Source organism: Aulonocara sp. 'chitande type north' Nkhata Bay, linkage group LG11 (genome assembly GCF_057382095.1).
Source record: "Aulonocara sp. 'chitande type north' Nkhata Bay isolate Kocher_YH1m ecotype deep benthic linkage group LG11, A_spYH_male_GT1.1, whole genome shotgun sequence".
NCBI lineage: Eukaryota > Metazoa > Chordata > Actinopteri > Cichliformes > Cichlidae > Aulonocara > Aulonocara sp. 'chitande type north' Nkhata Bay.
In genome coordinates this window covers 16,989,959-17,134,137 of record NC_141354.1, presented here as the reverse complement: position 1 = coordinate 17,134,137, position 144,179 = coordinate 16,989,959, and the positions used below count along the sequence as shown (strand labels likewise).

Below are 144,179 nucleotides of genomic sequence, written 5' to 3'. Positions count from 1 at the left end.
GAGCTTCGACAGCATTCCGAGGGAGACTGGGGACATTGAGTCCAAATGGACCATGTTCAGAGTCTCCATTGCCGAAGCTGCTGCATTGAGCTGCGGCCGCAAGGTGGTGGGTGCCTGCCGTGGTGGTAATCCCCGAACCAAATGGTGGACACCAGAGGTGAAGGGAGCCACCAGGCTGAAGAAGGAGTCCTATCGGGCTTGGTTAGCCTGTGGGACTCCGGAGGCAGCCGACAGGTATCGACAGGCCAAGCGGAATGCGGCTCGGGCAGTGGCTGAAGCAAAAACTCGGGTGTGGGAGGAGTTCGGAGAGGCCATGGAAAAAGACTTTCGGACTGCCTCGAAGAGATTCTGGCAAACCGTCAGACGTCTCAGGAGGGGAAAGCGGTGCTCTACCTGCACTGTGTATAGTGCTGGCGGAGCGCTGCTGACGTCGACTGAGAAAATTGTCAGGCGGTGGAAGGAATACTTCGAGGACCTCCTTAATCCCACTGACACGTCTTCCGAGGAGGAAGCAGAGTCTGGGGATGAGGGGAATGACCCGCCAATTTCCGGGGGCGAGGTCACTGAGGCAGTTAAACAACTCCTTGGTGGCAGAGCCCCTGGTGTTGATGAGGTCCGCCCCGAGTTCCTGAAGGCTCTGGACATTGTAGGGCTGTCCTGGTTGACACGCCTCTGCAATGTTGCGTGGAGATCAGGGGCAGTACCTGTGGACTGGCAGACCGGGGTGGTGGTCCCCATCTTTAAGAAAGGGGACCGGAGGGTGTGTTCCAACTACAGGGGGATCACACTCCTCAGCCTCCCTGGGAAAGTCTATGCCAGGGTGCTGGAAAGGAGAGTTCGTTAGTCGAACCTCGGATACAGGAGGAACAATGCGGTTTTCGTCCTGGTCGCGGAACACTGGACCAGCTCTTTATCCTCTCCAGGATACTTGAGGGTGCATGGGAGTTTGCCCAACCAGTCTACATGTGTTTTGTGGACTTGGAGAAGGCATTCGACCGTGTCCCTCGGGGTGTCCTGTGGGAGGTGTTGCGGGAATATGGGGTGTCTGGCCCATTGCTACGGGCCATTCGATCCCTATACAACCGTTGCAAGAGCTTGGTTCGCATTGCCGGCAATAAGTCGGACTCGTTCCCGGTGGGTGATGGGCTTCGCCAGGGCTGCCCTTTGTCTCCGGTTCTGTTCATAATTTTTATGGACAGGATTTCTAGGCGCAGCCAAGTGGCGGAGGGCTTTCGCTTTGGTGGCCTCAGAATCTCATCTCTGATTTTTGCAGATGATGTGGTTCTGTTGGCTTCATCGGGTGAAGGCCTCCAGCTCGCACTGGAACGGTTCGCAGCCGAGTGTGAAGCAGCGGGAATGAGGATCAGCACCTCCAAATCTGAGGCCATGGTTCTCAGCCGGAAAAGGGTGGAGTGCCCACTCCGGGTCGGGGATGAGTTCCTGCCACAAGTGGAGGAGTTCAAGTATCTCGGGGTCTTGTTCGCGAGTGATGGGAGAAGGGAGCCGGAGATCGACAGACGGATTGGGGCTGCAGCTGCAGTAATGCGGACGCTGCACCGGTCCGTCGTGGTGAAGAGGGAGCTGAGTGTAAAAGCGAAGCTCTCAATTTACCGGTCGATCTACGTCCCTACCCTCACCTATGGCCACGAGCTGTGGGTAGTGACCGAAAGAACGAGATCGCGGATACAAGCGGCAGAAATGAGCTTCCTCCGAAGGGTGGCTGGCCTCTCCCTTAGAGATAGGGTGAGAAGTTCGGCCATCCAGGAGGGGCTCAGAGTAGAGCAGCTGCTGCTCCACATCGAAAGGAGCCAGCTGAGGTGGTTCGGGCATCTGACAAGGATGCCCCCTGGGCGCCTCCTGGGTGAGGTGTTCCAGGCATGTCCCACCGGGAGGAGGCCCCGGGGCAGACCCAGGACACGCTGGAGAGATTATATCTCTCGGCTGGCCTGGGAACGCCTTGGTATTCCCCCGGATAAGCTGGAGGAGGTGGCTGGGGAGAGGGAGGTCTGGGCCTCTTTGCTTAGGCTGCTGCCCCCGCGACCCGGCCCTGGACAAAGCGGATGAAGATGGATGGATGGATGGATGGAGATTTGAATAGTGGGGATAGGTTAATTGGATAATCCAAATTTCCACTAGGTCTGAATGTGCGAGTGAACGTGAGTGCGAATGGTTGTCTGTCCCTGTGTGTTGGCCCTGCGACAGACTGGCGACCTGTCCAGGGTGTACCCTGCCTCTCGCCCTATGACAGCTGGGATAGGCTCCAGCGCCCCCCGCGACCCTGAAAAGGATAAGCGGAAGCGAATGGATGGATGGAGGGAGATTTGAATAGATTAGTCAGAGATTTAGTCTGAGATTTCAGATTACACAATAGATATAAAATCAGTTTGTGTCTAGAGTAACACATTTTTCGATCTTCATAACTGAGATAACAAGTGACAGAACAACACCATACCCCCAAGTTTTATACCTAGTTGCTCATTTTCTGAAGCACTAATTCCTGAAGTCAATTCAACATTTTGGTTAAACCCTTGAAAGTCAGCAGTTTGATCACATCTCAATTGTTTGAACACCACTTTACTGTGGTGATGTTCATAGGCAAAATTAGAAAAACTTTGTTGTTCTTCAAATAACTATGTTACTGTCTATATATTTGTGTATATTTGTTTAGGGTAACCAGCAATCTTTCCATGAATAAGGTTGTGAAAGGAGCCTTTAGAAAAATGCAAGTAAGTTTTTTGGGTCTGCTAGTTTTCTTCTCCAGAAAATCTAGAGAAGGTGGTCAAGAATTCAGAAACGGGTCAAATCAGCTTTAAATCTCTTTGCAACACAGGGTAACACCTGGTGGGGAGTCTTTGATCCAATTGTGTAAAAGGCACTTCTGAGCAATTAAAATAAACTTCTGAAGATGTTTGTAGTCTCATGCAGGGATATACAATTCCCTTGAGAGAATGCCCAAGAGGAAATCAGCAAGTTCTTTTTCTTACATTTCGTCCTAAATATTCCCCCAATTTCCTTTGAATTAACTACTTTAAAAATAGATTGCACCCCAAAAAGTAGTGGAAATATTTTCCACTATCAGTGTGGCATTTAGGAGCGAGGAAATGTTACCATTTGTGCATAGTAAGATGGGATAATATATTTGAACATTTTATATAGATAATCGCACGCATCACAATCGCAAATACATATGCACAAGAATTAACCTATCAACAGTCAGTGTCAGAGGGCTGCAATATAGATGACCATATCTGATCAAACTAGGAAAGGTTATGCAAATAGGATCACTGTAATTAAACCAAATTCATGCATAAAACATTGAGCTACCTTACTCTCTCTCTGTCTCTCTCTGTGTGTGTGTGTGTGTGTGTGTGTGTGTTTGCAGAAAGTCTGCCTCCCTGCTGCTTCATATCCTTGGGACAAAAAAATGGGTGGGGCCATTATTCCTGACACTGCATATAATATTGAGATGTTAGATAAAGCATTGTATGCTTTATCTAACATCTAAAAAAAACACCCTCAAAACACACAGGATGTGTACACATACTTGTTTAAATACTATCTAAAGTGAAAAGAGTTTCTATTTTTTTTCTCTTCTAAACCAACATTGACGATAAAAGCAGAGCTCAAGCACTTTCATGTAGATAAGTGACTCAGCAGCATGATTATTCTTCTGAAACATAAAAAAGGCTTGGAAGCAAAAGTAAATGCAAATATATTTAGACAGATAGATAGATAATTAAATAGATAATCTTAGACTACAGATCATCAAATTTCATACAAAAAATAAAACAGATTATTATTGTATGGCTGGGGCACTTGCTTACAGACTTCACTATTCTCTGGCTGTCTATGTGACTCACTGTAATTATGCTTATCCTCTGTTGGGGTGACGCCCACCCACAAAACTCCATTTGGCCCTGAAATCTTTCTGGATCCTGATTCAGTTGTCATGGAAACAAGGAGAACGCCAGGCACGTGGTTGTGCCTTTAAATCCAATTAATATGCAGTCTGACTTATCTGTTTTTCTTAGAATGGGGTGTATGTCTTGGGTGACAGGGTGAATGGGGTCTGGTAGTTGGTGTAAAAAGAAAAGTTGGACAGGGGAGATTAATTATTCTTTATTCTGATTTTGGGGTGTGAAAGTGAGAATGTGTGCTTAAATGGTGTAAGGACAACTGGAGGATCAATTCATGTTATTGTGAGTGATGGGTAAAGATATGAGAATGAAGGGACACAAGATAATTCACAGAGCTCTCACAATTTTCTATGATATATGTCTATCAACTAGCACTACACATTATCCTTTCTTATTAGACACAATGTAAGGGTCCTTCAGGTGCAAGAGAGGCCTTGATCTTACAAGGGGGGCCCTGACACCACGAGCGCGCAAAGATGAGGAAAGAGAAAGAAAAGTAGAAGAATAAAAAAATGAACATAAGGAGGAGTGAGAATATGTGAAAAGGAGAAGTGATGCAAAAGAAATAGGAGTGGAGCCAGGTGACAGCCTTGTAGAAGCAGCCAGCTGGAGAGAGCCAAACACTGAAACCAATTAATTCCCTCCACATGTTTTGAGACAAAAGTCTGCACTTGACCCTGCTCAGAGCTGAGGAAAAAGCAGGAAGGGTGTAGACACCAAGGGGGGTGCAGGTTGTGGCGACAAACAGTGCACTATAGAAGTACGAGGATTAAGGAGCTAGAAGAGAGCAATTGACAAGGGAGCTAGAAAAGAGTGACACAGACAGTGTATGTAAGGGGAGTGAGACAAGATGAGTGTAGGAAAATATACAGCATGTAGAAAGATTCATACAAAAAGGAATAGGGATTATGAGACAGCTTATTTCATATATATATATATATATATATATATATATATATATATATATATATATATATATATATATATATATATATATATATATATATATATATATATATATATATATAGATAGATATAGATAGATATATATATAGATATATATATATATTTTTTGTTCATTTGGTTTTTGTTTTGGAATATACTGATCCTTGGTTTGCATTTAGTGCACTTTTATGTTCATTTGTAAGTCTGTACAGCAATATGGTTTAAAGTAATTGTTTGTGCACGTCAACCTCGGAACTTAGACATATTATCTCTTGGCTGCTAGACTGCAATTTACAATGGTGCTTTCATAAAGACACACCTTAACATCTTTATGAAAGCACAGACAGAGTCTTCACATTTTTTTAGAAGAGAGTAAATATAATAAGCTCAGCGATCATTTAGGAATGTACTGGACCATGACAAAAAGTCAACTGTAGTTTGCACAACACTATTTAGAAAAAGGGTGTACAAAGCCTTGGGTATGATCATGTTTTTTAATGATTACAAGATAAAACTTAAGACAAAACTGTTTTTAAACAGTGTGCATTTTACAGGATCTTGGTAGCTAATAAGCAAAAGTTGATATGACTTACTATAAATGTGTTGAATTTAAAAAAGTTAACAAATTTGTTTCATTTTCATTTTTGCATCTTTTTTTTAACCTTTAGGGTGAAACTGCTGCTCCAGTGTATAAAGTGACATTAGAAAAGGAAGGTATTTTTTCTGTTAATTATTGGTAAATAATGCACACCAGAAATCTACTCGAATTACACAGAAATATGCGATGCTTATTGGATTAACAAAGAATCTACTTAGCTGGACTTTTAATGTTTTAAGCAGTTAATTACATATTACACAGACTTTGCAAAACAATTAATGAAAGAGTTATATCTATATTACAAATAATGCCTGAACAGGCTCAGGCGGAAGCGATGTCTATTTATATGCCTGGCCTATATTCTTATTATTAAAGCTACCCTACCTTCCAAGTAGAAAAAAGAAATAACATCAACAAACAGTTAAAAAAGAATATTCTCACATGTAACATTCAAAAATATATTTGTTGAGCATTCTATTGAAGACCACAAATAAATATTTAACGCAAAGTAAACACTATATTTACTTAAAATAGGGATACTGAGAAAACTTGTGCACATATTTTTGTACTATGCAATACTGATTCATTATATATTGCCTTATTTTATGACAATATATAATGTGGTTTTATACTGTAATAAGATATTGCGTTGTGTTAGCATCTTAAATAGCTTTAAAAAAATGAAAATATATTTTTCAATGCTATTTATGTCATTTTTTGCATGACAACAAATGTCCCGGTGGATAAGAAGAAATAATTAGAGCATATGGATATGTCCACAAACAATTGCAAACCAAGCCAAAATGTTGGTGAAACCATAAAAAGTGTTATGTATATGACTCTGTCCCTTAAAGTAAACATTGTGGCTGCAGTGGTAAAGCCTATGGCGACTACTTGGATGCACAGTAAGAGTGTAGGGCACACCCACTGATGTCTGCTCTTCAACACAAATGACAAAGAGATTTGTGCATTCTACTGAAACTATGCCGTCCCTTTGTTACTTATCACATGTCAGTCATTGGTGACACAGTCTTTTAATCCCACTTAACCTTATCTAAATGTGGGTGGTACTTCTACAGAAAGCAAACAACGGTCACTGCCTCTAGGATTCCTGTCTTTTTAGGCTCATTATAGACTGTTTGTCAAATCATCATTTTTCATATTTTAAACTTGAAGTGTAAACACTAATGACGTGTCAAAATTTAAACTCTAATTCTGTCCTAAAGAACTGCTATTAAAAAGGACCAGACAATTCTAAAACAAAATAATGTTTGCAATAATTTTTTTCCTCCTCTTCTTCTTAAATTTGATTTCAGTTTTGAAATCCTGTGTGAAATGAAATAATATATATCTTATATTTGGAAAGGAGAAAGACCATAAAAACAGATCATTTGAAAATATAAGTGATCTTTTTGGACCCAAAGTCAAAGGGCATAAGGGCAGTTTCAGCTAGCAATGCTTTGTCTTCTCTTTGGCGCATTCAAAGCCAGGGAGAGAAAAAAGACAAAATGATTGGAAGAGAAAATCCTATCATTTGATTGTCTGACTACATCACTCCACCTCCACATGTTCAACACCCCATGATAGGAACATCTCTCTGGGACAATAGAGTGAAACAAGTACTTGAGCGGGGGAGGCAATCTGGAGCTAGAGATGTCATTAGGGAGGACCTGAGAGCAAGCAATTGAGCAGAGTGCTTCCCTGGAGAGTTGGTTCTTTCATTGATATTCCCTCTGAACATTCCTCGTCATCTTTCTTCCTTTCTTGCTTGCTTCTATCGAATATATGGTATCTTCTCAGGTTTAACAAATATATGAAGCTATTTTTATGCAAATTGTTTCTTTTTGAAAACTGAGTCTGCTTTGCTGGAATTCTCATCTGCACACTCGTGATACAGTTCTGTTAATTGTCCTTGTGGAGTCATCTAATCAAATTAATTATTTTGCATTTTGTACTTTCATACCTACTACAACAATAACAGTAAAAAAAAACAAACAAAACAAAAACTTCTTAAACAAATAATAATTTCAGATATTTCTTGTGGGACGCTCAGTCAACATGACACTTAGTTATACAACTCTCCAAATAGGGAGACTTATGCTTTAATTTCAGATATTTAGTTTTCTTCTTGGTACTTTTTTTTCTTCTTTTTTTTGAGAATATGCCTCTTCACTACATTAACATTGTACATTGAAAAATTTGGTGTCTTGATCAATCGACTATACTGTGTGTAACATATCTGTAATGAAATTGGTCTGAAGTGTCATGGCATAAACTCCAAAGGAAGCACCATGTTCCTGTCATTCAATTGAAGATTCGTCTAACCTTTTTCACAATCTATCAAATAGAGTCAGAATCAAATTTTTTGTTTGTTTGTTTTTATTATGATGAAAAATAAATCATGTGTAATAATATTTACAACCAAACCAAACAATTGTCAGCAATTTTACATACCATCTTCAACTGTGAAAGCAAATCCATCTTTCAAAAACACTGGGAGACGCTGTAAAATGTAAATAAATAAAATAATCTCATAAAACCCTTTCTATTTACTATAGAACATAGAAACATATCAAATGTTTAAACTGAAACTTTACTATTTCATGAAAAATATTACCTTATTTTGAATATTGCAGCAGTGAAAAGTCTAAAAAAACAATTCTACAAATTTCAGAATAATGCTCCTCAAAATTGAGAAGTCTTTGAATATCTCATTATCTGGAGTACATAATATTATTAAAAGATTCAGAGAATCTGGAGAAATCTCTGTGCACAAGGACATCAATACTGGATGCCCATGAGTTTCAGGCGCTAAGGTGAAAATGTATTTAAGGTATGATTCTGTCATGCCTTTTTAAATACATGGCATGCAGTGGGCTAAGAAACAATTCCTGAAATCACTGTCTATGAACACAGTTGGCTGTGCCATCTATAAATGTGGTAAAGCATGTTATGCAAAGAAGTCATATGTGAACATGGTCGAGAAACCTCCTCTTCTCTGGGTCATAGCTTATTTAAAATGGACTGAGGCAAATTGTAAAACTGTTCTGTGGTCAAACAAATTGAATTTTGTTTTTGGAAACATGGATTTGGTATCCAGACTAAAGAGGAGAGGGTCCATTCAGAGAGGAGATGCACCATCCAGCTTGTTATCAGCATTCGTTACGAAGTCAGCATCTCTGATGGTATGGTGGAACATTAGTGCCTTAAACTGACAGCTTACACATCTGGAAAGGCACTATCTATGATGTAAGGTGTATAAAGTTTTTAGAGCAACAAATGTACCTATCCAAAGTATATCTTTTTCAGTAAAGCATATCTCTTATGGTATTTTTCAGCAAGACAATGGTAAACTGCATATGGCATTACAACAGCAACGGCCTGCCTGCAGACTGCCTGGGCACATCGTGAAATAAAAGATATGGCAAAGAAGACACAGGACTATTGAGCAGCTAGAATTCTTTATCAGATAGGAATGGGACAATATTCTTATCCCTAAAGTCCAGTTACTAGTCTGCTCAGTTCATGGATTATTATTGTAGAATTCTTGCTGCTGTTTTTGATGATGATGATGATGACGTTGATGAACGGTTTATATAAAAATGTAAATATGAAACAGATACATCTCTTTAACATATCCTTCAATTGGATATATTGACATTTGACAAGACTGTGTATAACAGTAAGCAAACTTACAAAAAAATCCCAAACAATTATTATTTCAGCAGGATAGTCATCAAACGTTTCTCAACAAACCTCAGCATAGGAAAATAAATGGTAAATGGTCTGTATTTGTATAGCTCTTTGCTTGGTCCTAAGGACCCCAAAGCGCTTTACACTATACAGGGAGTGCAGAATTATTAGGCAAATGAGTATTTTGTCCACATCAACCTCTTCATGCATGTTGTCTTACTCCAAGCTGTATAGGCTCGAAAGCCTACTACCAATTAAGCATATTAGGTGATGTGCATCTCTGTAATGAGAAGGGGTGTGGTCTAATGACATCAACACCCTATATCAGGTATCAGGTGTGCATAATTATTAGGCAACGTCCTTTCCTTTGGCAAAATGGGTCAAAAGAAGGACTTGACAGGCTCAGAAAAGTCAAAAATAGTGAGATATCTTGCAGAGGGATGCAGCAGTCTCAAAATTGCAAAGCTTCTGAAGCGTGATCATCGAACAATCAAGCGTTTCATTCAAAATAGTCAACAGGGTCGCAAGAAGCATGTGGAAAAACCAAGGCGCCAAATAACTGCCCATGAACTGAGAAAAGTCAAGCGTGCAGCTGCCAAGATGCCACTTGCCACCATTTTAGCCATATTTCAGAGCTGCAACATCACTGGAGTGCCCAAAAGCACAAGGTGTGCAATACTCAGAGACATGGCCAAGGTAAGAAAGGCTGAAAGACGACCACCACTGAACAAGACACACAAGCTGAAACGTCAAGACTGGGCCAAGAAATATCTCAAGACTGATTTTTCTAAGGTTTTATGGACTGATGAAATGAGCGTGAGTCTTGATGGGCCAGATGGATGGGCCTGTGGCTGGATTGGTAAAGGGCAGAGAGCTCCAGTCCGACTCAGACGCCAGCAAGGTGGAGGTGGAGTACTGGTTTGGGCTGGTATCATCAAAGATGAGCTTGTGGGGCCTTTTCGGGTTGAGGATGGAGTCAAGCTCAACTCCCAGTCCTACTGCCAGTTTCTGGAAGACACCTTCTTCAAGCAGTGGTACAGGAAGAAGTCTGCATCCTTCAAGAAAAACATGATTTTCATGCAGGACAATGCTCCATCACACGCGTCCAAGTACTCCACAGCGTGGCTGGCAAGAAAGGGTATAAAAGAAGTAAAACTAATGACATGGCCACCTTGTTCACCTGATCTGAACCCCATTGAGAACCTGTGGTCCATCATCAAATGTGAGATTTACAAGGAGGGAAAACAGTACACCTCTCTGAACAGTGTCTGGGAGGCTGTGGTTGCTGCTGCACGCAATGTTGATGGTGAACAGATCAAAACACTGACAGAATCCATGGATGGCAGGCTTTTGAGTGTCCTTGCAAAGAAAGGTGGCTATATTGGTCGCTGATTTGTTTTTGTTTTGTTTTTGAATGTCAGAAATGTATATTTGTGAATGTGGAGATGTTATATTGGTTTCACTGGTAAAAATAAATAATTGAAATGGGTATATATTTGTCTTTTGTTAAGTTGCCTAATAATTATGCACAGTAATAGTCACCTGCACACACAGATATCCCCCTAAAATAGCTAAAACTAAAAACAAACTAACAACTACTTCCAAAAACATTCAGCTTTGATATTAATGAGTTTTTTGGGTTCATTGAGAACATGGTTGTTGTTCAATAATAAAATTATTCCTCAAAAATACAACTTGCCTAATAATTCTGCACTCCCTGTACACAATCATCCACCCATTCACACACTCGTGATGGCAAGCTACAGTGTAGCCACAGCCACCCTGGGGTGCACTGACAGAGGCGAGGCTGCCGGACACTGGCACCACTAGGCCCTCTGACCACCACCAGTAGGCAACGGGTGAAGTGTCTTGCCCAAAGACACAACGACCGAGACTGTCGGAGCCGGGGCTCGAACCGGCAATCTTCCGATTACAAGACGAACGCCCAACTCTTGAGCCACGATCGCCACCACCAAAATAATAGATTTTCTTATACAGACTGGATCTATTTTCACTCCTGGACTTCTAGATGTGTTTTCATATTGCAGAATGATCCCTAATTATTCTGCATTTTTTTATTCTATGTATCTGCGAGTGCCCTGCCCAGGGTGTACACTCTCACCCTCTATAATTGCTGGGATAGGCTCCAGTCCCCCTGCATCCCTTCTGAAAGCTGATGGAAGGATGGAAAAAAAGTTGGGTTTACTACAGACGATTCAATTTTCAATTCAATTCAATTCAATTTTATTTATATAGCGCCAAATCACAACAAAAGTCACCTCAAGGCGCTTCATAAATACAGAGACAAACCCAACAATCATATGACCCCCTATGAGCAAGCACTTTGGTGACAGTGGGAAGGAAAAACTCCCTTTTAACAGGAAGAAACCTCCGGCAGAACCAGGCTCAGGGAGGGGCGGCCATCTGCTGCGACCGGTTGGGGTGATCATAGTTTAAAGATATAAGGCCTCCCAAACGTTTATGTGTAATGGGATGGAAGGATGGTACGTAAACATTGTGATTCCAGGAAGAAAAAAACATCTCACACTTTGTGAGGTAGAAGTTGATGATACTGTAAACAATCCATGACAGACCCAACCACATCTCAACGCTTTTCAGCACACTTTATTATGGTTGCTTGTTTACACGCTGCTGCAGCTTTTCAGCCGCCAACCGAACACACACCAACAAGAATATAGCTCAGGACCCAGTACAGACTTTTAAGCTGTTGAGGCGTGATTGTGGATGCTGCTCAGGTGTGTCCGTCCACCTACCCTGCAGACCAAGCCAGAAACGAGGTTTCTGTAAGGCAGAGTAAATTGATGTAATCGAGTAATGTTTAATAATAACAGTTCTTCCTGGTGCAGATCTGGATACTGTATTGTTCTTTCTTTGTGATTTTTCATGTTTTTTGCCAATTTTTAGTTTGTTGCTTGTCTGTTTAGGAGCAGACACGGTCTCTAAGGGCATGGGGGCTCTGGGGGTGATAACAGGAGGGGAGAAACTGCAGAGAGGCTTGTAAGACTGCAACTTTGCTTCCTGGCCTCAACTCTGGATAGTCACGTTTTAAGGGGTTTAATAAATTTGGCCAGATTTCTAGAAATGAGAGCTGCTCCATCCAAAGAGTTATGGATGCCATCTCTCCTAACAAGACTGCGTTTCCGCCAGAAAGTTTCCCAATTATCTATAAAGCCCACATTGTTTTCTGGACACCAATCAAATAGCCAGTAATCTCAAGAGACCATGTGGCTAAACATGGCACTCCTGGTCCGATTGGGAAGGGGATCAGAGAAAACTACAGAGTCTATCATTGTTTTGGCAAAGTTACACACCAATTCAATTTCAGTTTTAGTGATCTTCGATTGACGTAGCCAGGTGTCACTACTGCCAAACTGAATTATAATTTTACTGAATTTACCTTTATCCTTAGCCAGCAGTTTTCAATTTCCCTCAATGTCACCTGCTTTGACCCTTGGAGACAATTGACCATGGTTAGGGTTAGGGTGTCTCTGGCTTTACATGTCTGAAAACAGAATCACCGATTACCAGAGTTTGATCCCCAGCAGGTGTGTCACCACGTGGGGAAAATGTCTCAGACAGATAAGACTATGCTTCCTCCTTACCATCACCTAGCCATATTGCTTTCCTGGCCGTTGGGGACAATTTGCCAGGGGAGAGCTAACGCTACTTTCGGGTTAGCTTAGTGGGGGCCTGGTTAGCTTCAGGTTTTTCAAGGGTCCGAAGCCGAGTCTCCAATTCAGTTCCAGAGCTGCCTTTGAGGCCAAGAGCCTTGTCACAGCTGGTTGCATTAGATAGTACCTGCAGCCCATTCTGTTTACTTACTCTAGGTAGTCCATCTCTTTCAATTGTGCCATCAGCTCCCAACACAATGTTTATATTGTCAAGGAAACCAGAAAAGTAGCTGTTACATGAGGGAAGCTAGACTATAGAAAAGGATCAACCGAGCAGCAGGAGTAGATAACTACTCCTTTGTATAAGAAGGAACAGGAGGAGCACTTCCCAAACCTTATAACATGACCTCCATCAGGCTACTTCTGCACATATTTCTGAACAACAGGTGAGAGACAGACTCTGTGAGGGTGGCATGAAGGCCTGCCATCAGTTAATGGGACCTGTTCACAGCCTAACACTGTGCTACTCAAACACAGAATTGGCAGAGACACTGTACTGTATGTATACTTTATGTTGTTTAAAATGTCATCTAGCATGACTTGTTTGGGAAACACAACAAATAATGGCACACATGGATGTGCCATGCTGCAGGAGCTGGAGTATCTCTGGAACCTCAGAGGGTGGAAGAAAAATCAGTCAGGAGGTAGAAGGAGCAATGATCTGTAGCCACCACCTGGTAAACCGTTCCATTTTGGGAGTTGCCTTGTTATTGCCTGTCCAATGCACATGTTGTCACTTTTTAATTCAATTCAATTTAGTTCAATTCAATTTAGATAGTGCCAAATTACAACAGCAATTACCTTAAGGCACTTTAAAGCACTATCGCAAGGTATAGATCCTTCAATATTACAGAGAAAAAAACCCAAATCAAAGGAACCTTCTTTTGAGTAAGTACTTGGTGGGAAGGAAAAATTCCCTTCTGACAAGAAGAAGTCTCCAGCAGTATCAGGTTGAGGTAATAGGGGAAAAAAATCACACTGTATAACTTATATCAATGTCAATCTGCCCAATTTGACAGAGCCAAAGAGTGAAAGCCATGGTCTGTCTGGTTAGGCACCAGATGCTTGCCATCCAGATTAAACACCTGGTTAGACAATATATTTCTAGTGAATTTATTTGGATTTAGAAGCATGAAATTAAAAGACTTTCCTACAGTGTGTGTTATCTGGCTTCATGTATCGATAAAGAAAAGAGGACCTCCCATTTATATGAACAAATTGGAGTCTATAAGGGATGGAGCTGTATAGTTCCTTTGATTTGTTAGTCTGTTTGCCTAATGATTCTGTTTATCGGTTCCATTTGCACTTGCACTATAACCAGCTGATTTCAGTTCATGTCATCGAGGACGAAAATAGAGGTGTTGTCTACAGCAGGAATATGTACAGTATTTGAATTTTTATTGCACAAAAGGACAAGTGCATTATGGTAAAATGGAAACTGCATCGAGGACAGACACAACAGCATTATACAGTGGGGCAAAAAAGTATTTAGTCAGCCACCGATTGTGCAAGTTCCCCCACTTAAAATGATGACAGAGGTCAGTAATTTGCACCAAAGGTACACTTCAACTGTGAGAGACAGAATGTGAAAAAAAAATCCATGAATCCACATGGTAGGATTTGTAAAGAATTTATTCGTAAATCAGGGTGGAAAATAAGTATTTGGTCACCTCAAACAAGGAAAATCTCTGGCTCTCACAGACCTGTAACGTCTTCTGTAAGAAGCTTTTCTGTCCCCCACTCGTTACCTGTATGAATGGCACCTGTTTGAACTCATCATCTGTATAAAAGACACCTGTCCACAGCCTCAAACAGTCAGACTCCAAACTCCGCCATGGCCAAGACCAAAGAGCTTTCGAAGGACACCAGGAAAAGTATTGTAGACCTGCACCAGACTGGGAAGAGGGAATCTACAATAGGCAAGCAGCTTGGTGTGAAAAAATCAACTGTGGGAGCAATCATCAGAAAATGGAAGACATACAAGACCACTGATAATCTCCCTCGATCTGGGGCTCCACACAAGATCTCATCCCGTGGGGTCAAAATGATCATGAGAACGGTGAGCAAAGATCCCAGAACCACACGGGGGGACCTGGTGAATGACCTGCAGAGAGCTGGGACCAAAGTAACAAAGGTCACCATCAGTAACACACTACAACGGCAGGGAATCAAATCCCGCAGTGCCAGACGTGTTCCGCTGCTGAAGCCAGCGCATGTCCAGGCCCGTCTGAAGTTTGCCAGAGAGCACATGGATGATACAGCAGAGGATTGGGAGAATGTCATGTGGTCAGATGAAACCAAAGTAGAACTTTTTGGTATAAACTCAACTCGTCGTGTTTGGAGGAAGAAGAATACTGAGTTGCATCCCAAGAACACCATACCTACTGTGAAGCATGGGGGTGGAAACATCATGCTATGGGGCTGTTTTTCTGCCAAGGGGACAGGACGACTGATCCGTGTTAAGGACAGAATGAATGGGGCCATGTATCGTGAGATTTTGAGCCAAAACCTCCTTCCATCAGTGAGAACTTTGAAGATGAAAGGAGGCTGGGTCTTCCAACATGACAATGATCCAAAACACACCGCCCGGGCAACAAAGGAGTGGCTCCGTAAGAAGCATTTGAAAGTACTGGAGTGGCCTAGCCAGTCTCCAGACCTCAACCCCATAGAAAATCTGTGGCGGGAGTTGAAAGTCCGTGTTGCTCGGCGACAGCCCCAAAACATCACTGCTCTCGAGAAGATCTGCATGGAGGAATACCAAAATACCAGCTACTGTGTGTGCAAACCTGGTAAAGACCTATAGTAAACGTTTGACCTCTGTTATTGCCAACAAAGGTTATGTTACAAAGTATTGAGTTGTATTTTTGTTATTGACCAAATACTTATTTTCCACCCTGATTTACGAATAAATTCTTTACAAATCCTACCATGTGGATTCATGGATTTTTTTTTCACATTCTGTCTCTCACAGTTGAAGTGTACCTCTGGTGCAAATTACTGACCTCTGTCATCATTTTAGGTGGGGGAACTTGCACAATCGGTGGCTGACTAAATACTTTTTTGCCCCACTGTACTTCTAGGAGAACTCCAGCTCTTTGCAAACATCTGCACAGACACCATGCTAATACAAGGCATGTCATCAGATATGGCAGCCTGACAGAATGGTACAATAGTACAATCAGGCTGCCAGCTAATAGCATCATGATAAATAGCATATTTGCAATGGCAGACCTGAACTATGTCTGTTTCATTTGCAGTTAGGATGTAGTTTGTAGCTAAAAGCCAAAGGAGCTGCACAAGAAATTAATGCATAAAGGCAGACAGAAAATATGTCATGTAATGGGAAAATAAGATTGTGGACAAAGAAATAATGCAAATCTGTAGTTACGTTAATGAACAACATGTATGTGGAGTGACAGTCACCTTCAAGGGAGGCAGACACCTGGTATTTGACATGGATTTGTATGAAACTAAGCAAAGTTACAAGAACATTTATTATTTGAACATGATTTTTCATTCTTTAAACAACTCATAGTCATGATCACAGTAAGCATATATAACAATGGGTGAGTATATGAAAATGCAGATCGAACCTACTTTGAGACACATACCTATGCTTTAAGGTAAGTCCTTGGTAGAATATGTTTCCAGTTTTTCATGTATTTTATATTATATATATATTTAATGTAGTACTGGTAAAGAACAAGAAAATTAAAAACTGAGACAAAAATCAGTTTTGCACAAATTTTATTCTTGTTGGGAATTTTTTCCCTTAAATCTTCTCCAAAAATTGTGTAAGTGTTCAAAACATTTAATCAATATCTTTTAAACTAGTTTATAGGCAAATAGTTATGGCAACTAGGAAATTCTGAATTATTACATGACATCCCATGATGTTTTCAGAATAGAGAAATACAGTAAGTGAGGTTGTCTGGTTGGGTCCGTGACAAAAAGTTCTGTTGTATGCACAGCACTGTTATGAAAAAGGGAGTCACCTGGTATTTGACAAGGGTGTATATGAAATTAAGCAAAGTTACAGGAATAACATTTATTATTTGAACATAAATTTTCATTCTTTAAACAACTGTCAGTCACATGATCACTGTGTAAACATATATAATAATGGCTCAGTTTGTGAAAATGCAGATTGAACCTACTATGAGACTCCTACCTACAACTAAAGGTAATTCCTTGGTAGAATAGGATGATATGAGTTTTTCCATGTATTTTGTAAAATATATCTATATAGATATATATAGATATATATTACCAGAAACAAAAAAAAAGAAAAAAAAGAAAAAAGAAAAAAAACCAAAGGGAAAAAAAACAAAAAAAGTACTTAACTTAAACGTGACAGTAATATCATTAATAACCTTCAATTGTCAAAATAATATATTTTTGGAAATATTCTACCTTATCAAGGCTTAATTACTGTTATAATTTAAAAATTGACAATTGTATTTAAAAAATTACTCTAAAAGAAATTTCAAATTGCAAACCATTAAAAAAATATTGTACATCTGTCAAATCCTCTACTCCAGATTAAATATGATAAACTTTATCTGAAATAATGTTTTCTTTTGTCTATAGGATGTTGACTACGGCTGGAATATTTGTCTTGTTGTCTATTCTAGGAAAGCTGAGTGGAAATTTGGGTGAGATTAAAAAATGTATCTAAGAAATATAATAAGTAAACGTGAATTCATTACAATTCTAGGACTTGGTTAATTTAACAAACGAAAAGATAGTAAAAGTAAATAACTGATTTGAAAAATTCATATTTAATTATATATTTTAATTAGATCAGTGAAAAAGTGTTTTCAAAAAGATTATAAGAAAAATTCAATTAAAGAAGCTGACTGTAGATATTTTGGTGAAATGACTTACACCACTGTTAATTACATTTGGTAATTCTGTGCATCTTTCTATCTTTTAAATATCAAGGTGAAAATGTTGCCAGACTTGGACAAGTGAGTCAATCTTCAAAGTATGGGAATGCCAAACCCGAAAATGCCATTGATGGGAATCGTGCCAGCAACTTCAACCAGGGATCCTGTGCCTGTACAAACAACAACTTGAATCCATGGTGGAGACTTGACCTTTTGAAAACATATAAAATCAACACTGTGACTATCACCAACAGACAAGACTGTTGCCCTGAGAGGATCAATGGAGCTGAGATCCGCATTGGAAATTCACTTAATGACAATGGCAATGCGAATCCCAGGTAAATGAGCTATTCATCTTATACTTGATTCAACTTTTGTCATAACCGTCATATATGTGGCAATCATTAATTATAATTGTAATAGATTTCTACTTCTATCTCTGTTTTTTTTAGAGTTAAGTTCATCAGGCAATAAAGAGCAGCACCTTGATTATATGAAATTGACATTTATACAAACTTTTACTTTAGATTAATCTTATGTTACTTGTTAATCTGTTTCCTTGTCATTTGTTTTCAGATGTGCTGTAATCTCATTTATCGCTGCTGGGGCATCACAAACCTTTGCATGCAATGGAATGGAAGGTCGCTACATAAACATCATTATTCCTGGGAGAACAGAATACCTGACACTTTGTGAGGTGGAAGTTGATGGTACACTTTCAGGTAAATCTTGTCCAATTCTTCTTGTGTGTTCTGGGTTAAATGAACACATAATGGGTTTTGGAGTTCTTCTTATCATATTAATGCTAATATTTGCAACTTTTCAGAGACTAATGTTGCCAGACTTGGACAAGTGAGTCAATCTTCAAAGTATGGGAATGCCAAACCCGAAAATGCCATTGATGGGAATCGTGCCAGCAACTTCAACCAGGGATCCTGTGCCTGTACAAACAACGACTTGAATCCATGGTGGAGACTTGACCTTTTGAAAACATATAAAATCAACACTGTGACTATCACCAACAGACAAGACTGTTGCCCTGAGAGGATCAATGGAGCTGAGATCCGCATTGGAAATTCACTTAATGACAATGGCAATGCGAATCCCAGGTAAATGAGCTATTCATCTTATACTTGATTCAAATTTTGTCATAACAGTCATATATGTGGCAATCATTAATTAAAATTGTAATAGATTTCTACTTCTACTTCTGTTTTTCTAGAGTTAAGTTAATTAGGCAATAAAGAGCAGCACCTTGATTATCTGAAATTGACATTTATACAAACTTTTACTTTAGATTAATCTTATGTTACTTGTTAATCTGTTTCCTTGTCATTTGTTTTCAGGTGTGCTGTAATCTCATCCATCGCTCCTGGGGCATCACAAACCTTTGCATGCAATGGAATGGAAGGTCGCTACATAAACATCGTTATTCCTGGGAGAACAGAATACCTGACACTTTGTGAGGTGGAAGTTGATGGTACACTTTCAGGTAAATCTTGTCCAATTCTTCTCGTGTGTTCTGGGTTAAATGAACACATAATGGTTTTTGGAGTACTTCTTATCATATTAATGCTAATATTTGCAACTTTTCAGAGACTAATGTTGCCAGACTTGGACAAGTGGCTCAGTCTTCAACGTATGGGAATGCCAAACCCGAAAATGCCATTGATGGGAATCGTGCCAGCAACTACAACCAGGGATCCTGTGCCTGTACAAACAACAACTTGAATCCATGGTGGAGACTTGACCTTTTGAAAACATATAAAATCAACACTGTGACTATCACCAACAGACAAGACTGTTGCCCTGAAAGGATCAATGGAGCTGAGATCCGCATTGGAAATTCATTTAATGACAATGGCAATGCGAATCCCAGGTAAATGAGCTATTCATCTTATACTTGATTCAAATTTTGTCATAACCATCATATATGTGGCAATCATTAATTATAATTGTAATAGATTTCTACTTCTATCTCTGTTTTTTTTAGAGTTAAGTTCATCAGGCAATAAAGAGCAGCACCTTGATTATATGAAATTGACATTTATACAAACTTTTACTTTAGATTAATCTTATGTTACTTGTTAATCTTTTTTCTTGTCATTTGTTTTCAGATGTGCTGTAATCTCATCCATCGCTGCTGGGGCATCACAAACCTTTGCATGCAATGGAATGGAAGGTCGCTACATAAACATCGTTATTCCTGGGAGAACAGAATACCTGACACTTTGTGAGGTGGAAGTTGATGGTACACAACTCGATTCTTACAATGAATCTGAGTGTAGCTGGGTCTAAACAAAAGAATTTAGTCTTGTAGTATTCCTTAAGTTTTAAAGTAGGTGTGTGACAATAAGGGTCATTTAGTTAGATCAATCACTTTTTACTGAATGCTTCCATTCATATATGACTTCATAAATAAATTTTGCCTTTATCTGTTGTATCACATGTAATATTTTACAAAACATATTACACTTTCTGTTTCTTTTCCATGCACATGTTTAAACTCCAAATAAATATTGGTGCAGCACACGTTTGAAGAGTCATTCGTTTCCGTTCCAGAGACATAGTTGAAAGGTTAGAATCCTTTGCTCTACCCATCAGTCAATCAATCAATCCTTAGAGAACCACCATTCTGTCGTTCCCTAAAAGTGAACATTAACTTTGTTAAAAGTCCAAATACCCACAGGTACAAACATCTGACTGGCACTACCCCTCTAGGTATCCCACGCAGGATTCTCATTGCATCATTATATGCAACATGCAGCTTCTGGATGTTGCATTGCTTGTAAGATGACCACAAGGAAGCAGTATATAGTGCTGTGCAATACGTTTTAAGCCAGTGGTTCTCAACCAAGAGAGGCCAGCAGTGATCACTGACTGTTTTTTAGGTGCTTGTTCAGATTAAATAGAACAAAATACAAAGCATTAATGTACAAAGCGTGGATGTTTTAATCCAGTACATTTGTTATTATTATCATCATTTGTCACATCCTGTTTATGACAGTTGAAATATATAACATTCATATAAGAAATAAAATTGTCTCCTGTAAACTGTATGTGGAGTTAAATAGACCTATACTACTGTACTTTAATGTCAGTTATGAGGGTGGTACTTCAAGAGCCATATATTTTATGAGGTGGTACTCATTGAGAAAAGTTTGAGAACCACTGCTTTAAGCAAAGCCACTGAACAGAAGCTGAACTTACATGCAGTGGTATTTTCCTGGATATAGCGCTTACAACATTGTCTATATAAATATATATATATCTAATCGTCATCATTCATTTGATCAGTAATAAAGTGACCCACGTATTTCACCTTTTTACAAACCTCAAGAGTAGGGCTGGGTATCGTCACTGATCTCTAGAATGGATTCGATTCCGATTCACATGGATCGATTCGATCCATGATTCGATTCGTTTTGGTTTGATTTGAATCGAGGAAATTTTGCCTCAGACAGCCAGAAATATTATTTTATAATTCTGATTTTTATATCTATAAAAAGAGAGCTGACACTTGTGAGACTTTATCAAAGGTGTAAGCATCACAGCAGATGTCAAAGTAATTGAGGATAAAACAGAAAAACATGAAGGAGATTTTACTGGCCTGGCTTTTTAATTCAGATAACCTTAAAAATATTCTGCACTCAAACAAAACTGAAGAAAACCATAAATCAACATATAAACATTACCTGGTGCTGCTGAAGTGAAGCAGAGCAAAGTTACAGAGGTTTTATTAGAGACACAGCCAAGCATTTTGCAGTTTAGCATAATTTTAAAAAGTTTACATTTATTCAGTATTGAGACTTACTTGTCAGAAGTCAGTTAAATAAAAAAGAAAAGAAAAAAAACCAGCGGCTGACAGCGCTGTAAACAATGGTAGACTGGTGGTTAACAAGCAAGCGAATAATGCAGAAAACAGATTTTTAGATGGAGTACACAGAGAGAGACAGAGAAAGAGCTGTACATGAAGTGTCATTTTATCGTGGTGGAAGCAACAGCAAAAGTAAGAGGGAATTCATGACAATTTATGTGAACCGAAATGGATCTTCATTTGCTGCTGGTTCAGTCAATATTGTTTGGAGAGTGATGAAACCTGGAGCTTCCGAATCTAGTGCAAAAAAGACGTAAACACAAAGCGCAGACCCGGCAAAACATCAGAATCTGTGAGCTGTCGGCTTTTAGCCCCAACAGCGTGTCCGTGTGAGAAAGCCAACATCTCACTGATTGTGATGCGTCACCGGGTCCGCACTTTGTGTTTATGTCTTTGTGCAGAATCCGTGTTCCTGCTCTCATTTACTGTTTTAGCTGTTTGGTGGTTGTTGGAATTTTGTGAGGTTTGACCTGGATTCTGTAGATTCTGGAGTTTTGGGGAAAATAATTTTATATTTACAAATTGATTCAGGATTTTAATGAATCGATATCGAGTTATTCATGCTCAAATCGATTTTGGTTGGTGAATTGGTAAATTGTCCAGATATCTGGCAGACTAGTTCAGAACTCAAATTCAGACTCGTCCTCTACAAACAAGAAGTCCTGACATAAAGCCAGATGGTCTGTCCTTCAAGCTCAGGTCCTTTACCAGAGGCCCAGGCGCTTGAGGGTCCTGCGAAGTTTCTTAGCTGTTCGTAGGACTGCGCTCCTGATGTTCGTGGGATCTGCTGGAGCCACTCAGCTAGTTGGGGAGTCACTGCACCTAGTGCTCCAATTACCACTTGGACCACTGTTACCTTCACACTCCAGATCTTCTTGAGCTCTTCTCTGAGCAGTGGCGTGTCTAGAAAATTTTTGTTGGGGGGGCCAGGTAGGGGCACAGATTTGGAGAAGGGTGGCAGATGTAATTGGCAGATAATGTTTAAAAAACATTCTACCAACCGTTAACCATAATTTAATAACCCTATAAACCTAATAACCGAATGCGCTTTTAACTCTTATTAGAATGAGATTTTAACCACTACGGTGCAAAGTTTTTAGATACTATGTTGATAGAGTACAAGAGATACAATCAGTGTTTTGTCACTGTTTACTCAGCATTCAAGGACAGCAATATTTGCATAGTATTTTTACTGACATATAGTGCACATATGTTTTGGGCAAAAACATTTTTGAATATTAAAATACAAACATCTCTAACAAACAAATTGACAAATTAGCCAATGCCAATGTAAAACTTTATCTGCCTATTAAAAAAAGAAGATAATCTTCTCACAAACTGGTGTTTGATTTTGAAACAGGAAAAAATGGGGAAACAACTGAAAAGACTAACATTTGAATAAAACCTGAAAGCAAGTAAATACTTTCTATGCTGCCTTATGGTAAGCTTTGGTAATATTGATAAAGAACAACACTGGCTGATGATGAAATACAGTCAGCTGGCATGGTAACACTGCCAGTATTAACTGGGACAGAAAATCGGGCATTTTGACTAGAGACCGGCCCACCAGGTATTAAAGCCATAAAGCCTTTGAATGAAAACAAACGCTGTTGTGACAGTGATGTACACTGTCTTGTTGGTATATGTATGATTTCTATACATTTTAAGTCAGATAAAAACTTTGGTTGTAAGATTTAGATAATTATTTAATAAAAGCTAGATATTTTAAATGAGAATAAGAAAGTAAATGGTAAATGGCCTGCATTTGTATAGCGCTTTTCTAGTCCCCAAGGACCCCAAAGCGCTTCATACTACATTCAGTCATTCACACACACATTCACACACTGGTGATGGCAAACTACATTGTAGCCACAGCTGCCCTGGGGTGCACTGACAGAGGCGAGGCTGCCAGACACTGGCGCCACCGGGCCCTCTGACCACCACCAGTAGGCAAACATGGGGTTAGTATCTTGCCCAAGGATATTTGGCATGCAGGCAGGAGGCAGCCTGGGATCGAACCACCGACCTTCTGATTAGTGGCTGACCTGAACTACAGCCAGGTGGTAGAGCAGGTATTTCTTTGTGCCCCCCCCCTTTCCCTGTTAATGCCCTACCTGGCCCCCTGGGCGGATCTAGGAACGTTTTGCCCCCTGGCAAAACTTTCCTAGACCCGCCCCTACACAGTTACCAGCTGTCAGCTGCTTAGAAAAGGATGCTGGTGTTATTCGTCTCTCAGAAACAGTTCATAACTTCCATTCAACTCATTCATGTGACCTAAAAGGTAAACCTGTTTCTCCATCACCTGTTCAGCTCTGATGATTCAGTAAGGACATCTCCTGGTTTCATGTTTCCCTCTCACCACATATCCAAACCGATATCATGACCAGCAGTTTTACAGCTGTGGCTCCAGCAAACATCAGCTGATACTAGAAATTAATATTAAATAAATTCTAACTGTCACGGAGCGCTGTGCGGCAGGCAGGAGTAGGACCCAAAATGCAGGACTCACAGGCACGAGGGAATGAACTCAAAACTCAGCTTTATTCGCTGGCAGAACAGACATATAAACTAAACCAAACTGGGAAACCATAAACTAAGAACTCACAGAGAGACACACAGGGAGATCCACACAGCAAGAGGGACGACGTCACGCTGAACAGAGGGAGACGCAGACAGAAATACACAGAGGGTTAACGAGGGGAGTGGGAACACACGGGGAACACAGGTGACACTGATAATCATAACGAGACAGGGCGGGGTGAACTGAACACTGACGGGAGAGGTGAAACAGGAAGTACAGAGGAGAGAGAGCACGAGTAGAACACCAACGTAACGGGCAGGGGAGACACGGAATAAACACGAAAGGGGACGAGGGCTCATAAATACACAGAGGGGCACACAGGGAGACATGAAGGGCAAGGGATCAAAACTAGAAGCCATAGAATAAATCACACAAGTACAATAATACGAAAATCACAAAGAACTAAAAACGCTGGGTCAGGAGACCCAGGACCGTGACAGTACCCCCCCCTCAAGGGCTGGCTCCAGACAGCCCAAACACAGAAAAACAAAACCAAACAGAAAACAACCCAGGGCGGGCGGCGGGGGCCCAGGACGGAGGGCTCGGAACAGAAAACAAAGAGCACAGCAAACACCGGAGCCCAAGAAAATAACTCAAACACAGAGCAGTTCAGGGGGCCGACCGTGCGGAAGGCAACGGCGGAGACGCGGAAACAGTTCAGGAGGCCGACCGTGCGCAAGGCAACGGCGGCGACGCGGAAACAGTTCAGGAGGCCGGCCGTGCGCAAGGCAACGGCGGCGACGCGGAAACAGTTCAGGAGGCCGGCCGTGCGCAAGGCAACGGCGGCGGCGAAGGAGACGACGGAGCAGTTCAGGAGGCCGACCGCGCGGAAGGCAGCGGCGGCGGCGAAGGAGACGACGGAGCAGTTCAGGAGGCCGACCGCGCGGAAGGCAGCGGCGGCGGCGAAGGAGACGACGGAGCAGTTCAGGAGGCCGACCGCGCGGAAGGCAGCGGCGGCCCTCCAGTCCCAGGCGTGCCGGCCATGGCCCGGTGGGCGCAGGGCCAGACGAGGCAGCTGATGAGGATGCTGGACCAGACGAGGCAGCTGATGAGGATGCTGGACCAGACGAGGCAGCTGATGAGGATGCTGGACCAGACGAGGCAGCTGATGAGGATGCTGGACCAGACGAGGCAGCTGATGAGGATGCTGGACCAGACGAGGCAGCTGATGAGGATGCTGGACCAGACGAAGCAGCTGATGAGGATGCTGGACCAGACGAAGCAGCTGATGAGGATGCTGGACCAGACGAAGCAGCTGATGAGGATGCTGGACCAGACGAAGCATCTGAAGAGGAGGCTGCGGCAGACGAAGGCTCTGAAGAGGAGGCTGCGGCAGACGAAGGCTCTGAAGAGGAGGCTGCGGCAGACGAAGGCTCTGAAGAGGAGGCTGCGGCAGACGAAGGCTCTGAAGAGGAGGCTGCGGCAGACGAAGACTCTGAAGAGGAGGCTGCGGCAGACGAAGACTCGGAGGCCGGGCCAGGCGAGGTTGCAGAGGCTGAGGCCGGGCCAGGCGAGGTTGCAGAGGCTGAGGCCGGGCCAGGCGAGGTTGCAGAGGCTGAGGCCGGGCCAGGCGAGGTTGCAGAGGCTGAGGCCGGGCCAGGCGTAGCAGAAGCACAGGCGGATGTAGCCGGGCCAGGTGATGACGAGGCGGTCGCAGATGGCGGCTGGACAGGCTCCTCGGGCCCTCCAGCTGATGCGGCGTGAGGCTGAACGGGCCCCTCGGACCCTCCAGCGGAGACAGGAGGCTGAACGGGCCCCTCGGACCCTCCAGCGAAGACAGGAGGCTGAACGGGCCCCTCGGACCCTCCAGCGGAGACAGGAGGCTGAACGGGCCCCTCGGACCCTCCAGCGGAGACAGGAGGCTGAACGGGCCCCTCGGACCCTCCAGCGGAGACAGGAGGCTGAACGGGCCCCTCGGACCCTCCAGCGGAGACAGGAGGCTGAACGGGCCTCTCGGACCCTCCAGCGGAGACAGGAGGCTGAACGGGCCTCTCGGACCCTCCAGCGGAGACAGGAGGCTGAACGGGCCTCTCGGACCCTCCAGCGGAGACAGGGAGGTGCTGGCCGGGCTCACTGGAACCCCCAGCGGACGAGGTAGATGGCGGCGTGGGAGCCGCGGAGTCCTGGATGAGCTCATCCGAGCTTCCAGCAGGAGCTGAAGTAGAGCCAGAGAGGATTGGGACCCCGGGCTCAATGTTAAGCTGGCTAGAAAACCGCACTGCTACGGGGAACTGGGCCAAAGGTTCAGGTGCGAGCTGAGCTGCTGGACACACGGGGACCTGAGCTGCTGGACACACGGGGACCTGAGCTGCTGGACACACGGGGACCTGAGCTGCTGGACACACGGGGACCTGAGCTGCTAACGGTGGAGAAGTAAATGACTGCACAGGGGACTGAACTGATGTCTGTAGTAACGGTGGTGGTGAGAGTGGAGTAGGTGGTGGAGTTAATGACTTCACAGGGGAATGAACTAGAGGTAGTGACGGTTGTGGTGCTGGTGGTTGAGTGGGTGACAGTGCTAAAGGAGGCTGCACTGGGGACACCGGAGACTGCACTGGGGACACCGGAGACTGCACTGGGGACACCGGAGACTGCACTGGGGACACTGGAGACTGCACTGGGGACACTGGAGACTGCACTGGGGACACTGGAGACTGCACTGGGGACACTGGAGACTGCACTGATGGTTGTAGTGGAGGTGTAACGGGTGAAGGAGTGGCTGAAGTGGCTGTGGGTCGGACGGCTAGTGGCTCAGCTACAGGGTATGGCAACGGCAGGGCTATGGGTTGAATGACTGACTGAGTAGCAGCCTGAGTGGCTGGGTGTAGTGACGGTTGTGGTGGAAGAGAAACAGGTGGTAGTGTGGATGATGGAGCTAAGGGCGACTGAGTGGCAGACCGAACTGATGACTGAAGCGATGGTAGAGGTGAAAATGGAGCTTGTGGTGGAGTTAATGGCTGAGCTAGCGGGGACACAGGAGACTGAGCTGCGGGTGGCGGCGAGGGAGCTAACTGAGCTGCGGGTGGCGGCGAGGGAGCTAACTGAGCTGCGGGTGGCGGCGAGGGAGCTAACTGAGCTGCGGGTGGCGGCGAGGGAGCTAACTGAGCTGCGGGTGGCGGCGAGGGAGCTAACGGAGCTGCGGGTGGCGGCGAGGGAGCTAACTGAGCTGCGGGTGGCGGCGAGGGAGCTAACTGAGCTTCTGGCAGCACAGAAGGTGAATTAGAAGGCCGAATGTCCGGCTGTGGGGTGGCGCGTCGGCGGCGTGAATGCCGTTTTCTTCGGGAAGCCGGAGGTGCGGTGATGGAGGAAACCGGCAACGACGGAGAGATCACGGCCGGCTCCTCATCCTCCGACCACATTGCTGCGAGAAAAGCAGCGGGTGAGTGACAGTCAGAGTGGAGGGTGGATGGAGAGGAGTCCAGTGGCAGCAGCGTGGAAACGTTTCCTGATTGTGGCGGTCGCTGTTGCGGTATGACGAGCTCGCGAACTTGTACTGTCTCCTTGGCTTTCTGCAGATTGGACAGTAGGCCCGAAAATCCTGAGAGCTCGTGAAGATGGGGATTCCCCTTGAGAATTGCCTCGATGGCGTTTATCCCAATGGACATTGCTTTAATGTCCGAGGCGTGGGAAACTCGCTCCCACAGGCTGAAGATGCGGGCCAAATCGCTTTCCCGGGAGGAGCCTGTTGGGTCCATGTCTGGTGACGTCGTACTGTCACGGAGCGCTGTGCGGCAGGCAGGAGTAGGACCCAAAATGCAGGACTCACAGGCACGAGGGAATGAACTCAAAACTCAGCTTTATTCGCTGGCAGAACAGACATATAAACTAAACCAAACTGGGAAACCATAAACTAAGAACTCACAGAGAGACACACAGGGAGATCCACACAGCAAGAGGGACGACGTCACGCTGAACAGAGGGAGACGCAGACAGAAATACACAGAGGGTTAACGAGGGGAGTGGGAACACACGGGGAACACAGGTGACACTGATAATCATAACGAGACAGGGCGGGGTGAACTGAACACTGACGGGAGAGGTGAAACAGGAAGTACAGAGGAGAGAGAGCACGAGTAGAACACCAACGTAACGGGCAGGGGAGACACGGAATAAACACGAAAGGGGACGAGGGCTCATAAATACACAGAGGGGCACACAGGGAGACATGAAGGGCAAGGGATCAAAACTAGAAGCCATAGAATAAATCACACAAGTACAATAATACGAAAATCACAAAGAACTAAAAACGCTGGGTCAGGAGACCCAGGACCGTGACACTAACAACAGCTGATCAAGCTTAAACGTGCTGCTATTGTTTAGCGCGACATCTGCTGGTTTCCTCTTTCTGGCGCAAAGTGGGCGATAAACAAACAAGAGAGAAAAGCCGATCAGCTGATCATTGATCAGTTTCATGATTGAAGTAGCAACAGGAGAGGCAGGGGGAGAGAATGAGAGAAGAAGATGCAGCTGTGCAGCGTAACGACAGAATAACTCCAGCTTTGTGCCTTTTTTTCATTATAGCGAAAGTACGGGACAAACTGTGTCTCTTCTCAGCTCAATACGAAACGCATAATATTTTCTCTGAATGAGGGACCATTCCACTTTTTTAAGGAGCCGTTGGCAACTCTACTAACTAAACTTATGAATAAAATAAAGTTCACTATCAGTAACATCATAGCACCCACCCAGCTGTATAGAAACTCCGTCATGCTAGCTAGTAGCAGTACGAGTTATTGTAACTGACTGTAAAAAGTCAGCACAACGAAAATAAACTCCACCTGAACTTGGTTTATATCTGACCCAGATAGACTGCAGGCCATAACTTCTTACCTGAAGTTCAGTTCACCTGACACTCGGACTGGCGGCTGCCTCGGGGCTCTCCTCCTGCCTCCCCTTCCCTCATCCACCTGCTGGCCTCTGTGGAAGCCCCGCCATAGCCACCACCAAACAACTGAGTTATTTTTACACATCGACCTGCATCTGGCCAATCCACCACCTCTCATTGTTCATGCCGTTACAAAAAAAAATAAAAAATAAGTCACTGGGCATATGCCCGGTATGCCCGATGGCCAGTCCAGCTATGTTAACCTGGGGTGGCCAGTCTGGTTGGGGGGGTGGCCTGTGCCCCCCCAGGCCACCCCGCTGGAAACGCCACTGTCTCTGAGCCCTTGGTATGTCTCCAGCTTCTCGTGTTCCTTCATCCTGATGTTGCTGTCATTCAGTATTGCTACATCTATCACTGTTGCCATCTTCCTCTGCTTGTCTTTCACTACTATATCTGGTTGGTTAGCCATCACCATTTTATCCGTCTGTATCTGGAAGTCAATTTTAACCACCCTAGGGGGCGTCTCCCATTTTGACCTTGGGATTTCCAGGCCATACTCAGCACAGATATTTCTGTATACTATGGCGTTCCATGTATGCCCTGCCTGCTAATATCTTGCACTCTGCTGTTATGTGTTGGATTGTCTCAGGGGCATCTTTACACAGCCTCTATGGATCTTGTGTTCAAAGCTTGTTTCTGTGCTGACATGATTAATGGCAGGACTACAGGTTGAATGACTGACTGAGCAGCAGCCTGAATGGCTGAGTGTAGTGATGGTTGTGGTGGAAGAGAAGCAGGTGGTAGTGTGGATGATGGAGCTAAGGGCGACTGAGTGGTAGTAATGGCGGTTGGGGAGAAGGCTGGACTGTGCTCTGGGGAGAAGGCTGAATGACTGACTGAGGAGCATCCTGAGCAGCTGAGTGTAGTGATGGTTGTGGGAGCAGATGTAGGACAGCTGGTGGTGTAGGTTCCCCTGAGCCTGCAATGCGGATGAAGGGTGCAGGCACCTGCTGGACACCAGTCGCTCCCACCTGAAGAGTAGGTACAGGTGCAGAGATCGGCTGGGTCCTGGCGGGCCTCACCTCAGGGGTTGGCACAGGTTTCGGCAGGGACTGGGCGGCTGCTGTCCCCACCCGAGGAGCTGATACGGGTGCAGGGACCAGCAGAGCCTCAGCCAATCCGAAAACCGGAACAGGGAACAGCTGGGCGCCAGCCCCCCTCACCTGGGGAACTGAGGCAGGTGCAGGGGAGTGCTGAGCCACAGCTATCCCTAGAGCACAAGGGGCCTGGGAGGCGGGCCTAGAAAGAACAGACTGCAAGAGATTAATTCCCTGCCCTGAGTGAGCGGATGAGAAACAGCACTCTGACTTCGCAGATTTAAGTGTGCTAAAGCTGTAGCTTACAGGCACTAAAGCACCACCTTCAGGGTTTACAACCTCTAGAGAAGTGTGATCTGCTGATGCACCAACAGTCTTTGAGCTTCTTTCTTCGGAACTAACCATGCTTATACTGTCAGAGGAGGGGTTAATAGCCAATGTAAACATAGTCCCGTGCACCGGAAAGGCAGATGAAACAAAGTCTTTTACCTCCGGATCGCTGGAAATAGTCTCGTTGTAGCAGCTGCTGTTGCGCTACTGAGAGCCCCGTCTGCTGCTGCTGTGGCGTGGAATCTCAGTTTGACGAGGCGACCTCCACGGTTACCCCGTCTCCTGCGTCGCTTCCGCACATCCAGTGGCAGTGGTAAGGAACGCCAGTGTGGTGGTGTTACTTCCAAATCGGGAGGCAGAAAGCCTTGGTTGTCATTTCCAAACCGAACTAAAGCTTGGGTAGATAAGCCTATTTCCAATAATGTCTGGCGATCATAAAACAATGTAGGGCTGACATGTTGCACAAAATTGACTAAAAGCAATAAAAAAATAAAAAAATAAATAAAAGAGAGCAATAGATGGCGTGCCAAACACACAGGTGCCATGTTGGCCACCTGACCTAAGCCTAATCGAGATGGAGAGCAGAGTGAAGGCATGCAATGCAAATAAATAAACATGTTCAGTATAATATATCTATTTTTTTGTAATGTTGTTTAATTTATATAGCAAATGTAACACAGTAAGGGGAATTGTTGAAAAGAATATATCAATGGGCCAATAGGCTCGACTATACGAGCACACGGGTGAGTTTAAATGAGACACAGAGACAAGAATGTAACTCAAAAGAACCAGCCAACTTTAGTGAAATAAACCATAAGGTTGAGAAGCACAGGTTAAAGACACTTTACAATGGTAGAAAGGAAGCTTACAAAAATTAAAAGAAAAGTAAAACACATAAACTACTAAAGCAATGACTTGGCCAAGTGTTACTTTTGGTTTTCAATGTCCGGGTTTCAATGCTCGGGTTTCAATGTTTGGGTGCACCCTAGTAACATGACTCCTTAACTCTTATAGAAACAGTTACACAAATCCAATGTACATTCAAATGAAAATCTCACACTCTTTTCACATGTGGAGAATGTTCTACACAACAGCTCATTATTTAAAGTCCCAAATAAAAAATGTCCAAGGGGTAGTGTCCAAAAAATTCCCAGGGTGTGAAAGAAAATAGGGGTGAGAGAATGTCAGTCAGTGGTCTTATGTATAACCAGCTGTGCGTGAAAGTGTGAGTGTGTATAGGAATTTCTTTTACTTATGTATTAACACTTATTTTATTATTATTATTATTATTTTATTGTATAATGCCTTGGTGCCACTGGATTTTAACATGTCTGACACACATACCGCAAGACAAATGGTGGGGGTCTAGTAAGGAAGTTGGGGGGAAGCAGACACTCCACACGAAGAGTCTTTTGTCTCTTCAAGGACTTCAAGGAGGTAGCCAGTAGAGCAGGGCGATATGGCCAAAAATATTTATCACGATATATATTTGAAAATTTGCGATAACGATATAACCGACGATATAATTGATGCGAGACAAAATACAACTCCACAACATTACTAGCGCAAAAAGACAACCTTCCATTTATTTTCACTTAAACAAGAAGCTGGTTTTTATGTACATTAAAGCTTTATAAAAATGTAACAGTGCAAATGCAAATTCCTTGCTGAAAGTTTAACCAAAAGGCATTTCCAGTAGAAATGGGCTGACATATCCTGAGCATAACCATGTATAATATCCACTGAAGTTAAAAAGAGGTGCTTTGCAACATTAAACTGCAGTGTGCAGTACGCATTTTTCGGACCATAAGGTGCACGGGATTATAAGGCACATTAAGTGAAACAAAGCAGTCAGATAAATCAAACTTTATTAAACTCATTCTTCTTGCTTCCTCCACTTCTGTACCATTGATTCATTAATGTTGAATTCTCTGGCAGCTGCTCTATTCCCATGTTGTTGCAGTATATTAATGACTAACCTCGTATTGTGGATGGATTATCTCAGTTGTTCTCCTGACTGAAGTTTGGTCCGTTTACAGTATCCTGCCATGCGATTGCATTTGTCTCTAACCATGAAGAACCTTCACGTTAACTTTTATAAGTGGAAAAGTGTTAGTGTTCGTCCTCCAGCTTCACTGTTTATGTTATGCTAACATAGCTGTGTCGCTAGCGATCACGTAGCACATCATTATATACCAGCTAGCCCAATTTCAGTAACCCTACAAACGTCACTGCTGTTTAGTTTCCTGTCTTCATTTATGTTGGAAGTGATAGCAGAGCTGTACGTTTGATTTTTTTCAGAAATCTCTCAGTCAGAACATGCTATATCATGCTTAGGTAACTAGCGAAACTAGCGAGCTAACTTCCGCTAGCTTCCTGCTAACTTCTAACTCCGTTAAATGTAATACATTTTGTTTTCATGGATGCCTGGAAGTTAAACTTTATAGTTACACCTGGTAAAGCAGCAATGCTGATCGTTTTATTAAAGATGAAAGAATTTAGACAGTTTTTAACTCTAAGTGATGCTGCAGTGTTGTTTGACCTGAAACATACGGAGTTTAGGACCCAGATTACTCCCAGATTTAAGAGCATCTTAGTCCGACAAATACGACAATAACGACGGCCGCTTGCATGTTCTGCAAAAAAATGTGCTTTGTTGTGTATCTGACGGACAAACACCAAACCAGTTCCACATCACTGAAGTTGCACCATTTTTACAAACCAATTCTGGTTCATCTGTTTCACTCAACAATCGGCCATGTGCGTATGAAAACAAAGGCACTGCGCATGCGCGTTTTACTCCCATTCTATCGCGATATTTCATTTTCCTATCGTTGCCTAACATTATACCGGTATTACCGTGAACGGTATAATATGGCCCAGCCCTAGTAGCCAGGGAGTGTGAACTAGGGCTGGGCGATATATCGAGTTTTTTAAAAATATCGATATATTTTCATACGAGATATAAGATGTGACAATATCATTTATATCAATATAGTCTATGTTACGTTATAATTATACTTGTGGAGCCGCAGGTTTGCCTCTCTTTCGTCCACTTTTGTCTCTACGCAACGTTACTCGGCCTCGCCTCTCCTTCACTGAACACAACTCCCCCTCCCCCATAGCGTCACCTGCAGGCAATGACAAGATGAAAGCGGAAAATCTCCGTTAGCGAGTTACCGTGCGTGGGGCTGGATGGCGTCAACGTGTTAGCGAGCAAACCGCGCTAGCGAGCTAACCGCGCTAACGACATGCAGCCCGGAGGGGCACGGCCTAAAATCCTTTCATTTTTTCAAAAATCGACAGTGCGCCTTATGTATGAATTCTGGTTGTGCTTACTGACCGCGAACCGATTTTATGTGGTACACAGCGCTCAGCAATCTGTCAAAAAATGTTTTAATATGACTTTGCTAAGCTACGGAGCTGCACCGCTTGATGGATTGTCGGAGGATTACGGCTACCGAGGAGGAGCCTCGCGGAGTGATACGTACTGTGTGTGTATAAGGACCACAAATGGCACCTGTTCAGAGACGTGGTGCAGCTGTGAAATCTGTCTCTTTGTTATTATGCTCAGCATCTATTAGTTTACATTTTGACTGCACAATTGTGAGCTTTTTGTTATGCACAAAAACAACATTGTTTTCTTTTATTTATGGACCATGATTATTTAATAAATGCTGATAATTTATTTTTGAGTAATTTCTTCATGTACATCTACGCTGTATGTAAATAAAAGTGCCCGTGTGACATCTGGGACACAGTGTGACTAAGAACTCTCTTTTTGTTCTTAACTTATGGCTTAAAAAAAAAAAAAGAAAATCGAGATATATATCTTATATCGCCATCCAGCTAAAAAATATCGAGATATGAATTTTGGGTCATATCGCCCAGCCCTAGTGTGAACCTTAAGGTGTGAAACAGCTGTGTACTGCCTTTTGTTCCTGAAGAAGGTATTTAACTGACAGCCATGCTAGGCTCAGTGAGACTCTGCTGACCCTGCTCTGCGGTCATGCAGGCTCTCCACAAGCTTGGTGTTCTGTTCTTTGTGTGTTTGGATTAAAGAATGTTAGCTACCACTCACCGCTTGTCTGCAGGCTTTATTTAAATGGAAAACTTCCACAACAGAGTGATACAGTCCTACCACACAGCAAGGTGCAGCAGATCATCAAGTGGAAAAGAAGTGAATCTCAGTCTCTCTACGTCCAGGTGGGAAGGCTCGCCATCTATTTCAAACCCTGACCTGTCAACAGACAGGGTCAGAAGAGCAATTCAAATATTAATTATGCTGTTCAAGCTATAATTCACAATTTAGGATTTTGTTGAAATCACATTCAACATCAATTTGCAATTAAAATACTCAAATTTGCAAAAATAAAACATCTCTCTTACACAAACTATGCATTAAACCAAGTAAAGTCAGTGCATATACGACAGTTATTAATCAAACAATTCAGATAAATTCAGTTTCTCAACAATAAAATGCAAAACAGACTTAACTGAGACATACAATATGTGCTCAGTGCATCACGGCCGAATACAATGGTATGCGGGGCTCTAAATAACGTAACAGGACATGTTGTTTTTCTCTTTAATAACTGCAATACGACGTGAAGGAAAATAAACATAAGTTGCGCTTCAAGTGTTACCTTACTTCTGGAAGCAGATTGAGATGAACTTTCAGGCAGTTGATAACAACTAGAGCTAATGAAGGCTAACAGTTTAGCTCCACACGGTACTTTCTAAAATCGCCAGAAAACTGCAGCATTCGCCTGTTTACTCACTGTGGCTTCTTTTAACATGAAAGGTAGCTGATAACCAGCGAACTTGGTTGCAACTTATATCTAATACTTTTTCCTGCTCAAAAGCTTCAGTCTCTCTTTTCTCCTGCCAGCATGCAACTACCTCCACACATAGCAGCGAACACAGAGCACATGGGTGGGACATACAGCGGCAGACTGCTCTGCCATTGGTCAAAGCATACTGGGACCTGTGCATTTCGATTGGTTGGGCAGGCTGTCCATCTCTCCTCATATCAGTCCTTAAAGTGGTACCCTCATTGTATGTGGGTTACAAACAACATGTATGTGGAGTGACAGTCACCTTCAAGGGAGGCAGACAACTGGTATTTGACATGGGTTTGTATGAAACTAAGCAAAGTTACAAGAACAACATTTATTATTTGAACATGATCACAGTAAGCATATATAACAATGGCTGAGTATATGAAAATGCAGATCAAACCTACTTTGAGACACATATCTATGCTTTAAGGTAAGTCCGTGGGAGAATATGTTTCCATCTTTCCACGTATTTTATACTGGATATATATTTTTAACCCCCTCCCCCCAACAAAACCCCCAAAACAAAACAACAACAACAACAAAAAGCAAAAAAAGCAGTACAACTTAAATGTGACAGCAATAACATAAAGTTAGGCAAGACTGAGGCTGAAAAGGTCAAAGTTGCAGTAAGTGAAGGTAAGGTGTCTATGAAGTGTCCGGTCCGTGATCTTCCCCACTTTCCTCAGGCACCAGTTCTTGTAGACATCCTGGAGGGGGCTAAGCTCACCTCCAATTATCCGTTCAGAACACCGCACCACTCTCTGAAGAGCTTTGCGGTTGAAGGTCCTGAGGATGCGGGGGCTCATGCCAAATCTCTTCAGTCTCCTGAGAAAGAAGAGGTGCTGCTGCGCATTCTTCACTGTTTTGTTCATGTGAACAGACCATGTGAGATCCTCTGCCAGATGTACACCTAGGAAATGGAAGCTGCTCACTCTCTCCACAGCAACGCCGTTGATGGTGATGGGGGTGTGTGCTTCTCTACAACTCTGGAAGTCCACTATCAACTCCTTTGTCTGTGTGACTTTGAGGGTGAAATGGTTCTCCAGGCACCACTGTGTCAGGGCGCTGACCTCCTCCCTGTAGGCTGTCTCATCACCTTTGGATGACACAACAGTGGAGTTGTGTCATCCGCCAACTTCACAATGGTGTTGGAGTTGCTAGTGGCCGTGCAGTCGTAGGTGTAGAGTGAGTATAGGAGAGGGCTCAGTGCACACCCCTGTGGAGCACCAGTATGTGTGTGGCATCTGTCAGACAGCTGCAGAGAGAGCTGCTCAATCCTAGGTTCTGCAGTTGTCTGTCCAGCTTCGAGGGAACGATGGTATTGAATGCTGAGCTGTAATCTACAAACAGCATCCTTTTCTCCATGTGCGAGAGGGCAGTATGTAGTGTCAGGGCTATGGCATCATCAGTGGACCTGTTGGGGTGGTATTCAAATTTTAGAGGGTCCAGTGAGTTGGGTAGTCCAGAGCAGATGAAGTCCCTGACCAGCCTCTCAAAGTATTGCTCACGAAGGGGGTCAGGGCTACTGGTCGGCAGTCATTCAGTGATGAGATGGTGGAGGATTTGGGTACAGGGACGATGATGGCTGTTTTGAAGCAGGCTGGGACTACAGACAGAGAGAGGGAAAGGTTGAAGATGTGTGGAAACACTCCAACCAGCTCGACCTCAAGCATGACTTGAGGACACAGCCGGGATTCACATCCAGACTAGTAGCTTTGCATGCATTCACCTTTTTGAAGCACTTCCACACATCCTCCTCAGCACTGACGTCATCCACAATGCATACATTGTCCGGTATCCTGGTATAGGAATAGCAATAAAGTGTGTTAAAGACAGACCTTAAAAAACACTGTAGTACTGGTAAAGAACAAGAAAATTAAAAACGAGACAAAAATCAGTTTTGCACAAATTTTATTCTTGTTGGGATTTTTTCCCCTTAAATCTACTCCTTAAATTGTGTAAGTGTTCAAAACATTTAATCAATATATTTTAAACTAGTTTATAACTAGGCAAATAGTTATGGCAACAACCAGTGGCGGAGCGGGGGGGTGGCTTACTGGGCTTAAGCCCGGGTTGTTTTCTCAGAAGCCCGGGGTAATTTTTTCATAGTTAGATGCCTGGCTGACAACTGTATAAAACAAAAAACTACACACAATATTCGAAGCACATAGTGCACACTGTGGGAATTTACGACTGTGCGTAAATCCCCCCTAATAATGGTATGATCTGAACTCAGGCACTAAGTGGGGTGGGGCAGTTGCTGACTACGAGTGCGCTGTTGGAGAAACGGAGCCAGGCAGACAGAGGAGAACTGAAGTTTGACCAGGTACCAAAGCAAATCATTCATACTGTACAAATAATGTAAATATGAAGGTGTATCACAAAAGATATCAAACTGATCACTTGACCCATTATTACGTTAGGCTACTTGCTCTTCAAGTGAATCAACAAATGGCGAAATGAAAAGCTGAAGAACAACAATGCTGTTTTTTTAGAGAGTCTTAGCGTACATGTTTGTTTATTTCATATTTTCAGTTGTTACTAGGGGTGTGGGAAAAAATCGATACTGTGTAGTATCATGATATTTTGTTTTCTAATAATGTATCGATACAGGGACAGCAGAAATCGATATTTTGTTACAAAAAAAGTTTTTGTGGAATGGAACATGCTCTGACTTCAGAGCATGTTGATCCTTTTTCTGAGCAAAAGATTAACTTTTTTTTGGCAGCAATAAACATGACAGTTTACTTATTTTAATTTAAGACATTTTTTTTTATTTTAATTAAGTTTAAAACTTTTTTATTTAATGTAAAATTATATTTTGTTTTAATTTACTTTCAAATTCTTCAGTTGCTGAAGGGGCTGCATAGTTTTCAAAAATTGCATAGTTCAGAATAGCTATAATTGTACCAGATGGTTGCATTCAGTTAAGTTGGACTAGACTGTAATACAAACCGTTCAGTTTGTCAACATTAAAACTGACTGAAATGAGAGAAAGACTGAGTGTGAGACTTTGATATTAGATAAAATGAATATTGATAAAGTTTACCTTTATGTACAGAATTCGAATATCGCAAAATATTTTAAAAAATTGTAATAATATCGTATCGTGCGTTAAGTATTGTGATAATATCGTATCGTGGGATGTATGGCGATTCCCACTTCTAGTTGTTACCCTCCACAGCTAAATAAATCGGTTTCAGTAATGTACTGATATACAAGAATGGACATAAGGGGCTTCTTTCAAAGAAAAAACTCTGGTAGTATTTTATATATTATGCTTTGTTCAGTATATTTCTATGCAAAACAAGAGGAACTTCAATACACAGCAGTATATTCACAGTTTAAACCAGATATTTACATACACTTTATGGAAAACACAAGAACATTTTTTTTACTGTTAAACATCAATTTAGAGTAAACTTGTTTTGTTTTGGATAAATAAATATTGAAATATCTTTTGAATTAGTTAAATGTCAGAATAAAGAGAGACAGAGCTGTGTATTTTTATCACTTTGATCAAATTTAGGAGTACATGTACATTAAGTTTATTGTTAATTAATAAGAAAACTCCAGACAATTCTATTCTGAGCTGAAGAAGCTTCTGATAGGTTAGTAGAGTCCATCTGAGTAAATTGGTGGCACAACTGTGGATGCATATAAGGCAAAACACAGAGCCTGTTTCTTTGAAATGGGAAAATCAAGAGATGTCAACCAAAACACCAGGAAAATAATTGTGGAGCTCCATAAGTGTGGCTCAGTTTTGAATACAATTTGGTGCCATTTACAATTAAGAAATACAGACAATTTATCTCTTTACTCTTAAAGTTAACAAATATGTTTTTTATATTTATCAATCTAAAAAAATAAACATTTAGTCTGATTTGATGTTACAATTAAAAAAGTGTTTGTGTTTTGATCTGAAGAGTTTGTAAATATCTGGTTTCAACTGTATATTTGATGATTGTCAGCACTAAGATCCGGTCTTTTATCAGTTCCCAGAGTCAGAACCAGACACGGAGAAGCTGCATTCAGCTTTTATGCTCCTTATATCTGGAACAAACTCCCAGAAAGCCTCAGATCAGCTGAAACACTCAGTTTATTTAAATCCAGGTTGAAGACTCACCTGTTCTCAGCTGCATTTGAATAAAGCACCAAATCCACACTTTAAGCTTAAATTTCAAAACTTACATTTAACTACTGATTTTATCTACTGTTCTGATTTTATCTGTTTTGATTTTATATACTGTTGTTTGTTTGTTAATTAGTTAGTTAGTTTATTTGCTTGTTTTAATCAATTTTAAATCATGTTTTTATTTGTTCTTGTTTCTAATGTCTCTGTAAAGCACTTTGAATCACCTTGTTGTTGAATTGTGCTATACAAATAAACTTGCCTTGCCTTGCCTTGCCTTGCCTAAGAGGGAGAGAAAGGAACAGAGAGAGAGAGGAGAATGAGGACAGAACAGAGATGGAACAAGAGCAGGTGAGACACACATGTTAGTCAAATGGTTGTTTACCAAAAGTATCACCGTATCATAGGTACTCATGTATCTCGTACCTAGTGTTTCTTTTTAGGTTTGCTATTTTTCAAATTCTACATTTATTAAGTTATGCAGGCTTTTTTGCACAACAAGGCTAAATAATTATATAAACTTTTCTCAATCTAAATAGTGGACTTTGGTAGAATTAAAAAATAAGTGTAGTGCAGGTCTATGATGATTTTTAGTGCTACTATCATCTAGTTCCGATTCCGTCTTGGTTAAGTCCTAAGTAGTCCTGATTTTGAACTGTTGTAGTCCTGTTTTAATTCTGGATCAGTTCTGGGTCTGGTTGAATTGGGGTTTAGTCCTCGTGTCTTGATACAGCCCTGACCTTGTTCTGCCTCGCTCCTTAATTAAAAAACTACTTTTAGGTGTCCTGCACATGTGATATATATTTTTCCTATTATGAAGTCATTCTTTCTTGAACAAAACTCAAAACAGAGCCAATTAATCTTTCAGTCATTTGGGACTCTCCTCAGCTCTTACTGGAACAGTGGCGCGGCTGCCCCTCTGTTGGTCTTCCATGGTCTCTTGTGTTCTGGGGGCCTCTGGATGTCTGGAGTTTTGATCTCCTCCATACCTGCTTCACACCCTGGAGGACGGGGCTGTGGCCCCCCCACACTCCCTAGCAGATCATTACATGGAGAAACCTTTGGAATGCAAGCATGCTGATCCACACAGGTATGCACACATGGGTATTCACAGACGCGGACTAAAGCTTTCTTGGCAGCTGCCTCAAAGCACACTGTGCGCCGTCTATCTTGCGTGCTGCACAATATCGTTTATTATTTAGTAAATATTGATATCTATGACTAGCTAGTTTATTGTGATGGTGCTTTGTTTTCTCTATTATTATGTTGCTCTTTGTTGTTTGCTGTCTCCTCTGTTTGTTTTTTTTGTTTGTTTTTTTTTTTTTCTCCATACAGGTGACCCAGGAGTTCTTTTTTTTTTTTCTCTCTCTTCCCCCCCCTTCTCACCGTCTCTTCTCCCCCTTGGTTTTCTTTCTTTCTCTCCCGCTCTTTCTCTCATTCATTCCCCCTGTCCTATTTATTAAAAAAAAAAAAAATGACAAAGGATGAACTGAAGCTCTGCCATCACGTAATGTCGCATACTGCTGTTTCTGATGTCATTTAAAAAAAAAAAAAAAAAAAAAAAAAATCTTTCAGTCATTTCTACCCCCCCCCCCCCCCCCCCCAAAAAAAAAAAAATCCCACATGCATACCACCATTTAGGGCTAAGCCCCAGGTGTTTCAAATGTCTGGCTCCGCCTCTGGCAACAACTAGGAAATTCTGAATTATTACATGACATCCCATGATGTTTTCAGAATAGAGAAATACAGTAAGTGAGGTTGTCTGGTTGGGTCCGTGACAAAAAGTTCTGTTGTATGCACAGCACTGTTATGAAAAAGGGAGTCACCTGGTATTTGACAAGGGTGTATATGAAACTAAGCAAAGTTACAAAAATAACATTTATTATTTGAACATGATGTCACATGATCACATGATCACTGTAAGAATATATAATAATGGCTCAGTTTGTGAAAATGCAGATTGAACCACCTATGAGACTCCTAACTACAACTGAAGGTAATTCCTTGGTAGAATAGGATGCTTTTCCATGTATTTTGTAAAATATATCTATATAGATATATATATATATTACCAGAAAAAAGAAAAAAAAGAAAAAAAAAAGAAAACAAAAAACCAAAGGAAAAAAATCAAAAAAGTACTTAACTTAAATGTGACAGTAATATCATTAATAACCTTCAACTGTCAAACTAATATATTTTTGGAAATATTCTACCTTATCAAGTCTTAATTACTGTTATAATTTAAAAATTGACAATTGTATTTAAAAAATTACTCTAGAAGGAATTGCAAATTGCAAACCATTAACAAAAATTGTAAAATCCTCTACTCCAGATTAAATATGATAAACTTTATCTGAAATAATGTTTTCTTTTGTCTATAGGATGTTGACTACGGCTGGAATATTTGTCTTGTTGTCTATTCTAGGAAAGCTGAGTGGAAATTTGGGTGAGATTAAAAAATGTATCTAAGAAATATAATAAGTAAACGTGAATTCATTGCAATTCTAGGACTTGGTTAATTTAACAAACGAAAAGATATTAAGTAAATAACTGATTTGAAGAATTCACATTTAATTATATATTTTAATTAGATCAGTGAAAAAGTGTTTTCAAAAAGATTATAAGAAAAATTCAATTAAAGAAGCTGACTGTAGATATTTTAGTGAAATTACTTACACCACTGGTAATTACATTTGGTAATTCTGTGCATCTTTCTATCTTTTAAATATTAAGGTCAAAATGTTGCCAGACTTGGACAAGTGGCTCAGTCTTCAACGTATGGGAATGCCAAACCCGAAAATGCCATTGATGGGAATCGTGCCAGCAACTACAACCAGGGATCCTGTGCCCATACAAACAACGACTTGAATCCATGGTGGAGACTTGACCTTTTGAAGACGTATAAAATCAACACTGTGACTATCACCAACAGACAAGACTGTTGTCCTGAGAGGATCAATGGAGCTGAGATCCGCATTGGAAATTCACTTAATGACAATGGCAATGCGAATCCCAGGTAAATGAGCTATTCATCTTATACTTGATTCAACTTTTGTCATAACTGTCATATATGTGGCAATCATTAATAATGTTTATAAAACAAAGGCTACTTCTACACCGTTTTTTAGAGTTAAGTCCACCATACAATTTCGAGCAGCATCGTAACTATCTGAGAGGGACATTTATACAAATTTTTGTTTTACATTAGTCTTATGTTACTTGTTAATCTTTTTTCTGGTCATTTGTTTTCAGATGTGCTGTAATCTCATCCATCGCTGCTGGGGCATCACAAACCTTTGCATGCAATGGAATGGAAGGTCGCTACATAAACATCGTTATTCCTGGGAGAACAGAATACCTGACACTTTGTGAGGTGGAAGTTAATGGTACACTTTCAGGTAAATCTTGTCCAATTCTTCTCGTGTGTTCCACGTTTAATGAACACATAATGGGTTTTGAAGTTCTTCTTATCATATTATTGCTAATATTTGCAACTTTTCAGAGACTAATGTTGCCAGACTTGGACAAGTGAGTCAGTCTTCAACGTATGGGAATGCCAAACCCGAAAATGCCATTGATGGGAATCGTGCCAGCAACTACAACCAGGGATCCTGTGCCCATACAAACAACGACTTGAATCCATGGTGGAGACTTGACCTTTTGAAGACGTATAAAATCAACACTGTGACTATCACCAACAGACAAGACTGTTGCCCTGAGAGGATCAATGGAGCTGAGATCCGCATTGGAAATTCACTTAATGACAATGGCAATGCGAATCCCAGGTAAATGAGCTACTCATCTTTGAAACTTTGTCATAACAGTCATATATGTGGCAATCATTAATTATGTTTATAAAACAAATGCTACTTCTACCCTGTTATTTAGAGTTACGTCCACCATACAATTTCGAGCAGCATCTTAACTATCTGAGAGGGACATTTATCCAATTTTTGTTTTACATTAGTCTTATGTTACTTGTTAATCTTTTTTCTTGTCATTTGTTTTCAGATGTGCTGTAATCTCATCCATCGCTGCTGGGGCATCACAAACCTTTGCATGCAATGGAATGGAAGGTCGCTACATAAACATCGTTATTCCTGGGAGAACAGAATACCTGACACTTTGTGAGGTGGAAGTTGATGGTACACTTTCAGGTAAATCTTGTCCAATTCATCTTGTGTGTTCCACGTTTAATGAATACATAATGGGTTTTGGAGTTCTTCTTATCATATTATTGCTAATATTTGCAACTTTTCAGAGACTAATGTTGCCAGACTTGGACAAGTGGCTCAATCTTCAACGTATGGGAATGCCAAACCCGAAAATGCCATTGATGGGAATCGTGCCAGAAACTACAACCAGGGATCCTGTGCCCATACAAACAATGACTTGAATCCATGGTGGAGACTTGACCTTTTGAAGACATATAAAATCAACACTGTAACTATCACCAACAGACAAGACTGTTGCCCTGAGAGGATCAATGGAGCTGAGATCCGCATTGGAAATTCACTTAATGACAATGGCAATGCGAATCCCAGGTAAATGAGCTACTCATCTTTGAAACTTTATCATAACAGTCATATATGTGGCAATCATTAATTATGTTTATAAAAAATTCTACTTCTACCTCCTTTTTTAGAGTTATGTCCACCATACAATTTCGAGCAGCATCTTAACTATCTGAGAGGGACATTTATCCAATTTTTGTTTTACATTAGTCTTATGTTACTTGTTAATCTTTTTTCTTGTCATTTGATTTCAGATGTGCTGTAATCTCATCCATCGCTGCTGGGGCATCACAAACCTTTGCATGCAATGGAATGGAAGGTCGCTACATAAACATCGTTATTCCTGGGAGAACAGAATACCTGACACTTTGTGAGGTGGAAGTTGATGGTACACTTTCAGGTAAATCTTGTCCAATTCTTCTTGTGTGTTCCACGTTTAATGAACACATAATGGGTTTTGGAGTTCTTCTTATCATATTATTGCTAATATATGCAACTTTTCAGAGACTAATGTTGCCAGACTTGGACAAGTGGCTCAATCTTCAACGTATGGGAATGCCAAACCCGAAAATGCCATTGATGGGAATCGTGCCAGCAACTACAACCAGGGATCCTGTGCCCATACAAACAACAACTTGAATCCATGGTGGAGACTTGACCTTTTGAAGACATATAAAATCAACACTGTGACTATCACCAACAGACAAGACTGTTGCCCTGAGAGGATCAATGGAGCTGAGATCCGCATTGGAAATTCACTTAATGACAATGGCAATGCGAATCCCAGGTAAATGAGCTATTCATCTTTGAAACTTTGTCATAACAGTCATATATGTGGCAATCATTAATTATGTTTATAAAACAAATGCTACTTCTACCTCGTTTTTTAGAGTTACGTCCACCATACAATTTCGAGCAGCATCTTAACTATCTGAGAGGGACATTTATACAAATTTTTGTTTTACATTAATCTTATGTTACTTGTTAATCTTTTTTCTTGTCATTTGTTTTCAGATGTGCTGTAATCTCATCCATCGCTGCTGGGGCATCACAAACCTTTGCATGCAATGGAATGGAAGGTCGCTACATAAACATCGTTATTCCTGGGAGAACAGAATACCTGACACTTTGTGAGCTGGAAGTTGATGGTACACTTTCAGGTAAATCTTGTCCAATTCATCTTGTGTGTTCCACGTTTAATGAATACATAATGGGTTTTGGAGTTCTTCTTATCATATTATTGCTAATATTTGCAACTTTTCAGAGACTAATGTTGCCAGAATTGGACAAGTGGCTCAGTCTTCAACGTATGGGAATGCCAAACCCGAAAATGCCATTGATGGGAATCGTGCCAGCAACTACAACCAGGGATCCTGTGCCCATACAAATAACGACTTGAATCCATGGTGGAGACTTGACCTTTTGAAGACGTATAAAATCAACACTGTGACTATCACCAACAGACAAGACTGTTGTCCTGAGAGGATAAATGGAGCTGAGATCCGCATTGGAAATTCACTTAATGACAATGGCAATGCGAATCCCAGGTAAATGAGCTATTCATCTTTGAAACTTTGTCATAACAGTCATATATGTGGCAATCATTAATTATGTTTATAAAAAATTCTACTTCTACCTCCTTTTTTAGAGTTACGTCCACCATACAATTTCGAGCAGCATCTTAACTATCTGAGAGGGACATTTATCCAATTTTTGTTTTACATTAGTCTTATGTTACTTGTTAATCTTTTTTCTTGTCATTTGTTTTCAGATGTGCTGTAATCTCATCCATCGCTGCTGGGGCATCACAAACCTTTGCATGCAATGGAATGGAAGGTCGCTACATAAACATCGTTATTCCTGGGAGAACAGAATACCTGACACTTTGTGAGGTGGAAGTTGATGGTACACTTTCAGGTAAATCTTGTCCAATTCTTCTTGTGTGTTCCACGTTTAATGAACACATAATGGGTTTTGGAGTTCTTCTTATCATATTATTGCTAATATATGCAACTTTTCAGAGACTAATGTTGCCAGACTTGGACAAGTGGCTCAATCTTCAACTTATGGGAATGCCAAACCCGAAAATGCCATTGATGGGAATCGTGCCAGCAACTACAACCAGGGATCCTGTGCCCATACAAACAATGACTTGAATCCATGGTGGAGACTTGACCTTTTGAAGCCATATAAAATCAACACTGTGACTATCACCAACAGACAAGACTGTTGTCCTGAGAGGATAAATGGAGCTGAGATCCGCATTGGAAATTCACTTAATGACAATGGCAATGCGAATCCCAGGTAAATGAGCTATTCATCTTTGAAACTTTGTCATAACAGTCATATATGTGGCAATCATTAATTATGTTTATAAAACAAATGCTACTTCTACCTCGTTTTTTAGAGTTACGTCCACCATACAATTTCGAGCAGCATCTTAACTATCTGAGAGGGACATTTATACAAATTTTTGTTTTACATTAATCTTATGTTACTTGTTAATCTTTTTTCTTGTCATTTGTTTTCAGATGTGCTGTAATCTCATCCATCGCTGCTGGGGCATCACAAACCTTTGCATGCAATGGAATGGAAGGTCGCTACATAAACATCGTTATTCCTGGGAGAACAGAATACCTGACACTTTGTGAGGTGGAAGTTGATGGTACACTTTCAGGTAAATCTTGTCCAATTCATCTTGTGTGTTCCACGTTTAATGAATACATAATGGGTTTTGGAGTTCTTCTTATCATATTATTGCTAATATTTGCAACTTTTCAGAGACTAATGTTGCCAGACTTGGACAAGTGGCTCAATCTTCAACGTATGGGAATGCCAAACCCGAAAATGCCATTGATGGGAATCGTGCCAGCAACTACAACCAGGGATCCTGTGCCCATACAAACAATGACTTGAATCCATGGTGGAGACTTGACCTTTTGAAGACATATAAAATCAACACTGTAACTATCACCAACAGACAAGACTGTTGCCCTGAGAGGATCAATGGAGCTGAGATCCGCATTGGAAATTCACTTAATGACAATGGCAATGCGAATCCCAGGTAAATGAGCTACTCATCTTTGAAACTTTATCATAACAGTCATATATGTGGCAATCATTAATTATGTTTATAAAAAATTCTACTTCTACCTCCTTTTTTAGAGTTACGTCCACCATACAATTTCGAGCAGCATCTTAACTATCTGAGAGGGACATTTATCCAATTTTTGTTTTACATTAGTCTTATGTTACTTGTTAATCTTTTTTCTTGTCATTTGATTTCAGATGTGCTGTAATCTCATCCATCGCTGCTGGGGCATCACAAACCTTTGCATGCAATGGAATGGAAGGTCGCTACATAAACATCGTTATTCCTGGGAGAACAGAATACCTGACACTTTGTGAGGTGGAAGTTGATGGTACACTTTCAGGTAAATCTTGTCCAATTCTTCTTGTGTGTTCCACGTTTAATGAACACATAATGGGTTTTGGAGTTCTTCTTATCATATTATTGCTAATATATGCAACTTTTCAGAGACTAATGTTGCCAGACTTGGACAAGTGGCTCAATCTTCAACGTATGGGAATGCCAAACCCGAAAATGCCATTGATGGGAATCGTGCCAGCAACTACAACCAGGGATCCTGTGCCCATACAAACAACAACTTGAATCCATGGTGGAGACTTGACCTTTTGAAGACATATAAAATCAACACTGTAACTATCACCAACAGACAAGACTGTTGCCCTGAGAGGATCAATGGAGCTGAGATCCGCATTGGAAATTCACTTAATGACAATGGCAATGCGAATCCCAGGTAAATGAGCTATTCATCTTTGAAACTTTGTCATAACAGTCATATATGTGGCAATCATTAATTATGTTTATAAAACAAATGCTACTTCTACCTCGTTTTTTAGAGTTACGTCCACCATACAATTTCGAGCAGCATCTTAACTATCTGAGAGGGACATTTATACAAATTTTTGTTTTACATTAGTCTTATGTTACTTGTTAATCTTTTTTCTTGTCATTTGTTTTCAGATGTGCTATAATCTCATCCATCGCTGCTGGGGCATCACAAACCTTTGCATGCAATGGAATGGAAGGTCGCTACATAAACATCGTTATTCCTGGGAGAACAGAATACCTGACACTTTGTGAGGTGGAAGTTGATGGTACACTTTCAGGTAAATCTTGTCCAATTCATCTTGTGTGTTCCACGTTTAATGAATACATAATGGGTCTTGGAGTTCTTCTTATCATATTATTGCTAATATTTGCAACTTTTTAGAGACTAATGTTGCCAGACTTGGACAAGTGGCTCAATCTTCAACGTATGGGAATGCCAAACCCGAAAATGCCATTGATGGGAATCGTGCCAGAAACTACAACCAGGGATCCTGTGCCCATACAAACAATGACTTGAATCCATGGTGGAGACTTGACCTTTTGAAGACATATAAAATCAACACTGTAACTATCACCAACAGACAAGACTGTTGCCCTGAGAGGATCAATGGAGCTGAGATCCGCATTGGAAATTCACTTAATGACAATGGCAATGCGAATCCCAGGTAAATGAGCTACTCATCTTTGAAACTTTATCATAACAGTCATATATGTGGCAATCATTAATTATGTTTATAAAAAATTCTACTTCTACCTCCTTTTTTAGAGTTACGTCCACCATACAATTTCGAGCAGCATCTTAACTATCTGAGAGGGACATTTATCCAATTTTTGTTTTACATTAGTCTTATGTTACTTGTTAATCTTTTTTCTTGTCATTTGATTTCAGATGTGCTGTAATCTCATCCATCGCTGCTGGGGCATCACAAACCTTTGCATGCAATGGAATGGAAGGTCGCTACATAAACATCGTTATTCCTGGGAGAACAGAATACCTGACACTTTGTGAGGTGGAAGTTGATGGTACACTTTCAGGTAAATCTTGTCCAATTCTTCTTGTGTGTTCCACGTTTAATGAACACATAATGGGTTTTGGAGTTCTTCTTATCATATTATTGCTAATATATGCAACTTTTCAGAGACTAATGTTGCCAGACTTGGACAAGTGGCTCAATCTTCAACGTATGGGAATGCCAAACCCGAAAATGCCATTGATGGGAATCGTGCCAGCAACTACAACCAGGGATCCTGTGCCCATACAAACAACAACTTGAATCCATGGTGGAGACTTGACCTTTTGAAGACATATAAAATCAACACTGTGACTATCACCAACAGACAAGACTGTTGCCCTGAGAGGATCAATGGAGCTGAGATCCGCATTGGAAATTCACTTAATGACAATGGCAATGCGAATCCCAGGTAAATGAGCTATTCATCTTTGAAACTTTGTCATAACAGTCATATATGTGGCAATCATTAATTATGTTTATAAAACAAATGCTACTTCTACCTCGTTTTTTAGAGTTACGTCCACCATACAATTTCGAGCAGCATCTTAACTATCTGAGAGGGACATTTATACAAATTTTTGTTTTACATTAATCTTATGTTACTTGTTAATCTTTTTTCTTGTCATTTGTTTTCAGATGTGCTGTAATCTCATCCATCGCTGCTGGGGCATCACAAACCTTTGCATGCAATGGAATGGAAGGTCGCTACATAAACATCGTTATTCCTGGGAGAACAGAATACCTGACACTTTGTGAGCTGGAAGTTGATGGTACACTTTCAGGTAAATCTTGTCCAATTCATCTTGTGTGTTCCACGTTTAATGAATACATAATGGGTTTTGGAGTTCTTCTTATCATATTATTGCTAATATTTGCAACTTTTCAGAGACTAATGTTGCCAGACTTGGACAAGTGGCTCAGTCTTCAACGTATGGGAATGCCAAACCCGAAAATGCCATTGATGGGAATCGTGCCAGCAACTACAACCAGGGATCCTGTGCCCATACAAACAATGACTTGAATCCATGGTGGAGACTTGACCTTTTGAAGACATATAAAATCAACACTGTAACTATCACCAACAGACAAGACTGTTGCCCTGAGAGGATCAATGGAGCTGAGATCCGCATTGGAAATTCACTTAATGACAATGGCAATGCGAATCCCAGGTAAATGAGCTACTCATCTTTGAAACTTTATCATAACAGTCATATATGTGGCAATCATTAATTATGTTTATAAAAAATTCTACTTCTACCTCCTTTTTTAGAGTTACGTCCACCATACAATTTCGAGCAGCATCTTAACTATCTGAGAGGGACATTTATCCAATTTTTGTTTTACATTAGTCTTATGTTACTTGTTAATCTTTTTTCTTGTCATTTGTTTTCAGATGTGCTGTAATCTCATCCATCGCTGCTGGGGCATCACAAACCTTTGCATGCAATGGAATGGAAGGTCGCTACATAAACATCATTATTCCTGGGAGAACAGAATACCTGACACTTTGTGAGGTGGAAGTTGATGGTACACAACTCGATTCTTACAATGAATCTGAGTGTGGCTGGGTCTAAACAAAATTATTTAGTCTTGTAGTATTCCTTAAGTTCTAAAGTAGGTGTGTGACAATAAGGGTCATTTATTTCAAGTTTTTTGCAACTTTTTAGTGACTCTTTTTTGTACCCCCTACTCTTCACGACACACTGCAGGGATATTCTATTCCGATCAATCACTTTTTACTGAATGCTTCCATTCATATATGACTTCATAAATAAATTTTACCTTTATCTGTTGTATCACATGTAATATTTTACAAAACATATTACACTTTCTGTTTCTTTTCCATGCACATGTTTAAACACCAAATAAATATTGGTGCAGCACACGTTTGAAGAGTCATTCGTTCCCGTTGCAGAGAAATAGTTGAAAGGGTAGAATCCTTTGCTCTACCCATCAGTCAATCAATCAATCCTTAGAGAACCACCATTCTGTCGTTCCCGAAACGTGAACATTAACTTTGTTAAAGGTCCAAATACCCACAGGTACAAACATCTGACTGGCACTACCCCTCGAGGTATCCCACGCAGGATTCTCATTGCATCATTATATGCAACATGCAGCTTCTGGATGCTGCATTGCTTGTAAGATGACCACAAGGAAGCAGTATATAGTGCTGTGCAATACGTTTTAAGCCAGTGGTTCTCAACCAAGAGAGGCCAGCAGTGATCACTGACTGTTTTTTAGGTTCTTGTTCAGATTAAATAGAACAAAATACAAAGCATTAATGTACAAAGCGTGGATGTTTTAATCCAGTACAGTTGTTATTATTATCATCATTTGTCACATCCGCTTTATGACAGTTGAAATATATAACATTCATATAAGAAATAAAATTGTCTCCTGTAAACTGTATGTGGAGTTAAATAGACCTATACTACTGTACTTTAATGTCAGTTATGAGGGTGGTACTTCAAGAGCCATATATTTTATGAGGTGGTACTCATTGAGAAAAGAACCACTGCTTTAAGCAAAGCCACTGAACAGAAGCTGAACTTACATGCAGTGGTATTTGCCTGGATATAGAGCTTACAACATTGTCTATATAAATATATATATATATCTAATCGTCATCATTCATTTGATCAGTAATAAAGTGACCCATGTATTTCACCTTTTTATAAACCTCAAGAGTAGGGCTGGGTATCGTCACTGATCTTTAGAATGGATTCGATTCCGATTCACATGGATCGATTCAATCCATGATTCGATTCGATTTGGTTTGATTTGAATCGAGGAAATTTTGCCTCAGACAGCCAGAAATATTATTTTATAATTCTGATTTTTATATCTATAAAAAGAGAGCTGACACTTGTGAGACTTTATCAAAGGTGTAAGCATCACAGCAGATGTCAAAGTAACTGAGGATAAAACAGAAATCAACATATAAACATTACCTGGTGCTGCTGAAGTGAAACAGAGCAAAGTTATAGAGGTTTTATTAGAGACACAGCCAAGCATTTTGCAGTTTCGCATAATTTTAAAAAGTTTACATTTATTCAGTATTGAGACTTACTTGTCGGAAGTCAGTTAAATAAAAAAAGAAAAAAGAAAAAAAAAACCAGCGGCTGGTATAACACACAGTGAAATGTAGCCTGACACGCTCCTCGACATGTGCAAAAATTGGGGGGGGGGGGGGGGGGGGGGTAGAGGAAGAACATTATATATATATATATATATTAGGGGTGCAACGATACACAAAATTCACGGTTCGGTTCGGTTCGATACTTTGGTGTCACGGTTCGATATTTTTTCGATACAAAAAAAATGTTCATGCATTTTTAATTTGTCATTTATTAAAATTATAAATATATATTTTAACTCAAAAGTACAGTTTTTAAATTTAACCCTAACCCTTGTGCGTGTTTTTTATTTTGGCAGTGAATGCGCACCTGCGGACCACTTATGTGCAGCCCTGGTTATTTAGCTCGTCATATTGCAGCCACAGAAATTCTTTTGTCCATGAAACCATAAAGCTGCACTTTCTTTTTGCCTTATAGTCTGATTTGTCATAACTTCTCCGTTTTGTGGCAAGCTTTTCTTTGGCTGTCACTTCTTCACCCTGACCTGTCTTATTTGGCTCAGCAGAACTGAAATGCTTTTACACACGCACTCACATAAGCTCAGCGATTCTCTGCGCGATCAACCTCTCACATGTTTAAGCTTGCTGCGGGAGATTTCACTTGTCATGTTTGCATAGTAAGCTAACGATTAATAAGACGATGTCAGAGGAATTGGTGCACAAATTATCATCACTCACAGATCAGTGCTGTCGCTCTCTATACACAGTTCGCACGATTGCAAAGTGAAAGCAAAAAAACAAGTGCAAATTCAAACGCAATTTCAATATGTCACATATTGACAGTGGCTCACCGATGCCAATGACATAATTACCCAGCTACATTTCTGAAAGAATGCAAAAGCATTGACATATATTTTTCCTACAATAGCCCGACGGGCAGGGCAGAGATAGATTTTGGTAGCCCGACTGAAAAAAATCGCTAGCTCCGGGACGTCGGGCTAGCGATATTGCAAGCCCTGTATCTGATTGAGGAATCACTCATCTTTGGAAAAGAGAGTTTATTACAGAGAAATGGCTCTTTCCAAAATAAAAGCTATACTATCCGCTTCTTCTGGGCTATATTCTCAGCAGCATAAGGAGAATCATGTGCTAACAGCTGTCTAAATGACTCGGCTAAAGTTGCTTTTTTTGTCTGCTTCCACTTGTCTTTGCACTAGGATGATGTCGGCGTAAATGTGCAGTCATATTCGTTGTGTTCCCACTAGTGCTTTCAGGTTAATCTCGTTGAAATGACCTTAACGCCACAACACGGCAAAACTCCGTTAACGAGCTACCGCCGATCGCTCCGTGCATGGGGCTAGACGGCCAACACGTTAACGAGCTAACTGCGGTAACACACTAGTTCACACCAATGTAATAGAGCATTGCATGGCACATCCAACATACTGTTTTACTTTAGTCCATGACTCGCTTACCTTCAGGGTCATACGTCACATGAAAACCAAAATAATTCCAAACGCCAGATCTGAATGAGGTTCAATTTGCCTGTTGAAAGGAGAGCTTAACTTCTGTCTCGCTAGCTTGCCCTGCGCTCTTCCTTCTGACTATGCTGTCTGTGTGGAGCGCTCAGGGGATCTGCGCTCGACAGTGCAGCCTAGGCGGAGTAGTCGAACACAGATTCACTGAGCGCTCAACACAGACAGCATCGTCAGAAGGAAAATTGATAAAATAAATTACAAATGTTGCATTGTTCGATACATATGCGTACCGAACCGAAAGCACTGTATCGAACGGTTCAATATCGATACGAATATCGTTGCACCCCTAATATATATATATATATATATATATATATATATATATATATATATATATATATATATATATATATATATTTATATAGCATATACACTGGGTGAATGTGCAGTAGTAGCAGCAAGCAGGTGAATTCTGTACATTAATATGAATAGACATCTGACTATTTTGCAGGATAGACAATATAAACATATTTAAAATTAAAGGAATTTGAAATGTACATTGTGCCTTGGTTTAGAGTGTCTGGAAGAGAGTCCTGTCTCAGTCAATTATAGATGATGTGAGAGGGCGGGTGTGTGTATTTAGGGCACGGATGGCTTGGGGATAGAAGCTCCTCTTGAGTCTCTCTGTCCTTGCCCGGAAGATGCGGAACCTTCTACCAGATTGCAGAAGTTGGAACAGTTTGTTGCCAGGATGGGACGGGTCCTTCAGTATCTGCGCTGCTCTAGTCCGGCATCTCCTGGTGTAGGTGTCCTGAAGCGGGGGGAGAGCAATCCTGCAGCAGCGTTCTGCTGTATGGATCACTCTCTGGAGAGCTTTTTGGTCCTTCACACAGCTGTTCCCGAACCACGATGTCATGTTCTGTGTGAGGATGCTCTCCACAGCCCCTGTATAGAAAATCCTGAGGATCTTTGGAGAGACCCTGAACTTCCTCAGTTGTCGTAGGTGATACAGGCGCTGCCTAGCCTTTTTGGTCTGGACCTGAATGTGGGCAGCCCATGTCAGGTCTGAGGAGATGTGGACACCAAGATACTTGAAGGACTGCACCCTCTCCACTGGAGCTCCATTGATGATAATGGGCTTGTAGTCTCTGTGCTGACCCCTTCTGAAGTCCACCACCAGCTCCTTGGTCTTGCTGACGTTCAGCTGGAGGTGGTTGTCCTGGCACCACGATGCCAGATTCTTCACTTCATCCATGTAGGCCGCCTCATCGTTGTTGGAGATGGCACCCAACACCACTGTGTCGTCAGCAAACTTCACAATGGTGTTGGAGCCATGGGTGGCCACACAGTCTGAAGTGTAGAGGGAGTAGAGCATTGGCGAGAGGACACATCCCTGAGGTGCTCCTGTGTTGATGGTGATGCTGTTGGAGAAGCACCTGCCCACCCTCACCACCTGAGTTCTGCCAGTGAGGAAGTCCAACACCCATGCACACAGACGGCTGTTAAGTCCCAGATCCCTCAGCTTTGTGAACAGTCTGCAGGGCACTATTGTGTTAAACGCTGAACTGTAATCAACAAACAGCATTCCCACATAGTTACCCTGTTTCTTGTCCACGTGGCTGAGAGTGGTGTGTAGGACGTGGGCGATGGCATCCTCTGTGGATCTGTTGGATCTGTAGGTGAACTGCAGCGGATCTGTGGTGTCTGGGATGGAGGAGGAGATGATGTTCTTCAGCAGCCTCTCAAACACCTTCATTACTACCGAGGTCAGTGCAACTGGCCGGTAATCGTTCAGGGATGAGGGTTTGCTGTTCTTGGGCACAGGGATGATGGTGGATCTTTTGAAGCATGTGGGGACCACAGACTTCGCCAGGGACTCGTTGAAGATGTAAGTGAACACACCTGCTAGCTGGTCAGCACAGCAGCGCAGCAGACGGCCGGTGATGCCGTCTGGCCCCGCCGCTTTCCTTGTGTTCACTCTCCTCAGTGCCGTTCGGACGTCATGCTCCGCGATGCTGGTCACCGGTCTCTCGCTGATGACGTCACTGTCCTCGGTAGTCAGGCGGTAGATAGCATTAGCCGCCTGGCTAACCTCGAAACGGGCGTAGAACCGATTCAGCTCGTTCGTGAATGCAGAGTCGGCGTTGATCGGCGCAGTGTCCCTGGCTTTGTAGTCCATAATGGTGCGTAGTCCGTGCCACATACTCCGTGTGTCGCCCTGGTGGAAGCGGGACTCCACACGTTCCCGGTACCGGCGTTTGGCATCTCTCACCGCGCGCCGCACGCCGTATGACGCCGCTTTGTAGGCGCTCATATCGCCAGTGGCGAGACCCGCGTTGTAGGAGGCGGTCCTGGCGTTTACTGCAGTGCGGATCGATCTGTCCATCCACGGTTTCTGGTTTGGGAATGTGGTGACTTGTCGGAAGTCAGTTAAATAAAAAAAGAAAAAAAACCAGCGGCTGACAGCGCTGTAAACAATGGTAGACTGGTGGTTAATAAGCAAGCGAATAATGCAGAAAACAGAGATTTTTAGATGGAGTACACAGAGAGACAGAGAAAGAGCTGTACGTGAAGTGTCATTTTATCGTGGTGGAAGCAACAGCAAAAGTAAGAGGGAATTCATGACAATGTTTATGTGAACCGAAATGTGAAGCGCAGTTTGGATCTTCTTTTGCTGCTGGTTCAGTCAATATTGTTTGGAGAGTCTTGAAACCTGGAGCTTCCGAATCTAGTGCAAAAAAGACGTAAACACAAAGCGCAGACCCGGCAACACATCAGAATCTGTGAGCTGTCGGCTTTTAGCCCCGACAGCGTATCCGTGTGAGAAAGCCAACATCTCACTGATGGTGATGCGTCACCGGGTCTGCACTTTGTGTTTATGTCTTTGGTGGTTGTTGGAATTTTGTGAGGTTTGACCTGGTTTCTGTAGATTCTGGAGTTTTGGGCAAAATAATTTTATATTTAAAAATTGATTCAGGATTTTAATGAATCGATATCGAGTTATTCATGCTCAAATCGATTTTGGTTGGTGAATTGGTAAATTATCCAGATATCTGGCAGACTAGTTCAGAACTCAAATTCAGACTCGTCCTCTACAAACAAGAAGTCCTGACATAAAGCCAGATGGTCTATCCTTCAAGCTCAGGTCCTTTACCAGAGGCCCAGGCGCTTGAGGGTCCTGCGAAGTTTCTCAGCTGTTCGTAGGACTGCGCTCCTCTGATGTTCGTGGGATCTGCTGGAGCCACTCACCTAGTTTGGGAGTCACTGCACCTAGTGCTCCATTTACCACTGGGACCACTGTTACCTTCACACTCCAGATCTTCTTGAGCTCTTCTCTGAACCCTTAGTATGTCTCCAGCTTCTCCTGTTCCTTCATCCTGATGTTGCTGTCATTCAGTATCGCTACATCTATCACTGCTGCCGTCTTCCTCTGCTTGTCTTTCACTACTATATCTGGTTGGTTAGCCATCACCATTTTATCCGTCTGTATCTGGAAGTCAATTTTAACCACCCTAGGGGGCGTCTCCCATTTTGACCTTGGGATTTCCAGGCAATACTCAGCACAGATATTTCTGTATACTATGGCATTCCATGTATGCCCTGCCTGTTAATATCTTGCACTCTGCTGTTATGTGTTGGATTGTCTCAGGGGCATCTTTACACAGCCTCTATGGATCTTGTGTTCAAAGCTTGTTTCTGTGCTGACATGATTAACACCTCTGTGCTGTCTTTCATTCCAGCTTTGTCCAGCCACTGGTAGGACTTCTGGATATCAGCCACTTCCTCTATCTGCCATTGTTGCATACTGTGCAGGGGCCTGTCCTTCCATGATCATTCCTCCTCTTGCTCCTCTTTCTTGGGTTTCTGTTGCCTGAGGTATTCACTGAGCATGTGGTCAGTTGGGGCCATCTTCCTGATGTATTTGTGGATGTTTGTTCTAGAGATGGACCGATCCGATATTAGGTATCGGTATCGGTCCGATACTGACCTAAATTACTGGATCGGATATCGGAGAAAAATAAAAAATGTAATCCGATCCATTAAATATCACGAAAGCACCTCACAAAACTTGCAACATGCCGTAACTCACCTCAGAACGTATGCATCACGTGATAGAGCAGCTGTGGCATGCAGGACCTGTTGGTGGTCTGGATAGCATGTGGAGCTTCGCTAGCAACCTGGCATTTCATCTCCGACAAAGTTATCCCCGAGAGAAGTAAAGCAAGTGTGTAAGTCCATCTCTGAATGTTTGTTAAGCATTCCTACGTTAAGCTTAACAAGCGACTGCCTCTCGCTCTCCTGCTGCTACTTCAATCTGAAACTGCTTAAATCAGCTGATCGGCTTTTCTGTCGCGAGTCTGTCTCTCGTTTGTTTTTGGCCCACTTTGCGCCAGAAAGAGCAAACCAGCGGCTGAACAACAGCAGCACGTTTAAGCTTGATAAGCTGTTGTTAGAATTTATTTAATATTAATTTCTACACCAGGATCTTTTTCTACGTAGCTGACGGCTGGTAACTGTGCAGGGGCGGATCTAGCAAAGTTTAGCCAGGGGGGCCGATAGGGCATTAACTGGGAAAAGGGGGCACAAAGACATACTTTTCTTTCTTATTCTCATTTAAAATGTCTAGCTTTTAATAAATAATTATCTGACACCCAAAGTTTTAATTTGATGTAAAATGAATAGAAGTCAATTACTGTACATAGTGACTATTAAGTCTAATATATATACCCTAGTAAGCTATAGTACTTTTTACTTTGGGAAGGTACCATCTGTGCAGTCTGCAATTTTGTTGAAGAAAGATGTTGAATCTATTTAATATTTCTTGAAAAATAATTGATTTCTGTGCATTTTTTTTCACACTGCATCAAATTAAGGTTGATTACGTCGATTAAGCATCATGAGGTGGCGCGTGAGGGGTGGTTCCCTATTTTTTATTTATTTAATTTTGTTGTTGCTGGGAGTTGGAACCCTATTAGTTAGGTTGCTTAATATTTACGCTAAGTACTCTTTAAAATACCAGAATAGGGAGGATGGTGTAGGTCTAAGTTTATTAGATTGATCAGTATTGCTGAACTATGAAATATTTTTTTTGTATACAGGTATAACAGAATAGCTTTAGTGTAGTTGTTGTTTTAAACTTGAGTATGAACTTGCAGACTTGCAAAATGCAGCAAGATATTTTAAAAAACAGTTTTGTTGATTAAAAAACACTATATCGGATTCATATCGGTATCGGCAGATATCCAAATTTATGATATCGGTATCGGTATCGGACATAAAAAAGTGGTATCGTGCCATCTCTAGTTTGTTCTCTCATCCTGGACCGTAGTGCTGACACTCACCAGTTCCCGGCCTCCTTCCTTATCATACAGCCTCAGGGTGCTGGACTTGGGGTGAAACCCTCCATGCAGGGTCAGAAGCTTCCTGGTCTTGATGTCAGTCGCTTCTTTCTCTTTCTTTGGCCAGCTTATTATCCCAGCAGGGTACCTGATCATGGGCAGGGCATGGGTGTTGATACCCCAGATCATGTTCTCACTGTTCAGTTGATTTCTCAGGACTTGCCTGACCCTCTGCAGGTAATTAGTGGTTTTAGCTTTCCTAGCGGCCTCTTCATGGTTCCCATTTGGCTGTGGGATTCCCAGGTACTTGTAGCTGTCCTCTATGTCTCCAGTGTTGCCTTCTGGCAGTGCAATCCCTTCAGTTCTGACTACCTGTATATCTGTATATCCTGGTGGTGTGGATCAGTGAATTGATGTCTAGTTGACTCTTGGCATACAGCTTGATGTCATCCATGTAGAGGAGGTGGCTTGCACAGAATCCATAATCAGTCTTGTCAAAGATCTCACTGAGAGGCTTCAGGCCTATTCAGAACAACAGTGGGGACAGAGCATCTCCTTGGTATATCCCACACTGGATGGTGATGCATGGCGCATGGGTTGGTGAGCTTGGTATTGCAGTCTCAGACAACAACTGCTATGTCTACCAGGAGATGGTGTTTCAAACCCTTAGCCTTCTCTCAGTGAGCTTCATGATGTTGTCACCTGAAATGGTTTTCACTTCACAGGTTTGCCTTGTCAGGGTTCATTTGCGGAATTTCTTGCCTTGTTAATGGGGCTGGGACCATCGGTTGTGTTGTGCAGAAGTCAGGTTGGTACACAGCTGACAGCCCTATTTGACAACTGTTAGAATTTATATTATGGCAAGAACCAATCAGCTAAGAGAAGTGAAACGACAGTCTATCATTACTTTAAAAACTGAAGGTCGGTTAGTCTGGAAATTTGCTAAAACTTTGAATGTGTCCCCAACTGTAGTTCCAAAAACCACCAAGCGCTACGATAAAACTGGCTCACATGAGGACCACCCCAGGAAAAGAAGACCAAGATTCACCTTTGCTGCTGAGGATAAATTCATCCGAGTCACCAGCCTCAGAAATTTCAAGTTAACAGCACCTCAGATTAGAGCCCCGATAAATGCCACACAGAGTTACAGTAGAGGGCACATCTCTACATCAATTGTCGAGAAGAGACTGCACTTTTGTGGTCAAATACCCGCCAAGAAACCACTACTAAAACCAAGCAACAAGCAGAAGAGATTTGTTTGGGCAAAAAAAAAAAAAAACCCCCACAAGGAATGGACATTAGGCCAGTGGAAATCTGTACTTAGGTCTAATGAGTCCAAATTTGAGATCTTCGGTTCTACCCGCCGTGTTTTTGTGTGACGCAGAAAAGGTGAACGATGGTCTCTACATGTATGGTTCCCACCGTAAAGCATGGAGGAGGAGGTGATGGTGTGGAAGTGGTTGATGGTTGTACTGTTGGGGATTTTTTCAAAATTGAAGGCACACTGAACCAGCATGGCTACCACAGCATTCTGCACTGACATGCCATCCCATCCGGTTTGAGTTTAGTTTAGTTATTTTTCAACAGGACAGTGACCCCAAACACACCTCCAGGCTGTGTTAGAGCTGTTTGACCAAGAAGGAGAGTGATGGAGTGCTGCTCCAGATGGCCTGGCCTTCACAGTCACCTCATCATCATCATCATCATCATCATCATCATCATCATCATCATCATCATCATCATCATCATTTATTTATATTAGCACTTTAAAAACACACCTGGTAGACCAAAGTGCTGTACAATACAAATATGCATATAGTAATAAGATAGCAGAAACCAGACATAGCAATAAAATTAATTTTAAAAAAAAGAGAAAAATGTCAGTTACCCACAGAGTTAAACGCCAAGATCAACATCTGGAGTGTGAGAAAAACGATCCGATCATTAAAATTTAAAAAGTTTTTTGCCATCCATGCTTTAACATCAATAAGGCAGTCAAGCAGAGGTCCAGTTGGGAGACTATCAGAATGACTAAAAGGTAAATGAAGCTGGCAGCAGTCATCTGCATATAGATGGAATGGCACTTTATGTTTTCGGGAATTCGTGCCAAGAGGCAAAAGGTACAGTGTTAAGCAATAATGGCCCAAGAATAGATCCCTGTGGCGCACCCGAAAGCAGAGGGGCCACAGAGGATGAAGACGACTCCAACTTAACACAAAAGGTCCTATTTAAGAGATAGGACTTTAACCACAAAAGTGCCGAACCAGAAATTCCCACACAGTGCTGTAAGCGGGAGATCAGCAAATCGTGATCCATTGTGTCAAATGCAGCGGTCATGTCCAACCAGACCAGCACTGCATATTTACCACGGTCTGTCGCTATCAGGATGTCATTCATAACTTTTACGAGGGCTGTCTCGGTACTGTGAAATGGCTTAAAGCCGGACTGAAAGATTTCTGACAAATTAGAGTAGTCCATCAACTGAGTATAAACAATCCTTTCCAGAATCTTACTAAGAAAGGGAAGCTTAGAGATCGGTCTAAAATTTGATATGACTGAACTATCTAAGCCTGGTTTCTTAAGTAAAGGATGTATGACTGCATGCTTAAATTCCCTAGGTACTTGACCAGACAAAAGACTAGTATTAATAATGTTCAAAATTTTTGGTACGATGGTAGGAAATACCTTTTTAAGAAAATGGGGAGGAACAACGTCATTTGGAGAGCCACACAGTTTAGCATTCAACACAAGTTTCTCTAAATCAGATAAAATAATTGGTAGAAAAGCAGAGAACAGACTTGAGCAAGAACCATGCATGGTTGGGTCAGCAATAGATAGAGTCGGAGGTCTCAAACTAGCAACCTTGTCCACAAAATAATTAAGAAACTTATTCCACATAACCGCAGAAGAGTGCAAAAGAATATAGCCTTCCGTATTAAGTACAGAATTTATAGTGTTACATAGAACATGAGGGTTATGCAAGCTGGCAGCAATAAGTTGGGAAAAATAGGAGTGCTTGGCAGCCTTTACTGCTCTCTGATAGACTTTCCAGCTAGTCTTAAGAGCTTCCAGAGAGACATGCAGCCTATCTTTTTTCCACCGTCTTTCACATCTTCTACATTCTTTTCTAGCGGCTCTGGTAAAATCAGTTAGCCAAGGACTAGACTTTGGCTTATACTGTCTGATTCTAAAAGGAGCGACAACGTCGAGGACAGATTTACAAGCAGAATCCAAATAAGAAAGTAATCCATCTGAGGTGGACAACTCAGGAGGATAAGAAATAAGTTGGTCAAACAATATGGAAAACCGCTCGGCAGTATCTGAGCCAAAAGCATGATAGCATCGAGCAGGTACAGCTCGCTTAACAACAGGATTAAAAAGAACAATGTCACATAAAATAGGCATATGGTCAGAAAACACAACATCCTCGATGAGTAGGTTACGGACAGATAAACCATGTGATAAAACCAAGTCCAGTGTGTGACCACGTTCTTGAGTGGCACCTTTAGCAGACTGAACAAAATTAAAATAGTTCAGTCCAGAAAGTCCTTAGCCAGGGGCTTCCCGGGCAGCAGACGTGCATTTTAAAATCACCAAGCAAAAGGATCTGGTCATACCGTGATGCACAGTTAGCAAGAAACTCTGAGAACTCGGATAAAAACTCCTTATTATATTTTGGGGGCCGATAAACAATCAAACACAACACCGAAGACGAGTGGCCCAGTTTGCACAAACACAGTTCAAAACTGGTGTGGCGTGTCGATGGGGATAGCTGCTTAAAGTCAAGATGTGCCTTAAAAACAAAAGCTAGCCCTCCTCCGCGACCAGAAACTCTCGGAACACTAAAGAAGGCACAGCCAGCCGGCAATAATTCAGAAAAGGCACTTAACTCACCGGGTGGAATCCAAGTTTTTAGCCAAGCAAAGAAAATCCAGCGCATGGGAAGAGAAAAATTCCTTCAAAATGAATGTCTTATTTGCCACTGGCCATCTGGTATTAATTAAACCCAACCTGAGAGGAATTGGCTTGGGAGCTTCCAAGGCGTTAACAACCAGATCCACAGGTCGGAGGTTTGTTCGGTCCACTCCACGCCAACGCAGATGTCGGAGAGGAGGGGATTTTGCAGAACCCTTCTCGAGAGATCCCACAAGAGGAACCAAGCAGGAGTCCACCGGGTCCAAAGCATGCAACAGCACCAAGAGTTGCGGGCCGGATTGACAAATGGAGCGAAGCTCATGAGGAAAACAAGAAATCTTGAGTCTCAGTTTGACGAGGCAACCTCCACGGTTACCCCGTCTCCTGCGTCGCTTCCGCACATCCAGTGGCAGTGGTAAGGAACGCCAGTGTGGTGGTGTTACTTCCAAATCGGGAGGCAGAAAGCCTTGGTTGTCATTTCCAAACCGAACTAAAGCTTGGGTAGATAAGCCTATTTCCAATAATGTCTGGCAATCATAAAACAATGTAGGGCTGACATGTTGCACAAAATTGACTAAAAGCAATAAAATAAAACAAATAAAAGAGAGCGATAGATGGCATGCCAAACACACAGGTGCCATGTTGGCCACCTGACCTAAGCCTAATCGAGATGGAGAGCAGAGTGAAGGCATGCATTGCATACAAATAAATAAACATGTTCAGTGTAATATATCTATTTTTCTGTAATATTGTTTAATTTATATAACAAGACTCTTACCAGGTTGATAGTCTAAATGCTTTACTGCACACTAAGTATACAAAAAAGACTTATATTCACACAAACAGGCACAGAACCATCAGTACTAGGTCAAGGATGACAGCAGGCAGATGAAGAGGCACTTAGGAGACCTTTCTCTTGTCTTTATTCTGGGCGTTCCCTTTAAGAGCTCTATACTCAGTGAGCCTATTGATAGGAAATAAATGATGGCTTGCAGTTGTTGGAAAATGAATAATTTGGCTTGATTATAAGTATAAAAGTATTAATAAATACGTTACGGTATAAAATCAGAATCACAAGATTAGTGATGTTGAGTGTCCTTTTAATCAAGTTTAAATTTGAAAATTTAATAAAACATAAAGAAAGAAGAAACGTCATGCAGAAACAAGAGAAAAAGAAAACTGAAAGGCACAATGTGATCTGAATATGTATAAAAAATAAAAAATGCCAGCACATACAGTGCAAAAAATTTAAATGAAAAAACTGAATCATTGTTTAATACCATCATAAAACCAACATCCAATTGCATGCAATGTACATAATATGCACCCAGTGGACAATGAGTATGCAATGAGTCAGAAGTGAATGCTTTATATCATCAGTGCTTAAAGGCAGGTTTGGAGATTCCTTGTCTGTTCAATATTGTTGATTCTGCTCTATGGAGGAGGCCTATCACCTCTAAAAGCCCCAGAGAGCCACTGGTTCAGCACAGATAATAAATATGCATGGCAATCAATACATATTTGGTGGTGGGGGACAGAAAAATAGAGGAAAACACAAGAAAAGAGCAGAGGGTCTGGAATGTTCATCTTCATTTATTCTTCCCTATGCGGCACATGTACACAGGCACACATCACTGCCTTTAAAAGCACGCACACAGTCACAGGTTCTGGTATGGAGACACTATGCATGCACAGCAAGAGAGATGAGGAAAGGAATATGCCCTGATCAGCAAATTATCCATTCCTTTCTTTTCAACTGTCCCTGTGGGAATGTGCAGTGTGTAATGGCAAATGCACTCCTCTTATGATTTGCTGGTTCCTATAGTCATTCCATTGACTCCCACCTGAGACATAGGAACAAACTCCTCAATTTATGCTGAATAAGATTATTTATTAAGCTATTGAAATGCAAACTACACAATTTGGGTTAAAATGTATTACAAGTCTTAAACAAGGATGTTTTACCTGCCATATTATCTTCAGTTTCAGCAGTTTCAGGACTGTAATTATGGCAAAATTTCAAGCAACTTCCCACAACAGCTATATACAATGTATATTAGATACATATTTAAAATGTCTAACATGGAATGGCAATCCTCTTAAACTATGTATTTTCTTTCTTCATGCCTAATTAATAGCTAGTGAAGGACTGATTTATTTTCTTAGTCACTTATCCCATTAAGGTTTCCAAGGGAGCCTTTTCCAGCTGTCATACCACTGTACCCTACAGGTCATCACAGAAATAACATAACTTGCTTTTCCAGAGTGCAGATTAGTAGACTGTATGGTAATAAGATGATTTCATAGCTAAGTTGATGCTGGTATTGTTCAAAAGCATATTCCATAATGGAAGAAATAGGCTCAGAACAGAACATCTTCAGTACTTTCTCAGGGCTCTGACTGTAAAATATGGAAAGCAACTGATTCTTTAACTTCGAAATTATTCACCAAAATAATACAAATATATTTATTCTTCTGCACAAATGTGTGCAAAGAGATCTGTGAGCTGTGAAACTGCATTTTGTAGCCATCACTGTGAAATACTGTTGACCCAAAAGGAAACATCTTAGGCTCCTTCATCATTTTTTGGTGCAGACTTGGCTGCATTACAGTTCATCAAATGCCTCAACACATACTCAAAGTACACCCAAATGACCTCCATGTAACATTAACATTTGACAAAACACAGTATAAATGTATGTTGGTGATATTACAACTTATCTTTGTTTAGTAATTGGTGTCACTGGGTGGATATAATATAGCCCAAGGGGTCATTTGACACTGTAATGATAGCAGGTTGTCATAGCAGGTGGATGATTGTCACTCTTTGCTCTCAGTATTTCTTTCATAGTGGAGTAAATGGAACTTCAGACTGTCTCTTCTGAGAATGTTTTTCATGTAGGCAAAAAAAAGACAATTGCGTGTGCACTGTTTCATCGAAAAAGTGATGACACAAATGATCAGTAACTTTCACAACCGCATCCATACAAAATCAAAGGCAATGACCTACAGGCCAAAGATCACTGGTAAATGGAAGAAACTGCAATTTCTAAACCCAAAATTGTCACATAAGGTCTGAGCACAACCAGTACCCTGCTTGTCATTTTTTCAACATTTATGGGGTTTTGCACCATAAAATCATCCCCCACAGGCAGTCAGTTAGGAATTCTACTGTAACATCCCAAGGCATCTGAGGTAGAGGGGAAATAGAGCTATTGTGTGTGCCATCTTGTGCCAGTACACCCTGAAAGGGGCCTTTCAAAAAGAACGTGAAAACAGCAATCCTGGAAACTGTCTAAATGTATACAAGATGACCCTCATGAACAAAAGGTCAAATTTATAAAATAATATGTGTGTTCGAGTCTCTTTTTCCCACTTTTTTCTCTTCTTTCCCATTTTATATTATTCAGTTCTTGCCTCTTTCTTTCAGTTTGTATTTGTCTTTTCCCCTTTCTTTATTTTTCTTGAAGCCCTATTTTCCTCATTTTGGTCTCCTACTATCCACTCGTTTTCTCCTTCTCTGGCATCTTAATAAGCCCTAACATGCAGGCCATTATCAAGTACTCCATATAGACCAAACAGGTGCATCATTAATCTAAGCTTTTTTCACAGCTAGCTGGGTGTAATGGTAACTGGATAACACATTGTTTCCTATGTGAGCCAGGGCATCCATATTATCTAGCATCACTCCCTAATAAATTTTACCTGGAGATGTGGCATTTTGTCTCGTTGTGCCAAGGCATTGTGTTACTGGGTGTCCCTAGTGTATGAGAATGAATATAATACAGTGTTCTCTAATTAGCCCTTCCTCTCTCTTGCTAACACCCACACATTCTCTCTGTTTTCTGTCTTCAGGTTTTTATTTGCTTATAAATGTATAACACATTTGTTAAGATGTGGAAAATGTGCATTTTTGCAAAATGATACATTAAGGAAAACAGGATTCTGTGCAGTCTACAAATATTTATTATTTGGTAAATTAATAAACACAGACAAATAACAAATAATTTCCCAGGATTTTACGAAATATATCCATGTCAGCGTTCCTGGGTCGGTGACCAAGTGTTTTCAGTTTTGTTCATGTTCAGTTTATTTTGCCACTTCCATGTGCTCACTTCCTGCTTTTCCTGTGTCAGCTCGTCTTGTGTCATTAGCCAGATTATGTTCAGCTGTGTACTCACCGGTCTCTCATTATAATCCTCATCAGTCTGTGTATTTAAGCCCTCTGTTTCTACTCGTTCACTGTCGTGTCATTGATGTTATGTTGTCCTTCCCGTGTGTTCCCTCAGTTCAGTCAGCCGTTCAGTTGTCCAGCCAGTCAGTGTCCGTTCACCCTCTGTTCACCCACTCCCTATAATAAACCTTCACCTACCTGCCAGTCCTGCGTTTGGGTTCCTTCTTCCTCGCCTCCACACAACGCCCGACAATCCATCCTTTTCTGCAAGGCACTTTCAGCCAGCACCTGCTGTTTAAAATGTGCCACTGACATACAAATTATAGGACTTAATACTACAGAAAATTATATGACTTGAGTGGTATTATTAATTTTGTACTGTCCAAAATAAAACTTTAGCAATCAGATGCATCTGGCAAACAATTGTTTATATTTGAACAAGATCTACTTTCATCATCTGTTGACCTGAAGTATATTGTAGAGTAGAGTGCTGTTAAGGCAAATTCAACATTTCCTGTAAGGATTTCATTTTAAAAGCAACATAGCTCTTAATTTGACAGAAAACCTAGACAGTTTTACACTTTGGGACAAGCTGACACTGCATAACACTGTCTCAAAAAGTGTTGGAGAATTTGGACTCTTTAACAGAAAGCTGCAGAAGACTCCTCAGGCATAGCTGGAGATTCAGCTCTTGCAACAAACAACGATCCTTTACTTGAAATTTTTAATAAAGAAGTTAATGCCTGGATGTGTTTGCCCACAAAATCTTGGGAGTCTGGCACGGCACAGAATGCCCAGTGTGATTTTATCCAAAATACATTTGATATGGTATTTAAAAGAATTGCAACAGAATTAAACAGACTTAAATTCATAATATGTACTTAAAACACATACACAGTGGAATCACAGTAAAACAGTTGTGCTCTGTCAAAAAAATGTATCTTACAATCTATCTTACAAAAAACAAAACTTAATCTGTTTATGAGCAGAGTGTTACTAATGTGTTAAACACGTTCCATGAATCATCTGTGTTTTGGTCAGGTAGGTACATAGAAAGCCACTGGCTCTAGCCTGGTTGTTGAATACTGAACCTCTGATCCATGTCAGTGATACCAAATATAAAGTGTGAAATCTTCTGTTTTTATGTAGTAAAAGCACAGCAGAATTTCTGAGAGTATCTACTTTGGGTAACTTGTATCTTCAGTCTTTACCTCGTTAGAGTTGTTAATTTGTCCCACAAAATATTCTAACCGAGCCTGTCATCTAACAGTATCATACCAGTGAATAAGTAATAATGATAATGATAGATTTTCTATCACTTATCTGCCTTCTCTGAATAAACTTATCTAAATTTCCACCATGCTCAAATTAAAGAACATTGCTGTATTTAAAAGCAAAAGGCACCCTATGCTTTCATTTATATGGGGTTTAATAAAACATTGGATGTATCCATGAGAGATCCAAGATGGCGTTGCTGTTTATTAATCTCTGTCAGATACACAGTTTTCTGAAGAAGTTTTTTCAACTGAGAATGAGGAAAACAATTAGCCATTTATCAAAGTTGCTGTATATGTACTACTGATTGACTGATGGTGAGACATAACTGTTCCGCTAGCAAAGTACACACGAGAAAAAGGTTCTATGGTATTTCCATGGCACACACACACACACACATGCACAACCTCAAGTCAACCATAATATTCCATTCCAGGCAATTATTTTATCTCATGAGCCAGAGCTTACTGTCTGTAAGGCCCTATACCACATACACGCACACGCACGCACGCACGCACGCACGCACACGCACACACACACACACACACACACACACACACACACACACACACACACACACACAATTTTTTGTACTTGGTCCAAATCCAGGGATAGCCCGAGGGTGGGCACCAGTTGGCTCCCACATTTGGCTGGTTCCACACCGTTAGTCAGATATCGGCTCCATTGTACAGGGGGAATTGTCTTTCAAATGATACCTAGCCCACAGTCTGTTTATGTCTTCACATCTTTGTGCACTCCATTCAAATGTGAAATGCATGCATATGTGTATATGTGTATGTAAAGGACTATGGCAGTGCAAGCATTTGCTTCTGTCATTATTTGATATGTTTTTTTTTTCTTCTAAACACAAGCAAGCTGTCCTGTCCAACTGGTCCATTACGCCTTCTAGTGAAAATGTGTGTACTCAAGCAGGCTTAATTTCCTGACTCTCACTTTTTCTCCTTTACCACATATTTTTGTAATTTGTCTGTCTATCTGTGCAAAGAAAATAAAAATGTGTGTTAATGTTTACCGCTTTGCAGCTACCAGCATCATTAGTGAAATCTAATGTGTTGTTAAAACATTGTTAGGCCCACAGCATGCTAACATCATCACATTTTACCTTGCTTGCCTGTCACTACAGTTTTTTTTAAACTGTTCTTTGAAATTCCCAAGCCAGATGCATCCTTGGTCTTGATCACACTTTATGCTCGTTATTATTTTTATTAATAATAATAATAACAATAATAATAAATACTCATTTTATAAATAAATAATGCTATTTTAGCCTCCTTTCTCAGAATATTATTTGACCTTGAATTATTTAAATTGGTATTTTAAAATCACTTGTCATGAGAAATGGTTTACTGCATGCTAAAATAATTCTGCAATTCATAATATTTCACATTTAATATTTACTTAGTGTAATGATATTTTTAAAACATTTTTTTTTAGCATCTCTTCTTTTAAATATATACGTTCACATTCTTTTTAAAATATTCTTTGGGCTATTTATTGCAAAATACTTTAAGAGGAAGGCACTTAATTGTCCCATTTAGAAAGCTTGACCTTGGAAGAATCTAATTAATTAGTGTGGTATGAAGGTTAATTAGTAACAAAGGATGTCCATGCATCATAAAGCCCCTTGTCTTAACCCACAGTGGCAGTCAGGCAGAAAAACAGTCATCAGTCATCCCCTCGGTGAGAGAACTCTGAAGTGATATTCATACCTTTAGTTCATTTCTGACCAGCTCTTGATCGCTGACCCTTTTTGCCATGAAAGGCAAAGGATCCACCTGCTGGGATTCTGTATTTGAATAAGCAATGAGTTAATGGGATGTCCCATTCTCTTTGATGAATGAGATTTGTGATGTAAAAGGTGAACGTTGCAGCCATCTTCACTGCCTCAAGCCATATGAATGCAAATTTTAACAGTAAGAGTTTGGCATTTCTAAATAACTAGGGGATAAAAAACTGAAACTGTTTGTGCTAGAGAGTTGCACTCTGTTTTATTGACATCTATTCAAGTCAGTAATTTCTTTGCTGTTATATGAACTGCAGCCAGGATTTTGTTAGCTCATTGGAGTAGATGTACTTAAAGTGCTGTTAATGTGCAGTGGTGATTCTAGTGTTTGTTGGGGTCCTGACTCTAACTGCTGGCCATGCAGAGCTGGACATACTAAACCCCTCTGCTAGCTAAGTTAACCAATGTTAAAAAAAAACAAAGAAAGAAAGAAATGATGTGATTCTAGTGGAAGTTACATTGCTCAAATGACACTCCCCTACTGTTAAGGCTAGCAGCATTTAGATATTAACATATTTAATCCTTATCTACTCCACTCACCTTGGTCTTGCTTTATTTATCCTCTCCCCCCCCCCCCACCCCTTTTTTTTCCTTTCTCTTTTCTCTCCTCTCAAATTTTGCTGAGCTTCAATGTTGTCATTAGGTTTGGTTAAACACTATCATGCAGGGAGGTTAAGTCTCTCCTTTTTTAAAATGGCACTGCTGTAGTTTAAAGTCTGTCAGGCCTTAGGGGTCTCCCAGTGGCCTGGGGCCTATAAGCAGTTGTCTGCTGTGCCTGATGGCAAGCAATGCCTCTGTATATGCAGTATTATTTATCAACTTATTTAAAAAAGCATGGGGAAACATTGACATGGCATTCTCTGACTTATAGAGGAAGATAACCATTCACACCTCCACCTACAACCTATTTAGACTCAAAAAATTAACCCACATTGCATGTCTTGGACTACGGAAAGAAGTGAAGTAGCCACTTCCACACAGAAACACACCCAGGTGGTCTGAACCCAGAATCATTATGTTCACCACTGATGATGTGCTGCTAGTCTGTAGCTAGAATGTTACATGTAATTTGTCTAACCAATACTGCACAGTAAAACACCAACACGACCCCCCCCCCCCCCCCCCCACACACACACACACACTAATAATAAAAATAAGACTATGCTGCCTCCATTATTAATGTTGTGAAACCTCCACTTATTATCTGGCAAGAAATGGTACAAAATATAATTGATCCCTGACCCTTGTGGGGGCTAAAGGCAAGATGTGTCACTAGGAAAATCATACTAATGTGAGTTCTGTGTTATGTGATAACTTGCAGGGTATTTTAAAATATTAGAAGCATTTCTTATTTTCAGACAGTTATCGTGTACATTTAAGTCTCTACTGCAAAGTTTATTATGTTAAAATGATTTATTTTATGATGTTCCATCCAAGGTCTTGTGTCATAAGTGAACCTCATGGGTGGTGGTTATTGAGGACTGTACTGATAGATGATAACTACATGTCACAGAGTAAGGAAACAATTGTGTTTAGAGGTTTTTAGGTTCAATGAGGTTCAAATACACACATCATTAAAATGTAAATGGGGCAAAGAAATCAATAAGAAAGTAGTTCATATGACTATGAATTTTTAATTTAAGTTAGCTTTCTATACAATCATTGAGATGACACTGAAATAGAAAATACATTCACAGTATACTTATGTTATACAAAATTATACTGAAGACTGTCTTTCAGGGTGGTAAATATTTATAGACATTGTCAACAACTCACAAGTTGATATGTTTACAATGGCCTCAATAACTTGAACAGTGCTAAATTTAAATTAAAAAAAATCATATGGAAGGAAGGTTCTGTGATTCCAAGTCCCTGGTTCTCTGAGTCTGAACATTAGGAACCTCATAACTCTGCCAGGAAACAAACACTCTCTCAGAGCTCCACTGGGTCGTCTTAAGCATAGGAATAGGCACATTAGAAATTTTGTTCAAGTTACCAGAAACAAAGACTCAAAGAGCGGTCCCACAGACACTACTACAGTTAGCCAACACTGAGGTGTAGACTGAAGGTCAGGTCCGAGCTTAAATAGCAGCCAGCTGATTGCCTTGCGATCCACAGGTGTTTGATTGATTCAGGTGTGGCCAGGAAAGGGTGGAGCTCCACACACACACACACACACACACACACACACACACACTGTAACAGTTGCTATCGTAATGCAGTGTATCACCACATGGCGGCGCCTCCTGTCTCACGACTGGTGTCACCCCCTTTTTTGTTCTTCTTCGCACTCCTCCTGTAATGGATGCTCCCGTGTGTACGCGGACTAGTGTGCTCTTCAGTAATGTGTGGTAGAGGTAGCACTTATTTTTGATATTGTAAATAAATGAGTACTTTTTGGAAAGTCAGAAGCTGTTGCTCATTCGCTATCCACCTGCACACCTCCGCGGCTGGCTTCATCTCCACCGCATGTTACAACACACACACACACACACACACACACACACACAGAGTAGTCAGCACGTAAACAGAATAAGAGAGAGAGGGAGAGAGAGGGAAAACAAAGGAGAGAGAGAAACGGTGGAGACACAAAGGAGGACTGGAGGACCATGACATGATTTCGTATTTTAATAATGTGAAATGTTCACATGCCACAATTTTAAAGCTAGTAACAAAATACTTTGCTACCCTTAAACCTACCCCTAAATTTTACACATACCAGGCATTTTCACTAGAAGCGAGCCTTTATTAATTTTTCTATTTCTTTTCCATTTAAATCTTAAGTTGAATCAGTCTTTCAGTTCCTGTGTAACAAGCACACATGCTGTTTTTGTGAAACAAATCTTGAAATGTAGTTTCTCTAGCACACAGACACACACACGCACACAGAGCAAAAAAGCAGAGTGAGTGAGAGAGAAAAAGAGCCTTTTCTTTCTTAACTCTCTCTCCTTGTTATGTTCAGTTAGGACTTAAGGGCAGCCATTTGTATGCTCTTATATTCCACAGGGAGCTGTTCTCAAAAGCCACTATCTCAAGCTTTTCATATGATTTTGCAATCAAAACCTTGGGAAATACTTGAGCAGAGGTGGCTCTCAGAGTGCTGAGATGTGCAGTTTTCCATCTATCTGTAGAGTGGTAATTGACAGGAAAGGTAGGTGAGAGGAAAGCAAAAGGAAGGGTGCTGCAGATCAGTCGCTGAGTCTGCACAGGGAGTCTGTGATTGGAGCAATTCCACTTAGGGAATTTGATATTGGAGGCCATATGGATGGATTGTCTGTCTGTCATGGCATCTATGCAGCACTTGCTGGATCTCTGATTGGAGAATTTCAAATAGCACCAAAGATTTCGAATGGTATGACAAGGACAATTTGTCAAGTATCACAACAGAGTGTTCCTTTTGTGTAGCTTGTACATTTGTCTCATATTTTCTGGGTATAGACAGAGGAAATAAAATACCCAGCCCATCCTCAAACTCTCAGCACTCCTGTAAAGTAATTTCAGAGACAACAAATGTGATTTAAATGTGTTTTTTCATTGTGTAAGAGTATCCAAGTGCTATTGTGATTGCACATACAGGTGCACACTTGCACATATTGTAGGCGTCAGTCCTTGTAAATACACAGTGTTTGGGCATATGCATGCACTTACACAAGACATGAAGAAAAGGAGGTATATGTGTTGTCTGTGTAGGTGTAAAATAGAGGTAAGCTGAGAAATTGCAGAGGACTTGCAAGTCTTGCATGGTAATGAGAAAAGGGACACTAATTCTTTCATTTGATGCTCTGTAATTATGGCGTCCATGGCCCAGTCTGGCACACCAACTAGATTTATGGTCTCCCTTGGTATGAAACTGTGTGTTCATGTGTGTGTGAGGAAGAAAGACAGTGGAGGTGAGGCAAGATAGAGAGCAGAGAGCGAGAAGCTAACAGGCAATTGGACAAAGGGGAGGGAAGGCAGAGTGAGAAAAAAAATTAAAGAGTGTTATAAAACACAGTCTCCTATCTTAAATCACAAGTTTTGCCCAAGTGAAGTGTAGGCTGTGATTACTATGATAAAAGGTCATGGCTGAATACATTTACATCTTCTCAATGACAAATTGACCTTGTTGGAGTGCAAGCCAAGAGGATGTACCTACATCTGTTTGTATTGTGTATATTTATTTATTTTTTAAATCTCCAATCGAATAAAGATTTTGTTGCAGTTTTTCTGATCTACAACATTTGCCTGTTACGCATAGTATAGGTAATGAGTGTTAGGTGTTAACTTGATGTATGAATCCATGTGTCTCTGTCCCTTCAAATATCAAAATATATTCTATGTAAAGAAAAAACGTGTGCTCCATGACATTTATCCACTTCTATTTTACTGACTTAATCAATTACCTTCTAACAATACGTCACTTCTGAGTTTCAGTGCTTGACAATTACGTTTTTTTTCTCTGTGTTTAATGACACCCATTAAGCCCGCTTTGGTTGGTGTTACCATGGTAAAAAAAAAAACAATCATAAAAGCTGTCCTTTGGTGTCCTTAATGACTGAGGATATCACAGCCTGTTTGTTAATACTGTAAGTCCTCTTTCTGATGACTTTTAACCCTTTTAAGGATGATTTATTGCAAATACTCATTCTTTTTAATTATCCCTGCAGCAAGGTGTCCAACAGTTTTGTAAATCCATTACTGAAAATCAATACTCAGCTTTTAGGTTATGAATTAATTAATGAAGTGTGAAGTTTACTCTGAGTGAGGGCCCATTGATGAAGAAGGAATGTGACAGTGACATAAAGGTAAAAAGACAGAATGAAGACATAGACCAGGTGACTCCAAATGATCCGATATTGCCTGGTATGGCACATATTAGCATTATGCCTTTAATTGCCTTTAATTTCTGTTGTTCATTTAAGTTAATTTGAGGTCTTGGAAGCAAACATTTATCTGTTGCATATGAGTGAGTAATTTCCCCCCACATGCCTTTGACAGCCAGTCTCCCGGCCTGGCTATCATTATGTTAGGACCAATTTTACAGGAAAAAAAGTGTTGGAAGCTTCACTGATTTTTTTTTTGTTTGTTGTTGTTGTTTTTTGTCGTTTCTGTTTTTCTGTGTGTTTCCAAATGTTGTCCAAATTTTACCAGTAAACACCACTTATTAGCTAACTAGCTAGCCAACTTTCTAAAAATATAACCTTAGGCACTTTAAAGGTTACAACATAAATTGTTACTAAGATAGTTGCTATTAAATGAGGCTATGATTTAATGTTACATTTTGCATAGTTGCACACTTTTAAGCAGAAGAGCATCTGAGAGAAAAACAGGACGGGAGCCTCTAAATTCATTGTGCACCTGTGGGACAGAGACAAGAAACAGGCAAAGTATATGTTTTCTGACCTGAAGCATGCTCCACATTCAAGTTGATATTGTATGCAAACCATTTAGCAAACTGTCTCGTTCTATCCCATGTTTAAATTAAATAGCCCTGCAGCTGAAATCACTGCTTTTCTCAGAGTGCACTACCTTGCAACTAATAGTCCCCATTATTCATGGCTCTACAGCAGAGGTCACTGCCATGGGGTTTACTTTTCTCTACCTCACTAAATTGGAAGTCAAGAGAAAATGAATCGAGACACCCACACATGGAATGAGCTATAGGTTTGACTTTGACTTGTCCTCAAACTGCAAAGTGAAAAAATAGTTTTATATACATGTCATATGGATCATCAGAAAGTGTGCTGTAGGTCAATCTGGGTATCGATGTATCAAGAATTTTGAATGAAATATGATTTTGTTTTTTTGTAACATTTATTTTCTCTCCATTATTATTTAGGCTCAGAGGTATGATATAGATAAACTAAGCCATCCCTTGTGTGTTATTATTTCCTTGGCTCAATAATGATAGGAAATAGAAAAAAAGAAATTCTTAACAGTTTTATAATATTGTGAGGTCAACATGTTCTGCAAAGGTTTTACTGTAAAAAGCTACAGTATCACTACATGCCCTTTGATAACCAGCATACGTAACCATACAAACTATGCTTTTATCCAAAATTTCCTTAACTTGGAATTATCTGTTTTGACTGTATTTAAAGGAACATACTACATAAATACTAGGATACTGACATCAAATTACAAAGCTAAATGAAGTTTTTTGCCTCATTTTTCACTTTGTCTTAAAATCTGATACTTCTGATATCACCTGCAAAAGCTTTTTGAAAATATTATTCACCACAAACAATGCTGGCTGCCAGTCCAGAGCAAGTCTTCAATTTTCCGTGACTGCCACAAGGAAGTCATGGACAAGACCGACATCTGATAAATTGGTGATTTTAAAAACCAACAGTTGAGTTAAGGTGATGGTTTGAAGCCTGAAACTATTTGTCACCTTGCAAGTTCAAGGTCTGACTTTGAAAATTGAGACATTTTGCCATAAGACTGAAAAATCCTCTTCAATTTGCTGAGCTTGACCTTTTCATCATCCCGGCAGAGAAATTATTTTATAACACAGAAGGACTGTGTCATTCAGCAGCCTCTTGCACACACATATGCCTGGTATCCATATATTGCTTAACCCCTGATAATCTCATTTCCAGAAAAGGTTGGGGAAGGTCTTATTGTCATGGTCCTGGGTCGTTGACCCAGCGTTTTGTGTTTTGTGACTATTTCCCTCTGTTCTAGTTATTCTGTGTCCTCCCCCCTTGTGTCCGGTTCGGGTTCTAGATTTCCTGTTTTACTTTGTAGGTCTGTGTCTCGTTATGCCCATTAAGTTCCAGCTGTGTCCCCTCCTGTGTGCCATTTCCTCATTACCTGGTGTGTGTATTTATAGTTGGTGTCTGCCTGTGCTCCTCGTCGGCTCGTCTGCACTCATCTGTGTATTTCTGCGTATCTCTGCATTCATCTGTGTTTCTTGGTATCCTGGTCCTTGGTCTGCGTCTCTCTGCTCCGCTCTCCGTTTTGTAAGATTTCAGGTTTGCTCTTTAGTTTCTCCCAGTTTAGGTTTCCGTTTGTAATTACTCGTGCTTCATTGCCTGTTTTTGCCACTACCACCCTGTAAATAAAACGTCATTCGTATCATCAGTTTGCTGCATTTTGGGTCCTCCTTTTCCTCCACACCACACGGCTCCCTCCGCCAGCCGTGACAGTACGAGCCGACCAAACATGGACCCAGCGGCATCCGCACCTCCCGAGGAGCTTCGGGAGGAACTAATTGACTCTGTTTCCAGGTTGGTTAACCTATGGCTCGAGCATGAGGGGGAGGAGTGTCTCCGCGCTGTAGAAGCCAGGCTACAGCAGCTCATCTCTCCTCACTCCTGGCTGCTGGACTCTCTTCACCCGCTCGCACAGGACTTCATACTCAACGAACTGCACCTTCACCCACCAGCCGCTACCGCTTCCCAACTCAGCCCGGCGGCGAAGATTTTGCCCGGCCCGCCGGAGGTTTTGCCCGGCCCGCCGGAGGTTTTGCCCGGGAGGAAGCGACGATCGCGCCGTCGGCGCATCACCCCACAGCCGAAGACTAGGACTTCGGAACTGCCGGCTGTGGTGAGTGGAAAAGACACTCCGTCTGTTTCGCCAGCTCGCATGACTGTTTATTCCGGGGCTGTGTTTGTTGAGCCAGCTGCCCAGCCGGTAGCTCGGTTAGCTGCCCTGCAGCCGCTACCTCAGTTAGCCACTCAATCTCCACCTCCATTACAGTCACAGCCAGACCTATTAGACACCTTGTTACAATCCGTGGCTCAGTCAATAGCTCAGTTGGCAAGAGACTCATCAGCGTTATTACCAGCTCAGCCACCTATTCAGCCACCATCTTCACCAGCTCCGCCTGTACTACAAGTCCAGTCCATCCAACCGGAAAAGCACTGTTTTTCACCTGTTCATGTCAAGCAGAGAGACACACCACATAACGCAGTAGTCAGTCCGCAACAGCTGGCCAGCCCAGAGACTGTGACGCACTCCAGGGCCTCCCCAGAGGCTGGGTCCCAGCCCCCGGCTGACTCTGGACCCCTGGAGGTTAAGAAGCCAGCTGAGGACTGCATCCGGCTGTCGCTGCCTGAGCTGAGTCGATGCTCTGTGCAGCTGCGGTCTGCTTTGTGTTTGCCAGAGGCCCGTGCGCCTGCTGGTTCTGACCCGTACCTGCCAGAGGCCCGTGCGCCTGCTGGTTCTGACCCGTACCTGCCAGAGGCCCGTGCGCCTGCTGGCTCTGTTCTGTGCCTGCCAGAGGCCCGTGCGCCTGCTGGCTCTATTCTGTGCCTGCCAGAGGCCCGTGCGCCTACTGGTTCTGACCTGTGTGTTCCAGGGGCCCCGGTGCCCACTGGTCCAGAGACTGTTTTCGCTGGGGGGCCCGAGGAGCCCGTCCAGCCTCCTGCTTCGCCTGCTGGGGGGCCCGAGGAGCCCGTCCAGCCTCCTGTCTCGCCTGCTGGGGGGCCTGAGGAGCCCGTCCAGCCTCCTGTCTCGCCTGCTGGGGGGCCTGAGGAGCCCGTCCAGCCTCCTGTCTCGCCTGCTGGGGGGCCCGAGGAGCCCGTCCAGCCTCAAGACTCATCAGCTGGAGGTTCAGGAGAACCTAGCCAGCCTCCTGTCTCGTCAGCTGGGGGGCCCGAGGAGCCCGTCCAGCCCCAAGACCCATCATCGCCACCAGCTGCAGCCTCTGTGTCTCCATCCTCGCCAGCTGCGGCCTCTGTGTCTTCACCCACGCCGTCGCCTGGTCCAGCCACTACTTCACCCACGCCTGGCCCGGCTTCAGCTTCTGCTTCACCCACGCCTGGCCCGGCTTCAGCTTCTGCTTCACCCACGCCTGGCCCGGCCTCTGCTTCTGCTTCATCCTCGCCTGGTCCGGCTCCAGCCTTCGTGTCTTCAGCATCGCCTGGCCCGGCTTCAGCATCCTCATCAGCTGCCTCGTCTGGTCCAGCCTCTGCTTCGGTCTCGTCTGGTGCTGCGACGGCCACGCCACCTTCGGGTCCCAAACTGCCGCCTCGACATCGGCGGTCATCTGCCAGGCCGCTGGTGGAGCGTCATCGTCAACATGGACGACCTCCTAGACGCCGCCGCTGCCTTCCGTGCGGTCGGCCTCCAGACTTGTGTCATCGCCGCCGTTGCCGTCCGCACGGTCGGCCTCCAGACTTCTGTTATCGCTGCCGTTGCTGTCCGCACGGTCGGCCGCCTGAACGGTTTCCCTGTTGCCGCCGCTGCCGTGTGCACGGGCGGCCCCCTGAACTGCCTCCACTCCGCCACCGCTGCCTTCCGCTCGGTCGGCTTATGGATCTGCGTCGCCGACGTGGCCGGCCTCAGAAGATAAACTGTCCTGGACTTCTGAGCTGTGAGCCTCTGGGCCGGCCTCCTGACCTGTGTTTTGTCCTGGTACTCCAGCATGTGTGTTTTTGTTTTGGACAATTCCCTCGGTCCGCTGGAGCTTGTTTTGTTCGGTGTTGGTCCCTCCGTCCTGGGCCCCCGCCGCCCGCCCTGGGTTGGTCGTCTGTTTTTGTTTTGGGCTGTCTGGAGCCAGCCCTTGGAGGGGGGGTACTGTCATGGTCCTGGGTCGTTGACCCAGCGTTTTGTGTTTTGTGACTATTTCCCTCTGTTCTAGTTATTCTGTGTCCTCCCCCCTTGTGTCCGGTTCGGGTTCTAGATTTCCTGTTTTACTTTGTAGGTCTGTGTCTCGTTATGCCCATTAAGTTCCAGCTGTGTCCCCTCCTGTGTGCCATTTCCTCATTACCTGGTGTGTGTATTTATAGTTGGTGTCTGCCTGTGCTCCTCGTCGGCTCGTCTGCACTCATCCGTGTATTTCTGCGTATCTCTGCATTCATCTGTGTTTCTTGGTATCCTGGTCCTTGGTCTGCGTCTCTCTGCTCCGCTCTCCGTTTTGTAAGATTTCAGGTTTGCTCTTTAGTTTCTCCCAGTTTAGGTTTCCGTTTGTAATTACTCGTGCTTCATTGCCTGTTTTTGCCACTACCACCCTGTAAATAAAACGTCATTCGTATCATCAGTTTGCTGCATTTTGGGTCCTCCTTTTCCTCCACACCACATGGCTCCCTCCCCCAGCCGTGACACTTATGGCTGATTGGGCCAACAGGAATAGAGTTTAGACATCCCCAGAAACAAAATGCATCACTCATACAAATTTATCAGGGTCATTAAGAGCCCCATTCATATTCCCTGCATTCGAAGTTATGTGCATTTGCATGTTTCATTATTTTTCTAATTACAGGAGAATGGTGTAGTGTGATAGGATTTAATGTATCTCTCCACCTCCTTTGTACGTCAGGCAAGATGGATCCTCCCTTCCCCCTCTCGATGGGCAACATAATATATCAGCTTTGCAAGTCTTATTTAGCGACACAGTGGTTAAGACCAAGTCTGCCCTGGGTTCAAGTCCATCAGCCAGGGTCTTTTTGAACTTGAATCTGGAAAACTCTCAGGAAGTTCAAATGATGCATGTTTTGCCAGACCTGTATTTTTAAGAAAAGCTAAAAAATGTAATTTGGGTTTTCATACTAAAACATGTGTGCTACATTGATAGCAATAGTTGCAATGCTTTTATAAACTAGTCTAAGATAAACTTACCCTTTGTAACTAGTAACTAGTTGCATGTGAAATGACAGTCACAATGTGTTTGCTTTTTTAAATTGTTATCTTATTATCTATATGCTAGCATTATGTACTGTGTCAGTCATACATCATCTTGCAAGCTAGTGTGCATATCTGGTGTATATATGACTGATACACACAATCATATGTGGAAATGAGAAATAATTCCTATATCCGTGACAGTCGCTTTATCTAGCATAAAGTGACTGGTGTACTGTATGCACATTGTACACTATGGGAAAATATATAAAAGACAAATGCAGAGCTGGTTAGCGATTAGTATGGCAATATCAAACAAATGACACAAAGTAGTTTAATAGTCAGATTTAATGATGGTCTTTGCCATACTCTTAGCAAAAGGTATTGTCTGTATTTAGTAGGGATGGTTCTGACATAAACGGTAGTAACCAGACCGAAAAGCAGCGCACATTTCGGTGCTTTATTTCGGTGCTTTTTTTTCCTGAGCTGTGATACACTTTTAGCCAATCGTTTTACGTTTCCGAGGATAGTAGGCGGGGCCAGGTACGTACGTTCTGTTAGCGCAGAGCTACAGATTAAAAATGTCCAAGGCGAAGCGGTTAAAAGTCTGGCTGTACTTCACAGCAAAATATGCAAACTCAGCAGCCTGCAACAAGTGCTTTAAGCTGATACTGTGATACTGTCAAAGGAGGTAACACCTCGAATCTCATGAAACACCTGGCGACGCATAGCGTTTTTTTACAAGCCGAGAAATGCGCCGTATTTGATGGCAGCAGTGGCCGTTCTTCTCTGCGTGAGTAGCTTAATGTTGTTCTTGTGTGATTTACGTTGAGTAGGCTAACCACGTTATTACATTAATGCATGTAAGGTGAACTAGCAAACATCATCATAGCTACATGCGGCTGTCTTCTTGTTTGATGGCAGATACTCCCTTCACCCTGGCCAAAAAGGCTAAAATGACCAAAGAAAAAGAGGGAAACTGCTAAACATGAGAGGTTTTTGGACAAAGTTTGTGTTTTTTTCATTGTTTAAGCACTGCTTCCAGCCAAGAGTGATACCATATATGCCCCATAGCTGCAGAAAAGGCTAACATTGTTATCTTTTTACAAAAAAACAGCTGAACATGAGAGGTTTTTGGACCAATTTTGTGTTCTCCATTCTTTAAGCACCGGTTTGAGCACCGTTTGAGCACCGGCACCGTTTCAAAAGTACCGATTTGGCACCGGTATCGGATAAAACCTAAACGATACCCATCCCTAGTATTTAGGAAGGTGCACCATGCACGTTTTATGACTAACATAGCTTTGTGGCCTTATTGCATAGGTATCTAAGAAGACGTCTCTGAAGGTTCTAAGTCACCCGGGTCATAGTGGTCTTGGAAAGACTTGGAAACTTGGAAAGAAAAGCATCTGGACTTCATTACATTTCTTGAAGACGTTTCACCTCTCATCTGAGAAGCTTCTTCAGTTCTTAGAGCAATTGGTGGCGAGTCCCAGATTTTTAAGCCATTATGGGAGTGTCCCATAGAGGGTTGTGGACCTCCTATTGATCCTCTGCTTAATCACACGTCCCAAGGTATGGAAACGGGTCAGCCAAGGTTTCGGGTGAACCCATTGTGAGACCTTGCCCCACCCTATCATGTGACTTACTGAAATCAAATGACCCAAGATGTGAGTGGGTGTTAAGGCGTCAGGGGAGGGATCTCAAAACTGGATTATAGATGGCAGACAGTTGGTGTCGTAAGCCATGCCCTCTGTTCAAAGATGGTCATTCACAGTAGACATAGATGGCTTCTTTCACTTCTCTTTCAAACCATCTGTCTTCTCTGTCTAAAATGTGAACACTGGCATCCTCAAAAGAGTGACTGTTGTCCTTTAGATGCAGATGTACAGCCAAGTCTTGTGCCGTCGAGGTGGCTCTTCTATGCTGTTGGTTTCTCCAGTGTAGACGTCTGAGCATTCTTTGCTGCACTGCACAGCATATGCTACATTGCTAAGTTTGTGTTTAGGAGTTTTGTCTTTGGGATGAACCAGGATGCACACAGAAATGGCAGCAGAGGTATATTTATAATGTCATGACTCCCCATTGATTTCTGTTTTAAGTCTAGTTTTTTAACTATGTGTCGCACTTTAACTATTCATTCACTCATCACTATATTTTGTAGATTTTCACATCCATGGCCAACTTATAATCACTGGTTAAACAATTAAGCAAATGCAAGTAATCAGCAGGTAGTAAGAAAATAAACTACTAACTCTTTTACGTTAAGTCCACACCTACACGGGTATTTTTGAAAACGCAGCTGTTTCGTCCACACGTAAACGGCATTTCGAATCACCGAAAACGGAGATTTTTTTAAAACTCATTTGTTTGTTTGTTTGTTTTGTGGACGAGGAATACAGAGTTCGTCATGCAACGTTAAAGGTATGTGCCTTTTTTCACGTCACGCTGTGCGCCACGTTATTGTTTACATGAGATGAATTGCAGAATGGCAGATATTCAGATTAACAGTATTTTGTCTCTATCTTCAGGTTTTACACGCTTACATATACAGGGAGTGCAGAATTATTAGGCAAATGAATATTTTGTCCACTTCATCCTCTTCATGCATGTTGTCTTACTCCAAGCTGTATAGGCTCGAAAGCCTTCTACCAATTAAGCATATTAGGTGATGTGCATCTCTGTAATGAGAAGGGGTGTGGTCTAATGACATCAACACCCTATATCAGGTGTGCATAATTATTAGGCAACGTCCTTTCCTTTGGCAAAATGGGTCAAAAGAAGGACTTGACAGGCTCAGAAAAGTCAAAAATTGTGAGATATCTTGCAGAGGGATGCAGCAGTCTCAAAATTGCAAAGCTTCTGAAGCGTGATCATCGAACAATCAAGCGTTTCATTCAAAATAGTCAACAGGGTCGCAAGAAGCGTGTGGAAAAACCAAGGCGCAAAATAACTGCCCATGAACTGAGAAAAGTCAAGCGTGCAGCTGCCAAGATGCCACTTGCCACCAGTTTGGCCATATTTCAGAGCTGCAACATCACTGGAGTGCCCAAAAGCACAAGGTGTGCAATACTCAGAGACATGGCCAAGGTAAGAAAGGCTGAAAGACGACCACCACTGAACAAGACACACAAGCTGAAACGTCAAGACTGGGCCAAGAAATATCTCAAGACTGGTTTTTCTAAGGTTTTATGGACTGATGAAATGAGAGTGAGTCTTGATGGGCCAGATGGATGGGCCCGTGGCTGGATTGGTAAAGAGCAGAGAGCTCCAGTCCGACTCAAACGCCAGCAAGGTGGAGGTGGAGTACTGGTTTGGGCTGGTATCATCAAAGATGAGCTTGTGGGGCCTTTTCGGGTTGAGGATGGAGTCAAGCTCAACTCCCAGTCCTACTGCCAGTTTCTGGAAGACACCTTCTTCAAGCAGTGGTACAGGAAGAAGTCTGCATCCTTCAAGAAAAACATGATTTTCATGCAGGACAATGCTCCATCACACGCGTCCAAGTACTCCACAGCGTGGCTGGCAAGAAAGGGTATAAAAGAAGAAAAACTAATGACATGGCCACCTTGTTCACCTGATCTGAACCCCATTGAGAACCTGTGGTCCATCATCAAATGTGAGATTTACAAGGAGGGAAAACAGTACACCTCTCTGAACAGTGTCTGGGAGGCTGTGGTTGCTGCTGCACGCAATGTTGATGGTGAACAGATCAAAACACTGACAGAATCCATGGATGGCAGGCTTTTGAGTGTCCTTGCAAAGAAAGGTGGCTATATTGGTCGCTGATTTGTTTTTGTTTTGTTTTTGAATGTCAGAAATGTATATTTGTGAATGTGGAGATGTTATATTGGTTTCACTGGTAAATATAAATAATTGAAATGGGTATATATTTGTTTTTGGTTAAGTTGCCTAATAATTATGCACAGTAATAGTCACCTGCACACACAGATATCCCCCTAAAATAGCTAAAACTAAAAACAAACTAAAAACTACTTCCAAAAAAATTCAGCTTTGATATTAATGAGTTTTTTGGGTTCCTTGAGAACATGGTTGTTGTTCAATAATAAAATTATTCCTCAAAAATACAACTTGCCTAATAATTCTGCACTCCCTTTAAACACGCAGTTACTGTCCCTCTATTTAGAAAGACAGAGGTGTCACGGTGTAATTATTTTACATGTAGTTGTTTTTTTCCTGTGTAATAATATTCAACATTGCTATCAATAAATTTTTCAAAAAAATGCCTCTTTGTGCAAAATGGGTTTAAAAACATCTCCAAAATGTCAGGAGTAGATAGCCATTACAACAAGTGTTTGTGAATTAAAAATCAAGAATGTGGGATACTGTTTGTCCATGATTTGAACAGCCCAGCGGTGCTCCCTACGAAGGGAAAACCAATTTTGCAGGGGAGACCTACCTTGGCACTTGTGCAGGTGAAACCAAAGGGAAGATATGCTTCACCATATTTTCTAGTCTTTGGCTTAGAATGAAGTTGGTTTGGAAACATATTCAGTGATGCTTCATCTCCTGCTTTGCGTTTGTGTGGGAGCCCTGTGCTAGCAGTGTCCAAGCACTGGTTGTTGTTTTTTTTCCCTTTTCATGCCGCGCCTCCCCTGCAATGGCTCTGCGCCCCCCCCTAGGGGGCGGGCCCCACACTTTGGGAAGGTCTGGGTTAAACTAACACACGTCTTTAGACTGAGGGAGGAAGTTAGAGTAGCTGGAGAACACACACTCCAAGTTGTTAGTAGATTCCATGCAGAACTTTACAGGGCCGCTGCAATTGCAGCCACACACTAATTTGTCCCTCTATGTAAATTTGTTGCTTCTGTCTAATATATTATTCTGGTCAACAGTAGTTCCAGATTTCAAAAACGAAACGGTTTTTTTGGCAAGTCCAAACTAAAATGGGTGAATATTTATGTGCCAGTAAAAATGATTCAAAAAATTAATTGGTAACCTAGAAGTGTAACAAAAAAGCAGGTCCCAGGCTGGGTCCCTTAGCCAAACATTTAATAAGCAAACACACAAACTGCTCTCCAAGTGTGATATTAAAGTAAAAATTCATGAATACTACTGCGTTTACCTCCATATAATTATTATTGTTTTAGCCTTGTTATGAATAGTTTTTCTTTTTTCACTTTTGTATATGAAATTCCTTCCCTAAAAAGATTTGTACATTTGGCTAAGGCACTAATTTCCTGGTCAGCATTGCTTTTGAATAAAGACATACTGTAGGCTCCAGGGGATGAGAAACCGACAGACAGGGAGCTGAGAAAATGGATGAAGCCAGATCAGACTGGCCTAGCAAGATCATTCCCTGGGTTATTCCCTCGTTTAATATCAGCTCTGATTCTAATATATATTTATGAAGCTCTCCTGTGCACATTGACATCCTAGTTACCACAGCAGCAGGTGTTCGGTCGATGTAGTATACGGCCTGGGTCTCAGACAAACACACACAGTGGAACACCTGGATGAAGACTAGCATATTATTTAGGACACACAGATTCCCAAACAGACAATAGATTTTATTTATTTATTTTTTCAAGCAAGCTTTTTCCTGGAGGGTGACTGCTTTCACTTTTGGTGCTTCCAAGGTCAAAAAGAACTGTGTCTCATTATAATCTACAGGTGCTTTTGGAATTCCAAATCTAGCGTATGTGTGTGTGTTTGTTATTATGTGCAGTACACGACTATGTTGTGTCTATGTGTGCTTACGTGTGTGTTTGAATGGAAATGAGTATATCTAAAGGGCTCTCACCCTCTCTCACAAGATAGATAGGATCTTAACAAGCATGAGGGCAGAAGGGAAGTGTGTGAGTCTGTGTGTGTTTGCCTTCCGGCTACAGCATTTTTTCCCAGATTGATATTGCATCAAATCACAAAGACAATTCCCTTGATTTTCTGACTCGTGGCATGGCCGGTAGTGAACTATGAGAGCTGTTCGATCAAATATTTACCAGTATATATCCTGACTCACACCACAACAAATTTTATTTATGTTCTTGGCAAAAAGTACTGCAAAGAACTTGCACATTACAGGGACAGTAAGGAAAGGACAGTGCATCTGTTATTTTATGTTTACCTAATGAAATAAGACAAAAATAATAATAAAAAGAAAAATCGACTTGAGTTTATATGGAAATATTGTTATCATACATCTCTGTAAACAATAATGTCTCTGTGCTAACACTTGAATAACACTTGCGTAAGTACTAGATAGAATGATCTGTCATTCTAATGAAGAGCTTGTTTGTCCTACCTGGTTAGACAAGCTTATTCTTGCCTTCTGTGGATCAAATTTCTCAACCACCCCTCAAGAGGCATCAGAATGCTGTCTTGTTCATCTTGTCCAACATCTTCATAATATAGAAATACATTTGACATGTTACATGATCAACAATATGTTTTCTCCAGGATAGCTATTGTTAAAGGTTTTGCATAAACTGTCCTCCTCTAGTTTGTTATCAAAGCATATTCAGCAAAGCTGGCCAAAGCTGGAAGGTATGTTTCATCATATTTTAATTGCATATTTTTGGGGCATATTTGACATAGCATTGCACATTCATTTCATGTTATAGGACATGCACTAGAAAGGATTTCAGAAATTTGATTACAGTGCAATTTAATAATTGCAGGTCATTACTACAGAGGTAGAAAGTTATTATAGTTACATAATCTATACAGTGGATTTACTGCATGTAGTTAAATAGAATTGATTTGCTTTTCCACATCTTAAAACAAATTACATTTTAAAAACTAGTCCAAAAGGCACCAATTTGAAAAGTGGCTGAGGTTTAGCCATTAAAAGGAAGCCTGATATAGAAGCCCAACTAATGGTCTATTTTCTGTTTTGGGTGTTTTTGTTGATGTTTTTTTATGTGCAAGAATAGTGACTTGTGGAGAATGACACCACTCACTGTATATGATGCAATCAAGGAACTGAAATGGAAAATGTATGGTATAGAACGGTTTGTAGGGAAGTAGGTTTTGTTCTCCCTTTTGGAAGGGAAATCAAAAAAGTACTGTGAACATCTGCCCCATACTTTAGCTGGACTTTGGGTGTGACATCAATAAAGAAAGAGAGAAATAGAGAAAGATACAGAGAAAGAAGAGAATGCAAAGAGGACAGGATTAGTAAAAAAGAAGTGATGGCAGCTAAACAAAGGATGACCAGTGGAACAACACTTGGTCCACATCCCACATAGCAAGCAGGTCTGACCCTGATCCGGTATCAAGCCGGCACTGCTGGATGACTTCTGGCATGATAAGACGTATGTCATCCAGATGTGGGCCAGGCCTGGCATAGATGGCACTGTCTATGTGATGGCATGCCATATCTGGCTTGATTGTAGTTTGGTGTATGTGGCCCAGGCCCATAGAAAACAGGTCTGACCCGGATCTGGCATCAAGCTGGCACTTCTGACTGACTCTGTCATGGCAGAGTGTATGTCAACCAGATGTGGGCCAGGTCTGGCAGTGATGGCACTGTTTATGTTCCTATTTTCCTATTTTAGTTATAAAGACCCAAATGCCTTAGGTGTAAGGCATTTGGGTCTGGCTGGCTCAAAACAGTTTCAGCTCTGGCCCCAGATATCAGCCTAATGTGTACATTAATCAAGCCATGTAATAACAACATGTGGCAGAACATAATAGTGCAAAAAGTAACATGACAAAACTCTGTTCAGACAGTGAATGGACTGATTCTTATAAAATGCTTTTTTACTCTCCTGGATTATGCAAAGTGCCACAAGTACAACATGCCACATTCACCCAATCACCCACTTTCTCTAAACTGAGTGCTTCCTAACTACGTTCATGCACGTTTACACTTTTGACATGCAGACTGGAGGAGCCAGGGATCGAACCACTAACGTTGCGATCAGTGTGGGCCACCTCTGGCAAATCTGATCTGGGCCACCAAAGGGCCGTCATTCTTTGCGGTATGTGGGCCATGTGTAAGCACAATGTATGGGCCAGATCTGGGCCATACCAATTTTGCTATGTGGAATGACATACTGTACATATGGAGGTATGGAATTGCCTAGGAGAGAGACCATTGGATGACATACAGGTATCAAATTTAAAGAAGGTCATGTACAGCACTGTTGTAACTCCAGAGGGTTGATAAGTCATACTATGAAGACATGGGAAAAAGTTGTTGTCTTCTAAAGAGGAAGGTGATGAGCAGTAAGCAGCAGTATGGCCTCAGTGTTGATAGAGGAGTAAATAGCAGGTCAGATGGAATTATACTGTGTCTTTTTGGATCTAGAGAAAGCATGTGATTGGGTGCAAAGAGAAAGAACTGTGGTACTGTGTGAGGAAGGTCTGAACATGGTTTGGAGATGGTGGCTCTGACAAAAAAAGATGGGAGATGGAACTGGAAATGGAAAAGTTGAAGATGCTAATATTTTCATTAGGAGGCACCAGGAAATGAGTTTATCAGTGGGACAACTCCTGTTGAGTGGCTTGAGAACAAACAAGGCAAGAGGCAAGGCTGTATGGAGTATACTGAAGATAGTGGAAAAAGAATGCAGAATATGGAGGTGTCAGACATGAAGAAATGAGAAAGACCACTGAGAAAATTTATTGATGTACAGTAGTGAAGGAGGACATGCACAGGGTTGGTGTGACAGAAGAGGATGCCAGAAACAGGGTGAAATGGAAATTATTTGCTGTGGCAACCCCTAAAGGGACCAGAAAAAAAAGATGAACAATTTGTATTTGGTGTCAGTATTAAGATTGAAAATCAAGTATACTTAATGAAAAATGAGAATTTGCATAGGATGCAATTTTTTATTAGAAAATATTTAGTCCATATTCACACTGATGCAAAACTAAGTCATAATCCTACATTCTTAAAGTGAATTTTCAAAAGGGTTACAATCAAAACAAGTCAGTGCACCGTGAGTTCACTCAAATGACACAACATGTGGGAGGAATAAAATGAGGAAGGGTAGCACTGTATGTAGTAGAGGAGAAGGTGGTGGTAAAGGAGAGGACATTATGTACTCATCCTTCATTTATCAAGCAAACTCTCACCACCATGCACAAAAGTATGAACATGGAAAATCATTTGACTTGCATGAAGTGATTTCTACAAGCACAGAAAACAGTGCTATGTTTTTGGTATTCTGTCTGCTCTACAAATGTCTTGCTACAGTGCTTGTTGAAATTGTGTTATATTTCCCTAGTGCATTAGCTCCATTTCACATTTTGGAAAACAAAAACCCTTTCTGTGTATGTGATAAAAAGAAAAATCCTTGCTGGTGGTGAAGTGTGGTGTGATGGTAGTGCATTGGTGGTTCACTGCACAGTGAAATAGCAGGGCCAAATGACAGCATAGATTCCAGCTGGCTGGTAACATGCAGCTGCTGACACGTTCTCACATCATTCTATTTGAAATGTCCTCTGCCTCTAACGCCTTGCTAGAGTCGACATTCAGACTAAACTCCTCTTCGAAATGACCACACAGACAAGAGGGTTTGACTTCACTCCCTTTACTTAGGCCAGTTGAAGTAGGGTAAAACTGAGAAAACAACATGAAATGCTCTTAGAAATCAAAGACAAGGACAAATACACAATAACGGTACAAATGACTTGTTTAGCCAAAAGCATTAGCGAATCCTCTCTTTACAAACATTTCTATTAAGCAAACACTGCAATCGCATTTCTTCAAGTAGATTTTGTTCATTATAAAGGATGGAACAGAATTACATACCGACAATGCCCTTACAGACCATCTTAAGGGAGACAATTGTTACTACAGCAGAGAACAGGAGAACAGGAGAAGTCTTTTCCCCAAACAATAGCATGCACTTTCTGATGACATCATAGAACAGAGACAGATTTGCGCATGTTACCCCAGGTCATGCCAGAAGGCGGCACTAAAGAGCAACTTTCTCAGGGAAAATCTATTAAAACAGAACACAGTTACACGGTGACATAACACTATTTGTCATAATATCTTTTGGGGATTTTCTTAAATTACAGGTATACATCCCAAAACACAAGCAATAGTTGAGATAACTAAATGTTATCGCACATAACTAATGGGTTTATATTTATTATTTCTTCTTTTAGGCAGTCAAGAATGTTTTACCAGTGTTTACAAATGTTTTTTTTAAACGTCATTTGCCAGTATTGCTTTTTGCATTCTAACAATCAAGAGATGCAGTCACCGTATGTCTGGAACAGTCACCATCACTTAGTTCCTATTCTGCTGGCACACCATCTAGCCTGGAGAAGGGCCAAAAAAGTGTGAATTCTAAAGATGTATGCAGTATGGCCGAATGCTCCCCTAATCACATCTCTAGAAGGTGTTCAGGAAAAAATATTCTCTTACTCTCTGTTACTTCTTCAGAAAGTAAAGACATCTGTAGGCCCATTTATCTGTGTTCACTGTGTTTGTGGGTTATATAGCCTACATGTAAAAGTAAGGGGCTTCCAGCCAGTCTTCTATTATAGAGGAGTGGGAGGAAGTTCAGTAGGCTGGTCTGTTACCTGTAGACAGCATTGTGTCTCCAGGAGACAGACTCAGTGATATAGCCTGTGAAGCAGTTCTGTGTATCCACGAGGGGCTGCTGTCATAGGAATGGATTCTTTAAAACATGCTATGACCAGCAACACTTGTACTATAGTAGAAAGTGCCACAGCATGGAATTCACTCATGCAATAGTGAAGTATTTCAGGACTAGGTTAGTGATGTGATAAAAAATTGTCCATCAGCACATCTGTTAGCTGATGGGCACGTTCTTTGAAAGCCCAGCCTGGGATTATATTAGACCTTGCAGCTCTGCAAGGGTTAACACACTGCACACCGCTAACATGAGTCATATATATATATTACAGAGTCTTTGCAACTGCTTTGTAGCACTAAAATATATCTACATTTTATTTTGTTTTTCATGCATTTTCAAAGGTCACAGATATATTTCATTTTTAGGATTACTCTTACAAACATACAGTACATAAGAAGCTGGTGAGGTATTAATAGTATGAAAGGAAGCTGTTGTAGCTCTGTTTTTATTATATTTGTGGGATATAGGGGTTTGGGTTTGAATTGGATTCCTTATCAGAATCAGAATCAGAAAACTTTATTGATCCCTAGGGGAAATTATAACATAATTATAATAATATTACTATATAATAATATAATAATAAGTGCTTATTAATGAATTGCAAAACATTTTCACATTAATAAAGACTAGTTATAGTTCACTACAACACCCTACATTTTTTGGTGTTTGGGAAGCTACTGCTTTTTTTTTGTTTTTTTTGTTTTGTTATCATGCGTCTGTGTAACATACTGACACGATTTAATCTTTCCTTGAATTTTTTTGAGTCTCACTGAGTATACAGCACCAGTGGCTAGTTTTCACCTGTGAATTTCTCAATTTTCATAGACTTCCAATCTCTTTGTCTGTCTCTGTCTTTCTCTTTCCCTTCTGTCTTAGAAACACTCATCATGAACAACAGCACACATTCCTATTTTCAATTATTCTGGCTGAGGGCAATATGTTTTAATGATGAGCTGATTCTCCAAGTGCAGTCTCCAGCTTTGCCAGCCTGAGCAGCAATGCCTTTTGCACATGTCAGGGTCGGGGCCTAGTTGTAATCTGAGGCTCATTACAGCTGGTGAGGCCAAGAGCAGAAACGGAACACAACATCTCCCTGCAGCGCTGAATTACTTTTCCACCACCGGGTTCCCCTTTCTCTCGCTCAGTGTTGCTCTCCTTGTCTCAGCTGCTTCACTGTTTGTCTTTGATCTCTCTCTTTCCTGTCTTATTCCCTCCCTCCTCATCTCTCTCAATCTCAATACCTTGTTCTCCCCATCTGCTCTCCATTTATTTCTCAGTGTCTTTTTCTTGCTCTCTCTCTTTCTCTTTCTCTTTCTCCCTTCGTTCTGTCTCAGCACTCATTGGGGAGTGCAGTGGGTTTTGAGGCTAGTTTTATTGAGTTTACTCAGGTTCCTGGAAAGGACTATTTACCAATAAGGTCATGATGAGGTATACCAAGTCTATGAGCAAATCCTCAAATCTCTCTCAAACCATCTGGTGTGTGTGTTTTTATGTGGAGTTGCTTGTTTATTATATGTGTTCATTTTTTCTAGTCCTGAATATTAGATTTCTAGATCCTTCACAGAAGAAGGTTTATCTCACATATTGAGAGGTAAGCTTAGTACTGACAGAACTGTGAATAACCTTGTTAAATAGATACTGGACTGCATCTAAATTACAGCACTACAATTTTCATACATTTAGTAAATTGGAGATGTAAATTATTCATTGTGAAACTTTTCTGCAGTCAGGGGATGCATGAAAAAATGAAGCCAATGTGGAAGTGTCAAAAACTACAGTTTGTCGAAAGGCCACTCGAGGCTCGCTCCAAAAGCAAATCAGTCCTCATACACTTCCATATTAAAATGCCCTACTTTATTCTATCAGTAAAATATCAGTAAAAGCATGTTTATATTATTGAAAGCACTATTAGTACAAAGTGTATTTGCACTGAATGATACAAATACAGTTTTGAGTTCCATGGATAATTTCCACATTCATAAAGACTGTGTGGTGGGTAAATGTTTTTTATAATTCAACTATCTGGATACTAATGTTAGAGGTGTGGCTGCTTTGATTACCAGCTCTCCTCAATCATGGCTAGTAAGGTTATCTTTATAAATCTGGTACCATTTATCTGACAAGAACTATGGTTTGCTGTGTTGTACAGACATTTGTGCTTCGGTTTTGGTGAGCAAAACCATAAAAATAGTGTGATTATGTTGGTAAGAAAAACCAAGATTATATTGTAACCACTGTATTTCTGTCCTTATGTAATGCCTTAAAAATAATCAAAGAAATTCAAAATAATCAGTTTAAAGCAATATTTTGAATTACAGAATGAACATATAAAAGGACTTCTTCTGGATAGCTACATTTTAAGAGTTTTGGCCTTTTTGCTTTTTCATTTTCCACCACAAATATTCAAATAAAACTTTCCTCTGTGTCTGACAGATAGATATGTGGGATTATGTTGAAGAGAGAAAACTTTTCCTGACTCCTTAGGGTATATACGGATAATTTATCCTTTACGGGGATTTGTGTCTATCAAACAAGAGTGAAATGTTATATAAGAGAAGTATATCTGGGAGGAATTTATTCAGCTGTAACTGATCCATTCCCTTTCTGAGCCACTTTTTGACGTTCTTTGATATAATAGAAGAGTGGAGGAAGTGACTAGTGTGGGTAGCTTTTGAATGTTTGAATGCATGAACCCCCTGTGTCAGAATAAAGATAGTAGACTTTCTTCAATATTCATGGACTGAAAACATGATGGGCTATTTGAAAATGAAAAGCCGGCCATGTAGAAAAATATTGAGAGAAAAGCTGAAATATCCTATAAAATGAAACTGGAGCCCTTCGCAAAGACATCACAATAGGTTTTCTTGAGGAATTTCTCTGGCATTATACTGTCCATCGTAAAACTTTAACTCAGACTCGATTGACTTTAATCCAGTCTCTCTGATTTTCTTCCATTAATGCAGCTTGTTCAAAATGTTGCCGAATGTAGCATGTAGAAATGATTTTTATTGTTGCAACCAAAAAGTTATATTGTTGAACAGTGCATATTAAAAAGAGATTACACTGTCAGTAATCCTCTACACTAAAGGTTGAGGACTCAACTATACTATAAAGTGGCTTAAATGTTAAAGCTTGGATCCGACCCAGATGGACTGCAAATGGGTTTTCCCCCCCCTCCTATATACGTTATCATAAAACAACATGCACATTGAATCAGTCAATATGAGATGCAAAATGTTATCAAGTTGATGCCTGTTGTTGACACACTGTTGCATGCTAACACAGATTTTATTTGAACAGAACCCTTATAGTTTAATAGTGATCCTATTTGTTTTAAGCAGCAAATTTGTAACTTCAAGGTCAAAAGTTTTCTGTTACTGTCATGGAGACAGTTTCAAATTCATAAATTAATAATCATATTTCTTCTAGTAACTGTTTCATAACAGTAATATGGTAGTTTAAATATATGTACAAAGACATAGACGGCCTACATCAGCTAAATTAGACCTCATTATTAAAAACGTTGTTGTTTAGTGATGTATCAGCCCATTAATACATTTATAGCACAATTTTAAAGCAAAAAAGAAAAAAAAACTTTACTACTTTTGTTGTCTTTTGTTGTCTGTCTTTTACATGTCATTGGACCTGTTTGAAAGGGTGCACAGATAATGTCTGTTTCTGTCTTGCTGAAGTGAACATGAAGTGATTAAGCTGTCTTCTTGTCTTTCTGAAGCAGGTCACAATTTGTGCCACAGCTGTCACCCATCTGGCTTGTGTGCTACCTTGCCAGGTAGTCTTTAGCATTACACCAGTACAATATGTAAAACAAAAGCACGTGTCTCCCCCTGTAAAAACATCAAGGAAGCTGGTGATATTTTGAAGAACCCCTATAATGTTATACAGAAGCAATAATTCCTCTGTCAGCGGCAGATTTTTTTTCTTTTTCACTACCAAAGTATTAATACAACTAATAAGCTCATACAGTGGCAAGCATAATCATCAGCAACTACACACACAGTGCTGTTATCACAATCAGCAGCAGTCTCATATTGTGTGCAGGCAGATTGATTACCAGAGCAGCGGGGCCAATATTCAAAAATTTTTCTCAATGCCCCAAAACACTGATTTTTGTGACCACTGCTAATTTTAAGATAATGTCTTCCACTTTTATATGTCCTCAGTTAAATTACATACTTGCAAATGTATATGTGTGTATCTGTTTTGACTCAGCAAGGATGATATTAAACGAGTAAAAAAAAGAAAGCAAAACTGATATTTTAAAGCAATACAGAATGCTTGAGAGTTTTGCTGCATCCTTGGAGGACCACCCAGAGAAGCTTGATTTCTGCTTGAAGAATTGAACAAATTAAGTTTCTTGATCTTACATGCTGTAATTACTATTCTGAAGTGCAATCACATAATACATCATGATTAGGGAAGCAGATGTTGCAGTTGTTTCTATAATGCAGGTTTGTATCTCATTGAAAACCTTCAGCTCAACAGATAAAAAAAAAGGTACATCAGTAAAAATACAGAGGATATGGGAATCCCTCCTGTATGATATATTCTGTGGTTCAGTGTTGATGGCAGGTTTTCCCTGTGTCTCTATTATGCAACTCTGCAGCAAGAGAATTTGAGAAAAAAACACACTCTACTCTTCACAGTCTACTATTGAATATTTAAACCAAATGTTATTTTAAACATTCAAATTTTGAATCTGAAAGAGCCAATAAGATCAAATAAGCAAATATTGTAAATTATACAACGTGTATATTATTTTGGAGAGGAAACTATATATGTAGTACTAATGACCGTGGAAATTTTCTAGTAAAGATTTTCATGGATGAAGAGACCAGAGGCCAAAACAAGATCAGGTCAGAATAAGATAAGATAAGATAAGATAACCTTTATTAGTCCCACACGTGGGAAATTTGTTTTGTCACAGCAGGAAGTGGACAGTGCAAAAGTTATGAGGCAAAAATTAGAATACAATAAGAATAAATACAGTACACAACTGTACAGAATAGAATAAAATAAAATACTATATACAGTAGAATAAAATAAAATAAATATACAATAAGATAAAAATAGAATACAAATACAAATACTATATACAACTGAGTAAAAATACAACGATGACAGAAAGGATTATTGCACTTAGTATTATTGCATATGTATGGATGTGTGTGCTTGATCAGTTAAAGTCTTTATTGTGGAGTCTGACAGCAGTGGGGAGGAAAGACCTGCGAAATCTCTCCGTCCCACACCGTGGGTGCCGCAGTCTCCCACTGAAGGAGCTGCTCAGTGCTGTCACAGTCTGCTGCATGGGGTGGGAGATGTTGTCCATCAGGGATGACAGCTTAGCCGCCGTTCTCCTGTCACTCACCACCTCCACTGGGTCCAGAGGGCATCCTAGAACAGAGCTGGCCCTTCGGATCACCCTGTTCAGTCTCTTCCTGTCCCCAGCAGAGATGCTGCCGCCCCAGCAGACCACGCCATAAAAGATAGCAGAAGCCACAACAGAGTCATAGAAGGTCTTCAGGAGTGGGCCCTCCACTCCAAACGACCTGAGTCTCCGCAGCAGGTACAGCCTGCTCTGCCCTTTCCTGTAGAGGGCGTCTGAGTTATGAGTCCAGTCCAGTCTATTGTTCAGATGAACACCAAGGTACCTGTAGCTGTCCACAGCCTCAATGTCCATACCTTGGATGTTCAGTGGTTGCAGTGGAGAATGCTTGTGCCTGCGGAAGTCTACCACCAGTTCTTTGGTTTTACTGGCGTTGATCTGGAGGTAGTTCAGCTGGCACCAGTCCACAAAGTCTTGGGTCAGACCTCTGTACTCCTTGTCGTCCCCATCAGTGATGAGGCCGACTATTGCAGAGTCATCAGAGAACTTCTGCAGGAAGCACTGGGTGGAAATAAAAGAAATAAAAGACAGTCAAAAAAGACAGTCAAAACATAAAACAGTTTAAAGTAAAATATAAAAACCTAATTTTAAATAAGTATAAGAATGAAGAAAACGGGGTTAACCCAGGATGGTAATGTTGCTGGTAATGGTGTTGCGGTTCTTTTTTGGTTGTGTTTTTGTTTTTTTGTTTTGTTTTGGTTTGTTGTTTTTCCATAACTTGTGTATCTGCAAATATACACATTCTGTATTTTTCATATGAAAGAAACTATACTGTGGTGGGGCTTGCTAATTTCTTGTTTTTGATTTATGTATGTTATGTTTTGTTTTACTTCATATGTTTATATGTTTCATATGTTGTTTGTTTAATTTAAGACAAAAAAAAATTTAATGAATGAGAGGTAAAACTTGAGGGGGTAGGGACAAATAAGTAAATACTTCAGCCTACTCCTTTTCAAACAAATAATGGAATGATATTTTGTAATGATTGTGAAGGCACATGTTTGAAATGTTTGAAATAAAAATGAACTGAACTGAACTGAACTGAACTGAATTGTGGGAGAAGTCTGCAGTGTAGATGGTGAAGAGGAACGGAGCCAGAACCGTTCCCTGTGGGGCCCCCGTACTGCAGACGACCCTGTCCGACACACAGCCCTGAGTCCTCACATACTGTGATCGGTCGGTGAGGTAGTCCAGGATCCAGGTAGTGAGGTGATGGTCCACTCCAGAGTTCACCAGCTTGTCCTTTAGAACCGAGGGAAGAATGGTGTTGAAGGCACTGGAGAAATCAAAGAACATGATTCTCACAGTGCTTCCAGTGGTCTCCAGGTGAGCGAGGGAACGATGTAGGAGGTGAATGACGGCATCATCCGCTCCAATGCCAGGCTGGTAGGCAAACTGAAGTGGATCCAGTGATGAGCTTATTAGGCGCCGAAGCTGAGCCAGGACCAACCGCTCCAGGGTCTTCATCAGGTGGGATGTCAGAGCCACCGGCCTGTAGCTGTTGAGGTACTTGGGGCGTGAAGTCTTTGGCACTGGTGGTGGGAAGTTAGCCAGCTATAGTAGTTCCAGGTGTGATAAAAAAAAAAAAGAAGAAATGCCCAAGAAGTACAACAAGCTGTCCACATCTGAGGCCTGCCCTTGAAGAGGGTATACCAGAGAGATAGAAGATGGGAGAATAAACCAGGGAACAATACAACAGCAGCAGCAGCCCCAGCAAAGCTGGAGATAAAGCAATATGGGAAAAGCATATGGGAGAAGGATGTAACACATAACAACAGTGGCTAGTAGATCAAGAACAGACCATAGCAACCTCCGTGAACAGGCTCCAGTAACCTTCACAGTGGCAGACATCCAAAAAAGGGTCTCAAGCATGAAGATTTGGACAGCATCAGGCCCAACTGGATCTCTATGCCTACTGACTAAAGAAGCTTATTGCACTTCATGAACATCTGGCACCACAAATAAACTAGCTGGTAATGGATGAGACACCCAGAATGCCTAATTGAAGCCTGGACAGTCCTGATCCCCAAGTATCCCCCCAAAAAGACCAGTCTCATCCAACTACCATCTAATAACCTGCCTCATTGCAACATGGAATCTCCCATCAGGCATCATAGCGGGTAAAATGAACAGGGACTTGACTCAATACATGACACAGAAAGGGCACAGAAAGGAATTAGCAGAAACACCAGAGGAGCAAAACATCGGCTACTGGTAGATAGACCAATCACTCGAGACCATAAGACCACATTGCACACTGCTTGGATTGACTACAAGAAAGCTTACAACTCAGTGTCTTACACATGGATCCTGGAATGCCTAGGATTACACATTAAGAGCCTTCATCTGGAATTCCTTGGGGATGTAGTGAACAACACTAGGGGCCACACGACATTGTTTAACTTATCCACACTTCTAAGATGTATTGCAATGACATCAGTCATGACCGGAGAAGTGTTGTCAGATTCAGATACTAGCAAAGAGGATAGTTAGTCAGAACTTATGGTACTGCACTACCAGAAGGCAAGATTGCAGACATTGAGGACAGCTAGAAGTATGTGGAAATCCCACTGGCAAATCGGAACCATGAAGAGGCTGCTAGGAAAGCTGCAACCCCTAAATATCTTCAGAGAGTAAGGCAAGACCTGAATGCGAAGAACAGAGATCTGACCAATCAACAACTATGTCCTGCTGATCGTTAGAAACCCTGCTGGGTTAATAAGCTGACCAAAGGATGAGATAGAAGCCACTGACATCAAGACAAGAAAACTCCTTAACATGCATGGAGGGTTTCACCCCAAGTCCAGCACCTTGAGACTGTACACTAAGTGGAAGGAAGGTGGCCAAGGACTAATGAGTGTCAGAACCACTACCCAGTATGAAACAAAAAGTTGATACCATAAGTGTAACAACATAAGTACAGATAATGACCGGCCAGGTGGGTGAGTGGGGAAATTATTTGTTATACATGTTAATATATAAATGTCTATGTAAACTGTATTTGATATGATAAGAAAAAGAACAGTCGGGTCATGTGATGATATTTGTCACATTAGACAATCCAGTCCCAGATTTGTATTTTATTTTTTAATAGCTACAATATTTAGCTAGGAGCAACTATTTAGTACATTTATCTGTCTTGTATTGCATCTCTTGTTTATTGAACTGCCAAAGCTGATAATACAATAAATCACTAATTTCATTTTTTAAAAATAAAAAGTACGTAAGAAACAAACAAAAAAATAAAATAAAATCAAGCAACTGCAAGACTTTTAATAGGAGAAATAGTACAACAAGCATCAGAAAAATAAAAGTAGAAAAAATGGTGTGGGTATTTTGGTCATATGACCACTACAAGAAAGGCCACTTTATGGTCTATTTCAGGTGTGCCACTCCCTCTGTGGTAGAGAATGGACCAGAACAAAACAGTTGTCTGGTACTTTGAGCTCCCACCCTGTCCCTGCACGAGACTATATTCCACACAGCAGGCTGTGAAATCATTTTGGTCTCCCTCGGAAGAGAGCCCCCATGCAGAAATCCATAAATTCATGAGCATCTACCATCCACACATGAAACGAAAGGATGTGGTGGAAAAAAGAAAAAGAGTATGACAGAGAGGAAAGAGAGAAATACAGTGAAAGAGGAAAAGAAGGAGAGGCAAACAGACAGGAGGACACTGCAAAAGAGGAGAAGAATAAAAACTGGACAGGCAGAGCAAAAGAGAGGAACAAAAAGGAAAAGAGACAAATGAATGCTGAGGAGCAGGGTGAGTGCTTGGAGGGACCCAGCATGAGTCTAGTGTGAACCCCCGACCGATTCAGCACCGGAAGACACAGTCATAGGAAAATCAAAATTCTTTGGTTGCTTTCACATGCACACAGAAACATGCATACATCCTATGACAGACACTAACACAGAAACACATTATTAAGAGGACCTTTGAGTATGCACTCTGCTTTTGATGATCTTACATATTCTGATGTTCATGTACATGCACAAGCACACTTGCATACACAGCTGCTGTGTTTCTTAATTCAAGCACAATTCTCACTCCCTAACTCCCTGGTAGCCCTCAGCCTGCCTGCCCTTTTAGCTCTCCCATGTCTTTGCACTTCCACTTACTTTCCTGCATTCCAACCCCAAAGTGTACCAAAGCTAACAGATTTGCAAAGATTACTTTAGAAATACAGACAAATAAACTACCCTGTTAAAAAATAGAAGTGCTTTATTACTTCATTAAAATATTGTAGCTTAATAGATTACCTTTAATTACTTTTCTAAAATTTAAATAGGGCAATATGGCAGAAAAGTCAGGCTGTAAATGTTTCCTCAAGATTGTTGTCAGGAATATTGATGTCGGTATAATTCAGTATTGTTCAACTGCCAACTGAATAGAACCTAATGGTGCTGAACTTAAATTAGTCCCAGCGGCTATGCTGACACATATTGCCTGGAAATTTGCCAAAAAGAGAAGAAAAGATGGAAAAAAGATGAAAAGCAACACAATGAATATTAAATTCTTCATATAAAATCCTCTTCATAAGGATCATAGCATATATATGTGTAAATGTCTGTATATACCCCATCTCCAACTTACTGGGTATTTAAATCTGTGTTTTTTTAAACCCCATTTATTACAGATTCTAATTCTGCTGCTTTTCATATATATTATGTTAATTTCATTGTTCCCCTATGAAGAAATCATAGTAGCAGCAATAGCTAGCAATTGCTACTACTATGATATTGTGAGCAATATTAAGCTCTCTGTTTGCGTTTGACTTTCTTTCCAGTGTTATGCTAAGTGTATGTAACCTGTAAATAGTCACCAAACGGTCAGCAAGATTTGCATCCATGATCCTGTTCCAATCACCACTAAATACAGACTTAAGACTTTGAAAAAGAACCACAAGCCTAACAAAAACTGCTTGTAGGGCAGGTTCTAATACATACAGTTTTTGAAACCAGTATATGCTCATACAATCTCATTCTAACTTTCAGTACCTGCCATTTCTTTTGGTCACTGTGATTGATTAGTTAGATTTATTTACCTTTGTAAGTTAATTATGTATGTATCTAGATGCTACCCTACACAAATTTCTCTTAACAGAGTATATGTAGTTGAAGTGCAGTAAGAACAAAACATTAAGTAGCCTATGTAGATATCGCATCTGCACCCTGGACTGCAAGTTTGATATACCCAGAATACCTGTGTTATCTGGCTTAACCCACCTTAACATTTGTGGTAGTCACACAAAGGTGTTTATCAACTTGAGAAGTTAAAACAGGGTATATCAATCTAGCTAGGAGTATCTTCATGTGACAGGAGTGGTGCTGCCAGCATCTGACCACTCACAAAAAAATGGCTAATGTCTAGCGATTCATTTTACAAAGGAAGTAAACTTTGATGTAACCCCTTCATATTAGAAAAATATGAAGTGGTTAAACACATAACAGGGCTCTAGACTAACTTTTTGCCATGGGCATACCGGTACGCCTAACTTTAAAAAGTTAGGTGTACCGGCACAAAAGTTAGGCGCACACAAATTTTATAATAATTTATATAATATAATGTGTTTTTCTGGATACACTGTGCTTTTTCAGCATTCAAAGATTGATGACACCGTGTCAGAGCACTGGCTATGAATTTCAGAAGGATCAGGCCTTAACTTAACAGAAAAGTTAGCAATAGTTCTTTTCCTATTACAGCTACATCCACTTCTGTCGGGCCTAGGCTGCTCACTAGGGCTGGGTATCATCACTGATTTCTATAATCCATTCGATTCTGGTTTTCAAAGTCCCGATTCGATTCAACTTAGCCTCAGACAGTCAGAAATATTATAATTCTGATCATTTATCAGTACTGACTTCATCAGAATTGTGAACATCACAGCAGATGCCTTTGTGTGAAAGTAACTGAGAATAAAACACAGAAAAACATGAAGGAGATTTTCCTGGTCTGGCTTTTTATAGCAGATAACCTTAAAAATATTCTACAATGTTCTGCATATAAAGTTTAAATTTCTTCAGTATTGAACAACAGAAAAAATAGGCTTTCTTGTCCGAGGTCATTTAAGTGAAAAAAGAAAAGAAAAAGACAGCAGCCGACAGCGCTGTAAACAACGGTAGACTGGTGGGTAATAAGCGAATGAATACAGGGAGTGCAGAATTATTAGGCAAGTTGTATTTTTGAGGAATAATTTTATTATTGAACAACAACCATGTTCTCAATGAACCCAAAAAACTCATTAATATCAAAGCTGAATGTTTTTGGAAGTAGTTTTTAGTTTTAGCTATTTTAGGGGGATATCTGTGTGTGCAGGTGACTATTAATGTGCATAATTATTAGGCAACTTATTAAAAAACAAATATATACCCATTTCAATTATTTATTTTTACCAGTGACACCAATATAACATCTCCACATTCACAAATATACATTTCTGACATTCAAAAACAAAACAAAAACAAATCAGCGACCAATATAGCCACCTTTCTTTGCAAGGACACTCAAAAGCCTGCCATCCATGGATTCTGTCAGTGTTTTGATCTGTTCACCATCAACATTGCGTGCAGCAGCAACCACAGCCTCCCAGACACTGTTCAGAGAGGTGTACTGTTTTCCCTCCTTGTAAATCTCACATTTGATGATGGACCAAAGGTTCTCAATGGGGTTCAGATCAGGTGAACAAGGTGGCCATGTCATTAGTTTTTCTTCTTTTATACCCTTTCTTGCCAGCCACGCTGTGGAGTACTTGGACGCGTGTGATGGAGCATTGTCCTGCATGAAAATCATGTTTTTCTTGAAGGATGCAGACTTCTTCCTGTACCACTGCTTGAAGAAGGTGTCTTCCAGAAACTGGGAGTAGGACTGGGAGTTGAGCTTGACTCCATCCTCAACCCGAAAAGGCCCCACAAGCTCATCTTTGATGATACCAGCCCAAACCAGTACTCCACCTCCACCTTGCTGGCGTCTGAGTCGGACTGGAGCTCTCTGCCCTTTACCAATCCAGCCACGGGCCCATCCATCTGGCCCATCAAGACTCACTCTCATTTCATCAGTCCATAAAACCTTAGGAAAATCAGTCTCGAGATATTTCTTGGCCCAGTCTTGACGTTTCAGCTTGTGTGTCTTGTTCAGTGGTGGTCGTCTTTCAGCCTTTCTTACCTTGGCCATGTCTCTGAGTATTGCACACCTTGTGCTTTTGGGCACTCCAGTGATGTTGCAGCTCTGAAATATGGCCAAACTGGTGGCAAGTGGCATCTTGGCAGCTGCACGCTTGACTTTTCTCAGTTCATGGGCAGTTATTTGGCGCCTTGGTTTTTCCACACGCTTCTTGCGACCCTGTTGACTATTTTGAATGAAACGCTTGATTGTTCGATGATCACGCTTCAGAAGCTTTGCAATTTTGAGACTGCTGCATCCCTCTGCAAGATATCTCACTATTTTTGACTTTTCTGAGCCTGTCAAGTCCTTCTTTTGACCCGTTTTGCCAAAGGAAAGGATGTTGCCTAATAATTATGAACACCTGATATAGGGTGTTGATGTCATTAGACCACACCCCTTCTCATTACAGAGATGCACATCACCTAATATGCTTAATTGGTAGTAGGCTTTCGAGCCTATACAGCTTGGAGTAAGACAACATGCATGAAGAGGATGATGTGGACAAAATACTCATTTGCCTAATAATTCTGCACTCCCTGTAATACAGAAAACAGAGATTGGAGACGGGAAACTGTTCTTGAAGTACAGAGAGAGAGAGAGAGCTAGCTGTGCATGGAGTGTGATTTTAATAGTCGTGGAAGCAAAACAGCAAAATTCATGATGACATTGATCAAATGTGAAGCGCAGTTTGCTGCTTCTTTTGCTGCTGGCTCAGTGAATTTTGGTTGGAGAGAGACAAAACCTGCAGCTCAGAATCAGCGCAAAAAGACGTGAACACAGCGCGGACCGGACGCATCAGGATCGCTAAGCTCTGACAGCGTGTCCGTCTACGGGCCGTCGGGTGAGAAAGCCGAGAAAGACAAAGCCGATTCTGATACGTCGGTCCGCTCTGTGTTTACGTCTTTGTGTGGAATCCGTGTACCTGCTCTCATTTGCTGTTTGGTTGTTGTTGAAATGGTTTTGTGAGCTTTAATCTGAGAATCTGGCGTTTCTGGCAAAACACAGTTCTATTTAAAAGTCGATTCAGGATTTAATGAATTGATATCGCTTTATTCAAGCTACTCTCCTCCCACTTCCACCTGCACTTTCAACTGGACCACGGCCAATCAGAGAAGTCCCGCCCCTTACTATCTCTGATTGGTTTAGTCCACGATAGGGGCAAAATGTGTCTGTTGTTGACCACAGGAAAGGTTGCAGATTTTTTTTTTTTTTGCTACCCGAACAGTTGGTCGCACAGGTGCAACCAAATATTTTTTTTTAGTCGCACCACTGAAAAATTTGGTCGCACTCTAGAGCCCTGCATAATACGGATATAAATAAACCATGGCACGATATTCATGTAATAAAAGAATAATGAGATAACAAATTTTACTTCAGTTTAAATTGTAATTCTAATACTAAGCTTGAATTACTTAAATTATCAACAGGAACATGAACAGAAGCAGAGAAAAAAACCCAGCTTTATTTTCTGTTGTCTAAATTGTAGAGAGTGACTTTGCCTCTAAACAGAAAATGAATAGGTAGAAGTGTTAAAGTGGGATTCAGCGTGCAGGGCAGCTCTAAAATCAGTTGTAGTGGCTGAGGAAGGGAAAAAGATTCACAACTCACAATAATTTCTATTGAGAGCTCCAGTAGGTTTTCTTTGTGTATTGGTTGTGATCAGCTGTTCAGGGCAACTGCTGCTCTGACGTTTACTACTCTTTGTGCAGGTGATGCCTGCATTTTAAACGTAATTGTTACACCTGGTAGAGCAGCCACACTGATCATTTTATTAAAGATGAAAGAATTTAGACAGTTTGTAACTCTCAGTGTTCGTTTGACTTTGGGACCTGTAGTGGAGTTTGGACCCGGAAATGGCTAATGACATCAGACTTAATGACTGGATTATGTGGAAAAAAAGAAGAGGGGCAGACTTTCCAAAGACAGCAAGTGTAGTGGTACAGGGCAAGTACACAGTTAGACGGGTGAGCCGGATTTAAATGCATTTGTATCGGGGGAAAAGTGGAGAAACAAGTGGAAATATAAAATGAGCAGCATCTTGGCCGCATTTCAATCATATTAGAAACTGCAAAGCTGAGTGGAGAATCTTTTCAAATTAGAAGCCTGCTAAAGTGATATTCATTTTTATTTTCAAACTTGTCCAGCTTCAATCTCATGTGTGTTCCCCCTAGTAGTATTAAATGCATAAAGGCTTTTATGAAAACACTGATTAAAAAAATTACGTCCTTGAAAAAATGATTGAAAAAGATAACATTTACAGTTCAGTTTTGAATATTACATAATAATATTACATAATAATGATAATAATAACCCTTAAGTCTTTTGATCTGCTGCTCACCACAAGCAATCCCCAGCTGCAATCACAGCCTGGAAGATGGTGAAAGATGTACCCTTAGGCCCCCTCCTCGATTCAGAGATGGTCTTTCCCTTTTCACGTAAAAGGCCTCCTTGACTCCGCTCTCTAACCAGTGTTCCTCCCTGTCCAGGATGTGTACATCCTCATCATTAAAAGAGTGTCCACTGGCCTGTAGGTGTAAATAAACTGCAGAGTCCTGGCCTGACGAGGTAGCTCTTCTGTGTTGTGCCATCCGCTTTGCCAAATTTTTTTTGTTTTCCCCAATGTATAAATCCTGGCAATCCTCCTGGGCACTTAACAGCGTACACTATGTTACTCTGTTTGTGTCGGGGGACCTGATCCTTGGGTTGGACCAATTTTTGGTGCTTCAAAAGCCACACAGTGTTTAGAAAAAATGCATCTCAGCTGTTCCGATACTCCTGACACATACGGGATCACTACAGGTTTTCGCTTAGGCAGCGGTTGTCCTTCTCTCCTGGATTGCCTGGAGCTTTCTTTTGCCTCCTTCCCAGCTTTGACAAAAGTCCGGCTGGGATAACCACATTTACTCAGGGCCTTCTTGATGTGATGTTCTTCTGTTTCCCTGGCCGCTGTGTCTGTGGGAATGGTGTTCGCTCTGTTGTAGTGTAGGTGGTGTTCCAGTGTAGGATAACAACGCCCTCTTTTCTTCTTCTTCCATATACAAATTAGCCACGATCAGTGTTGGTCAAGTTACTTGAAAAAAGTAATCAGTAACTAATTACTGATTACATCCCCCCACTCGGTGCTTGTTTAGGGGTTTTTTTTCGCTGTAAAAAGAAGTTTTCTTCCCACGCACAACGGACACTAATGTTTTTGTCACTTTTTATGGAATCAAACTCAAAGTAAGGTCAGTACTTCCACGCTTTAAACGCTGCATGCTCATACTCTCTCCCGCACTCGATATATTATCCATTGTTAATCTGCACACAGCTGTTGTCACGAACGTCGCACTCGCTTACGTGTCATGAGACATTCCCGCAAAAAAATCACGGTTTTAGTAACGCAGTAACGCAGCGTTCCTATGGGAAAGTAACGGTAATCTGATTACCGTTTTACAATAGTAATCCCTTACTTTACTCGTTACTAGAAAAAAGTAATCAGATTAACAAGTAACGCGTTACTGCCCATCTCTGGCCACGATGAATGAAACTGGGGAAACCATGGCACACCCATGTTTCTGCCTATAGAACTGACCCTTGTATGTGAAGTAGGTGGAATGAAGACACAGTTCCAAAAGCAAAAACACTTGGTCAATGCTGAGAGTGGTCCTGTTGCTGAGATTGGGGTCATCCTGTAATCTCTTACGAACTACCTCCAACGCTTCCGACCAAGTTGATCATACAGACAATCTGTCTTAAAGGTGTAACCTGTTTATATATCTTCAGTAAAGCATACAGACTTGGTGTAGATTCCCCTGGGTATAGCCTGTGGTATGAGGTCTGGTCGATAGCCTTGTCTTGTTCTAACTGCTTCAGGCAGTCTATCATCCTCTTCCTGTAGTCACTTCCTGGGTCTTGTTTCAGGGGCTCATAAGTATTTTCGTCACTGAGCAGTGACAAAATTTTCTCATGATAGACTTTCTGGTTTAGCAATACTGTGCACCTACCCTTGTCTGCAGGAAGGATGATAATGTTGTTGTCATTACTAAGGCACTCTCCTCACCATGGAAGAGAGTGCCTTCCCCTCCTCCATGGTGATGTTGGATGCTGGGGGCTTTGCATTGCTGAGACAGGCCAACACTTTTGTCCGTAGTTGCACTGCTTCCACTTCTGCAATATTGTTGTTTCGAATTGCTGTTTCTGTGGCTGTGATCAGTTCCACTAGCGGGATTTGTCTCGGCGTGACAGCAAAATTCAACCCTTTAGCAAGGATGTTTTTCTCTGTTTGGGTGAGCTGTCTGTCAGACAAATTCTTCACCCACTTGTCCACATCCTCGATGTCGCATCCTTCTCTCTTCTGGCCGCTGAGGACACTCAACGTAATGTGCTGTGGTTTCCGACGTACAACAAGTAAGTCAAACTTACTTGTTGTACGTCGTTAGCAGCAGTGTTGGGTAAGTTACTTTAAATTAGTAACTTAGTTACATTACTAGTTACTTCTATCAAAAGTAACTCAATTACTTCAAGTTACTCGTTACTTTCAGAGTAACTAGTTACTAGGGAAAGTAACTTTGGTTTTACTCAGAATTCTCTTGTTAATGTGTTGCTTCCGTAACTGGATACCCGGCAAGATTGCCAGTCTTCTAGCTTGCTTACTTGCCACAAGTGCACTGTGCCACCTACCAATAGAAAGGAAAAAATAATGTGCACATTTCCACAAGAGAAATCCCACGCCTGATTCTATCCTAGCCTGCTTTTTACATCCAACACGAAAACTGCAGTCGTGGTGCTTTCGATTGTACTCAGAACTCGGAAATTCTGCCTTCTGAATAGGAAGATGTAGGTAACACCAGACTGCAGATGAGCTGCATACAGGGCTGGACTGGGACAAAAAAATCGTCCTGGGCATTTTGACTAGAGACCGGCCCACCATTATAGGAAAAATCATAAAGCCTTTGAATGAAAATAAACACTGTTGTGACTGTGATGTACACTGTTCTGATGGTATATATGTATCAATCTATCAATTGTTTGTGGCAACACTTTGCTAGACCCGCCCCTGCACAGTTACCAGCTGTCAGCTGCTTAGAAAAGGATCCTGATGTTATTAGTCTCTCAGAAACAGTTCATAACTTCCCTTCAACTCATTCATGTCACCTAAAAGGTAAACCTGTTTCTCCATCACAGCTCTGATGATTCAGTAAGGACATCTCCTGGTTTCATCTTCATGTTTCCCTCTCATCACATAACCAAACCAATATCATAACCAGCAGGTTTACAGCTGTGGCTCCAGCAAACATCAGCTGATACTAGAAATTAATATTAAATAAATTCTAACAACAGCTGATCAAGCTTAAAAGTGCTGCTGTTGTTTACCGCGACATCCGCTGGTTTCCTCTTTCTGGAACAAAGTGGGCGATAAATAAACAAGAGAGAAAAGCCAATCAGCTGATCATTGATCAGTTTCATGATTGAAGTAGAAACAGGAGAGGGAGGGTGAGAGGATGAGAGAAGAAGAGGCAGCTGTGCGGCGTAAACACAGAATAACTCCAGCTTTGTGTCTTTTTTATTGTAGCTGAAGTCTGGGAGAAACTGTTCCTTTTCACCTCAATACGAAACCCGTAATATTTTCTCTGAATACGAGACGATTCCGTTTTTTACATGGCGGTTGGCAACTCTAATAATTAACCTTATGAACAAAATAAAGTTCAACATCAGTAACATAGCACCCACCCAGCTGTATAGAAACTCCGTCATGCTAGCTAGCACGCAGTACAAAAAAGTCAGCATAACGAAAATAAACTCCATTTAAACTTGGTTCATATCTGACCCAGATAGACTGCAGGTCATAACTTCTTACCTGAAGTTCAGTTCACCTGACACTCTCGGACCGGCGGCCGCTTCGGGTCTCTCCTCCTGCCTCCCTTTTTCTTCATCCACTTGCTGGCTTCCACCACTTGCTAATGTTATTGAATCTGTGGAAGCTCCGCGATAGCCACCACACGAAGTAACGAATAACGAGCCTATCTAAATCCCAGTAACGAGTAACGCGTTCCCGGTTTTGGCATAATAACTAGTTACCGTGCTCGTTACCACAATAATAACGTAGTTACTGTAACGCGTTACTTAATAACGCGTTAGTCCCAACACTGGTTAGCAGTGATGTGAACAACGGCGTTACTAGTGGTGTTACTTTTTTCAGTAACGAGTAAACGAATTAATTGCTACTTCTATCATTACAACGCCGTTACTGTTACTAACAAGAAAATGCGGTGCGGTCGCGTTACTATTTTTCAACAAACAGACGGTTGAAGCTGTCTTCAGCTTACCACATCTTATATCAGTTGCACGGAAGTAGCTGTAAGTAATCTGGGCGCTACAGCTTTAAGCAGCTGTGCGCACTCCCGCGGGCGGCAATCACTTTCTAGCAGACAATCACTTTTTGGCACAACACCTGGAGCTAAGGGGCAAACAATCGCAAGAGTGCTGCTGTTTGACTGAGGAAGAATAAAGTAGTCGTGGTATGCCAATCACATGACCACTTCAAGATGACAAAGCAACAAAGTGATATATACCAGTTTTTAAATTGTGTTGATAGGCCACGTAAAACCAGAGTCATGATAAACAATATATACGCGACGTTTTTTCCTCAATATTTCGTCACGTCTAACATCTAAGGACAGCGCTAGCAAGCACTCTCTGCTTATGACCAAAAAACAAAAAAACCTGCCCTTTGTTGGTGGAAAAATTTACCATGTCAACCAATCAAAAATGATATGGCAACATGACATTTGGTTGTTTAAGAAGAGGGGGAAGTTTGAGGCGTGACAGCGAGAAAGCGAGAGAGAGAGAGAAAGACAGCAGAAAAAGAGAGAGAGCGAGTTTTGAGATGTGAGAGATTTGTGACGTTTAGCATGTTTGGAGTGTGTAGTTAATGTGTTGTCTTGTGTAGGTAGTGTGTAGTGTTGTGGACAGTTTTGTGTTGTGTGTCAGAACAATGAGGCAACTGCTGTCTCCAGGTAAAAAACAGGAGTGATGCGCCTCCTGCTGTCAGACCTGCAGGTATCAGGCTGTGATGTTCTCCTTTATAGTGGACAGAAAATTTTGCAATGGCACAAATAATTTGTGTGGCATCTTATTGAATGCAGAACACCTGATTGTTATGTAAATAGTTTGAAATGGTTATTAAAAAAGGGGTAAAAGGTAAAGGGCTGCAAATAACTTTGTTGTTTGCAAATGTTGTGAAATATGATTCATTAATGTTTGTGGTTGTTACAGTAAAAAATATAACTTTTTCTACTCTGATTTTGTGTTTTTTGTCTAATTTTAGATCAATTGTGTTAATACAGTATGTCAAAATAAAAACATAACTGTAAATTCAGACTCGTGAGGTTGTGCTGAAAAGGATGACACCAAACATGGCAAAGTAAATAGTTTTTAAAGATGAAATGTAGAGGTAAAATCAAAAGTAGTTAAAAATGGCGAATTATACCCTGGACCCCAGAGGGTTAAACATTTTTTTAAAAAGTAACCCAATAGTTACTATTCAAGTAATTAATTACTTTTATAATCTTGTAACTCAGTTACTAACTGTTACTTTTTTGAAGAAGTAACTAGTAACTATAAGTAATTACTTTTTCAAAGTAACTTGCCCAACACTGGTCGTTAGTATGAAGGAACTGACCTCCCTGCCCACTGTTCCTTAAGTGGGCTGGTTTCATTCATTATGCAAATGTACTGTTTATAAGATTGGGGAAACCTGCTGTCAGCTGGGACTGAAGAAGTCACTTGGATGAGTGACGAAAGGTTTCTCCCACTGAAAACGCTACATCCAGATGAACAGAATCAACTTTTGGAGATTTACAGCTTTTCCTACCAATAAATACCTCACTTATGGCCATTCATACTACACAAAGCAAATAAGCAATGTACAATTAAATGATAAAAAAGTTTCTATTTTTCAATTGCTTCTATAGAAATTTCTTTTTTATGACTACACTCTTAAATATTCTATGTGAAAAAAACGCTTGCCCCCTTCCCGGATCCCTATTTCTTTTGTATGTTTGTCATCAAAATTTTTTTAATTTTTAAGACTTTTAAGATTTTAATATTAGACAAAGATGCAGGTTCTAAGTGAAGGTGATTATTACTAAGAGCAAAAAACTGGTTGCCCCCTAAACTTAATAAGTGGTTGGGCCACCCTTAGCAGCAACAACTACAATCATGTGTTTGCGATAACTGGCAATCAGTCTTTTCCAGGAATTTTTGCCCACTCATCTTTGCAGACTTGTTGCTAAGTGTCAGGGTTCTGTGTGGCTGGTCGGGTTGTTGTACTCACCTTCTTCGCCTTGGGGGATGTCTGGATACCTGTGCCTCCTCGGACCCCTCACCATCTACTTACCTGATGCTCCTTCTGGCTGATTGCCCCTGACACCATTTAAGGTCTTGGTGGAATGCTATTCCTCGTTGGATTGTTGTACTATTCTCAGTTAGTGTAGCCTGGTTCTCTATTGTATTCCTCTTTGTGCCACCTGGTTCTCTGGCTAATCGTTGTTTTTCCGTCTCCCCTGCACAGACCTCCCTGGACCCCAGCCTGCCTTCCGTGGACACAGGGAAGGCAGTAAAGACGAGTGTGAGGAGTGTCTTTTCCCCAGCCCTGGACCTACCCTAGGAATCCCTGGACCCCAATTCCCCCTCTCAGTGTACATATGTAAATATTCCACCTGGTTTTTTGAATAATCCCTGTTCTGTTTGCACAGTTCTGAGTCCTGCACTTGAGTCCAGCCTTGTAATCCTGGCATTACGGTCATGCAACAGAATTTCAATCAGACTGAGGTCAGGACTTTGACTAGACAACTCCAAAGTCTTCTTTTTGTTTATCTTAAGCCATTCATTGGTGGATTTGCTGGTGTGTTTTAGATCATTGTCCTGCTACAGAACCCAAGTGCGCTTCAGCCTGAAATCATGAACAGATGGCCGGACATTCTCCTTCAGGATGTTTTGGTAGGGAGCAGAATTCATGGTTCCATTTAGCAGAGCAAGTCTTCCAGGTCCTGAAGTGACAAAACAGTCCCAGGCCATCACACTGCCACCATCATATTTTACTGTTGGTATGATGTTCCCTTTTTTGAAATGCTGTGTTAGTTTTATGCCAAATGTAATGGGACACACCCCTTCCAAAAAGTCTTGTCAGTCCACACTGTCAGGGCCAGTGTGGCTGCCAGGCAGAGTGGACCCAAAGTGCAGATTCGAACAAAGATATTCAAAGCGTGAAGTGAAATAATTTATTTACAATGACTAGAGAGCACAGGCACTAATGAGATGTGCGGGGAGTTATTTACAGGGGAGTGCGTGGGGGGCTATATACAACAGTACGACAATACTATTTAGAAAACGTAGAAACTATGGCTAAACAGAGAAAATTATAAATAAGAACTAGAGCAGGGATCTATGACTGTGAATACAGACTCCAAGCACTTGGGGGTCATGGAGATGATTATGCAACAGGGTTCCAGGAAGCAATTCATGATGCTGACATGATTAGGCAGATTGAGAGCCGGAAGACAGAAACTTTGGTTGCAGATGGAGGCATGTCACGAGAGGGAGGGCAAGACAGTGTTGGTCCAGGTGAGGGTTAAGGATAGGATCCGATTTCATAAGTCCAAATGTGTTGGCAGAGAGGCAGGCAGGTCAGAATGAGACTGGAGTCTGTGGCGGAGGTTTTGCGAGCAGACCAGCGACCAGGTTATGAAAAGCCACGGGCACAGGTGAGTAATGATTCATGGACTTGAACTGGGTAGCAGACGATCTGGTAAGGAGTAGTAGTCAGCGCTGGCCTTAAGTACTGCCACGATAATGAGATCCAGGTGTGGCTCCAGGGAGGAAACTAGGTCAACTCCACCCAGGAGACGAAACATGAACCTGTCGGAAAAACACTGCCATACACAGTGACACACACAGTATTTTCTCAAAAGTCTTGGGGATCATGGCATGATGTCTGGCTTTTAACAAGCGTTTTCTGTTCCTTTTCCTCAGCAGTGGTTTTCGTCTTGGAACTCCATCATGCAGGCCATTTTTGCCCAGTCTCTTTCTTATGGTGGAGTCATGAACACTGACTTTAACTGAGGAAAGTGAGGCATGCAGTTGTTTGGATGTTTTTCTGTGGTCTTTTGTGAACTTGGAAGATTTTTTGCTGTGCTCTTAGGGAGATTTTGTTCGGCCAGTTACTCCTGGGAAGGTTCACCACTGTTCCATGTTTCCACCATTCGTGGATAATGGTTCTCACTGGGGTTCTGATGCTGTACTCCCACAGCATTAGAAATGGCTGTATAACCAGATCTATCCAGACTGACAGATCTCAATTACTTTGCTTCTCAATTGTTCCTGAATTCCTTTGGATCTTGGCATGATGTCTGGCTTTTAAGGATATTTTGGTCTACTCATCTTTGTCAGGCCGGTCCTATCTAAATGATTTTGTGATTGAGAACAGGTGTGGCAGTAATTAGGCCTGGGTGTGGCTAGGGAAATTAAAGTCAGCTTTTCAAAAGATGTGATACATCACAGTTAATTTATCTTATAACTCACGAACGTATAATTTATCTTATTGCTTTTTCAGTAAGGCCCATGTCGGTTTGAATCTTTTCCCCTTAATAATAAGTACCTTCATTTAGAAAACTGCATTTTGTATTTATTAGTGTTATCTTTGTATAATATCTTTGTCAAATTAAATTTGTTTGATGATCTGAAACATGAAAGTGTGACATACACACACAAAAAAAGGAAATCTGGACAGTAGCCAAAAATGTTTCACACCACACATGTCTGCAGCATAAGTTACCATGGCAGTGCATTGTGCTAAGAAGTAAAGCACTATTGAAAAAACCCACTGTCACATTCAGGTTTAGTAACCATGATCTACACCTAAATACACAACTTTTTCATGGGCAATAGAAAATTATTGTCCCCAGAGGATTAGACTTAATCACTCAATCATTGATTGAACAGTGGCATTGATTAGTATGGAACAGAATGTATGAGGCAGGGATTATTAATATTATGAACTACTTCAGTGGGTTGAACTATTCATTTACTTTGTCAAATATTTCTAGGTTGATTGGATGGAATCTCCATGTTTGTTAGAGGCAGAGGCATTTAAACCAATATAGATAGATACACTTGATGGTACAAAAGCAACCCATCACAGGAATAAAATGTAATCGCTTTGATGTTCCCCAAAGTTCTCATTCGACATGCAACACCATTGAGCAGAAATCAATTTCAACTGGTTCCTTGGTTGACAATCAAATACCAACAAAGTTTCAGTAATGACATTCAGTCTCAACTATATTTCACCAATTTATCACTACAGTTTGTGTAATTAAATGCTAAATTAATCAAGTTAATATCATATCAACTTTAGTTCAAAGAATGATATAATACACTTTTTAGTCATATCTCTTAATAAAAATGATAATATATGTTAAACTCATTTGATATTACATCATTGTATGATTTTTCCCCTTTGTTTTATACAACACTGAAGAGAACAGTACTCTGCAACTTAGGCTGGTGCCCTTTAGATACCAGTGTGACCACACACACACACACACACGCACGCACGCACGCACACACACACACACACACACACACACACACACACACACACACACACACACACACACACACACACAGTCACCCATTGACAAAAGGTTAACAGATCTACACAGATGCAACAGGAAGTGTAATCACCTCAATTATTCCACCACAGGTGCCTATTGGGCAAATCATATGACATTTCCACAGTCTTTTCATTTTGTGAAATGGACATGACAGATCAATAATTATAATAGAAGGAAAAGAAAGTCTCTGCTTCTTTGATGACTGTCTAACTGGTAAAAGCATAGTTGAAGAGGTGGCAAGAACTATTATTCTGAGGAGGGAGAATAAAAGTGACGTCACTAACATGGAATTAGTGAGAGCATTTAAGAACATGTGCTGGCTGAACAGCCTAAAGAACAAAACTGTATAATTTCAAAATATGAATTGCAAAATATTTATTTGATCACAATGGCTATATCTGTGTTGGGTGATAAATAGAATTTGATGACTGCTTCACTGTATAAACAAAGGGAGGAAGGATTGTTCATAACAATTACTGATGCAGTATATACACATACATATTTACATGTCCAGAACAATTTCCTTTCTGTGTTTAAAAAAAGAAAAACTACATATAACATAAATTACTGTATATGACATAACAGTTAAAAAATAAATATTGTAACTCACTGATGAGGCTGTGTGTTTTGGTGATTTTATTTATGTGTTTACTTGTTAAATTAGAGCAGGATAGTATAAATAAGCGATAAATTAATAAATTAGAACTCTTTTTCCTGCATCTAACATAAAATACTGAAATAATTACTTTCTAGTCTGCATGCTTCAAAAGATCTTGCCTGCCCCCATCAGGCTATTAATGAAATAACAACAAATTTAAAAGTTATGCAGTCACTACAGTGTCTGGCTTGAACACCACCATTATGTCATGGTCAATGAGTTGGAGACTGGAGACTTTTTATTTATTTGTCTGTTCTGATTTAAAGCCTTCCCTTGGCTATTGTTGTAAGTCACTACATCATAGAAATAGACCACGAGATGAGAAAAAAGAATTAAAAAAAATCTCTCTAGTTTTTTTTTACAAGCTTTTATTGGATTTTTTTTATTAAAATAAAGTCACTACCTACCTATCATTGTCAATGATAATATTTAAATCTAATTTTTACTCCCTTTCCCCTTGTTTTTTTCTTGTGTTGATCCTCTAATGCATGTTTCTGTCCTAAAATGACAACGGGTCTTTAAATTTCCATGTATATTGTTTTCATGTTTCCATGTATATAATTGGCTTCTACTTTTAGGATTTAACCTTCAGTTACATTTATGACATTCACCTATGAGACAACATATTTATGGATGACCGGTACTGCTATTTGTCGCCACCCTTTTGTATTTACTCAATGGATTTTTAGGCAGTCACTACCCTTTTAGATATGAATCAGAAGCTATGAATGGGATTCACTGCACTGCACAAAAGCAACTGACAAGGATTGAAAATCAGGGAAACAGAATTCATATAACTTTGTTTACTGTATGTGTTATTATTTGAAAGAAACAAAAAAATGACTACCTCTTTTCTTTCTTTTGCTATTTAAAGCACTTGCATTTTTTGTTCATTTGCTTTTTTTGTAATAATAAAACACTTCTAAACTCATAAGGTAAAGCACACAATATAAATTGGACACAGCTTACATTCTGGAGAATTGAAATGACACAGTGGACAACTACAAAACTGTTTTTCCAACTTAGTTATTGTCCTTTTACATGAGGTGTCCACAAATTGATGGCACCTTTATCACAGATTTATTGCCTGTGTCCTGGCTAAAACCCATGGGTGTAAAGAAATACTGGAAAAATAATGCTTGCTAATGGGAGGGGAATGCTAATTTATGCAAATCAATCTATCAGCCATTAATGGACATTTTTTATACATATAAATCTGAGGTTATCTTTTTCTCTCCTCTGTTAAAAGGAGTTTTCACCTTGAATCTGTAGGGGAGGTGTGTTTAAATTAATTGCGTCTCTTGTTCATGTTATTGTGGGCTGTTTAGGTTCCAGTGAGAAATACGTTACTGCAAACTTCTGGGTATGTTAATAGGGAACAATAAAATACATTGGGGACATAGCTTCTGATGTGACAGAGCAATTAGGGCTATGTTTTATGAGTGTCTTGCTGTCTTAAAATGTGGCCTACACTGTGGAGGATTGCTAATTTGGAAACATCCTTAGCCATATCCTAAGCATTGGAGCTCCTAAAAACATAAATTGCTGGCAGTCTTGTTATTCTCTTTAACATTTTGCTGGAACATGCATTTCAGGGCATGTTTGGTAAGATTATTTCATATTTTTTCTTTTCAAGAATAATGCATTTTTTGCAGGAAAGTGTGTTGTTTGCTGTTGTTGTACTGTCAAAAGTTTTTTTTTGTTTCATTTTTGTACAATTTGTGCAGCAGCAGCTGCACATAGTGTGCTGATTATAAGCTGATGTTTTACCATCTACAGAACCGTGGACTGAAGCCTCACAAGATGTGTTCTCCTATGAAAGTGATCTTGGCAGACTCCCATAAAATACAGGTATCTCTCAAGATTAAAGTACTTTTTAAAAATGCAGTTTCCATTATTTGGGATTTTATTAATAAAAAGGGAAACATTAGGAAAAATCTGTGAAGAAGCAAAAGCAGGAATTTTCATAGTAAAGTTTGTTAAACCTTTTACAGTGTGTGAGATAATGTGAGAAACTACATCCTGGCATTCATGTAGATGATATGTAACTACATGTAATATTGCTTCAGATCAAGTAAACACCTCCATGGAAAAGGCACTTCCAGCAGCAACTGCCTCTACCAGCAAAATTAGGTCAGGAAACTCTCAAGGAACATGGCAACAATGCCTAGCAGGGAGTTTATGCTCAGTGTTATTGCCCCAGCAATCGGTTAGGTCTGCCAGAAATGACATCACAAGTACTGGCACCCAGTGTGCATTGGTGTCTTTTCAGCTTACGTAGCATGGATGGTGCGGCTGGCACGGCTGAGCTTCAGGCTTGAATGTGAGATTGGGTAGGTCCCTAGAGGCTTTTTTAATTATATATCAATGAAGAAGTATAGGGATTTCCAGATCGCATACAGAGAGGTTGCTGCAAAAGTTGTAAAAGACAAGCTGTATTACAGAAAACTGTTTCCTGTTTGGGGTTCTACTATTCTCACTTCAACACGAAGCACTGTTTTGTTTTTGTTTGTGAGACCTGTCTTTTAGAAACAGATATAGGGTTGAAGCATCAGTAATTGTTACTAGGCTATGTTAGGCAATGACCAACATGTCAAACATAACTGTGGCATGAGGCTTTCAAACTGTTGCTTTGTGCCAGGGCAAGCCTGATTCCTAGAGGCTTGAGCCAATATCCTGATGCCAGATATCACAGGACAAACTTAATGCTCTTATATCAGTGCCCTGATGTGTTGTGGCTTTTTTGGTGAAACCTACATAGCTTGAGATGGGAGATTTTAATCTAGTGGCTGATGGATTAATCCTGTTTCGTTTAGTCACACCAAACTTGGAGTATGGAAGTGATCTTGCCTTCTGAGGTTTGACAAAAAAAAATCAGTGTGGCTTTTCCTGAAATGTTTTTACGTATGCAGTGAAATATATATTTGATATATCATCATAGATATTTTGTGCGGTTTAGCATTTGCCTTATGTGTGCTTTTCCCAGTTTACTACCTTTTGCTGTCATTTGATATGTGATGAATTTCACTCTGTAATCTTGTCATGGCAGAACAAACCCAAATAATCTGTAGGAGGCAGACAAGACTGTAATCCTCTACCCAAGAGGCAATCAATCCCTCTACTGCCCGTTGGATGACTCTACAAAATAATTATAAACATTACTTGCATATAAGACTGAACTTTTTTTTACAACCCAAGGAACATTTTAAGATATAAATAGATGCTTCGTTCTGTTTTGTTTACATATATATATATATATATGTCCTTTTTTGCATGTATAATTATTTGTCTTCTTGCTTTTTAAAGGTAATCACAGTATCACATTTAGTGTCAAGAACTAAGAGAGTAAACTGTTTGGGTTTCTAAGATGCTAATGACAGTTGACATTTCACTGACATATCAGTCCACAATAACTGCAGTCTTTTGTGAATGAAAACTCAGTTTAAAATGGGTTTTGAGCTTCAGGGAACATACCAGATTAGGTGAAGGTCAATTTTTCCACTAAGGAGCTGAAAGTAAATTTCACTCTGCCATTTCTGGTATTGGTCTGCCTTTGGATGCTATTTTATTCACAAAATTTTGTTTGTGTGGTGCAACTCCCCAGGCATTTTGAATAACCAACAAATACATGTTTAATAACTTTGCAGGATTTTCGTGTTGGTGTGTAAAGGTGTTTGGAGTTCTGGTTTTCTCCAGTGCATACAGTGCAAATGGTCCATCTATTTTTCTCATAATCCTGAACTCTCTGAAACCTTTAAACACATGTTTATAACAAAAATGTCTGGTGAGTACCTGATGATGCATAGAGGGAACATTTTGTAGCTAAACTTCAAAACAGATTGTACACCAGAAAATTTATTAGTCTTCTGTTAGTTTTGCAACTAAGGGTTCATTGCATTTACAATTACCTGCCAGAAAACAAACAAACAAAAACACAAAAAACTGTTTTTACATCTACCTCATGAAGGCATCTCAAGGATGAGACAAAAAAGGATAATGTTTTAAAGGTTTTAAAAGGCCATGGGATGCCATTATTTTCTTATTACTGAGCAAGTATCTCCATGCCATTACAATAAGTTACGTCAGACTGTAGCACAAAAAAAAAAAAAAAACATTGAATCATTTGACAGTAATATGCATAACCTGCCTACCAGATCAGAAGTATTATAAAGTGAAGGTGCAGACTGCTATCATGCTGGCCAATTTAACCCCTGCCTGTCTGGAAAACTTGTTCTTTTCCCGTTATTGCCTAATGGAGCATATTTAAGTATCAAGTTGAACATCCACAGACACACAAAAATACCTCTATGCAGAAAGGATGTATTTTGCCTTGGCAGATGAATCCTCCAACCATGATCATATCTGAATGAGTTTATATCCCCAAATCATCTGAAAGAAAGTAGGATGCAAAACAGCTGTAGTCATCTGTTATGTACCACTAAAAGCAATACCAATCCCCATTTCAAAAAGGAGCGAGTTTACTTGGAAGAATGGAATATGATTTATTGAATTAGAGAAGTTAATGTATTTGAGGATTAGACTCTGATGACCCATCATGGCAGAAAGGAATCCCATTGATGATAGGATGTAGGACAGGAAGCCCCAAATTATAGAACCTGATGGTGGTGGTGAAGATGAAGACTAAGACTTGAACACAGCTCTGGCTGAGGTGTTTGAGGTGGAGATAGGGACAAGGCAGGTTGCACAAGAGAGTGTGAAAGGGAGAATAATGGACAGCACAGTTCTAAACCATGTGAAGCGGAGGTTAATTGGTTCAAGTGTGTGTGTGTGTGGGGGGGGGGGGGATGACTGGACTAGAATAATGTCAATTTTGAGACTGACAGCGTGGGAAAGTGGTAGACATGTAAACAGGAAAGCAGCTGAACACCCAAGAAAGCAGGCAGATGAGTGATTACAGATCTTCCTCGTTGAAGCTACGCATAAGCTTCATTTTAAAATATCAAAAAAAGTTGAATCTACAAAAACTTCAAATTGGAATACTTTTGTTGTTGTTGTTGTTGTTGTTGATTGTTTGACTGATTGGTAGTCCTATCTTTTCATGACTTTCTCTGCCTGCTCCATAAGCAGTATCTACATTTAATTCTTCCATCTTTGGACAAAGTAAATGCCTTGGCTACAACAGTACTTAGTATAGCAGTAATTGAATCTTTACAATCTTTACAGAAGTCTTGGGTACTTTCTAGTTGTTTTTTAGAGAATACATTTGCATGAAGACTCATAGTTTAATGGAATGAAAAACTCAAAGTTTGAGCAGCCATTTGTGTCATGTACTGTTACAAAGGATTTACTTTTTATTTGAAAAATACAATAAAATTAAAAATACAAATCAAATGTATGTATGTATCATATATTTCATCTCTGTGTGTTAAATATAACATGTTTAACTAAAAGATAAGAGTACAACTTCAAATAATGTGGTTTACACAATGCAGAATATTTTAAAGTGAAGAGTGAATGAGAACGGTTTAACTGGATTCAGCTGAATTGAACATTCAATATATATTAGCCTAAAATCTAAATATAAAAAAAACTAATTATAACTATGAATGTTAGATGTACATTTTTGATCTAAAGGACTGTTTAAAAATTTCTAAGAAAGCTGTAACCAAAAAGTCTGGATGTTCAACTATCTGAATTAACCTGTTTCATTGATCACAGCAGCATCAACAAAGAAAAAGGCGCTTTTGTAATTCACAATGATTTCTTTTCTGTAAGATCAATTTAGGCTATTTACTAATTGTAACGGAAATGAGTTGACCACTATTGTCATAAGCATCCATTGAGGCACAGTTCCAATCTCACTGTTTTTATGCTGATGGCTAATTGTTGGTCTGATTGCTTGGCCTTCCAGTGCTGTGGTTTCCATGCTAATAAGCTAATTATTGAACAACAATGTAGTCTCAGATAATTCAATCACACTAGCCACTAATGAACATGGTGTCCAATAAGAACTTGATTTTTTAATTCTACGTGCTTCTGTACTTGACAAGATTCACTGCTCATTTGAGTGTAGATGTAATTTTATGGTGAGGTTAAAAAACATGCCCTGTAGTCAAATGAAATTTTAACATTTCAGAATTTGGCTTTGGATTCATGTAGTGTATTAAATTTATATATTACTATGCATTGTTTTTTAATACTGAGGCAAAAACGATTTGTTATGATGATCTTGCTTGCAGCAGCCAGGGGAGGAAACCCAGGCGCACTAATCCTCAGATACCAAGACTAGCAACTGGGACATGGAAACGTCACCTCTTTGGTGGGGAAGGAGCCTTAGCTAATGTGTGAGGTTAAAAGGTGCCGGCTAGATATAGTCAGGCTCACCCAAAAGCATTGCTTGGGCTCTGGAACCAGTCTCCTGGAGAAGGGCTGGACTCTGTCTCAGTCTGGAGTTGCCCTTGGGGAGAGGTAGTGGGCTGGGGTGGGTATCTTGGTATCCTCTCGGGTTGCTGCCTGAATGTTGGAGTTTTTCACAGTGGACGAGAGGGTTGCTCCTTACAAAAGACAGTTCAAAGTACCCAGCCTTTCTGGAATCCACACAATGTTCAAACATAAGGGTGTCCATAAGTGCACATTGCACCTGGACACCATAGGCTGCAGTTCAATGACTGCTTTTGTAATCATATTATCAGATCGGCAGCTGTATGTTCTGGACAGTGGGGTGAGCTGTCAATTGATCACCATCTGGTGGTGAGTTAGATTAGGTGGCAGGCAGGATATTGGATGGGCCTGGGGCCATTAAACGTATAGTTAGGGTGTGCTGGGAACGCCTAACAGAGGACCCTGTCCACAACATCTTAACTCCGGCAGAGCTTAATGGACCATGTTCAGCATCTCCATTGCTTAAGCTGCTGCATTGAGCTGCGGCCGCAAGGTGGTTGGTGCCTGTTGTGGTGGTAATCCCAGAACCAGATGGTGGACACCAGAGGTGAAGGCAACCATCAGGCTGAAGAAGGAGTCCTATCGGGCTTGGCTAGCCTGCAAGACTTTGGGAGCAGCCAGTAGGTACCAACAGGCCAAGCAGGACGTGCTTGGGCAGTGGCTGAAGCAAAAACTCGAGTGGTTGGTGGTTCGATCCCTGACTTTCCCCAGTCTGCATGCCAAATATCCCTGGGCAAGATACTAACCCCAAGTTGCCTCTGATGCATTCATCGGAGTATGAATGTTAGTTGGAAAACACTTAAAAGTATAGAAGAAAGTGCTTGTGTGAATGGGTGAATGTGGCATGTTGTATAAAGAGCATTAAGTGCCCTGGGAGAGTAGAATAGCACTATTTAAGAATCAGTCCATTTACCATTTCAGAGAGGCCATGGAAAAAGACTTTCAGACTGCCTTGAAGACATTCTCGCAAACCGCCAGGCCGCTCAAGAGGGGAAATTTGGTGTTCTACCTGCACTGTGTAATTTGCGGGTGGAGCGCTTCAGACTTCAACTGAGGATATTTTGGGGTGGTGGAAGGAATACTTCGAGGACCTCCTTAATCCCACTGACACGTCTTCTGAACTGTTCCCTCGGACAAGCTAGGGGAGGGGCCAAGGGAAGGTCTGGGCTTCTTTTCTTAGGCTGGAAGAAGAAGGATCGATGCATATACGAACTACCAAGACATAGGCAACTTTTTAATATGTTAAGTTACAGTCAAAGTAGTGCTCTACACTCTAAAAAGCTCTTGAAATATATACTTTGCTTTTAGATTGAGGTTGAATGACTTGATAACTTAATGAAAAACTATAGATTTCAGTTGTTTACTTTGTTGGTATTTGGTGTGTTAAGAAACACAGTTTTTAACATTCAACAATAATGTCTATGCATTATTCAACACTGTTCCGTGAGAACGAGTTTATTTAATGCAGATATGTAGTAACTTGATTATTGTTGAGGCAAACTCTAAAGCTGCCACATTTGCCTCGTAATAAAGCTGAATGGGTCATACCGGGGTTTGAAAAGGATAAAGATTCGGGGCCTATCAAAAAAGAAACTCATCCTCTGACTCTACAAAGCAGAGTGCTGCAAAGAGAACAAAAAAAAGGGATTTGGGGTCTGGGGATGTGTTCTAAAAGCTCCTGTTAATATTAAATACATTTAGTTCCAATTTCCTAGCACAGAGGGATTTGGTGTCACAGGGGTTCATTTCATTGGCCTTTTGACATGACTAAATCAAATGCTGAAAAATTCATTTTGCTATTATTTGATGGGCAGGCATGATTCAGACTGGTGGCTGCTGGCAAAGGCATGCTAAAGCTTTATCCACTATTTCATGTATTTTATTTGATATTGGAAAAAGAGAGAGAAACAAGAACAAAGGAATGAAAGAGAAGAAGAAAGAAAAAAGTTTAGAACCAGAGAGTGAGAAAGAACTTTTCCAAAGAAATACACCAAACCAAAGACCAATGGCAATGGCATATTTATAATGAAAGCAAAGGAAAGCAAGCATGAGAGACTTTTTGGCTTTAGATGATGTCCCACCTCGCTGCTGGAAGCCAAATGAACATTCTGCTTTTTTTAACCATAAAATGGCTGATTCTGAAGCTTTACTCTGACACAGAGAGAATTAAGTTGGTTTGACTGGGCTTAGGCTGAGTTATCACATCCCCCAGCCGGACACTACACATACAGGCTGAGACCAGTAGAGAGGAGAGGGGAAGAAGTCTTAAAAGCAGGTGCATGATTCCTATGGCATAATGCTGAGTTGAAAAGGACTAGCTGTCTGTACTTTAGGCTTTATGGGTCTCTGTCATACAAAGCGCAGCCAGAGGCCGTGTATCAGAGGTATGAGGTGGAAGGGTTGTGGTTTCAATACTTACTGTAATATAACTTGGAAGTTGTTGGTTGGCATCCGTGATCTTACTTAAACTAAAGGTGCTTTTAATTTCATGTGCACAATACAGTTTTTCAAGCACTGAGACAATTAAATCCCCTCCCCCCCACACACAAAAAAAAACAAAGCATTAGTCTATTTTTTACTCAACTACACTTAAATAGTCGAAAAATACCTTTGACCAGGCAAAAAACCCAAATTATAAGCATGCATGCATATCCACGAGTAAAACAAACAATTTTGACATTATAGACATAGTCAGTCATTCTGTTGAGGTTATTTAAGAAAAAAGGAATGATTAGCATTGATTAGCTTGTAATTACAAATTCAGAGCAGGCTTGAATGGTCTCTTTTACTAAAAAAAAGTGAACATGCAAAGGAAAGAGACAACAAGGCCAGTATCTTAATAAAATATCATCCTCTTCCTCCTCACCTCAACCCTCATCTCCTGAAGTGATGTCAGGGCTCTTTCACAAGAAAACGTGCACAAACATGTTTATTTATTCCTGATATTGTCAGAGTTACTTACTGTCAGATTAGACATGCGACCCTCCCGTCTTTGGACAGCTGACAAAGAGCTGGCTACACAACAACAACAACATAAAGTCACACTTTCTCTCTGATATACTACAGATGAATGACGGAGTCTGGGAGTCTGTGAGGTAACTCGGGGATAAAAACATAAAATACCACAAATATTAAATTACATATCTGTTTTTGAGGTAAGAAACAGAATCCACTTGACCAAAATCTACTGATATCTAGCAGCATTATTTTATACCCTTAATGCAAACACCAACACTGTGCTGGACACAGTAAGACAGTGTATTTAGTCACTGGCACTGGGTTATATCAGTCAGAGATGGTTACTTTTCCTCAGGCCACTGATTAGACATTAATAAATGATACTGACGCACAAAACTACACACTGTGCCTCCTGAGGCACATGTCATAACCATAATCTATTTAAGAACAAACCTTGCCATTTTTTTCTTTTATCTCAACAATGTTGATGCTTTGTCCTGCAAAACCCAAATATCTGTATTTTGCACTTCATATATCAACTCATCATTCACACAGGCCCAGCACATTTTCCCTTCAAAATGAAGACAGTATAATCAGTTAGGTTTGATGGATTTCGTTATGGTCTTTCATGTGCAAATTCTAGTATTTCTTAAAGGTCCTGTGAAAAACTCCTATGAAATCCTTTTTCATTATGGTCAATGTCCACAACCATTAAGTTTACACAGATCACAAATGGCTCAGTGAAAGTATGGGAATTGTGTGCACTTTAAAATCCTATTTGGACCAATTTAGCTTTTCCTCTTCTCCACCTCTGATGCTCTTATGATTGTGTTTTTGTCTGTGGAAAAAGCATTTGCAACCACAGAGTCACATATTTGTGTCCTGCGGGAATGCTTCTGTGGAATATTAACATTTTTTTTTCTCTGTAGGCTGGTTTACTGTAATGGAAAACTCTGTTGACCATGAAACTATATTCACAACTTTACATCAAATGCTTGTATATATTTTTTGTTGGAAGATACAAACTATACAAATGAGTATCTGTTTTGACTGTGAGTTTCTGTGTCCAAGTCTGCAAAAAATGCCAATCTAAGTTGTTTAAATTTAGAGTTTATGAAATAGTTGTGTTTGTTTGTGACGTGAATGAGATCATATAATTGTCATTTTTCCTGATTTTTCTGTGCATTCTTCTATAGGAAGCTGTAATGGGTAAGAACAACATGAAGAGTTCTCTTTCATTGGAGGTTTTATATTTTTACTGTATTTATGTATTGACCTCAACTAGTTCACCACTATATCATGAATGGGTAAAAAGAAAGTGTCCTTTCTAATTTGAGATAGATTATAATTGTGCACAATATTAATTTAGCATGAGAAAAGACATCGTAAGTTGTTTTACCTAATGACTTTATAGTGTCATGTTATTTGCATATTTTCATATCAGATGAAGCTTTTCACTATTCCTGCTTGGTGTCGTGTAAATTATTAGATGTTTTTCAGGCCAGCCTGAAAGTCATAGTCATATAAATCATAAACAAACCAAGAATTATTATTCAGAGTGTATGTCTCACTAATAACGTGCAATGGGAAATTATGTTTCCTTTTATTATAACCACATATATTTGATTAGGTTATAAACATTATTTCTATGTGCTTCTAGGTCCAGAAATGATTAACTTCCATTGGGGAGCATTAATCACACCATTAAAAACAGTAATAAATATTGCAGAACAACAATAAAGAAACAGAAGCTAACGACGTATAATGTGGTATATGACGGATTATGTGTCTTTTGTTTTTTAAATGATATTCTAAAGCTAAATCTCTGCATGTAATTGTACTGTATTAGTCAGAGCACACATAACACCAACAGTACTGTCACACAGAATGAAAGTCCAAATTGACTTTTTTTTGACAGGAAATAAACCTTAATATTTTCATGAAATTGAGCAAAATGACTGAATGAATCTATCAATAAAAAATAAGCAGTGATACAAAAGGATGAATATGCAGGTAAGCTGAATCTAGAGATATAGCAGTACCAGTAGTATGACAAATCAAAGGCAGTCCATGTAAATGACACTGCATATGTTTCCCAGTGTACTGTACCATATTAACTCTTTCTGTACAGTCTGAAAGTGCTGAATACGTTATAAACTTCTCACTGTAGAGATAAAAGATTTCCATTAAGTCACTTAAGAGGAATTTAGTCACTCTCCCATTGGCTTTCACTCAAAGAGGCCAGATAAGTCTTAAATATGCAGGAGTGGTTGATATTTTAAGAAAGTCATTTGTGTGAAATTTGACTTTGCTTGAAAAACCGCGGACAGCAAGGAATAAGTAAGAAGTAAGAAAATGGAAGATCCAAGAGAGACAGTGTGTGGCAGAGTAAATGATGGTGGTGAAGAGATGAAGCAAAAAAAAAAAAAAAAAAAAATAGATGCAGAAAGGGAGCAAAATAGATGACATGAAGTATATAACTGATATACAATATATAAATCTTTGAAAGATTTTGGGGATTTTTTGCCAAGGACAGCTCTCATGTTACCCCAAACAGTATGAATGATTTTAAATATGTGAATGATTTTTTTTCATAGATTTTAAGGCATGCCATGTAACATGTCAAACATCTGAACTCTGAATAATAAAGGAAATATGATTTTTCTAGGATTTGATGACTAAGGATGAAGTATACTGCTGAATGAGCTGAGTTAAAGGCAATGCTGAAATCTTTGAAGGACCACGCTTGATTAAAAACACATTGTGAAGCATTACTTTTGTTTGTTTCCAAAGTACAAAAAAAGGCTACAAACATTAAAAAAAAAACTATTTTGTTATTTACTTTACCTTTAAGACTGTGATGCAGAACATCAGTAAAGCTAATCAAAGATGTAGAACAAGCATCCTAGTTGCAAACAAAAAATCAACTAAACGATGACACAATCAAGAACAGCTAGACTTCCCAATATGTTTTGTCTTAACTTTACTGTGTGCAGTATTTCTCAATGCCATGTGTGAAAAATGCAATTTATTGAACATTTTCTAATGCATGGTGTGTAAACTGTTAAGTTGATTTTTAGAAATGGGTTGGGCTTTGTGTTCCACTTTACAATTATTTATTTCTTCACAGGTTTTTCCTGGGGATTTTGTATCTGACACGGCTTATCTAACAAACTCAGATTCAAGAGTATCAATGAGCTGGTGACATTCCAAGATTTTCTTCACAACCTGATGCTTGATCCGTATAAATAAGGAAGGGTAAGTGAAAAAAGATAAACGATTACAACTATATTAAAGGAATTTAATATACATGAGCAGTGTTGGGAAGGTTACTTTTCAAATGTACTCCACTACAGATTACAGAATACATGCCCCAAAATTTATTTTGAAACATATCCTGTATTCTGAATACTTTGGATTACTTAATATATTATGATGTACTATTGCTGTGTGATTTATTACTATTACTGAAGGTTATTTGCCATACCAATACCAACTAGATTTTAAATTCTTAATATGAGTAACAAGATGAGTAACAGTAGGGTGGACATTAGGTAAGGCTGCACTTTTTGCAGCGATCTCGTATAGATAACTATTCTGCACATATATAAAACAGGTCCGCGGCGCCGAACCATAAAAGCATAAAACCGTAAAGGGACCTCTGGCTAATATGTCGGGTTCCGTGTCGGGCTCGTAGCCGAAAACTAGCTTTACTTTGTTGTCTGGGTCAACTTTGCTAGCAAGAGACAGAGAGAGGCGTTGAAAGGCTGCTCCAACAGAACTTATTGTTTCGGAGGAAAACACGAACACAGTGTACAGTTGAGTCTTAATAGCTTACTTACAACTGGGCTCGTCAGGCACTCTTTTTGGTTGTAGTGGTTATTATTATATTTACATGCTTCCATCTCCTGTTTCTAGTCGATGAAAACTCGTATTTTTAGGCTCTCCTTTTTCTCCCTCCTTGCGCTCACAGACACAGAACTGGTATGGCAGTCCATCCTCCCTGCAGCACGGACTAAACTGCCCATGAGGCTACATTCTTTAGGGCAATGCCTGTAACACTCTGCCTATTGCCTTCATATTAAATCATTTTTTGAAAATGAAAAAAAAAAAAAAATTTTTCTTCACATCATTATGCAAGTAGGGGTGACATGGGCCGCGGGATTGAGACCCAGGGATTAGAGCCTCTTAATGTGTGTTTTGTTTGGGTTTCCACCAGAAATTGGAATTGCCAAAATATGAAACAGGAAAGTACCGCCGTGTAATCCATTTATTTCAACAAAGTAACTGTATTCTGAATACCACCCTTTTAAATGGTAACTGTAATGGAATACAGTTACTCATAATTTGTATTTTAAATACATAGCGGCGGTACATGTATTCCGTTACTCCCCAACACTGTACATGAGTGTATTATGTGTCTGCAGAAGTGAATGTGTGAGGTAACGGAGAGAAAGAAGAAGGGGTAGTATGACTTCATGCAGGCCTGAAAATTAATTTATTTATGTGGGGCATTTTGTGATATTAGACATTAGGTATTTCTCAATGAGCTTTATAAAGACACTCCCACTCATGAATACTATGCACACATGGACATACACACAGAGACACAAGCACAAACACATCTGCTACGTTCCTGTTCAGGCCAAATACCATTATTCTAATTCAAGACTCAAGCAGTTTTGGACCACAAGAGGCAGTTGTTGGATAGCCATACCCTTCAAATCCAGTGACACACAATCTGCCTCACACATACACATATGTGCACACATGGCTAGACACCCCACTCAACCCCCCATCATGCCATCTCCCCACCTTACCCCCAAAACACCCGAAAACAAAATTTATTCATTCATTTATTCATTCATCCAATCATTTTGGCCCCTTCACTATTTGAGAGGAGGTGAATAGGCCCATTGTGCTGCAACCTGTGTACCTCAACGCCTCAAGCACTCTGGCCAATTTTTGCTCCCATGCTGTCCCCTTAAGAGGAAAGAGCTGAAATGAAAAGCCTCGTCCTTCTTTCTCCCTCCTGCTCTCCTTCCCCCCTGCCATCATCCTCCCATCCTCCTCTCCTCTCCTCTCCAAAAACAACCCATAATGGGGGACTGGAGACTGTCTATCTATTTTTTTTTACTGCCAAAAGAAGCGAAAGAGAAAGAGAGTAAGGGAGAGAGAGAGACAGAGAGAGAGACCAACAGTGAGCTCATCATCCTTGATTAGGCCTGTCACCACCAGGTAGGAGGCAGCAATTAGCCTTGGCCAGGCCTGTTCCACTGAGACATACGCATGCACACATGCCCACACGTGCTCCCTCACACACACATGCTTAATTACGCCGACACAACAGACACTCGTTCAGACACACACCCATACACTTGGGGGACCAACTGAATGAGTGCGGCATCTGTTAGAGAGTGATTTGGCTGGTGAAGTGAAAGAAAGGATGGATGAATGTGCAGTGAGGAGGAGAACAGCAGTGGCTCACCCGCATGGAGGGATGAGAACAGCAAAAGAAGTCATGGTGAAGGACAGGAGAGGAAAATGATGGAGGGAGGAAAAGTTTTTTTTTATAAAGCTAGGAGAAAGGTAAGAGGACAGGTGGAAAAGGACAATGTGCAAAGCAGGGAAGTAAATAGAATTCAATTCATGAATGTATAAAATGCTCAAATTTGGTAATGTGGTGAATAGTCCAGGAAGGAGCAAAAGAAACACTAAGCTGAGGAGTGGCTAAAGCAGAAAAAAACAAAACAAAAGAGCGGAAATAAAAAAGAGTAAGGCTGCATAGATTGATAGTATAGTTTGTAAAGGGACAAAAGGAAGGGCCAAGCAAGGCATGAAGGGAAATGAGGAATGAGGAGGGGAAGGGGGAGTGGGGCAAATGTGCAAGTGAAAGAAGAAATGAGAGATGGAGGAGTAGAAGGGAGGACAGATGGAGTGAGGAAAGGGAAAGGAAAGCAGACATGTAGCAAATGAGAGGTGGGGAGAGATGGGAAGAAAGAGCAAGGGCTGAGATGGACGAGGGAGAGGAGATTGGCTGTTTGGTTTTGATAGCATGTGCCAAATCGATTGTGGCTGACTAATCCAGTTAGTTATGGCAGAGGCATGCAGAAAAGGCGCTTATGGGGGTGTTAGGTTATTGGGTAGGGGTACGGGTATGTGCGTGCATGCATGTGTGTATGTGTGTGTGTGTGTGTGTGTGTGTGTGTGTGTGTGTCTGCGTGCATGTGCATGTATGTCCGTCTGTAGTGGTGCGACTGGTGTATATTTCCTGCCCTGTGTTTCTACATGTGTTTGCACGCGTGTTTGTGTGAAGCATGTCCAAAACAGCCGTGCTAGGAAAATTTGTTATCTGAGAAAATAATTAAATAAATGAATAACACAGCACACAACAGTTATTATTCGCTCATACATATTAATTAAAAGTGTTCCAACATAAAACTCATTTAAATGACTTTTATTATAAATGAAAGGACTGGCAACAAAAAAAAATAAAGGGATTACCTTTAACATGGTATGAATTCTTTTCATTCTTTTTTGACTAAATGATAGATTAATTAGATTCTTCAGTGCAAACAGACATGGACAGATGGACTCTGTTGGCAAATAACCACTTGCAAAGGATTTTCTTAAGGTGTCCAGTCAACTAAACATTTTCAGGAATTACTGTATGTTAAAGAACAAGGAATTTCTTTGTCAGAATTCTTAAAAAAAAAAACATGGTAAAATATTATTGCTAAACAGCAGTAGTGCTACTTGGTGCTTACCATGCACTGCCCTGGTAGGCTGCTCTTAACAATGAGCCACTTATATAGAAAAGGAACGCTGGCATGTTAAATCAATTCTATAAATGCCTGCATTTACTTCTCCTTATCGGGGAAAAAAAGAAATTCTCTTAGGTCTAATAAATGCTGCCACTGACCATATTTCTGATTAGGGGCTTTGGGTGAAGGAAGGGGTTTGACACTCATTTTTCACAAACAATTTTTCCATTTTTCTTCACAGGCAGACAGTTGGCATTAGATTAGCACAGGCCTAACAGAGACAGGGCTGCTAGCAAATTGTGCAGCTTGAAGGGCAAACGCCCCTCTGAATTTATCAACTTATGGCTCCAGTGAGCTGCAAGGGATGGTGATGACCTTAAGATACCCTCCTTTTACCGTCAGTCCAAGCTACATGCAGAGGTTTGTTAGAGAGCCATAGGCTACTAGCCTGAATGGGTAGATTGTTTTCTGTAATTTCATATTTAATAAATCTGTATGTGCTGCACTATGGTACAACTACGACATACGTCTGTGGCTTAATTAAATAGTGAATACACATTTACAGCTTTATTCTTACTATGTTGTTATTTAAAGGTACAGTCAGTTGTTTTGGTTTATTTAATAGAAAAACAAATATTATACTCATAAATATACATTGATTTCTCTGTAATTATGTCTTCTAACAAATAAATTCAGTCTCATGAACTTAGAATTAAATACATGGTAGGGAGTGCCAGTTTGTGAAAGCTGCCAGTGGCAGAGATGGCCATTCCACCTAACCATATTTTATGTATGTGGTTAGAGATCTATATATGAAGTATAAGCGCCAGAGGCAAATGTTAATTTGTTGCTGCATTTTGAGACTAAAGATATAAACGGTCATATCTTCACATAAGGGGTCTCCTTCACCAAAGAAGCAAAAACACAAAGGGAAAAGAGTGCAATCAATATTTTAATAAAACAAGTTTTTCCTCATCTAAAACCTCATCTCCTGAACAGAAGTTAGCCAAAAATGTGCATAAATGTGCTTATTTATGCTGATATTGTTGCAATTATTTATGGTCAGCAGATTAGACATTTGACCCTCCTGTCCCCGGATAGCTGTCAAGGAGCTGGCTAAACAGCAACAGCTGGTTAGAAGTTAACATTATGACTGCATTCTCACATCATATGGAACCTTTTTTGCTAAGTAAGATATGAGAGCATTAAGTCCATTAAAAAGTAGTTAATAAACCAGCAAACAGTGGCTAACAGCAGCAAAAACGCAAGAACAGAAAAGTTCATTATATGATCAACAATTCACAAGTATCACTGCCATTGGTCAGAAGTGAGGTTCACTGACTCACCGACTTGTTTTGGACTTCTTTCAAAAAGTTTTGCATCCTTCTTCAGAAGTAAGCTGACACCCTACACCAGGGCTGGACTGGGACAAAAAAATCGGCCCGGGCATTTTGACTAGAGACCGGCCCGCCAGGTATTATAGGAAAAGCCATAAAGCCTTTGAATGAAAACAAATGCTGTTGTGACTGATGTACACTGTCTCGTTGGTATATGCATGATTTCTATACATTTTACATCAGATGAAAACGTTTGTTGTAAGATTCAGATCATTTTTAATTTAAAGCTAGACATTTTACATGAGAATAAGAAAGAAAAGGATTTCTTTGTGCCCCCCTTTCCCTGTTAATGCCCTACCTGGCCCCCTGGCAAAACTTTGCTAGATCCGCCCCAGCACAGTTACCAGCTGTCAGCTACTTAGAAAAAGGATCCTGGTGTTATTTGTCTCTCAGAAACAGTTCATAACTTCCCTTCAACTCATTCATGTCGCCTAAAAGGTAAACCTGTTTCTCCATCACCTGTTCAGCTCTGATGATTCAGTAAGGACATCTCCTGGTTTAATCTTCAAAGAAAACAAAAAACATTGGCCCATAAAAACGAAAAATCACCATCGGCCCACCAGTGCCCTCACATACAGAGCACTAAAGGGCCAGACTCCAGACTTCTACTTTTCAATCGCTTTTAAATTGCTGATTTTATATTTATTCTGTATCAAAATAAATTTTACTTATTTTATACTTTATGGATTATTATGGATAATATTAATACAATTTTATTGATAGATCCAATGTTGTCCAGAATGTTGTTTAAAGTAAAAACTTTGAGTATTAATGGAAACTAACAGTTTGGCACAGATACCACTCTTTATGTGCTGTCTTATAAGACTGAATGAAGATGGAATAGAGAGGGTATGATTGAGACTTGGATATATACGCAAAGCATGCTGTGTGTACTCAAGTGTGTGCTCCCCAAACTCCATCACTCATGTATATGGCAGCTTGATACAAAGAGCTGTTGTTCACTGCTGCAACTCAACTAAAAGGACAGAAACAAGGGAAGCATAGATTTCAAAGCCATTCTAAAATACAGTGTACTATATTGTACTGTGCAGGATTTCCTTTGTTAGATTAATTTAACAAAGTATATCCTTAAATTAAATAAGTGAAATGTAGCTGGATGAGTACATTGTGCCTTAAAAACAAATGGACTTCGTTAAATGCAATTGGTTTCTTTTCATAAGGCAGCTGGTCATAGTGCTTCAGTAACAGAGTAAGAGTAAGTCTTTACGACTGTTTGATTATGTAGACTGCATGCAACCATTCTACATTTAGTATCTCTGGATCTGCTTACTAGCTTACTAAATCACTTGATTTACTGATTGATTGACTCACTGATTATTTACTTATTGTTATTGCATTCCATAGATCAGCACTAAGAACACTGACACGCAGACTCCTAACTGTGTTATTAAAATAATAAATATAGTACAATGGACATATTTCATACTGTAAAGTAATTATCACCCAGTCTAGATAATCAAAAGACTTGTTTTTAGTCTAAAAGTCATTCTTACTACTTACTTACTTACTACTCTTACTACTAAATGAAAACATAGTTGTTAAAATGGCAATGTCACAAATAGCACCAGTCTGTGTCAAAGTTAACATTTTATTTTCACAGATAAAGTTGCAGCAAATGAAAGACAAGGAGGGCATCAGGCAGCATTTTTACAAATAATAAAAAGAGACAGACAGGGAACAAGTTAACATAATGAACAAACGCTCTGAAAACCCATATGGTTTACCTCAATATAACATTTTGCACTTAACTTTGAAAGCATGGTGTAATGGCCATGGATAAATTGGGCTATTACAGAGGAAATACACTAAGCTTTTATGTTGTTTTTTTAATTTCCGTTTGTTCCAAATTGACTTAAAGCGTAAAGGATTACCTCTATCAAAATGGGAAAGGAACTTCCTCAATTGCCATCTGCTGCACTGAATGACTACTTTGTTACTTGCTGCTATTTCAGAATAACAACATCATATTCCCTTTCCTGATCATTTAAGTTCTTATTAAAATAATGATGTTTGTAATGGTAAACATTTTGAACTGGTATGTACTGTTAGCTAAATGTAAAATAAACATTTTTGTTGTTGGTTTTTCAGTTTTGATTCCCTTGGTGTCAAGAACAATGTTAATATTTTGCTAGAATGACTATTACTGCTATCTGTCCACATGCAGTTGAGATGTGTGCACATGATGTACAGTGTTTTTTCCAATGATTTTTTCTGAGCTTTTGACTCGTGTCTGTGTGCGACTCTGTGGGATATAATTTATACTTAATGTAACCAACTCCACCTCATCCTGTTTCTCCTCATCTGAAGCCTCAGAACTCAGGACTTTAACATGTTAAAACATTCATAAACATGCTTTTTTTTATTTCAGATATTGCCACAATTGCTTATTATCATTAGAATTAATATGTGACTCTCCCATCTACTGACAGCTGATAAATCTGCTAGTAACAGCTGTTTATAAGCTAAAATAACATTAGGCTAGTGCCCCAAAAATCACACTTTCTATCTGATAAACTGATTGATTACATTCTTATATTGTATGGGAGTTCATTTGTTAATTGTAAAAGTCTGACATTAGATCCATTTTCTATTTACTTTTGAAGTAGTTTCAGTAACACCATCGAACAGTGGCTAACACCGGCAAAAATAGCAGCACTTACAGAAAATTTCATGATCTTCAGGATCTTCAACAGCTCACCTCAATCACTGTCATCAGTCCAAAAGGAGTCTAAGCCATATTAGACTCCTTTCATAAAGCTTTATCATCTCCTTTATTTACTCTGACTGGACCCACATTTCATACAGATGCATGATGGTCAGAGAGTTTGAGTTAACTTGGAGTAAAAATGCAAAATATTGTAAAATATTTGAAACAAATGCTTTTTTTCATAATTTGCTATTAAGTGTTGAAATTGTTCAAATGCCTTAACAGTTTGTACAAAAAAATGTTTTTATATACAGCTGTAGAAACTTACTGGGCATCCTCATTTGTTATTGGGAAAACAGAGTGGCCAGAGGAAAAGATTTTTTTTTCCAAGTCAGTGTGACCCTTTTAGGTCTGATGGATCAGAATCTTTGCTTAGTCAGAATAACATCAGTTAGACTGCACTCTTAATACGGTATTAGTTTGGATTATTTCTGCTCACTGAGAATTAATTGGGAGGCTCACCTTTTTTAGGAATTGCTGATTTCTATTCAATGGATTTTCACCTACAAAAAACCCTGACCTGCAGTGAACCCAAAGCTCAAAAATGCCTATATAATGGCACAATTATTAAACAAAAACAATCATATTAATGAATAATACTAAATAATCTTAATCTATTTTCTCCACCATACTTACGGTAAGGTGTCAATCTGTGAGTCAAACCTCCTCTCAGTTGGGTGAATATAGTGGTAGTCAACATGTTGATATGTTAATGAGTTGTATAAAAAGGTAAATAATTAAAAATACATAAAAAGTACTGCACTGTAATGAAAAACATTGGACATTTCATGAGTTGAAAGTGGGTCAACATAAAATTTGCACTGCTACTGTCCCTGTATTAAATCATCCTGAACCTTACAAAGTAAATGTTGACTCAGAGTTAATCTATTTCATAAAATTTGAAAATTCAAATTGTGTTTTTGATTGCTTCTTTGTCAGACTGCATTTCCCTTCTGACTCATATCTGGCAGGACGCTGAGAGGGAGAAAGCGAGTGAGAGAGACAAGGAGAGAGCTTTGTGCATTACAATGGCTGGAGCCAAGAGCTCGAATTGATATGGCTCGGGACCACCATGGTCCTCCACCAAACTAATGGCTGCTTCAGAGGATGCTAGAGAAGAAAAGTCCATCCATCAATCTATTTTCTTAACCGTTTATCCAACTAGAGTCTTGGGAGAGCTGTAGCCTATCTTGGCTGAAATTTGCCGGGAGGTGGGGTACACCCTGGACTGGTTGCCAATCCATCACAGGAAAGGAAAAGTCCTTCACCTCAAAAGAGCTTTCTGTGTCACTTTCAACTGTTCTATGGCCCGGGGATCACTATTTAACTCTTGCCACACATATCCACGCAAATTTCAAGCCTCGTTTATTTTAAACTATCTATTCAGTGCCAATCTGATCAAACAGATCAGTTAATTGAATTTTGCTCTTTGATGGTGACACTACAATAGACTATGTATTAAAAATAATAGGGCTTCAGGAACAAAGCATACAAATGTTCTTTCACCTTCAAACTTTTCCTGCTTTCTTTTTATTAATGAAGCACTGAAGGCAAGCTATAAAAATATCTTGGAGTCCAAACATGTTTTGTAGAATCCTTAGAACATACAATAGCATTGAGATGACCTCAGCAGATTGGATATCCTATTTTAGCTTAACTACTGTACATTTAGTTGGCATCACAGATTATGAAATGCCTACCGAACACCTTTAAATGTCAGTTTGAAGAGTATCAATTAATCACAAATCTTTGGCTATACAATTACAAAGGAAAGACAGGTAGTACAGATGAAAAAAAGAAGAAGAATGGGGATTATGGATATAGAAAAATGCACCAAAAAGATGCAGAGGATTTCAATTTAATAGTTTGAGATGACACTTTAAATCCATTGAATTCACCATTGCAACACAGTTTCAATTTTCATCAGATATCGAAAATAAATAAGTGTTTCTACTCCTTTTTTGATTTACAAAAAGACAGAATAGTATATAAATAGCATATAGTATATAAAAATGACACAAGACTAACCAAACCCTTGCTCTCAAACATAATTATAACACATCATGGCCATGAATCATGGCTAGTAAAGCTATTCAGCCTGGTGTGACTTGCAATGTGACACATAAAGAAGCATAGCTGGTATCTCTTTGCATCACATTTGAATACACTACAAGCTCCATTTAGTGTTACATCTCAATTTTTCCTGTCCAGTTTTAATGGTGTGTTAAGCTTCATGCAAGCAAGACTGATCTACTGTTTTTTCCTAAACTAAATAGGCATTTTTTAATGTAAAAACCTGATCCTAACAGTGAGAGATATTTAAGGTAAATTGAAAAATTGGCCATTTTTGATTTCTTGGGAGTGTTAAAGGTTGCATCTTTTGATAATAATCAATATAATTATTGTAATGAACACAACATAGCTATCGCCATGGACCTCTGGGAATTCAGTGGGCCAAATATAGAAGTTCTAAACTATGTGATTGCTTTTGCTGTTATGGCTGCATTCAATTATGAACTCTCCCTCATAACCTCAGGTATTGCGTAGCACAGCAAAACCATGGCTGATTCAATTCACTACAAATAAAACCTGGGACAGGGTTCCCGTAATCAATGGATAATTTCCACGTTACATGTCCTGTGGAGTTCTGTGGTGTCAGATGCAATCAAAAGTGTCAGAACCTGTAAAACTTCCTCTCACCTTGTGTGTATATAGGAGAGCGGGTGTGCTCAGAGGGTGTGCACATGTTGCCTTGCCACTCAATAACCACACTGTCGTGCACTGCTCTCTCAACAACAAATGGTACCAACCACTGTGTTGTGAATCCAATTTTCAACACCCAGTAGGCGTCATTCTGTACTTTATGTCAATAAAGCCGTTTCATTTGCATCATTATAAGTATTTATATTGATACTAAAATAATTTTACTTCTCAGAAGGCAGAGTGTTCCACCTGTGCTATTGTGCTATGGCTTTACCAGAACATAACTTTAACAGAGCATGCTACCTTTAAGATAACATTACATGCTGCAGGTGCATTAATGAGCATTTCAAACACGCTTACAGCTATTTGCAAAAAGCGCACATCGTAATTGCAAAGACTCTTTTATTAAAATACTGCTAGAAATTGCACAAAACCTTAACAGTAATGTCTTCTCTGACTTTTAACATTAAAACCTCTCACAGCAAAGGGTTTTTTGGTTGATTATTGACCTTAACATAGTAAGAATGTTATATTAACATAGTGCTATGTATCTGTCACTCTAAAAAACCATAATGACCAATTCTAATATTAATCATCAAGAGGTGCTATATCTCTAATAGTTATGAGGTGTATCTTTGCTTAACTCTTGGAAGACATAAGAATAAGAGAAATGATTAAATTTCTTTCCTTTTCCTGTGCTTGCTAATGGCATTACATCTCTTTGTTATGCCTTGCTGGTGCAGACAGCAGTCCCTCGGTAATTAAGTACAAATGCTAGAGAGAGAAAGAGAGCGAGGGAGGGAGAGGACGAGAAAGAGGAAGGCTCAGCTGGTTCCTTGAACATAAAAACAGGTCTAATTAACAGCGCTGGCTTCACACATGAGATTGACTCAAAGGGGAGTGAATTGCAGGCAATTACTCATACAGCAGAATATCATTTATAGACAGTTCATCTGGAAACTTCTCCCAGTTTATTAATTTTACTGCTATGATACTGGAAAATGTTAAGCATGGATGTATTGCAATTTATAAAATGATGTAACAATGTTAGAACGACCGAGAATCTTCTGTTGTGTACAATGTGGGCTAATTACCCCTCCTTATTTTGACTTCAGGATGAAGTTGTTCCCTTTTTACAATGTGGATGTTACCTGATGTGAGGATATTGCTTCGTCATCAGGTTTGTCTGACAAAAGATGGAGAAAAAAACCAACGAAAAAAACCTCTCCACTCTCCCTGTCTCTTATTTTCTTTTCACAGTGAGACATAATAAATGGCTAGTCAGCATCCCACCAGAGAATAATATAACTCCAGCTGTTGCTTTCTGTCCATGTCTTCCATGTCTACCTCCACCAGTATTTTCCTTTTCCCTCCACCTTTTTTTTTCTGAACATGTAGTCACTGGCAGACACTCCCCACCTCATCCCACATACACACATACACCTCCCACCCTTCACTCCCATCTTAACTCTATCAGTCCCCCCCGTCTGGAACACTCTCCTTTCCCTTGTACCAACCCTTTCCCCTCTCCTCCATCGTCAGCACTCAGCATCCTCCCCCACAGAACAGAGAGAAGCCAACATTATTCTAGCAGAGGAGCAGGTGAGGGTTAAAAGGCGACCATGGCCTAGTCTTCCAGGAATTAAAGGGAAAGAGCTCGGGGAAGCTGGGGATAAAGACAGGGCCTGTTTAAAATTCTGACACCTCTCTGCTATAAAGTAGGATTTCTGAGCCACTTGGGGCACAGGGAGGAGGAAAAGCGACTTAAGCAGATGCAGAGGGTAAATGCAGGGCTTTGTTATTTCTGACAAGCCCACAGAATGGAAATGTCATTAACTGACTGTAAATATTCAAACTCCATCTCTTCCATTCCCACTGTCTGATGGAGGTTTTTACAATGTTATTTTGTCTTTAGGCATTTGCATAGATAATACACATTGTGCACTGAGAAGAAATTCTCTTAAACCTACATCAATAATTCAAGCATATAGGTAAAAAAAAAAAGGAAACAAAAAAAAAAGATAGGAATATGAAAGCCTCCGTACAAGAATTATTCATTTGCATTAATTTTGTGTGAGGTTTGCTGAATTATGCAACTAAAAAAGAGGGAACAATGTCTTCCATAGTCTAGTTGCAGTGTAGGAAAATGTACAGTTTTGTGTAGGCAACCGTATTACATTTTGCTGAAACTGCTTCATAAGAATTTTATTCAATTTCTCTAGAAGACTTTTTGAGTCAAACTTTTTTCCACCAAGTGTATGTTATTTCATTTGTAATGTGTACTATTTTATTGACCTGATATGCATATATTATGTTAAATTATTTACTTTTAAAGATTCTATTTAAAACCTGCAAAAATTCAAACAACAAATCTCAAGATTTGGGGTTTGGGCAACTGTAAAGCCATTGCATTTAAGATCAGACATTGCTCTGCTCTTACATGGAGTAGAAGTGCATGTTTGCCTGTCTACCATAGCGTGTCCATATATTGCACAGGGCAACATGATAGTAATACAGATTTCCCCTAAGGATATATAACAAGATAGCAAGAAATACAGAAAGAGTGAAAAAAAGCAGCATAGAAGTGGGACTCCCAAGTCCAAACCAAGACAAGACTAGCCTAGGTAATGAACACAAACAAACTAGCCACAAAAGACAACCCAAGCAGATGACAACATTTGCAGCCAACACCTTCAAGGACAAATGGAATACTGCTGGCAGCCACAGAGCACCTCAGGGCAGCCAGTGGAATCACTCTACCACCAACAACATATATTTATCATTTAGCCCTTGGCAATTCAGCCTCCAGAGACATTTGGAATGCCTCATCAAATGATGCCGATGTTCCCTTTCAGTGGTTTTGTGTTGTTTGCCCAAAAGCTGCAAGGCACATTCATCTTTGGAATAAGCCAATCCCCTTTCTTCCTTTCTCCCCTTGTGGATATGTTGAGAAGCCTGCTGATGTGGGTTATTTGTCCCCCTCATACTGAACACAAGGAGTGAGTGTATTTGGGTTGATTTTGTTGCAATATATTCTACACTACTGCATGAGATGGTTATTGGGAGACTTAAAACAAAAAAGAAAATGAATGTTTTTCTAGCCTGTTTATTTATTTATTTGTTTACTTTGTAGAGTTAGTTAGAGATATCACTGCATCAGTCAGCAAGTGATTGCTTTGACAAGACTGAGAAATACCAGAAACTTTATCACTAGAAGGTTCTGTACAGTAATATTCAGCAGACATGAATAATCATCTGAATTTTTCTTTATCAAAACTTATTGTGTGGATTGCCATAAAATGTTATATTCAAACCCCCCAGCGAATGAATCAGTGACTTTTGTGGCTGTGACCAATGACAGACCTAGTTTTCACCTAGTTTTCAGTGAAATATCCTCATAAAATGACAGAACACTTTGACCATTCCCCTTACTATGTTTCCTCATAACTTTTGCAGTTTTGTTACTTCTAAGATTGATATTTTTGTTTTTGATGAAATAACTAATATCTAATAAATGCACTACCTTGAAACTTGTTATACACACTCATGTTTCCCTGAAGATAACATGCATATATTAACTCATTCACTGCCATTGACGTCTATAGCCGTCAATGGCAGTGAATGAGTCAATGGGTTTAACTCATTCACTGCCAATGGCTGGCAGTGAATGAGTTAAGTGGTTCCTTAACTTAACTTACATGTCGAAACAAAAAGAAAAGAAATTGAGAATTTAGTATTTTTTAACCAAATACAAAAATTTCCACCCGACTTTGTCCTTCTTAAATAAATATCAAGTCCTACTGCCATTCAAACTCCTGCACTAACATGCTAAAGTAAGGCTTTAGCCTGTAAACTAAGATGACGAGGTTATCATTTTACCGGCTGATCAGCATGCATTTCAATACTAATGTTAAAATGTAGTACACTGAAAATTTTGATTATTAAGTATGACTCCCAATCATGACGTTACCTGCCTTTTATCTTATCTTGCCAAACCAGGAGAGTAAAAAATAGACAAATAAGGGTTAAAAAAAATCTTTATCTGCAGCAAGCAGACACAAAATTGTAATGAAATAGGCATGCTCATTACTCGTCCATTTAAAGTCCAAAGATATCCATTGTACATGCTGCAGTTCCCTGGAAGCAGCTCGTTATAAAGAATGGAAAGGTACTGAACATCAATAGCATGCATGACTTCTTTTATGAGCCTTGCACACAGTTAAATTGGTGACATTTGGCCTTTAATGGGCTGGCTGAAAACTCATATCCTTTCTAACTACTGAATGAGGACTTCTAATGAACACCCAACCAGCTAAGAGAGTTAGTGGCCAGTACTCAGTGAACTGAAAAACCAGGAAAGGCAATTATCAGTGCTCCCAAACAGCACTGATCGAGGATTGCTGCCCAGAGCAATGTTTTTAACCTTAATTTTAGAACCCTAGATTTACTGCAGCTGCTATGCAGCAATTTTTATTATTAATCATATAAAATTTAATTATACTCTTTTTGAGGACATACTAACAGCACTAAATTGAAATTTAAAAAAATATACAGCCACAGAAAAATAACTACTGCAGTATAATAATTATAATGATGATGATGATGATGATGATTAGAACTCCAGTTTGGGCTTATCGGTAGGTTTTAGCCTGTAATCATAGCATAAACAACTAAACCTCGAGATCAGCTAATTCATAAGCTGAAAGGTCACGAAACCCTAGTTTACTGACCCAGCTAAAAACTTGCTGAGGGGGAACATATACCATGTTTTATACTTCAGCATTACTTTTCATGCCTTCATTTCAAGCACAGGACTTTGCTATTGATCTATGAGCCTGAAGATTGGACGTTGCGATTAATGACCTTAGATGAAAGAAGTATTCCTCTGAGGTCCATTCCTTGAAATGCCACTAGATTACCTCCCATCTTCCACCAGAGCTTCATCATGAGTGTGAGTGATGCAGGGGCAGGAGGACTGAAAAAATGATGGCCCCTGAGTCGCAAGAGAGCTGTGTAAGTATAAGGTAAGGTAATTTTTGCGAAGAGCTATCTCCATCTCTCTTTTCGTGTCATTTACTCATTCTCTAAATTTTCCTTCTTCATCTTTCCTCTTCTTTCTGCCTTGCATCCTCACTCCCTCTTTTTACTCACCCCATCCCATTTTGCTTGGCTCAAGTCCTCAATTATTTTCAGACTGCCAGGCAAGGCAGTGCAGGGGCACAGGGGACCATTTTGACTTAGTACATTAAAGAATTCATGATTTGAAACCACCACAGCCCACGCTGACGACTCTA

At 40.5% G+C, this 144,179-nt stretch overlaps 5 protein-coding genes and 3 pseudogenes across 8 annotated transcripts; 5 read left to right on the top strand and 3 right to left on the bottom strand.

The window, feature by feature from the left end:
- The first annotated feature begins 16,443 nt into the window (after positions 1-16,443).
- Positions 16,444-20,177, top strand: LOC147318739 (uncharacterized). Of its 2 annotated transcripts, XM_086310816.1 has the most exons (8): positions 16,444-16,468; positions 17,436-17,500; positions 17,790-18,072; positions 18,311-18,456; positions 18,561-18,843; positions 19,081-19,226; positions 19,331-19,613; positions 19,852-20,177. In XM_086310816.1, exons 2-8 carry the CDS (start codon positions 17,437-17,439, stop codon positions 20,030-20,032), a joined length of 1,386 nt encoding a protein of 461 aa, XP_086166942.1. In that variant the 5' UTR covers positions 16,444-16,468; position 17,436; the 3' UTR covers positions 20,033-20,177. The 2 variants fall into 2 exon arrangements, with proteins under 2 accessions (XP_086166942.1, XP_086166940.1); XM_086310814.1 differs by lacking the exon at positions 16,444-16,468 and having other exon boundaries at positions 17,350-17,500.
- A 2,080-nt stretch (positions 20,178-22,257) lies between these two features.
- Positions 22,258-27,887, bottom strand: LOC147318738 (uncharacterized). Its single transcript, XM_086309782.1, has 3 exons — positions 26,544-27,887; positions 25,436-26,495; positions 22,258-22,412 (listed from the first exon to the last, which is right to left on the bottom strand). Exons 1-3 carry the CDS (start codon positions 27,885-27,887, stop codon positions 22,258-22,260), a joined length of 2,559 nt encoding a protein of 852 aa, XP_086165908.1.
- A 13,494-nt stretch (positions 27,888-41,381) lies between these two features.
- LOC147318737 (uncharacterized) lies at positions 41,382-43,206 on the top strand (annotated as a pseudogene). Its single transcript, XR_015131486.1, has 4 exons — positions 41,382-41,413; positions 41,799-41,863; positions 42,151-42,433; positions 42,670-43,206. The product of XR_015131486.1 is annotated as an uncharacterized LOC147318737 (transcript).
- Positions 43,083-44,722, top strand: LOC147318736 (fucolectin-1-like; annotated as a pseudogene). Its single transcript, XR_015131485.1, has 4 exons — positions 43,083-43,202; positions 43,429-43,574; positions 43,679-43,961; positions 44,186-44,722. The product of XR_015131485.1 is annotated as a fucolectin-1-like (transcript).
- A 281-nt stretch (positions 44,723-45,003) lies between these two features.
- Positions 45,004-50,743, top strand: LOC147318735 (uncharacterized). The gene is made up of 15 exons (XM_086310165.1): positions 45,004-45,091; positions 45,196-45,478; positions 45,703-45,848; positions 45,953-46,235; positions 46,463-46,608; positions 46,713-46,995; positions 47,220-47,365; positions 47,470-47,752; positions 47,980-48,125; positions 48,230-48,512; positions 48,737-48,882; positions 48,987-49,269; positions 49,497-49,642; positions 49,747-50,029; positions 50,254-50,743. Exons 1-15 carry the CDS (start codon positions 45,004-45,006, stop codon positions 50,432-50,434), a joined length of 3,126 nt encoding a protein of 1,041 aa, XP_086166291.1. The 3' UTR covers positions 50,435-50,743.
- Positions 50,744-77,070: 26,327 nt separating this feature from the next.
- Positions 77,071-79,204, top strand: LOC147318734 (uncharacterized). Its single transcript, XM_086310164.1, has 3 exons — positions 77,071-78,073; positions 78,371-78,645; positions 78,818-79,204. The coding sequence occupies exons 1-3, from the start codon at positions 77,071-77,073 to the stop codon at positions 79,202-79,204; spliced, it is 1,665 nt and encodes a 554-aa protein (XP_086166290.1).
- Positions 79,205-82,161: 2,957 nt separating this feature from the next.
- Positions 82,162-107,160, bottom strand: LOC147318733 (uncharacterized; annotated as a pseudogene).
- Positions 107,161-107,299: 139 nt separating this feature from the next.
- On the bottom strand, positions 107,300-112,034 carry LOC147318732 (uncharacterized). The gene is given in 3 exon segments (XM_086310163.1): positions 107,300-107,662; positions 107,664-107,984; positions 111,999-112,034. Coding segments are annotated over 3 exon segments (720 nt in total).
- Positions 112,035-144,179: the final 32,145 nt, after the last annotated feature.

Excerpts from the sequence above, each read along its gene's own strand:
- LOC147318739 (XM_086310814.1), top strand. The coding sequence starts at position 17,416 with ATGTTTTCTTTTGTCTATAGGATGTTGACTACGGCTGGAATATTTGTC. Across the intron at positions 18,073-18,310 it reads AATGGCAATGCGAATCCCAG|ATGTGCTGTAATCTCATTTA; the intron begins GTAAATGAGCTA and ends ATTTGTTTTCAG. Across the intron at positions 18,844-19,080 it reads AATGGCAATGCGAATCCCAG|GTGTGCTGTAATCTCATCCA; the intron begins GTAAATGAGCTA and ends ATTTGTTTTCAG.
- LOC147318738 (XM_086309782.1), bottom strand. The coding sequence starts at position 27,887 with ATGGACCCAACAGGCTCCTCCCGGGAAAGCGATTTGGCCCGCATCTTC. Across the intron at positions 26,496-26,543 it reads CTCCACCGTTAGCAGCTCAG|GTCCCCGTGTGTCCAGCAGC; the intron begins GTCCCCGTGTGT and ends CCAGCAGCTCAG. Across the intron at positions 22,413-25,435 it reads CTCATCAGCTGCTTCGTCTG|CTGAGTGGCTCCAGCAGATC; the intron begins GTCCAGCATCCT and ends CTCCCCAACTAG.
- LOC147318735 (XM_086310165.1), top strand. The coding sequence starts at position 45,004 with ATGGAAGGTCGCTACATAAACATCGTTATTCCTGGGAGAACAGAATAC. Across the intron at positions 47,366-47,469 it reads AGTTGATGGTACACTTTCAG|AGACTAATGTTGCCAGACTT; the intron begins GTAAATCTTGTC and ends GCAACTTTTCAG. Across the intron at positions 48,126-48,229 it reads AGTTGATGGTACACTTTCAG|AGACTAATGTTGCCAGACTT; the intron begins GTAAATCTTGTC and ends GCAACTTTTTAG.
- LOC147318734 (XM_086310164.1), top strand. The coding sequence starts at position 77,071 with ATGGACCCAGCGGCATCCGCACCTCCCGAGGAGCTTCGGGAGGAACTA. Across the intron at positions 78,074-78,370 it reads GGCCCGTGCGCCTGCTGGTT|CTGGGGGGCCTGAGGAGCCC; the intron begins CTGACCCGTACC and ends CTGTCTCGCCTG. Across the intron at positions 78,646-78,817 it reads CTTCACCCACGCCTGGCCCG|CCTCTGCTTCGGTCTCGTCT; the intron begins GCTTCAGCTTCT and ends CGTCTGGTCCAG.